Source organism: Oratosquilla oratoria, chromosome 5 (assembly GCF_046742065.1).
Source record: "Oratosquilla oratoria isolate Oo_2021 chromosome 5, ASM4674206v1, whole genome shotgun sequence".
NCBI classification, from domain to species: domain Eukaryota; kingdom Metazoa; phylum Arthropoda; class Malacostraca; order Stomatopoda; family Squillidae; genus Oratosquilla; species Oratosquilla oratoria.
Window position 1 is genome coordinate 77,869,057 of NC_134781.1, and position 142,500 is coordinate 78,011,556.

At 40.8% G+C, this 142,500-nt stretch overlaps 7 protein-coding genes across 18 annotated transcripts in view; 4 read left to right on the forward strand and 3 right to left on the reverse strand.

Annotated features, from left to right (window-relative positions):
* LOC143025582 (alanine aminotransferase 1) overlaps positions 1-14,946 on the reverse strand; it is an 89,034-nt gene extending 74,088 nt beyond the window's left edge. The window contains exon 1 of one of the 2 annotated variants that reach the window (XM_076185475.1): positions 14,519-14,946. In XM_076185475.1, coding sequence (XP_076041590.1) covers positions 14,519-14,752 — 234 coding nt within the window. In that variant the 5' untranslated portion in view covers positions 14,753-14,946. The remainder of the gene's footprint in view (positions 1-14,518) is intronic. The other variant, XM_076185476.1, reaches the window with a different exon arrangement.
* A 145-nt stretch (positions 14,947-15,091) lies between these two features.
* LOC143025584 (putative RNA/DNA demethylase ALKBH6) lies at positions 15,092-27,805 on the forward strand. The gene is made up of 5 exons (XM_076185478.1): positions 15,092-15,389; positions 19,820-19,996; positions 22,007-22,111; positions 24,574-24,696; positions 26,177-27,805. The coding sequence occupies exons 1-5, from the start codon at positions 15,360-15,362 to the stop codon at positions 26,369-26,371; spliced, it is 630 nt and encodes a 209-aa protein (XP_076041593.1). The 5' UTR covers positions 15,092-15,359; the 3' UTR covers positions 26,372-27,805.
* A 1,010-nt stretch (positions 27,806-28,815) lies between these two features.
* LOC143025583 (beta-1,3-galactosyltransferase 5-like) lies at positions 28,816-36,312 on the reverse strand. Its single transcript, XM_076185477.1, has one exon. The coding sequence runs from the start codon at positions 35,892-35,894 to the stop codon at positions 34,695-34,697; it is 1,200 nt and encodes a 399-aa protein (XP_076041592.1). The 5' UTR covers positions 35,895-36,312; the 3' UTR covers positions 28,816-34,694.
* A 16,904-nt stretch (positions 36,313-53,216) lies between these two features.
* Positions 53,217-62,207, forward strand: ppk7 (pickpocket 7). Its single transcript, XM_076185859.1, has 8 exons — positions 53,217-53,332; positions 54,267-54,469; positions 54,983-55,041; positions 57,059-57,251; positions 57,653-57,775; positions 58,767-58,872; positions 61,377-61,465; positions 62,045-62,207. The coding sequence occupies exons 1-8, from the start codon at positions 53,217-53,219 to the stop codon at positions 62,155-62,157; spliced, it is 1,002 nt and encodes a 333-aa protein (XP_076041974.1). The 3' UTR covers positions 62,158-62,207.
* An 11,695-nt stretch (positions 62,208-73,902) lies between these two features.
* On the forward strand, positions 73,903-101,585 carry LOC143025587 (uncharacterized). Of its 5 annotated transcripts, none has more exons than XM_076185479.1 (8): positions 73,903-74,205; positions 78,522-78,704; positions 80,226-80,351; positions 82,195-82,389; positions 83,310-83,589; positions 89,937-90,035; positions 94,872-95,006; positions 97,683-101,585. In XM_076185479.1, exons 1-8 carry the CDS (start codon positions 74,149-74,151, stop codon positions 98,231-98,233), a joined length of 1,626 nt encoding a protein of 541 aa, XP_076041594.1. In that variant the 5' UTR covers positions 73,903-74,148; the 3' UTR covers positions 98,234-101,585. The 5 variants fall into 5 exon arrangements, with proteins under 5 accessions (XP_076041594.1, XP_076041595.1, XP_076041599.1 ...); XM_076185480.1 differs by having other exon boundaries at positions 74,130-74,239; XM_076185484.1 differs by lacking the exon at positions 73,903-74,205 and adding an exon at positions 74,305-74,769.
* Positions 101,586-105,348: 3,763 nt separating this feature from the next.
* Positions 105,349-121,170, reverse strand: LOC143025588 (putative methyltransferase DDB_G0268948). 7 transcript variants are annotated; one of them, XM_076185486.1, is made up of 8 exons: positions 121,085-121,170; positions 118,253-118,364; positions 117,937-118,097; positions 116,748-116,872; positions 116,322-116,407; positions 112,226-112,338; positions 107,171-107,311; positions 105,349-105,677 (listed from the first exon to the last, which is right to left on the reverse strand). In XM_076185486.1, exons 1-8 carry the CDS (start codon positions 121,153-121,155, stop codon positions 105,578-105,580), a joined length of 909 nt encoding a protein of 302 aa, XP_076041601.1. In that variant the 5' UTR covers positions 121,156-121,170; the 3' UTR covers positions 105,349-105,577. The 7 variants fall into 7 exon arrangements, with proteins under 7 accessions (XP_076041601.1, XP_076041600.1, XP_076041602.1 ...); XM_076185485.1 differs by lacking the exon at positions 112,226-112,338 and adding an exon at positions 114,970-115,082; XM_076185487.1 differs by lacking the exons at positions 112,226-112,338; positions 121,085-121,170 and adding exons at positions 114,970-115,082; positions 120,893-121,032.
* A 1,762-nt stretch (positions 121,171-122,932) lies between these two features.
* LOC143025847 (uncharacterized) lies at positions 122,933-125,422 on the forward strand. The gene has a single exon (XM_076185860.1). It carries the CDS (start codon positions 122,933-122,935, stop codon positions 125,420-125,422), a length of 2,490 nt encoding a protein of 829 aa, XP_076041975.1.
* The last annotated feature ends 17,078 nt before the right edge of the window (positions 125,423-142,500 follow it).

Genomic DNA, 142,500 nt, shown 5'->3' on the forward strand with positions numbered 1-142,500 from the left:
GATTTTCTTTTTTCTGTCCCAACGTAACATCCTAACTCTAAGTGTTCCCAGCAACCTCTAAATCTATACAATTTCACCCTCTTTTCAGAAACTTCTCATTTTCTGGATAATCCATAACTTCAATTCCCAATACCTTCGTTCCCGTAAATCAAAAATTCATTCATTCATTTATATTTCAAATTTGACTCAGCAGTTCCAGACCCATCCGCTCTTCCTTTGTAACTGCGTGTAGCAGGGACTGCCATGCACGACACAAACAAATGTACGCACGCAAAGCCTTGTGCGCGCGCATGTTAGCTTGTGACGTCGAGGAAAGTTTAGACCCTTTCAAATTGGACCATATGGCTCCTGACCAGATCCTACCGGCCACCGTCCTATTTGACAGTCTTATTGCAACAAAGCAGCTCCTTCAGTTGCTTGTCCCAACAAAAACGCCCCAAGACAGCGATGTGGAAGAGTGTGGACTTAACTAAATCGACTTACCCGTTTTCCCGCCAAGACGTTGACCAGCGCGCGTCGCGTCGACTGGCCACGCAATTTTACCTGCAGAGCTTTCTACCTGCTTCCCTTCCGGAACAGACCTAAGCATACAATGACCAAACACCAAGCCTATTACACTCATACATGTGCAAACATCCTTATTTCCCCTCGTGTGCAAACATACCAGAGGTTGCATGACCTTCCCCACTGGATCCGAGCTCACCTCCCTTATCCGTGATGAATTCATCGATCCTGCTACACTTCCCTACTCGCTACTTCGCAATAGCCTCCCACTCCCTCAATGCAAACATTTTCCCACGTGTTTTCACGCTTATTGTATCCAAAGGGATTCCCTCTTCAGCTGAATAAAATCGACAGGTGATATTTGGAGATAAAATAGAGGAGAGTTCCGAGTCTACGAAAAAGATACAAACAAAGCCTTTGCTGCAGGTCCCCTCTGTATGATCAAATTGCCTGGTCATAGAAAAAACGGGGGTGTCATATGTATCTAGACGAGTGTTTCGACATTTCAATATTCTATTTACTTCACAACAGTGGTCTGTGGCAACAAAGAAAACGGTCAATATTTGTACTGAACGAAAGACCACGACTTGATAAAGATCCTCTATTATATAATAATTTAAAATACATATCAAAATCTATATATAAACAGCGCCCAGGGATCAGTTATTCCCCTACTGTACCTACATAAGATGTTTGGAAAGACGAAGGGAGATAGGATAAAGAATGAAGATAAGAAATAAAAAGGTGCTCCATGCTATGCAAATTAGATGCCGCCCTGCTAAGATGGCTGGAACGTTTAAAAAGAAAAAAAGAAAAAAAAATTGCAAGGGGATGCTGGGAGAGGATACCGGGCGGGAAAAGACCACGAGGAAGACCGAGAATGAGATGGGGAAAAAACCGTTGAAGAAGCCTTCAGTAGACTTACCAAACATCGAAACTCAGAGAGAGGAAGGTGTCTTCTTCCAAGTTAGAACCAGATGGAGAAAAATATTGGTACCGCTGACAGGCGTAATGCCTACTACTGAGAGCTGAAGTATGTTGTTTTGTCTGTTCCATAAATTATGGAGAAGGGGGGGGGCATGACGTGGTGGAGGTAAACCAGCTCTAGCTGTCGGATCCTCCTATGGAGGCGCTGTGTCTCGCTGCACAGCCTTCGACCCGAACGGTGAGGCGGGAGACAGGGATTACCCTTCACCCACGAGATTACAAAATAGACATGAAAAGAATTTTCATGTGTATGAAGTGGAAGTCTGCTCAGGCTTAGCTATTGGTCTGTATGCGCATATTGTGTATACATTTAAAAAATGTATACGTTACTATGTATGTACAATAACGAGTAAAAAATTTGACCCACCCAGAGTTTATGATACAAAATTCAAAATCTGTCCGACAATTTTTTTTTATTTATTTAAGAAAATTAACCAACTGTAAACGAACTACTACATAGGAAAACAATCATGTACTTCACAAAAAATATAACATTAACGTCGTGAGAAACGTACCGTCTGCTCATGACTGCACATATACTGTATAGCTTGGCAACTGGCTCGCTGGTCTGCACAAAGGCACAGTAACGTCTCCGGAACCCACTTCGACTCTACTCTTACCAACTCTTCCTCAGACATCCAAAACAACTGTATATTATAACCACACAACCCACCATTAATCAATATACCCACGCGCAGTCATACAGGTAAATTTCGGCAAAAGAAAAAAAATATATACATCTAAATTAAAATCTGTGAAAAAAGAATAATACTATTTTTGGTCGACACCCGAGTATTATACTGGACGCAAAGCACACAAACACGCAACCACCTTACCCCAAAACATGCACAAGAAGATGTAGCGACAGTCAAACAAATTATCGAAAAAAAATATATATATACATATATATATATATATATATATATATATATATATATATATATATATATATACAGATAATGAAATGTCCACAGTCAGCGGGGGTCACGTACAGAAAACCTGATATCTCAGAATCTCACTGTTCTCCGACCGGGGGGGGGGGGGGGGTTGAATAATACAAATGGATACCTTTGCCTTCTCAAACCCTTCCGTGCAATCTCTTATCATTCATTAAATTATGACTGACGCCATAGTGTACTGGTCTCGCATTCTCTTAGTTGTGGGTTAGAATCCTGCACTCCTCTCAGACTCCTACCAGTGACTGTCACCTCCCCCACTCCCGGCAGTCAAAGAGCATTGGGCAAAAGTGACGGCTCCGGCCGCAGCTACTCAGCGCCTCCCGGCGTGAACATGTTATCTTGTTCATTCTCGTGGCACCACGGTAGGTGATGAGCCTACGCCAGGAGGCGCTGAGTACCTGCGGCCGAAGTAGTTGCCTTTGTTCTATTACGCGCTTTGATGACTTGGGTCAGGTAGTAATAGTCGCTGCTGGGAATAGGAGTGCGGGATTCGAACCCAAAACTAAGCTCCTGATGACGTCACCAGTGCATAAAGGTAGTGACGGGGGTTATCTTTCCATTCGATCTCGAGATCGTTGAAAAAAAAATCAAGATCGGTTTCCAACAAACACGCACCTTATATACATAAAACATCAACACACAAAACGTACAAATATCTGATTAATCTCGCTCGTCTAATCTGGCTTTTCCCGAATTTTAAACAAACCACTCCAAATACCCCTTTCCCTGCCTCTAATTGGAATCAATATATTTATCAATACAGAACATCAGCCACTTTTTATATCCCCCCCAAAGTTATCTATCAAAGCAGAATATGCATCACTTTTATATTCCCTCAATATACTTACGCGCGGGCTTGTGTATGTGTTACATAAACAAACAGCAAGAGACCAATTGGTCCTTACACGGCTTGTTTCGGTACCTACTGTATCATTAACACTATTATATTGCTATTATTTTTCTTTACTTTAATCTATTTTGAAGTAACTAACTCTAGTCAGGGATTCGTAGGTTAGTGTGTGTGTGTGTGTGTGTGTGTGTGTGTGTGTGTGTGTGTGTGTGTGTGTGTGTGCGCGTGTCGGCCGATCTTCTTCTTTAGACTTCAAGAGCCTGTAGGTTGACAAATGTCTGAAGGAAGAACTAATTGCCTGCCACTATTAACGTCTTCATTGTTCAAATCGACCTCAAATTATATGTCGAATGAGCGTGACCTCGGATAGTAGGTTATCAAAAAGGGTCACAATACGAATACCAGTAACATTGATAACTATTTAACTATCTTACCCTTTAAGGGATAAAGTTCGATGGGCAAGCTAAAACCGAATCAGACCCAACTCGACCCAACTCTTAATAGGAATTTGTTATCAAAGAAAATTCTAACGCGTTTCTCAATACCACCTTTTATTTCTCTATTTTTCTTTAAATTTCCCAAATTTACTTCACCAATTCACTCCCACCCCATCCGCTTCTGATCCTTAATCTCGTCCTAGCCTTCACTCCTTTCCTTTCTCCTCCTCCACGTCCTCGCCTTTCCCTCCTACTCCTCCTCGTCTTCGGCCTCCAGGGCTCGGCTCCCCTTACACCTTCCCAAAGGACCTTTTCAAAAGCGCATCGATGAGACGTAAAATGGCGAGGAAGGTTATCACGAAGGAGAAGGCGAAGAAGAAAATATGAGAAAAAAAGAGAAAGAAGGGAGACAAGGAGAGCAATAGACAAGAAAGCAAATGCAAAAAAAGAGGGACTGCAACTGGCTGCAGCTCGTTGAAACGAATCTTACCAAGAAAGTTGATAACTTGGAGAGAAAGAGAGAGAGGGGAGGGAATGAGAGAAAGGAGAGAGGAGAGAAAGGAAAGGAAAGAAGAGAGAAAGGAAAGGAAAGAGGAGAGAAAGGGGGAGAGGAGATAGAGAAGAGGAGAGGGGAGAGAGAAGAGGAGAGGAGAGAGGAAAGGAGAGAGATAAGAGGAGAAAGAGGAGAGAAAGGAGGAGAGGAGCGGAGAGGAGAGAGGAGAGAAAGGAGAGGAGATAGAGGAGAGAGAGAAGAGGAGAGGGGAGAGAGAAGAGGAGAGGAGAGAGAGGAGAGAGGAAAGGAGAGAGATAAAAGAGGAGAAAGAGGAGAAAGAGGAGAGAGAGAGAGAGAGAGAGAGAGAGAGAGAGAGAGAGAGAGAGAGAGAGAGAGAGAGAGAGAGAGGAGACAGAAGAGGAGACAGAAGAGGAGAGGAGAGAGATGAGAGAGAGAGGGGGGGGTTATTGCCCATTTCTGTTTCCGATTACAAGAAAATAGGCCAACAAATCAAACTCGGTGGTGCACGCACACACACGCACACACACACACACAACACACACACACACACACACACACGTTCGCTTGTGCAGTGGTTAGCGTCGAGGCATGTCACGCCGCAGACACGTGATCGCATTCTACTTAGGGTGCCAAGGCTACATAATACAGTAAACCAAGTCTCTTTTAAGCATGGGGATGGAGTATAGTTGTCGATCACAAGCCCAGTACGTGATCCAAGACAATAGCGTCGAGTCACACACACACACAAACTTGTAGAGTTTTTCTTCTAGTGGTCGATGTGTTACAAGAACGAGATGGACTTGTGGACTGAATTACACATGGAGAACGCTTAAGAGACAACGTTTCACAAAAGATTATAATTGAAATCTTAATATCTGAGGAGGACTTCGACAGTGTCTAATGGAATCGAGGGTGGACTTCCTAGAGAGAGCCATGGGGAAGATGGTGAAGGATACGTTACACTGGTGGGTTCCCGCAAGGGTCGTTGATGATGGATGTATACTGCGTTTGGAGGGCTTAATGTCGTCGTTACAGACTGGCACCTCTTTCTTTATTCTGGCTGTTGCTAGACGATTTCTTTCAATTCTGTGGCACCCTCTCAGGGGCGGAAGGGTAACAGGTCACATCCTTTAATCCCCTCATTACCGGTGCGAGATAGAAAATGGACCCCGCTGTCCAATTTTCAGCAACAGAAAATGGACTTCTGTGTCCTTTTTCTGCAACGGAAAACTGAGCCCACACACTCAAAATAATATAAAAATGTATTAATTTCTATTTACAAGCAGATAAGAAACGTTTATCAAGAAGTATTGCTTATTAAAATACCCAACCTAATGACAATAAGTTGCTTATTTTAGTGGGGGGGTTGGGAGGATGTTTTCCGCTATAGAAAATGGACCCCGGGTCCAATATCAAGGGGGTCCATATCCCACCTTACACCGGGTGGCAACTGGCCTTTCATCACGGATTGTCTCCAAGCAACCAGTTCAGCCCCTCGACAACCACGTCCATGGTGATGGGGTAGGATTAAACCGGTTTAAAGAAACTGCTCCTCACAATGGCCGCCTCCACACCCACGCCGAAGTCTCTTGCTTAATGAGATTAATTCCTAGACCACAGCCAAGGCTGCCCATTCCTGTGACGTCACAAGGGCAGTGAAAATGACATTGGGTCTTCAAGAAAGTGGTAACTCGCATGTATGGCAACAATTCCAGCTGACAGGATATTGCCATATAATCGAGTTCGGTTTTTTTTTTCTTGGACTTGCTGGAACAAGAGTAAAGGTGGAGGCACACTAGGCAGTTCTCGCTAGCATGCTATTTGCTTTTTGCTACTTCGTTTGGGTAGAAACGACTTCGGTTACGATCTTTGATGTTTCAAATTTCCAAACGTCACTCTTGCGTCATCTAGTGAGAAGCTGACTGACGAACAAAGTTAAACCTAGAATACCAATGTTAGACACATTGCTGAGAAGTTCTTACTGAAGTCTAGAACATTGCAACCAAAGTCGTTTCTACTCATTCTAAATAGCAAAAGCAAGTAGCATGTTAGCCTAGCATGGCGCCACATTGTCGTACCGGGTGGGTGGCCCCAAATATTTTACTCACAACTGACGCCAGTCTACTCTATTCCATCCTGTGACACTCCACCAGTACTGGAGTCAACTCCCACGATAGAGAGGATGAGGGAGGGAGAGAAAAAGAGTAGAAAGAGCATGGACTCAGAGGGAGAGGAAGAGAGACGGAGGTAATAGAATAGAGGAAAGGCGTAGGACGGAGGGAGGATGAGGGAGGGAGGGAGGAAGAGTTTTGTTTGTTGACGTTTGTCGGGTGCCATGTTATCCATGGTTATATCACTCCCAGGTCCTTTATTATTTTGTAAAAGTTTCGCTTCCCATTGTGCCGGTGTGTTTGTGTAAGCGTGCTGGGAGCGTGGGTTTGTGTGCATGTTGAAAGCGTGTATTTTACCTAGTTGTATTATACGGGAACGGGAGCTATGCTCGTGGGAATCCGTTTTTGTATCCCGCAAGATCAAGTTTGTTCTTAAATTCTTGCATGGTGTGTTTGTGTGTGTGCGTGCTGGGAGCGTGTGTGAGTGTGTGTGTGTGTGTGTGTGTGTGTGTGTGTGTGTGTGTGTGTGTGTGTGTGTGTGTGTGTGTGATTCACCATGGTCTATGACTATGTGCTGGACTCGTGATCGCTAGCTAACACCCTTCCAGATCATTCAAGAACTTTGATACAGTCCGATGTACGGGTTATGTTGCGACCTTCAAAACAAAACACGCACACACACACAACTTGCATACCAAATCTGGGGAGCCAGACTGAAGTATTATATGATGTCTTTCTCAGCCCTGGGTTGGGGCAGAATTCTAATCACTGCATTAGTTGTCGAGCGCGGTACCACTACACCAGCAATCTGGTGCGTGGTTCATCAATATGGGATGACACGTTGGACTTGTGATCGACAGCTAATGCAATCCCGGATACGAGTTCAGTGTGTGTGTGTGTGTGTGTGTGTGTGTGTGTGTGTGTGTGTGTGCATACATGGACCCATGCCCAATACTGAAAATAAAACTCGAGCATCCTAATGCATACGTGACAGTGCGGCTGCCTTCTATGACACTGGGCATGCGCTGTTGCTGACATCACCCCCTTGGCACCCGGAGTGGCGGGCCGGGCCGGGCCGGGCCTCGGGCAACGCGGCACTCCGGCCCTCCTCCCCCTCCCCACTTTTTTCTTCTAGTCGCCACGGCGCACGTCCGCGGAAGGCGTTGGGGAGAGGAGAGGGAGAGGGAGAGGAGGGGGGAGAGGAGGGGGGGAGAGGAGGGAGAGGGGGAGGGGGAGAGGAGGGAGAGGGGGAGGGGGGAGGGGGAGAGGAGGGAGAGGGGGGGAGGAGGGAGAAGAGGGATGGAGGGAGAGAAAAACGGAGGAAGCAAAGAGAGAGTCCACAAAAAAAAGAAACGAAGAGAGAGGCGGGGGAAATGGGAGGAAAAGAGAGGAAAGAGAAATGAAAGAAGAGGAGAGGGAAAGAGAAATAGGGAGGACGCAAAGCGAGAGGCTACACAGAACAAATAAAAGAGAAAAACGAAGAGAAAGACAGGGCAAAGAGTGGAGAGGAAAAGAAAGGAAAGAAATGGAAGAGGAAAGAAATGAAAAGAAAGAAGAGAGTGGAAAGATAGTGGGGGAAAGTGTGAAGGGGAGAGGGGTTGAGAGGGGAAGAAAAAGGGGAAAGTGGGAGAGACCGAAGAGGGGCGTTGAGAGGGGGAAAGTGATGAGAACAGAGGCAAGAGAAGAGAGATAAGGGAAAGGGATGAAGGGGAAGAGAAGGATGCGAGGTAAGACGTTAAAGGTAGATGAGACAACGGAGAGATGAGGTGGAAGAGGTGAAATAGACAAATACAGAGAGAGAGAGAGAGAGAGAGAGAGAGAGAGAGAGAGAGAGAGAGAGAGAGAGAGAGAGAGAGAGAGAGAGAGAGAGAGAGAGAGAGAGAGAGAGAGAGAGAGAGAGAGAGAGAGAGAGAGAGAGAGAGTGAGAATAATAGAGAGAACTTTTGTTTGTTCTTGTGGTTATCTACTTTCCCATGCGCGTGCGTGTTATAAGTGCGCGTGCGTGTTATAAGTGCGCGTACATGTATGTGCGCGCGAGTATGTATTTACCCAATTGCAATATACAAGAATGGAGTAATACTAGCGAGGTCCCGTCACTTTCTTCAACTACCTTACCCAGCACTGAATTCGTTAATGAATTTAGACTGGATTCTATTAGCTTCATCCAATGGGTAATGCATCCCCAGATGAATTTCTTGGCACCATTTTGATCAATATATATTTTCTAACTTGTTCCTATGACCTTGTGAGACTCTCTCATCCAAGAACATGTCACTTTTGTTTATTCCCTTTAGTGTCTCCAAAATTACTATCAGGCCAAGCACGGACAGACAGTCTAGGGAACGACAACAACAACAACAACAACAACTATCAGGCCACCTACTCTCTTCCACGGATGTTAGGTTCAACACTTTTAACCTCCATCCGCACTTTTCACCAGCAAGACTAGGAACTTGTACAGTTGTTCAATGTATTTTCACAATTATTTTCCTTTGTGGACACCGTCAACCACTGCATGTTACTGCAATCAAGGGAATGTGCACCAGAGGTGGGGTCTCCACATATTGTGGAGGGCGTTACAATTAAATACTTCGCCTTATGCATTGACACACCGCCGCTGCATATTCACTACAAAGGAATATGCAGTGCTGGTGGTTCTGTGTGTTAGTCCTCATAATAGTGCTTACCAATAAGATATTTATCACCATTTACAAATTATTTTTTTTTGTGATCACACACAGTCACTTTTATCTATAGATGTATGTATTCAAACTACTCGCATATCTCACTACTGCTCGAGACACTATCATGTATTCATGACACTATATCATCTAAATCCTAGGCTATTCAAGGTTTTCATACATCTGTAAAGAAAACAGTTTGATATTATTCTAATGCACGGTCTTTTACAATTTGTTCTCATGACATTGAGACATCCTGCTGTCCAAAACAAGAAGGTCCTCCGTCAGATTCCTTCTCTCCCTTCAATGGCCTCAACACTGCAATTATGTCACTCTTCTATTCTTTATATTCTTTTGAGTGGATACTACACCATTACCACACTTTCCAATCTATGGTGGAATGTGCTATGATTACGATTTTTCCTCCCATAATATTTAACCATGTTCCCCAAATATCTGCACATCTCAACCACAATCTTGTTTTACAGTTGACAAGTTACCCATGACAAACATTTCCAAATCCATGTTTGTACCTTTTGTTATTTCCTTTCAAAGTGAATACTTACTAATGGTCTTTCAAATTTTGGCCCATTCCCAATCCTCAATATTTTTGGCATTGAGACTAACTTCCCACATTTGGTTCAACACTTGTCAAGACCTTTTCATAACAACCTGCATTCTTGTTCATCTTTTATTTTGATCACAACCTTTGCATTGTTTCCGAATAAGTTCTAATGTGTGTGTGTACATGTGTTGAGTGTATGCACATCCACACACTCAACTGTAAAGTACATAAGAACTACCCTAGTAGGATCTCATCTGTCTCCATCTGTCAAGTTTGGCTTTAAATAAATCTACTGCATGATATTATTTTACTATTCTTAGTGCACGTATGCACACATGTATAAGATTCCATATGCATATATTTTCACTTCTTATCTGTGTGTGTTCATGATTGTGTACCCTAAACTTGTACTGTTTTTTTTTCCAGCTGTTAAGAGCTGTCAGAAATCACACTTATGTGGGATGGAAGTTGTATATTGAAATGGCTGCACTGAAGCAGTTGATGCTTGAACCATGTTCCACATTCTGGGATTATTTTATCCATATGCATGAAAAGATTATAATTAATAAAAAGTAAAATATGTACAAATACACTGTGTTTATCCTATGTAAAATATTAAAAGTACATATACACACATACATGTACCAAGGGCTTTCCCACCATACAAAGAAGGTAGCCAAAGTCAAATGCATAAATCCACTCCAATCTATTTCATCCCCACATACTCCACTTCCATTCACCACCCCTCCCTCCCTCTTTTCTTAGCTCCTCCTAGACAAGAGAACATCCCTGCATCTTCCCCACTGAAAGCAATGCAGCAAGACAACACATCCACAGCAAGAACACTTCATTTAATCAGCGACCCCCATCTCCGTCTCCTCATGCAGAAAAAGAGAAAACAGAGAAAGCCCTTCAGGCTGCATTAAAATATACACTTGCCAAAATCAAGGTTACAATCTGTAAAATTGGCTTTCATATGATCTGTCAGGTACTACCATTTTCTTTTTTATATTTCTATAAATTTTCAATACACATTTCTTTTCATGATGCAACACATCTGTTTGTAACTTTATAAAATACCAGATTGCTTGAATACAGCTTTACAGTGTGAAACAACCATGAGAAAAAATATCATTATTAAGAATAAAATGTGGATGAAAAGATTGTTATAAAAAGTAAGATATAAAATAACATGTAGAAATATACAATGCTTATGACAAGATGCACATAAAATACTTAAGTTGAAAAGCAAATAATTTCAATAAATTAACTAAACAAGAAACATGAAACAAAAAGGATTTTAATTTCTTTTTATAAATCTAAAGATAATGTAAATTTAAAAACACTTATATTGCTATAAAAGTGTTATGGCACAAAACATTTCAATGAAAGTCATTTTTAGAATGAATACCAAGTATTTGGATGGAGATCGCAACATTACTGATGGAAAATAGTCACACACCTCTGGGAGTTCTTTCAGACACATATAGACATGGGAAAATATGGTATTACTGTCCCTGTCATTGGTAAGATCCAACTGTATTTTTCCTTGAATTGGTTTATGGTTTAAGCCAATACTGTTTTACTTGGCTGAATGATGAAGCAAAACTGAGAGAATACAATGGAGCAGTAACCAATCTGGTTCCTGGTGTGGCAAATAAACCATTTGAGGAGATTTAAAGCACTGGATCTCCCAACACTGACAGATGGAAGAGAGGCAATATGATTACAGGATTCAGGTCGCTAAAGGGGACAGACTACACTGATAGAAGAGAGGACATTCAGAGGTCATGAAAACAAATTGAGAAACACAATGTATAAAAGATGTAAAGAGATCCAGTTTTCCATACAGATTCATAAATACCTGGAACAGCTTAGGTTATATATCCCAAGCTGGAATAATACATGTGTTCAAATCTATGACAACTGTAAAATAATGATACATCCCAAGTTGGAACCATTCACAAATTTGAAGCTATGATGATTTGCTGAGTGAGACAGAACCCAACGAGTGTTGTTCCTTTCCTACAAAGGATTACAAAGGCGGAGCATGCCGACAGGAGACCTTTTGGTCCATATCTAGGTCGGATGCGAAAAAAAGTATAATAATAAATGAATAAATAAAAACTATAATCATGTAAATAACAAATAAAATAAATAAATGCATAGGTATAGTTAAATAATAAAACAGGTAAATAGTAAATAATAATAAATTGATATATAACTAATAATAAATGAGAATCACACAAATGATAACAAAAACATAAATATAAAATAAATGATAATCATTACAGCATCTTGCTTAGGTGTTTATCTAAATGATTCTTAAAGCTTCGAACTGAACTACATTGCACTGCCTCTGCAGGAAGTTTATTCCATTCATTAACTACACGGTTGGCAAAGTTGTTTCTACCCACATTTACACATGGTAGATGAACATAGAAGATAAGAGAAAGTTCCAGTATAAGATAATGGTCAGCTGTTCAGGTCTGTGATTTCATGGTAATTTTATCCTTACTAACAATATCATGGCAATATCATATATTTCATAGTATTGGTCTAGTTAGTGCAGAGTATTTATGATTCAATTTGAGGCCTCCCACCCTTTCTTTTCCTTGGTGCTGGAACTTTTGTTACATAATGGGATGGATGTGTGGAATGAAAAGCTCCTGCATTCAATTAAGTGTCTATTATTTTCATGCTCTTCTTTCAGAGAAGATTTTGGTTTCAAAATGCAGATGTCCTAATGGGGTGGTTTTTGTGCATCTTATTATTCTTAATGATTTTTTCTTAGCAGTTTATTGGGTGTCATGTTTTCCTGATTGTTGGGAACCTGGCCATGGCAGCACAGTCATATGTGATTCTTTTCTCCTGTTTTTATGTTGTAATTAAGCTTCCTTCTACTGACCACACCCACATTTGTTACTAATCTGTGTACGTTTATTTCCTTTGTTATTTTCTCACTTAGGTCCTTCATGAGTGGGCTCAGGGCCATTAAGTATCAAAAGTGAGGCCCAAGATGCATCCTTGCCCAAAGGAAGACTTGGCCATTCAGTTTTGCCATTGGACGTTTCTTTGATTCTAAGTTGTATAGCATGAGTGATGTCAATGATGATTTCCGGGGATGCTTCCATTCTATTTTGTCTAACTCACAGTTCTAGTTTATATGTTTGGATGTTATTAGCAGCTGCTCTAGAGCCATTGTACTGGGGTATTGTCATTAGGCCATCAGTATATGAGCACTTTGGTGTCCTGCTCCAGGTTTTGGTATGAGATCACTTGCAGAAGTTAAACAATGCAGGTGAGACTGTTGTTCCTTGGGGAACTCCACTGTGAAGTCTTTTGGTCCTAGATAGTTGTTTCAGGATAAGTTGAAGTTAAAATCAGATGCCATAAATCTGGAAGGGTCCCAAGAAAAATCTTTAGCTGCAAATCAAGTGGAATTCAACACTTGGGCTACAAAGGAAATTAATCTATTTTCTACACACAAGATAAAATTATATTCTTTTTGGGTAGGCCCATAGCTTTTCCCGCAGGGGATCAATAATGAATACCTCCAAGTAGTAGTCATGAAAGACATGATGATTCCTTGCATTTCCCATGTCAATTCCCAAAAACCATTATCATCCTTGCCTCCATCTGGAGATGACATTGTCTCTGGATTGAACCCAAGACCTCCAACTTTTTATATGGTGGGCTAACAACTGGCAACTGCTTTCCTATTGCTACTACTACAAGCCAATGACAAAATGTCCCACACTAACACAACATAGTCAAGAGTCCGTTTTCCTCCAAACATGTGCAAGAGGGTATATAGTTGTGATAATATTTTTTTTCATGTATCCTCTTGGAATACCTCTCTTGTTGACCTTTTATATGGCCAGTGTTCTCTTCCACTGCTCTGTCAATAGAAAATAGGCTCTTGCAAACGTCTCCAGGTTCGTTTCTATTTCTTCTGTGTATCTTTGCCATTATGATTTCCTGTAGTCTATAAATTTTTCTTGTATGTAGTTATGAGACAAGACCAAAACCCTGCAATCCACACATTTCATATATTCTGGGATATCAAACTATGAAAATTTTTCAGCCAAACGTCAATATGTGATGTTAATCATATCTATTCATATCAATTCACGTAACATCAAAAGGTCACTATCCTGCACTGAAACTGAACCTACCCAGGATTGGCTTGGCAAAAAACTCTAGCTGCACTGAGTGCAGCTACTACACGTAAAGTACAAAGCATGACCAATCTTACACTCACCACTTCCAAACGGCAACACGATAAAAGACTGACTGGTTAAAAAACCTTATCAAACACATTATCAAAATACTTTGACCTCTTATACCCACTGGTTTTCTCCAAATTATACCACCTATACCATCCACTCAACGTACCCACTGCCTACTTGAAATCATGTAATGTCCAAGTACATGCATCATTCACCTATGTCAATTTCTAATATACATGTCAACGCTGGGCAGCAACCTCTGCAATATATTTCAAGACCCCAATACACATCCAATAATCCTGCCACTTGGTGATAGCCCAGTAATAATTTACAGCTGTCATCTACCACACCTGTTACAATAACTGCCTACAGGGAAAGAATGGAATTTCAATGGGACATTCAAAGCTTAATGTTCAGTAAATATTTAAAAAGACACAAACAGGTCATTGCACCCAATTTTCCATCTGTCACAACATAATTTTATCAATCTTCAAAAGCAGTGACCTATCCTTATCCTATGCTTACAGTACTTAATATACACTAGCGTACATTTTTTTCAAAGTTATTTAATGAAATAATGGGTGCCATTCCATGATTTATTCAGTTACATTATGAAAGACAACTTATTTTTTTCTTAGATTAAGTCTATGCTATGACAACTAAATAAGGCTAACTTACGGCAAGAAGCTCCTTCTCCAGCTTGGTGGCATGTATAACCAGTGGACCACGAACTGCATATTCCATTTTCTTGACATGAGGATTCATGTTTTCTAAAGTAATAACACGATCCATGGCTACAGCTGTGGACATTCTTCCTGCTCTAATGCACGTGTCTGCTCGGGAGAGTCCAGCACTCAACTGAACTAACTGCCGACGGGTTCCCAAGATACGATGGCTCAGAGCAGCTGACATATTGCGTCAATTTTATTTCACAGATTCTACAACCTGTTTGCGTAGATGATGAAGTGTTTCGGAAGACGTAGATGATAGGGGGTGTGTTTAACCACTAAAAGCGTAATTTTGAACTTCTAAAAGCAAATAAATTGAAGAAAACAAGGGGTGATTTTAGCAATCTTGCTCTACTGATCTGCAGTGCTACACGAATAAAAGAGGAAGGGCACACAAGTGTAACATAAATAATATATTACATAATACATAAATGACAGCAAATTAATAAAATACTATTTATGAATAAACTACTTACATGACTATGTATCGAGTTGTGCTTGCAACCTAATAGATATATTCTTTATCCCTTCTCATTGTTGTAAACAATCATTCTTGGCAACAATCCTGACTAATTGTCATCGCATACAAATGTTTCGGATGTAGGGCTACCATTGTCATAAGAATTGCACGAAACTGTGCTAGTATATTGTTCGTGTTTAACGATCATATAGATAGAAATGTTGCTTGAATTCATTAAAACTTGAATATAAATTCTGGAATAAGAAAGTTTGCCTTCGCGCATAATCATATCAAGAAAACGCAAGGGATTCAAAATTGGAGGAAAATCAAAATGGAAATAGAACGCTACAGAGTTACAAACGTAAGTAAGGATGGCAAGGCTACCATAGGCAAATGATATTTGTTTATTTTTCATCTGTCAAACATATGGTTGATTGAGAGTAAGTGGTGAGGTGAGAGCACAATAACAGACCAACTGGCCCTTGCGAGGAGGGACAGCAGGTCTGGCAGCAGCGGTAGATCACTATGGCTGTTTACTTACTTGGTTTGCTTGGTGAAGTTCCGAGGTCAGTCCTCACAGCCATAGTGATCTACCATTGCTGTCAGACCTGTCCCTCTTCGAAAGGGCCAGTTGATCTCTTATTTAGTTATTGTGTTTGGTGAGAATCTACTGATGGCGGTGTAGCCTGGCACTGGGGGCTTGTCTGGCACCTTCAGTAGAAAGCTGTCCACCGAGCATTTGGTTCTCTCTCTCACTTCTTTTGGGAGGGTGTTGAAAATTTTTGGACCCTCATGAACTAGGCTGGATGCCAGTGTAAGGTCTTAAGCCTCTCTGGGACTCTTGGTGGGAGAGTTTGTCTCTCACACTTTCGCCCGTGCCTTACACTGTGATACGGCTTGATTGTTGAGGGCGTGGGGTCAGGGACAAGGCCCTCAAGCATTTTCCATGTATAGATGGCCCTATACCTCTCTCTCCTCCTTTGTTGGGAGTAGAGACCCAGTGCTTCCAGGTGATCCCAATAGTTGAGATCCTTCATCCCTCTGATGTGCCTGGTGTAGTTCCTTTGGACAGCTTCAAGCTTCTGGATGTCTCCTCATTTATGTGGTGACCAGAGTTGGCTACAGTAGTCCAGGATTGGTTGAATAACCACCTTCCAAAGGGTAAGCATTACTTGAGGAGAAAGTCCTTAGTACCCAGCTGGCCATCCCCCTTGCTCTTTTCACAGTCTACATGATGTGGTGCTGGAAATTGGCATTGTCACCTAGATGAATGACCAGACATTTTACATGGGCTTTGAGTGTGATTTTCATTCCCCTTTCCTTGTGCAGTTTGGTGTTGTCTTTAATGCCTTGGTTTGTGCTGTATCTCAAGACCTCGAACTTCTCTTCATTGAACTGCATATTGCAGTCATTAGCCCAAGCATAAACTGTGTCAAGGTCTTTTGTAGATGGTGTACATCTTCACTTTCCAGCACAGTACAGCTGATGTGGGTATCGTCAGCAAAGGACAGGAGGGTTAAGTCCACTTTCCTATTTATGTCGTTCATATGAATTAGGAATAGGAGGGGGCCGAGGACAGAGCCTTGTGATACTCCTCTTAATACCTTGGTTTCACTGGACTTCACGCCGTCAACTGCGACTGTTTGGGTACGGTCTGTCAGGAAGTTGTGAAGCCATACTCCTAGTTTCCCTGAGATTCCTAGGTCCCTTGCCTTGTGGAAGAGGACACCATGGTCTACCTTGTTGAAGGCTTTTGTAAAGTCTAGAAATACTACATCTACATTCTTCCCTTCTGACAGGTTCCGTAGTAGCCAGTCGTAGTGTGCCAGTAGGTTTGAGAGGCAGGACTGACCTTCTCTGAAGCCATGCTGGTTCTCTTTTATGAGGTTGTTCTCTTCGAAGTGTGTGAACAGTTTGTCCCTTACGCATTTCTCGATTACCTTGACGATGTGGGATGCGAGGGCAACAGGTCGATAGTTCATTGGCAAGGTCTTGTCTCCTCCTTTATATATTGGGCTTATTATGGCATGTAGTAACTGACCTTGGAACTTCACCAAGTAAACCAAGTAAGTAAGCAAGTAAATAGTTTTTCTGTAGGCTCCTGTCTCCACTGTTGTAGATGGGGAACACTGTTGGCATTGCTTTCTAAGTTCCTCCGGAATCATCCCTGCATCAGCCTCTCAACCATAGGTTAAAGTTCAGTATAGTTAGATCCCACCCCCTCACAGAGACACACCAGGTGGTTATTTAATGGGTTTATGTAGGCGTTTGTACTTCTTCCCACTTTATGTTCTCGCTATAAAAATTGCAGGCTGTGAAGACTTTTCTTCTCTCTTTGTTTTGCCCTTCTTCCTATAGGTTGTGTTGATGGTGATATGGTTGTTGTCAGAGAATATGGTTTCTTCTGTTCAGTGGGCACTAAATGCCTCTAGGTTGTTAGTAAAGAGGTCAAGGATATTGTTGTGCCTAGTAGGTTGCGTTAGGAATATTCTGTCTCCTAATTCTAGTAGTGCCCTGGCCTGGACCTTTTCCTCAATTGCACCACCATGGATTGTGCTCTCTGGCCACATAATGTGTGGGAAGTTGGAGTCTCCACACATGACTGTTTGGCATGGGCCTCAGTAGGTCCTCTATAAGCTCTTTTACCCTGTTCATAGCACCTATGAAGTTCTGTTTACCACACTGGGGTGGCAATAACAGTTAACTACTATCATAACTATGGATGAGTTTTGAATCATTATGAATTTCACTTGTCCATTTGAGAGGGAGATAGTTTGCCTGGTATCTATCATGAGGTAATTTCTATCATATGTAATGATACCTCCATGACTTCTTGTTTCTCATTCCACTCTGAATGGTATGTAGTTATTTAGCTTTATTTCTGCTTCTTTTACCTCTCTTCTCAGGTGTGTCTCTGTGAGGGAAATGAATATAGGGGTCCTCTTCCTCTGCTAGTTCTTTCAGGAAAGGAATCTTATTTTGGTTTGTATTCAGATAGAGGCCCTGAATGTTACCCATCATGATCATTTCTAGTGTTGGGTAACATGCCAAGCCAAGGGATGGTCTGACTTGGGGTAGCCACTGGACTTTATTGGGTTGATAGAGCTCCCTTGAACTTGAAACATCAAGATTATTTTCTACCCTCACATAAGGTTCGAAGTATACTTCTTTGGCAGGCCTTGTCATAAACTAAGAATATTGTATCTTAAGACAGTAATACAATATAAAACATCACTTAAAAGGATGATAAGGAATCAATCAGTCCATTGCCCTTGACCTTTCTTGCTGAAGACCCACAGCCTTCAGGTAACTGGCAATAGCCTCCAGGCAGGTCCACAAGTCACTCAGAGATGATATGTGTAAGGGTTGTTAGTGTAGGGCATTGTACTATGAGGTGTTCTGTGTCCTCTGTGGTAGTTGCATCTGGGACTGTTTGAATCTATGGCCAGGCCTATTTTATGTTGGTACTGTTTGAATGCTTGATGGTATCTTGAGTGTGGGAATTTATTTTCAGTAAATGTCAGGGGGCTGTTGGTGGAGTATTGAGTTTAGTGGTCTATCTTGAAGGGCTTGTTTATTGATCTGAATGTATCTGTGTTTTTGTGTGGTAAGGCTGGCAAGAACCATATTGGCTTACCTTCACCTTGGACACCATCCTGCATTAAGAGAGTATAAACACAGAATAAGCCTGGCCACAGACTCAAACCGCCCCAGATACAATCAGCACACAGAAGACACAGAACACCTCATACTACAGTGCCCAGACAACGACACCATATCTCATTCCTAAGTGACTTATGGTCCCTAATTGCAGTGTACAAATAAGGAGCAATACTCATTGAGTCCCATCTTCTGTTCTCCAATTTTTTATCATATCTATCTTCAGATTCATGTACAGTTCCAACTTAATCTATATCCTTCATTCCCAATTATCATATTTAGATTTGAACTCATGTATTGTGATTTAGGTTGGATGTGGTAGTGATAACTACCCTGGTAACTCCTTTGGGACTCCTTTGTACAATCTTTTGATTTCCAATAGATGGTTGTTCAGTGACACTGCACTGTGCTGGCCAGGTGAACCATATCTTGTCATTAACCCATTAAACTCCGATGACAAGATTCTTGCAAATAAAACAAAAAATCATAAAACACCAAAATGTTTGATCAAACATTTTGGTGTTTTATGATTTTTTGTTATATTTGACTAAATGACAAGAATCTTCTCATCGGAGTTTAATGGGTTAAAGTAGATTGTAAGATAGAATATTTAGGAACATTCTAAACAACACTAGATACCCTTTTAAGACATAACAATATCTGATAAAAAGGCATCAAGATTGATTAACATTGCATACTTAGTTATAGCAAGGAGGTGCAGCCTCATCTATTTTTTTACCCTACAAGCATTAGTGATTCAATTTGGTGAATCACAGCTACTGAGATCTGTTAGTATGCCAATCTTTACAGTTAGGAAGAGTTTCATTAACAAAATGGTAAAGAAGTGAGGTATATGCCATTGTTAAATGAAATGCATATATAGTAACATCGAGAATGAACATAGACTTGGAGTAAGATGCATTAACCCTTTTGCTATGTTTATTCCCCACAGTAGAATAGAATATATTCTTAGACAGAATAATATTCATACAGTGTCTTCACTATGACAGCCTTAGTTATCTATAGCTGACAGTTAAAAGAGGTGCCTTTAATTTTTATTTTTAGTATTGTACACAGTGAAATATTTCTTCATATTTACCTTGACTATTAATTTGTCTTTTTTTACTTTAGGCTCCTCCAACTGTATACTATATACCAGACTTCATAACCAAGGAAGAAGAGTTGTGTCTTCACAGCCACATATACAATGCCCCCAAACCTAAATGGACATGTTTGTCAAATCGAAGGTTGCAGAACTGGGGTGGTTTGCCACATCCCAAAGGAATGGTAGCTGAGCCAATTCCTCAGGTTTGATGCTTTTTTTTTTCTGTATACTGCTGAATGTACCTCATCATTTGATTAATCACTTGAAGATTATGGTATTCTGTAACAATTTTATAGTAGCCAAAGCCAGATAGGTTTATGTAGGTGAGGAATGAAGAGGTTAATATTTGCAATAAGGTTATGCCCTTAACAAACCTAATGAAATAGAATAGAGTTCTACTCAATACTAGAATTTTATGTTAATGAGTAAAAAGATCAATATTCTCTTAACCCAAGCACTACAAAGCACAGCTGTAGCTAGAACTCATCATAAGACATAAGAATGAAGGAAATTGCAAGGAACCATAAAGCCTACTGTAGGTAGTTTCATGTCCATTACCACTTATCATCCCCATCCATAGTAATGTTGTGAGCAATAGCTCAGGCTGTACTTAAAATATATATATATATATATATATATATATATATATATATATATATATATATATATATATATATATATATATATATATATATATATATATATATATATACACATACACAAAAATTCCACAGTAATCACTCCCCTATCATAACCATCATTATCTGAATCTTCTCATGTAATTATTCATTATTACATGAGTTTTGTGTATTGTGGAACATAAGAGAAGAAGAGAGAAGGAGTTTGAATGTGTTTGAGGTGTTTGAGGTGAGGTGTCTGAGAAGTATGATGGGGGTTACTAGGCTAGATAGAGTGAGAAATGAGGAGGTGAGGAGGAGAACAGGGGTGGAAAAGGAGCTGGGAGATAGGGTTGATGAAAGAGTATTAGGATGGTTTGGACACATGGAAAGAATGAGTGAAGAAAGACTAGTAAAAGAGGTATGGAAGGCAGATGTGGAGGGAGTGAACATGAGGGGACGTCCTAGGATGAGGTGGATGGATGGGGTGAAGGGGGCTTTGGGGAAGAGGGGAATGTCTGTTGAGGAAGGACGGGAGAGGACAGAAGACAGGGGTGAATGGAGAATGGTTGTATATGGATGATGTTGTGATTGCATGAGGTGGAAGGGGCGGGGGGTGAGGTAGTATGTGTGAGCAAAATTTGACGCAGCCCAAAGGGATTTCTCCCCGTCCTCTCCTTTTATGCAATGGGGGGACGGAGAGGGGGGGGTCGCCGATTTAATGAAGCGGCCTTGCTGTGGATGTGCTGTGTCTTGCGACACTGCTTCTGACCCAGGGCAGTGGACAGGGTGCAGGGATGACCCGTCATCCAAGAGGTGCTCAGAGAAGAGGGAGGGTGGAGGGGTGTGGAGTGTATTCAGGGATGGAATGGGTGGAAATGATTTTATGCCTTTCCCTTTTTGGCTACCTCCCTTGTAAGGGGGAAAAAGCCTTGGTATATGTATGTATGTATGTTGTGTATTATATACTTTTATTCCTTCATAATTAAATTTTTAACACTGGAATGGCAGAGTGGAGACTAAGGGTAGGGTGGGAGGGGGTAATTTTACTTCACACATCCAGATACTCCCAAAGTCCAAACACCCTGTGACCCAATTAGTTCAGATATGGGAGGGATTACTGTTCTTTTGTGTAACTGTAAACATAATGCTACACAAAGAAAGGGATACATTTTTTTTTTTTTTTTTTTTTTTTTTTTTTTTTTTTTTTTTCTTTCGTGAGATGGTGCCCTGAATGTTTATAAAAGAAAAGTAATTTTTTGTCACTTTTTGCACACCCTGGGGTGGGATAAAAAAAAAAGTAATTGATCAATCTATGAGTTAATAAACTATTTGTGACAATATATTTTTTTTCTTTGTATTGGTTAAGACTGTCATTCTCTTGAGGGGATAATAGCAAAGCATGAATTGAGATTTCCAGTTGGAGATCCCACAAGTGAATAAAATAAATTTATACAAATCAGGAAGTATTTGTACCTCATTGATGGAAGGCTCAATGATAGAAACACTATTGGATAAGTCTTTCATGAAAGCCATTATTTTACCTGACAAAAGTGAAACCAAACACGAGTTCATGTTTTCTTATTCTATTTCCAGTGGCTTCAGAAGCACATGGATCAAATAACCCAGCTGGGTGTCTTTGGAGAGAAGAAACCAAACCACGTCTTAGTCAATGAATATGAACCTGGTCAGGGAATCATGGTAGGTACTTAGATACTGTTATTATGGATTGCATTGATAATGATTGATGATTCAGTTTAACATCACAAACCCCCTATCAGGAGGCTAGGATGGTGCCCTATACAGAAGATCTTTTAGTGTGGAATGTAAACATTGCTATTGGTACAACTTGCTTCTGGTAGGGTTCAAACCACGGTCACCTCAACCTACATCACAAGTAGCAATGCTCTACCCCACTTAGCCAGCAAGCATCCACATTGATAATAATTATGCATTTACAGAAAAGAAAAGGGTTCCAAGATGCACAATAATCACATTTGCTTCCCTTCAATCAGGTCACAACCCAGTATTAAAATTATGTCAACACAGAATTGACCTGAAATCAAACACCATATGTCCCAGATGCAGAGGCATCACGTAGAAGACACTACCTTACATTCAAACAACTCAGAACAAAGTTTCATCTCTGTAGCCAAATACCTCAGGGCTCTTAAGTCTCCTTCAAAAAAAAGCTGAGGCTACAGATGAAGCAGATGATACATACAACTCAACTTTTAGCTGTTTCAGTTTGTTGATGGAGCAGTGAGTGATATGGTTATGGATATGTTTCCAGAGGGAGGCTTGTGTCTGGTGGTTGTGGAGAAAGAGAAGAGAGCATTTGTGTGTGACATAGGTATTTGGGTGTTGTTTTGAAGTTTCTTGGTGTGTGTGAGTGTTCTGCTATGTGGATGTGCTGTGTTTGCGTGCCATTCGTGTCAAGGTGATCCTTAATTTTGAGGATTTTGTTTCGTAGTGTAAATGGTCTGTAGGTGTTCGTATTTGTGCAGCCTGTAATTGTCTTTAGGGCTTTGTTTTGTATGGTCTGAAGGGTGTTCAGGTGTGTCACAGTGAGATAAGGGGCCCATGTGGGGCTCACATAATTCATCACTGATCGTATACATTGCTTGTATATTGTAAAGTTAGTTTCTTTGTTTTGTCCAAATGTTGTACCTATAATTTATTTCATAGCATTAAGTCTAGGTGTGCATTTAGTCTTTATGTTTATGATGTGTTGTTTGAATGACATGGATGTATTGTATGTTATGCTAAGAATTTTGTGTCTGTTTGTGGTATGAGAGTTTTGTTGATATAGACATGGTATGTATTTGTGTTCTGTTGTCCAGTTGGTGAGAAGTGTGGCTGTAGATTTGGTTGGGGCTATTTTGAGTCTATTTGTAGTGAACCAGGTGTTGAGTGTGTTTAGGTATGGTTGTAGTATTTCTGCAGCTTTGTCTGCATTACGGTGTGTGCATGTAATTGTTATGATATCTGCATAGGAAGAGATTTGTATTTATGAGGAGTTGGGTGTGGGTATATTGTGCATGTATGGATTAAAGAGTGTGGGGATAGAACTGAGCCCTGTGGTACTCTGTTCTTAACGTTTCTGGTGTGTGCTGATTGGTCATTATATGACACATAGGCATTTCTACCTGCCAGATAATTGGTCAGTCATCTTTTGGTATTAGTGTGCATGTTTGTGTTATATATTTTGTTTGTAAAGTTATGAAAGGAGATAGCATCAGAAGCTTTATTAATGTTTAGTGTTATGAGAAGTGTTCTGTGAAGGGGTCTTTCTGAATTGATACCACCTAAAATTATGTCTGAGATTTATCAGAAGAGTGTTTGTAAAATGTAGTTGTCAGTCGCTGTTCTATCAACAAACTGAAAAACAACACATTGCTGCATGCCAGACCCCTTGATATCCATCCCTCTGAATCCTCTTTCCCTTGTAACGACAGAGTCCACTTGGCATTCTCTAGGGAAGTGTGACTGCTCGGCCAGACAGTCTAGGGAACAACAACAACAACAACACCAACTTTAAGCTCTTCATCCATCATAGGGGGTCAGTGCACAAATGTTAAATTTCTTCCTTAAAATTAGATGAAGGAATGCACCATGGCTGAGTTGGTTAGAGCATTGCTGCTTAAGGTGGAGGTCAGAATGAAAGTGAATTGAGCCTGCCCGGCAGCAAGTAAATTCATAGTAAGGGCTTCCAAGGTTCAAAATGTCCTCTGTAAGGAGGGATTATCCTAGCCCTCTCTGAGAAAGGGAGTTAATGATGTTAAACTGAACCAGAGTCATATGTAATGAAACTAATTAAATTAATTACCAACAGAAAGTATTACACATGTGTGAGATAGTGGAGGATGGTTTGTTGTATTTACTTAGTTGTAATATTCAGAAAAGGAGCTATGCTCGTGGGGTTCCATCTTTTTCTCCATTTATCATTGCCAGTTTTGAATTTGTGTATGGTTTTAGATTTGGCTGTCTTCCTTTACTTCTTTTATGCCGGTAAGTCTGACTTAGAGAGTTTGCTGTATTTAAATATAATGACATCAGTGTAACTTATTCAATATTGAAGAGTGATAAAACATGAAAATTATAGGCATTCAATATTTTTTGTTTCATTGAGGTTTCTTCACATAATCTTTCATTTATTTCAGCCTCACGAGGATGGCCCGCTGTTTTATCCGACCATCACTACCATAAATGTGGGAAGTCACACCATATTGAATTTTTATAGTATGATCAAAGACAAAGAAAATGATGCATCAGTTCATTCCAAGGTAAAGTTTTTTTAAGTGGTTTAGAAAAAATATTTACATGAATATATGTATTCTCTTAGTTTATCTATACAGAACATTTATTCATTTTGAGAAACAAGGAGGTGAGAAAAAAGCTGAGGTGGAAAAGGAGATAATAGATAGAGCCAATGGAAAAGTATTGGGATGGTTTGGACAAGTGAAAAGCATGGTGTGAAGAAAAATTAGTAAAAGATATGTGGAAGGCTGAGGTGAAGGGAGTGAATTTGAAGGGAAGACTGAGGATGAGATGAATGGATGGGGTGAAAGGGACATTGAGCAAGAGGGGGATATCTTAAACAAAGAAGGGAGAAGGCAGGAGATAGTGGTGTGTGGAGAATGGCTGTGTATGGATGATACTGTGATGCAAAGAAAGGAGTGGGGTAGGAAGCGATTATGCGTAAATATTTTGACACAGCCCAAAGAGATTTCTCCTTGTCCTCCCATTTTCTGCATAAGGGGAGCAAGAGGTGGGGTCCCGAATTAAGTGAAATGGCCTTGCTGTGGATGTGCTGCGTCTTTCTGCATTGCTTCTGACCCTGGGCAGTGGGTAGGATACTGGGATGACCTGTCATCCATGAGGAGCTAAGATGAGAGGGAGGAAAGGGTGGTGGATGGGAGTGGAATGGGTGGGAGTGTGTGCCTTTTGACTTGTCTACCTCCCTTGTAAGGGAGAAAAAGCCTTTGGTATATAGATAGATTAAATGCACAGTAGCATGCAGCCAATGATTTAGGGACTGTTTTGGGGTGCCCCTATGGACTAGAGTCACACATCATTTTGTCTGTGTTAGAATAGAATCTCTACTTCTAGAGGAATGATGCTACTTTTGTACTATAACTTTCCCTCAGTTGTGCTGTTCCCCAGAAACTGTCCTATACCACTTCTTTGAGTATACATTTTCTTTTTTTCCTGTGTCCCCTGTGGTAGGGAGAGGACTGAATTTGAGGGGAGGACCAAGAATGAGGTTGTTGTTCCCTATACTGTCTGATGGATAGATAGATGAGGTGTTGTGGGCACTGGATGCAAGAGGAATGTCTGTTGAGTATGGAAGAGAGTGGAAAAGATAGAAGTGAATGGAGAGTGGTTTTAGATGGATGAAGAAATAACAGACTGAAGGGTTGTTTTTATGCAGTCAGTACTTTGGGGACTTCTGTGATAACTCAACAGAATAGTCATGTAACATAATTATATAATTATAGACCAATCTCTATTTGGAGTGGAATGTTGATCACCCAGAGCTTCATTTAATCATTCAATGTTTTAAGTGTTACATACATACATACATATACCAAGGCTTTTTCCCCCTTACAAGGGAGGTAGCCAAAAAGAAAAAGGCATAAAATCATTCCCACCCATTCCATCCCTAAATACACTCCACTCCCCTCCACCCTCCATCTAATATCATGTGTGTTTTCCATTGATATTCAATATCATTACATTTTGATTGTTTTCTTTGCTTTCTAGGGTTTAGACTTTGCATCTCGCCACTTGGGTTCTCTACTTTTAGAGCCACGGAGTCTTCTGGTAGTTCAAGAGGACATGTACACATCTGTTTTACATGGCATTGAAGAAGTTGAGGTTGATGAAGTGAATGATAAAATCTTTAATTTAGATAGGTGCCACAGAGATATAGGAGAAAAGCTACAAAGGGAAACATGAATTTCTCTAACTATCAGACATGCCCCAAATGTTTTTAAGGCAAAGATATTGTTTGGTAAGCGAAGAAAATACTGTTAACTAGTCTGTCAGTTCTTTTTCTACCAATCTGCCCATCATTTCCTTAATTCTTCTATTTGTACCCTGTGTAAAATCAAACATAGCTTTTTGCATATAATGTGAAGGATTATCCTGAATATATACAGTACATTGGTACTACTTTGCATGGTTGTTATACTTCACAATGTTATTTTGGCTAACACCTCACAGTTTTATTTATCTGAGTTGTGGTCATTTGAATGAAGAGGGTTTTAAATGACACTTTCACTGCTTTCGGCATCTTCAGTCTATCCCCTCTGCCGCCAAGTAATTATACTTGGGTTTAGGAACCTCCAAGAGTTGAAAGAAATAACTCTAGTCCATTTCTGTAAACCCTTTCAGGTTGTCTTATGACTATACTCATTTTAGTTTCTGCCAAGCACTTTTATCCAGCTATGGGAAACTCTTTCTATGGCAAAAGGGTAAAAATCCTATTGGTAGTCCACCGATTCCTTAATTACATCTGGTGCTACCATAACTAAAATCATGTATGGTAAACTACCAGTGGCAGATCCAGGATAAAAATTTAGGGGGACTAACCTGAGTTTTGTAAATATAGATGACAATTTGGAGGGGGCAAACCTGAATTTTGTAAATATATATGACACTTTTAAACAAATGTACTCTGTAGCACAAATATGATTTTGAATATAAATTGAAGTATATGTTCTCACTTGATTTAGTTTCTTTCGAAATATTTGGCAAAAGTAATACTTAATCTTACATTTTTAAAGATTTACCCTCAATAATAAGTTGAATATCCCTCCAGTTATTCTCACTGAACCATTTTATTCAATGCTGTGAAAAAAATCTGCCATTGTATTATTGCTTTCTGCCATGTACCGGTGTACACGAGGCAGATTTCTCGACCTCTCCAATAAGATAATGAAAAAACAAATGGGGTGGAGGTGTATCAGCCCCCTCCCACCCCAGATCCACCACTGTAAGCTACCACTGTGTTGAGGGCACATGTTCTTGAACAATCTTGAGATTGCAGTGTATAGGTAAATTGTTCCACTTGGCAGACTTAAAAACCTATTCATAATGAGTCTTTTTACAATATGAAGAAATTATTTTATTTTACTTTTTTCTTGAATAATACTGAACATGTGTTGAAGGCACATGTTCTTGAACAGTCTTGAGATTGCAGTGTACAGGTAAATTGTTCCACTTGGCAGGCTTTTAAAAACCTATTCATAATGAAAGTCTTTTTACAGTATGAAGAAATTATTTCATTTTACTTTTTTCTTGAATAATACTGAACCTATTGCCATATGAAAGTCCCTCTAAGGCGAATGAAATAATTTGAAATTATCCAGAATAAAGTTCTTAAATTATCTAATTTGGTATAGTATACCACAGAGTTAACACCTATTATGATCTACCTATGGGTGTTGGTCATTTAAGATTTACCATGGTCTTGAATCATGTGATGGACTCATGATCAATAGCTACTATTGTCTGTTGAGCAGGAAAGAGAGAAGGTAGGATATAGGTATGAGTGGAGACTGGTTGTGTATGGATAATAATTTGATGCAGCCCAAAGGGACTTCCCCTTGTCTTATTTCTTGCATGATGGAACGAGGAGGGAGGGTTGCTGTGTATATGAAGTGTCTGGCCTTGTTGTGGATGTGTTGTGTCTTGCTGGATTACTTCTGACTTGGGCAGTGGACAGGAGACGGATGACCTGTCATCCACAAAGAGCTAAGAGGAGAGGGAACAAATGGGTGATGGATAGGAGTGGAATGAGTGCATGCCCTTGGTGTATAGACAAAAGGGAACTATACATGACAGAGTGAGGGAACCAGAGATCCTCTGTTCAGTATTTTTCTTCCAAAGTAAGGACAATGCTTTGACCACATCACCTCCTTACAAGTGAGGAAGTGGGGAAAAGACAACTGGTATACATAATTTATGGATAAAAGAATGAATTTGTTTGTGGACAGGAAAAGTTGTGTAATGTGTGGTTAGTACCATTTGCTGTACTCTGTACAGGCTGAAACTATAATAAAACTGACCCAAGTTGTTTTACTAATTACATTTCAATTTTCTTTTTTCTGTGTTCAATAGAAAAGTTAATACTTGTATTTCGTCATGTAACCCTATCAGCTCCAGCCCAGTACTGTAACACATAATTCCCAAAACAAATGAGATCAGACTAGTAATCTTACAATCAAGAGTCCTCTCTCACTCTACAATTCTTAAGTTTCCCTTAGTTACATGTGGTTTTTGGTGCCTGACACTATAATTCATTATCTTCATTTCTTAGTCAAGATCCTGGTCTGGTGTAGGGACACCGCCAGCTCACTGGGGAAAAAAAGGACAGACTTGTCATAAAGAAGTGTGTGCAGACAGCAGTGGTACTGTGTGCAGGCATCTAATTACCACTAGAGTACTTTCAAAACCCAACCCACAAAGTATTTGTATTTCATAGGTGATAACCAGCACTTCTATACTTAATGAAAAATTTTGCCAAAGAAATGTAATAATAGAGGTTATAAAGTAGAGATTTAAAGAAGGTAGAAGTTAAGTGACAAGCATCCTTTTTTTTTCTATGCAAAATAGACATCAATCATAAATGAGGTGGCCTGATATGGAAGACAGTCTCGCTATCTTCACTTCCATTACACTCATTTGCAGTTAAACCAATGTAAAGACTGCACTCGTGATAATAAGTGTTGCCTTGACTGGAAACATACAGTCACACAGCAGCTGGAAATGGTCCTCAGGCCCTCCTGTAGATCTTTCTGGAAAGAAATACTTCAATTGCTGTTTGTGTTGTATTAGGGTTGGTCTGCTTTTGTCACTAATGGGAAAATGGGAAAGCAGTTGGTAATCATCAAGTCTCATGTGAAAAATAGTGTGCATTATCAGAAAAACTCTGGACCCAGTTACGAGATCATGTGCCAGCACCTCCAGATGACAAATTGATGTTCCTCTCCCAATACCTAGTGTACAAGACCACCATTTGCAGATACCTATCACTGGCTCCACTGAAAGCACTATGAAAAATATTGAAGAATTTGTTTTCATATAAACTTTGAAATAGTCCCTTGGAGTTTTCCCATTCATTACATTTGGGTTGCATCTCAGTAGTTCAGGGACAGTTACACTGCTAAATGGTACTGTAGAAGACAGCTTATATTTTCAAGTGTTGTCAGACATCACTACAGTGGAATTAAATGTCATGTATCACCAACAGTTGTACACTAAAATTCTAATATTTTAAAAGGCTTTCTCTATTCAAAAATATTACAAGCCTCCTATTAGGCTGAGTACACCCTTAGCCAAATGAAATTGAGACAGTAGTTATGATACCAACCACTTAGTAGTTTAACTGACTGGAAACCCACAGAACCACAGTGACTGGCAACTTTCTTTGGACCATAGATCTCTGGGAAGAAACATTGGACTGTTGTCTGTACCAGCTTAATTGAATTATTTGGTGCTGTACACAGACATGCCATTGAAGCACCAGGATAGCAACAACACGCTAAGATGAAGTGGAAGTGTATACAATTTTAATTTTCAGATTTTTCGTACTGGTGACCAGCTTGTTGATGGCATTTGTGAAGTGATTTACAGTGTGGCTGAAGGCCATAACTGTAGTGTACTGTATAAAGAACAATAATACCATAAAAGTAGTTCTTTATGGCAATAAAAAAGAAGGATAATAATATGCAAGTATATTTGTATTTATGTATTTTACTTAAAAATGTGATTTTCATTATAAAATATCCAACAAAATTATATGATTTCTTCTTCACCTTCAAATGTATTTTGTCTTAACTAATCAAGACCCATAAAGTATACAACTTGTAATATTTAAGATGAAGGCTACAAAACTGCACACACTTAAAAAAAATTGGCACCGAATTCTGCCTCTCATCATGACACACCAATAATCATAAGTTCTAAGACAATATAATTACACAAAAAATAGTGATAACATTGAGCAAAATATAATATGCTGAGATGTAGACAATTTATAGTGAATGAATTACAACTGTAACTGGAAATAAACCTTTAAATGAGATTGTCAAAATGCTTGTAGAAAATTTAAAAAATAGACATGCTAAAATGTATATTATAAAAATATATATAAATTCAACTATACTAGTTTAACCTTCGGGCTATGGCATATCTAAAAAGCACTTGAGTGTATACATTTTAACTATCAAGGAATGTTTTATGATTATAAGATATGGCCAAACTGAAAGCTGCACATTTACAGATGTCATGCTCTGATAGGAGCTCTTGGATCAGTGTCTCCAGCTTAATAAATAACCCTTTTGCTATAATGACATATTTCTCAGATTTTTGTCTTGGCTCAAACCTAAGAAAAGCACAAGTGCAGACTTGGGATAAACCAGGGTCTCATTCAGTCAAGTCCTTGTTTTGGGTTTGTCTGCACTTGAATAAATATATGAGTACAAGACTTGATAGGGTGCCAGATATCTTGGTAAAATACAGAAGTTACATCAGACTACAAAGGTTTTTTTTTTTACAAATCATAGTAATCTACAGTGAATGACTGTATAAATGTGTAAATCTTTTCTATATGATTCTGTGAAAAATTAAATGCCTTCTCACGTTTAGATGGGCCCCTTTATAAAAAAAAAAAAAAAATTCCTTCACTATATAAACTCATAAAATGAAAGTATCATTAAACACATACTATAATAAACCCTCAATATATCAAACTAATTGGGGGAAGGCTTCACTGTTACAGCCAAAAGTACATACTGTACTTACACATTAAAATTTTCCATGTATCCGCCATCTATACTGAACCTTGCACTGTATATACAGACCTTGTTCATTATATTACACAGTCAGTAGGTCTCACTATGGTCAACACAGCCGAAATTCAGTGCAACGAGGTTTGGTATAGTGAGGGTTTACTGTATGTATACCAAAAGGCCCTTTCCCCCTTAAAAGAGGGTGGCCGAGTCAGAGCACACACCCATCCAAAAACCCATTGTCTTTTCCCTTGTGGAGGAAAGGTCATTCCTGTCTCTCACCACACAACTCAGGTTAGAGGCAATGCAGCACGGGAACACCTCTACAATAGAGCTCAACCAAAGGTGGTTTATATCCCATTGCTTCATTACCTGATAACTCCCCACTACCTCATCTACCTGTGAAATATTTGGAGTGGACAAAAAAAAATCCCTCTGGGCCCCATCATTTTCTCATCCATTTCAAACCACTCTCCATTCACACATATCTTTTGCCTTCCTTCTTCCTACCTTGTATATATCTATATGACAAGGGCTTTTTCCCCCTTTATAAGGAAGATAGCCAAGTCAAAAAGAAAGTATCCACTCCCACCAACCACCCTTTCCTCCCTCTCATCTTAGCTCCTCATGGATGATGGATCATCCCTGTATCCCACCCACTGCCCTGGGTCAGAAGCAATGCAGCAAGACATAGTACATCCACAGCAAGGCCACTTCACTTAATCAGTGCCCCCCACCCCCTCTCTGTCCCACATAAAAAGGGAGGATGGGGAGAAATCCCTTTGGGCTGCGTCAAACTATCACTCATACATGACCACTCCCTACCACCCCATCTCCTCCCTTCTTTATGTCACAGTATCATCTATACACAGCCATTCTCCACTCACCCCTATCTCTTGTCTTCACCCTTGCTTGCTCAACACCCCTTTCACCTCATCCATCCATCTCATCCTCAGTCATCCCCTCAAGTTCACTTCCTCCACCTCTGCCTTCCACACCTTTTACTAAGCTTTCTTCATTCATTCTTTCCATGTGTCCAAACCATCCAAATGCTCTTTCATCAGCCCTATCTGCCATCTCCTTTTCCACTCCAGCTCTCCTCACCTCATTTCTCATCCTATCCAACCTTGTAACACCTACCATAATTCTCAGACATTTCATCCCAAACACATTTAAACTTTTCCTGCCTCTCTTAAATTCAATGTTTCTGCCCCATACAATACAGTTTACACAATTACCCCTTCATATAGTCTCCCCTTTGCATCCATTCCCAAATACCTATTTCTCATGACACTTTTTAATCCCCCGCAACATTTACTTCCTTCTTTCAGTCTACAATTTACTTAAACTGCTGTTCCTCCCTTTCCTGCCACTGCTACCCCAAATACCTAAAGCTATCCACTTCCTCCAGCCTCTCTCCTTTAAGACTTGCTTCCAACTTGCTGCCATCCTCTCCCCTTGTATCTCTCATCATCTTACTTTTATCCACATTAACTTCAACTTTCTCCTTTCGCCTGTCTAAATATCAACTTTAAAAATTTAATTAATCTAGAACAATAATATATTTTTCAGATCAAAATTTCATAGTATACTGGTTGCTGTTGTTCATATTCTTCTTGGTATCTGATACCTTCAAAAAATTTAGCCTGTTCTACATAAAAAGTAGCTGCCTTGCACAATTTTGGATATCTGTCGATCCATATATAAAAATTTAGCCTGTTCTACATAAAAAGTAGCTGCCTTGCACAATTTTGGATATCTGTTGATCCATATATATATATATATATATATATATATTATATATATATATATATATATATATATATATATATATATATATAATAACAACAGAAATTGTCCCGACATTGACAGCTCCATTCAATACAATATGCTCTCTATGTCTAATCCAATTTATACATCTAACCACATTTATAATTTACCTTCTAATAATCTTGACCTTTTCTCTAATAATCTTATGCAAGTTATCATATCAAGAGCTTTTCATAAATCATAATTTAATCTATTCCTCTATACTCTTCAAATCTTACCCTAATCAGAAAAAACTACACATATATAAACATACATCAGATGATACAGTACAAACATTTTCTCAGTCATAACTCCCTTAGTCTTACACATGATGGATTTGATGAAATACATAATACACTACTATATGAGAATTTTATGGGAAGAATGCTCTATTCGCCACTGACCAAGAAAAGCGAAGCACCCCTGGAGTTAATAATTGTAATTACTCGTATGTTGGACAGAATGGGTTACTTGAAGCACAAGACTAACAGTATTGCACAACTAGCATTTAGCTATTTTCTAATCTTACACATAATTTGGTTTTCATGTTTCAGGTACTGGCCACTGTCAAAAAGACTGTTGGCGTTTAGCCCTTTGCAGTTGGTAGCACAATTTACAAATCTTATTCTAATGAATGCAAGACAATTCTATTAAACTATGAGGACTACTCCAGCATAATACAAGGAATGCTCTCCTCAAGAACTAGGAACTCTCTCCAGTATGGTCCATCCCAACTGAGAATCAAATGCCTGACAATTAACCCCTTCCATAAGATGACACCTACATAGGCATTATGGGGCATGAGTGGGTAAACGAAGATGCTGGTGTTGGAGTCTTGATTATATTTATTTTGTAATTGTAGCTGAATGACCCCCCATATTCTGTGAACTGGCTAGATCACATTTCCTGTGGCTATTAATACTTGGTGAAAACATGAGTAATACAGCTGTAACTTTATGTTTTATAACACAAGTATTGTGATGCATCATCAAATCACTGTACATCAGGCAGCTGATGCTACCTGAAAGAATTTTACTCATATTGAAGAGGATAAGATACCATCAATAGCTAATGAATTATGGAAGCTTGGCTATTCAAGATGACATGTCATCTACAGTGCTCTTGATAGGGCACTTTTGCTATTGTAATTTGTGACTTCATGTGTGCTATGGTATCTCTATTTCATGACATCAAATGTCTGCCACTGAAGGTGGACCTTGTTGACCTAAGATCAGTTACAACAATGACAACCCATTTTGACAATTTTGGTCCACACTTGATTTGGGTCAATTAGTATATTAACAATCAAACTTTTAATGAGTATTTTTGTTTTTGTTTTTTCATTATATGTACAATCTAATCTCTGAAGTAATAACAGTATTATATTTACCTAGTTGTATTATACAGGGAGCTATGCTCGTGGTGACCCGTCTTTGTATCTTTCAAAGACATCCTTTTGCACCCCTACCAAATCCTCTTCACAAAAAAAGATCTAGCATTACCTTAAATAAAATCTACAAAGATGTTACCATTGAAAGGGCTCACCTAAATGCTAATCAGTGTCATTTACATAACAGTTAATAATATGGAACATAATTCATAAAGGCCATAGTTGCAATGATAAGGCATCAGTGTGACCTACATCAAATACACCTTCCACCAGTTTGTACTAATAATTAGTGTATTACAACTACTTCAGGTTTGCCTACGCCTGCTGGAACTAGGGGTCGAGCTTGAGTTCTAACACATTTCTTAGCTATAGAATATTCAGGGGATCGGCGCTCACATGAGTGCATGTAACAGTAACGTGCATGGCTAAGTAGCTTCGCCATCACTTCTGGTTTATGCTCTGATGGCCCCACAAAGAAATCACAATAGTAATCATTATGATTTGGTAGCTCAACACAGCACAACAGGTGATCTACGTGAAGAGTGTAGAAGCGATTGGCCCCTTCTCGTTTAACACCAACACGTTCTGCTAATATTCCCGTAATAAAAACATCATCAATCCAAAAATATGGAACTTTGAATGACTCGGCTACAATCTTTTTAGCTGCATCTAATGTCATAGCATAAACCCAACCAGATGCAAATATTGGATAAAACATGGCAGGATATTCTTCATCTGTAACATACCATTTACTCTCTTTATTACGAACTGGTTTAGCCTGATACTGTACCAAACCAAGGATCAAATTATCCCTTTCCTTGTAGCGTGACATCAACATGTGTCTAAACTGAAACAGATCAACTACTATATCATCATCCATCTTGATAATAAATTTTGCCTGAGGACAGTACTTGGTAACCCATTGTAGGCCCATGGTGTGTTTATACGTCAGATTGTGGTAATGTTCTTTAAAATTTCCTTGCACAATATCATGATTTTGGAGATCTTCATCCTCAAGGTTCACTTGTGGAGTTTTCTTATATGAAGTTTGGTCGTCCCATTCAGCGCGAGCAAGTAGAAACACACGCCGCAGTCCCATGTCATGTAAATCAGTCGCAGAAATGTGCTTTCGCATGACATCCCTCATTTCTCGGTTTGCTGGATGGCTGTGCACTATAATAACACCAAATACTCTTTCCTTATCACACATATTATTGTTAAGTATGTATTTGAAATCAGGCAAATTGTACAATGGCACATTGGAAGGATAAAGGTGGCTATGAGAAAGTGGATTAGGTGTTGCCAGGCGCCTTGGAGAGAGCCAATCTTCCCACACACCAATGGAGATGAATACAAGAGTTGACAGACACAATAGCATCCCCACAGGTTGAAAGATTCCTCGAAAACACGGGGGCACCATTCTTATCTTGGAAAGGCCTGTGATACAACTTTCTAAAAGGGCAACTTTCAAAGATATTCGAGTCATGGTGAAATATTTGAGATTCAGTTTATATCAAACAACTACACTTCTCAATTCCACACACCATCAGCATTCCTACATTAACACTTTGAATGATGTGGAATCTGAGTGCAATCCATAGTATTATTTTTTTCGAGATTTCTTGTGAAAGCACGAGTGACGTAATTATGCTTCCATGATTGTATGCTTTCTAGGCCGCCCGTCCTTGAAAATATTTCCATGTACAAGTTACACCTGACGAAGCTCTGCGCTCCAGCCAATTCATCACTGCGTCAAGTAATGTCTCACACACTTGCCAGACCGTTCTGTCGTGCCCCGAGTAACCATTCTTAAAACTGGCAAGAGGTTGGCCTTAACATTTCACTTCTGTTCACGATGTTGACCAACTAACCTAATCCCACCTGTGGCTTGAGCTAGCAAATCGTTACCTAGGTAACATAAACATATTTTCTGTGGGAGGTATTTCTCTAATACATTTAATTGATTAATTTTAAAAGAAAACACAATTAATTTATTTCAATACATTATATCATAATCAAAGTTTAATATTTTTTTCATACACAAATTATGTTATTTTTTGTGATACCCTCATTGAAGAAAACGAAGCAAACATTAAAGAAAACACAGTAAAGTTAAGGTAGAATTTAAGCTTTCTAAACCTGCACAAACAGTTTTGTAATATAACTCATTCTTTTATACATTACATTACTTTCTACAATTGTTTGACATTATCGCTTTCCATTTTTTATCTTAGTAAATGTAGCATAGCTATACACGAGTCAATGTATTAATGAATATATGACTCACCAGTGATGATTCACTAGCACTCAGTGCCCTTAATCAGTAGGCCTATACAATGACTCACTGATTAGTGTCCTGACGCCGGCTCAAAGTACCCGAAACTCGGGCAGTCGCCCGAGGAACCATGTAATTCACCACTGTCTTGGATCACGTGTTGGACTCGTGATCGACAGCTATTACCCTCCTAAATGAGAGTTCCTAGATCTTATGCGGACCGATCTATGGGTAATGTTTTGACCTTTGTAACTCAATAATTATTACATCATTATTCTGTATGCATTTTTCTCATTTATGTTTTTATTATGTATGTTTATAAGTGCAAGCTGCACCAGTGTATTATAGGCTAATGTAAAATACTTTATTTGTATAACACGCAAATTGTATGTACGCACTTAAACTGCGTAATAATTATGACCAATATACGGGCCGATTAAAGGTATTGTTACCATCCGAATATGTCAAACAACGAGGTCGGGAGACATATAGCCACCTCCTGTCTCTCGGTGAACTCGCCTCAAACAAGACTGTTCAAGCGCTCAAACTAAGCAAATTTCCGGCACCTGTCTCGAAGTGCGTAGCTCGAAAGAGGTAGTTTCATCTTCCTCTTTCTTCCATCGCGCAGATTCTGACGTATGTCAGATTCTGGTCAGCGACTATAAATAGTCCGCACTTATAATTTTTGTTCGCATTTTCCCTATTCCGTCTCTCATAGAGCCTTAATCTCACGAGAAGACTCTTTGGATTTATAACCCGAAGGGGATTTTTTCCCCCCCGCCTTCTCCTTTTCTGCATGAGGGGACAGAGAGGGGGGGTCGCCGATTTAATGAAGCGGCCTTGCTGTGGATGTGCTGTGTCTTGAGTCACTGCCTCTGACCCACGGCAGTGGGCAAGATGCAGGGATGACCCGTCATCCAGGAGGTGCCAAGATAAGAGGGAGGGTAGAGGGTGGAGGGGAGTGGAGTGTATTAGGGATGGAATGGGTTTTTATGCCTTTGCTTTTTGGCTACCTCCCTTGTAAGGTGGGGAAAGCCTTTGGTATATGTATATGTATGTATTTACATCTTGGTCTAATTGACCCAGATTCCCATTCTCTATGTGTTATTGTATTATACCTGTATTGTTTTGTTCTCTTAATATACTTGTTAGTTACTTCAAGTTTAATATTCCTTTCTGGAATCTTCTGTCTTTGTTACCTTTTTACTTCTAGTCATGCATTTTTATCTGGATACAGACCGGATAACTAAAATTGACAAACAACCAAAGAATCCGGTGTTGTCAAGCAGTATTGAACCATCCTCACCAGACCACGACCTTTGTTTCAAACCCTTTGTATCTTTAGGAACTATATCCCACAGCAGCAGTGCACGACAATATCCAGTGAACATATTCCAAGACACAGGAGCAAAACAGAGTCTAATGTCGAATTCTGCATTACAGAATCTTGAAAAATCATATTCAGGTTGTGACTTTTTGATAGGAGATGGAGGAGTTGTAAAATGTCCATTACATAATATATTCTTACACTCTGATCTAGCAACCGGGACGGTTAAACTAGTTATAATAAAACCTCTCGCCATAGTAGGAATATCCTTTTTATTAGCAAATGACATTGCCGGAAGCAAAGTAACTTCCCCTGTAATAACACATAACCCCAAGACTTCAATAGAAGAACCTTCAGATAACTTGATTTATTTCCAGCCTTTGCTGTAACCAGAGCACAATACAAGAAATCTGAAGAGGAGACTTATAATCTAGAATCTTTGTTCTCCCAAACTAACCCTTTCTACTCTTCCCCTGTTTCTCTTTCTAGAGCAGATTTAATCAGAGAACAGAATCAGACTTTTCCCTTAAGAATTCATACAAGTTTGCTTTTCCTGCGACGACGAGAGATTTTATTTGAATGGCTCAACTTACCGGGACTTCAATCGCCGTGACGCCTTTTGGGAAGACAACTACCCACACTCCTCACCGGAGCTGGATGCTCAACTAGGCCTGCCCGACCTGGTTCTACCCAGACCGGAACCACTTCAACATATGCGGCACGGTGGTAATCCCCTTAACATCAGTTAGGTATCTTGGTGTTATCTTTCAAAGTGACGGCTGCTGGACAGTGCAGATACAACAGGCCATTAACAATGCCAGACGCTCCCTCAAACTCATTCGAGTCGTTCGACACGAATCCTGGGACCAGCAAAGAGAGACGCTCAACCTGACACAGTCTCCTCCGCACCCGGCTTCTTCTCGGAGCGCAAGCTCTCCACGACCTATCATGGTCAGCTGTCCTCAGTCGAATGCCAGGCTCTGAGGCTGGGAATCCTGGGATTAGGTTTACCGCAGTCCGTCCTGCAAGAGCAAGTATACAACGAAGCGGGAGTCCTCCCCTTATGGCATTGTCTGAAGAGGGATACGCGCATGTATTCATTTAGCTCTGCAAGAGTTCCCAACTCAACGGACAGAGAACTGGAAGATGGATGGATCTCAGCCCCTTCCATGGCCTGCCCAGCTTCATGAGGTACCTCTACCTCAGAGCTGGATTTCAGCCCGGTGACTGGCGACTGATCGAGCTAAATACCAAATAGACCCCCCCCCCCCCACACACACACACTTTCCGGGCTCTTAATCCACCCGAAGTTGAACTTGACATCCCCAGGTAGGCGACAGGACAACCCCCACTTCGTTGCTACGTGTGCCCGAGAGTTGCTTACTCTGAACGAGATGAGACGGAAAGAGCTGCAAAACCCTGAAATGGGGTTCATAAAGCATAGGAAAATTACATTCCATCTTTGTCACACCACAAAGGACGTCTGATGAGTTGGGGGAGGTCAGTAACAAGATGTAGAGGTAACATTGTGGTTGATGATATATATATATATCAACGAATGAAATAAACTTCACATAGGGGCGATGGAATGTAAGGAAGTTCAGAGTATTGAGATGTATTTGGATAATCGCTTAGCACTATGCTGTATGTCTGTCTGCTTATTTTATTTACCTGTTAGGTGTTCTTCTTCTTCTTTTTTTCTGCATCCGACCATATTATGGGCCGAGAGGGTCCCTGTCGACATTTTTTTGCCCATACCAACCTCACCTCATTAACTATTCCTTTCATCGTCGCCTAACTGATGATGAATGTGACGCTCCTTTGTAGTTCCTTTTCCTTAACTAAACTGCATCTAAGTCTTATCAAGATTGGTTGTTTGTTCTAGATTGGTTGTTTGTTCTAAACCCCTTCAGCACGAGGTCCTGCTTTAATCTGAATAGAATCGTCTGACGTCAGCTAGAGGAGGAGGGTCAGCAAGGAGAGTCTACTTCAAGGGGATGGCTAAGGCAATTAATGTAGTTTGACTCCCCTTGTTTGTTCTTACGGCGCACAGCAATTTTTCTTCCAGAAATTGCCTTCTTTCGCAGAAAGTGTTTGAGGGTCTGCAGGTTCTTCAACATAAAGCTCTTGTTTGATAAGCTCATTCTTTCGCATATTATCCCCACATATGGTGTGTGTGTGTGTGTGTGTGTGTGTGTGTGTGTGTGTGTGTGTGTGTGTGTGTGTGTGTGTGTGTGTGTGTGTGTGTGTGTGTGTGTGTGTGTGTGTGTGTGTGTGTGTGTGTGTGTGTGTGTGTGTGTGTGTGTGTGTGTGTGTGTGTGTGTGTGTGTGTGTGTGTGTGTGTGTGTGTGTGTGTGTGTTAGTGTGTGTGTGTGTAGGTGTCTCGCTGTGTGTGCGTGTGCCTCTGTGTGTGCGTTTGTCTGTGTATGTGTGTCTCTATGTGTGTGTGTGTGTCTATATATGTGTGTATCTATGTGTGTGTACGTGTTTGTGTGTCTGTCTGTGTCTTTCGTACAGACTCTGACATAAACCTGCAGAAACTCCCATTCCTCTTATGGCGCCAGAGGAATGTCGTTCACGGAAAGTGGTCTTGGTACGAAAGCGACACACTTGAAATTGTCCCAACGGACCCTTAGGTCTGCAAGAGTCCTGCATGTTACAACTTGTATTCACCAATAATGAGAGTAGAGGCACTCCTTTTTTAGAAAACAAATATTGCGGTGGAATTAGTCTGCTCTCAGAATATGAATTTACTTGATCAAGAATGTGACCAAAGTGTGACACATGATACTGCGACGGTCAACTTTCTCGTGCAAAGTATGGCTAGACAGATGTATTCACACACAACAATGGGTATATACGAGTGTATGTTTGAATTCATACCACGAACGCAAACTGTGAATGCCATACTCGGAGAAAAGAAATACTGTTGAAAGTAATTCGTACTGTATATTACGACCACTATCTGTTGCCCTCTTTTTCTTTTCTCCAAATGTGAAACTCACAGTTTCTTTTACGAATGAATTAACACATCTAATTCCCCTGGGATATACCAAAAATCATACAGTATGTTTACCCAAACCTGATAAAGATAGAAATATTACCCACAATTCCAATATAGTCTGTTGCTGTGTCACACATTTCCATTATGTATCACTCATACAACAAATATAGCAGTAGTTGAAATTCACAAGCTTGCACCAGAATATTTTCTTAACCTTGGAGAGTTTGTAGATTTGTATCACATGTCTAAACATGTTTCTGATAAAATCTCCTTTCGTATTTTCAGTATGGAGGGAGGAAAGTGTTCTTTCAACTAAAATAAATATTCTGATAAGAGAGCACACAGAATTAAGACGGTGTGTAGAAATACTACTATACAACACTTAACTCTTTTGTGCTTTCCTTTGGTCATGCATCCTGCATCTTTGCTTACAATCTGGGTCCTCACCCTGAGTTCTGGAGTCCTTGAGGAGTCCATACCATCTCCCAATAGGATACAGAGACTGAATCAGTAACAGATAACAGTCCCTGAGGGGTCCATACCAACTCCCAATAGGATACACAGACTAAGAACCAGTAGCAGATAGCAGTCCCTGAAGGGTCCATACCAGTTCCCAATAGAATCCACAGACTAAGAATCAGAAGCAGATAGTAGTCCCTGAGGGGTCCATACCAACTCCCAATAGGATACACAGACTAAGAATCAGAAGCAGATAGTAGTCCCTGAGGGGACCATACCAGTTCCCAATAGGCTTCACAGACAGAACCAATAGCAGATAGCAGTCCTTGAGGGCTCCATACCAACTCCCAATAGGATCCAGACTGAGAACCAGTTTCAGGTAATGGATACCAGTCGACTTTATTCAGGAAGAAGGTTAGGAGGTTAAGAAACAGCACTGCATAAGTGTGGAATCTACGTGCAATCAGGTTGGTAATCGCTCGTGTATGATAGCAAAGCTCATCTTCGGCCGTTCCACAAAACTGATTAGACCATTATAGTTCTGAGGGATGTTTTCGTTACCTTCTTATGAACATCTAACCCAATCGGAAATGGAATAGTCTTATATAGATATGTTATGATGATAAGACAGATGAGTGGAAAAGGTGGTAGAGAAACGCGGGTTAGAGCGAGAACACTATATTCCTGACCTTTCGACTACAAGTCTTCTTCAGAGTGGAACACTATATTCCTGACGTTTCGACTACAAGTCTTCTTCAGATTGAGAACACTATATTCCTGACGTTTCGACTACAAGTCTTCTTCAGAAGAAGACTTGTAGTCGAAACGTCAGAAATATAGTGTTCTCGCTCTAACCCGCGTTTCTCTACCACCTTTTCTACTCAGATATATATATATATATATATATATATATATATATATATATATATATATATATATATATATATATATATATATATATATATATGTCTCTTTTGGTCACTGCCTGTTTTTTTCGCCTACGGAAAACCTCCATGGCAAAATTGCTTTATTCAGCTGAAGAAAACCCGTCACTATTCAGTTATCACTCAACTGTTGACATTTTCCGTTTTATGATATCTACATAATCACTGCAGTCGTACTTGTCATCTTGCACACCGACCCAACCAGTTCCATGATATCGATCGCAGCCAATTTAAAAGTGCTGTAATTCTAAGCAACACAGTAAGTTTGTTTTGTATGACCTTCATGAGAAGTTACAAGGGGATGGTGTGTGATGTGGATCTTCAGATGGAGACGGTGTGATCACTGAAATGACTGAATATAGGGAAGGTACAATCGGTGTGCGAGCTGCCTTTTGAATTTATATACAATGTTTACTCCCTGGAACGACTTTTTCGTCGTTTATTCAGTCCACAAATTAATAATTCATTTATCACCACGAGCAAGTCTACCATCATCGTTCTTTTCATCCTTTTCATTTTGTACTCTGTATTTTTTTCGTCGTTGTCGACGTTTTGCCAACGCCATTTGTCGTCGATGTTGTCTCCGTCGTTCTCGTCGACTCAGACAGCTGTGTGAAACCGATTGTACGCATTTTATTTTGTCTTATGATTATGATTTTTCATTTATTCATTTGTCTCTTTATTTATTTATTCATTTATTTATCTATCTATTTATTTATCTATCTATTTATTTATTTATTTATTCATTTATTTATCTATCTATTTATTTATCTATCTATTTATTTTGGCCCTTCTAGTATATGGGTCCTCGTGTCACATGCGGCGCGATTTTGTCTTCAAGGATAATAGCAATGGAACTGGTTTCGGCGTCGTAACCAACTGATTTTATGCAACTGGTTGTGTCGATGTACGATCTTCCTTAGCCATTGTCACGAAGTCTCATGAGGTCATACTTTAGTATGAAACATTCTATGACCTTCATTATCGTCACCATTTTTGTCGTCACCACTATCACTATCCCCAGTCATGACAACAACAGTACTCATGAAAATATGTTCTCCACCAGAACTCACCTCGTCTCACCATCCCCCTTCCACGCAGTGGGAAGTGAGAAACCCCTGGTAGGGCAAACTCCTGTCAGTTAGGGGATATAAATATATATATATATATATATATATATATATATATAAATATATAAATATATATATATATATGTATATATATATATATATATATTTATATATATATATATATATATATAAATATATATATATATATATATATTTTTTTTTTTACCGGTATTGGGTCGCCTCCCCGCCTGGCTAGGGTTGTCGGGAACCAAGGCGACATAACTGGCAGCGGGTCCCAAGAATCGAACTTACGACCTCTCCATCAGATCCTTTGCTAAAAATTATCGTATATGTCACTAATGTGATTAACTTCGAGTAATATGTATCTTCACTATTATCAATGAATATTATCACGATATTATCATTAATATTCCTTCATTCTGGCATCTGCCAGGCCATTTAATTCAACCACGCGTGACCCCTACCTGAAGCAAAAGGGTTGAAAATCTTTTACGTATCGTGTAGTACTGTTCCCTACATTCTGTCCGTCGTCAAGCTATTTTAGTCGCGTGCATCCTCTTCGGTAGTGAACAATTTAAGTGCCCGTGTCATAATATTTATCTGTAGTGTTATCTGCGCAGCTTAATTACTTCTACAAACTTTTCCATAAACACGAAACACCTGTTGATAAAATGTTATCTAGCAAGTGAAGGTTTTCCGAAAAAGACTTGGCAGTAGTGGCAGCAGCAGCAGCAGCAGCAGCAGCGTAATTTGCCATATTATAAAGACGTTATCAACTGTGGATCGCAGTCAAGAAAGGGTTAGCTTTATTGTCGCTTGTCTGAGGAGGGGAAGTTGCTCTTGTAAACGAAGCTCTTACACAGAGTTGCCACGTACTCTTTTATAACATCTTTTATCATTGCTATTGGTTATCCCAATGCTTGGTTTTACTAAGTTGTACTTATCTTGTTCCCGAAGTACTAACGTTCTTGATTTGCGGAGTTTCTTTCCTCCTCATTCTCTCCTCTTTCTCTTCCTCATCATCATCCTTTTCCTCCTCTTCCTCCTATCCCTTCTCTTCCTCATCCTCATCCTTTTTCTCCTCTTCCTCCTCATCCTCCTCTTTCTTTTCTTCCACCTGTTCCTCCTCATTCTCTTCTCCCTTCTCTTCCTCATCATCCTCCTTCTCCTCCTCTTCCTCATTTCCCCTCTCTTCCTCCTCTTTTTTCTCCCCTTCCTCCTCATCCTCCTCTTTCTTTTCTTCCACCTGTTCCTCCTCATTCTCTTCTCCCTTCTCTTCCTCATCATCCTCCTTCTCCTCCTCTTCCTCCTCATCCTCATTTCCCTTCTCTTCCTCCTCCTCCTCCTTTTCCTCCCCTTCCTCCTCATCCTCCTCTTTCTTTTCTTCCACCTGTTCCTCCTCATTCTCTTCTCCCTTCTCTTCCTCATCTTCCTTCTTTTCCTCCTCATCCTCATCCTTTTCCTCCTCTTCCTCCTCATCCTCCTTTCCTTTCTCTTCCTCACCATCCTCCTTTTCCTCCTCTTCCTTTTTTCACCTGTTCCTCTTCATTCTCTTCCTCCTCATCCTCCTTTTCCTTTTCTTCCACCTGTTCCTCCTCATTCTCTTCTCCCTTTTCTTCCTCATCCTCATCCTTTTCCTCCTCTTCCTTTTTCTTCCACCTGTTCCTCCTCATTCTCTTCTCCCTTTTCTTCCTCATCCTCATCCTTTTCCTCCTCTTCCTCCTCTTCCTTTTTATTCCACCTGTTCCTCCTCATTCTCTTCTCCCTTTTCTTCCTCATCCTCATCCTTTTCCTCCTCTTCCTCCTCATCCTCCATTCCCTTCTCTTCCTCATCATCATCCTTTTCCTCCCCTTCCTCCTCATCCTCCTCTTCCTTTTCTTCCCCATTTTCCTCCTGCTTCTCTCCTCCCTTCTCTTCTTCATCCTCCTCCTTCTCCTCCTCTTCCTCCTCATCCTCCTTTCCCTTCTCTTCATCACCCTCCTCCTTTTCCTCCCCTTCCTCCTCATCCTCCTCTTCCTTTTCTTCCACCTTTTTCCTCCTGCTTCTGTTTTAAGCCTGTAACATGAAGATTCGACATAGACTTCTCCCGGGAGGACGACATAAAATAAAAGGGACAACAAATGTGTTTTGAATGAGTGTCTTGGCCACCACATAAGGGGGAAAGGGCCTTCTGGTATATGTATGCATGTAACATGGAAGACTCACACTCATACAACAAGACAACAGTTCAACGTTTCTTCTCAGTGAGATCGGGAGGGATCGATATCGACTATTGTCCACTGAGAAGCTGCGATTTCCGTGACAACGAAACTCGGTCGGCGCAACTGTTATTTCGAATTACATCTGTCTGCGCCTTTCGCAAAACCTCTGCTCGATGCCGCGATTTATTTGTTGATGAAAGTAGATCCAAGACCAATATGCATTACCTGTACACCAACTATTTGTATCTGCATATCACATGGGATAGAGACATCTGAGAGTTCACAATAACTTTTCCTATTCTTTATTTGGTGATATTTTTTGTCTGTTTTGCATTTATGATGGACCTTTTCCTTGTCCTTTTCCCTTTTCTATTATTTTCAAGAGTTGTCTTGAAGTTGCATATTCTTTTTTCGAGGGTTTTTACACCCCACAACGTTCGTTCACACAATTCGTTTTTAGCAAGTGTCGTGCATTGTTCCACATTCGCCTTCCTTCCCTGGAGCATTTTTCGTTGTTTTCAGTCCTAACAGTCCTCCACGTCTCTCCCTTAACTTTGTTTGCTAGTCTTGCTTATCTTTGTCTAGTACCCCTCCCCCTCTTCTTCCTGCTCCTCCCCTCTCCTCACCCTCTCGCCAACTCGCCCTCCTCCCTCTCCCATGACACTACAACTTCCAGGCGTGTCTGTTAGCCCACTCCTCCAATGGCACTGGTTGAAGCGAGTCTCTCGTGACTTGTGACCCTCCGCATCTAAAGTTTTTCTTCGAGTGCTGACCGTGTCACGAGGTTAGTGTACCAAGTGCTAATATGAGCACGGGGTCGATGCTGGTTACGTTAATTTCTAGTGGTAATAAGTCTTATCTGTTGCCAAGTTAGTGAATATCAAAGTGTTTCTCTCAGTGACTGATTATTCGACTTTTTTTTTTACCAGACCGATGGTAGAAACTCCGACATTAGTGTGGATTGTGACGAGTCTGTCACTAAAGCACTAGATAGTGTCTTTTCCGACACAACAGCAAAACTGGTAATGCTGAGTTATTGTGTGCAAGGTGAAGACCTAATGTCCGTTCCGTTGCTGGCAGTGCTGATTCCATGACAAGGTCCAGGAGAAGTCTGGATCTTTACAACCGTTAGTGAAGGTCGCGCCATTTTCGTGACAACCCAGGTACTGGAGAAAGAACTCCGTTTTCAGCCCCAAGGTACACCTTCAATAATTAGGGCTAAAAATATCGTAACAGTCACCAACCTTTTATATATATGTTGGCAATGACACTTACATTTTCCCAACGCTTCTGAAGGAAAACGGTGTTACATAAGACATGCTCAAAAACGCTTGGAGAGTAGTGTACCTTTTAAAAGTTTTTGATGGGGTCCATTTCCCTCCTCCTAGATTCCAAATCACGCTGAAGTTTTGTAATAGCCTTATCAACTCGTAGGTGACACCGCAACAGCTGTCCGCTAATTTCTTTTAGTATTATATTGAAGTATTCTAAAAATTAAACTAGATTCTGGGGGGGGGGGGGGAGGAAGCATTCTAGCAGAAAGGAACTTCTTAAGATTTTTAGTGAATACTACGAGTACTCGTAGAATCAGTTTGCATCTACGACAAATATCACAAACAAAAAATCAGTGTTGCGAACTAGCGTTATGATAAATTACTGGGTGTGGAATACCAAGAACGAAAGTCATTACAGCATATTAGATACGGATACTAATCCTTGTCAAACAAGTGAGGATCTTTAAGGAAGAGGTGAGGGAGATGTATAATTCCTGAGGACGTGCCTCATGAAGTCTCTCGCGTTCCTTGAAAGAAATATCCGTCCCTCGGTTGCAGAGTTGTACTTTCAATGCTGTCCTTTACGTCGACATTCCACTTTAGTTCTTAACGCGATACCTTATCAACAAAAAATTCTTGTCTTTTTCTTAGTTTTAGCACCTCAGTCATAGCCACTAAGTCAAATTGCAATGCATTGCTTTTCTATTTTCGGTCCAAGTTAAGGCCAGAGTTAAAAGCCATCTTTATTAACCTTTTCGCTATCTAAGGCGACTTTTGAATTTTATTGAGGTTGTGACCAAGTGAAGAAAGCTTCCAGCAAACAAAGGACCGAAGTAATATTTATGCCTTGCGATATAAAAACTGCCTGAAACTATCAATGGTGGTTTTCTGAAAATTAAATCATAACTAATCCAAAATTATATCTCACGATATCATTGGTGCTTATATACATATATTATTTAATATAATTGTGTAAATACTGGCCACTGGTAATTATCAATCAATTTTTGAAACATGTATTATTACTAAAAAAACATGAAAGCAATGTGATCATTTTGCAATCTCACAATATGTAAAACGTGGAAAGTGAAACATATGTGAACGTTCTACAGGATTTCTACACCACCCATAGACAAAATGGCTTCCAGTCTCTGCGGCAGTCCACTCAATCGGAGAGAAAGTAATAATACTATGAGAAATGACGATGGTGCGAGATCGTGTAGTCTGGTTGTTCCGGAAGACCCATCTCTCTTCCGAAGGCAAAGCCGAAAAAGAAGTACTTTCCAGATGAGTAAGGTAAGGTGGAGGGAACATTTTATGCACTCAAGAAGACTTGTAAAACGAGCCGCTTCTCGCAAACTATTGTGAATTTGACCAGTTAGAAGAAAACTTTGGTTACAGTATTCTAAACTTCCATAAGAACATTTCAACTCTCTTAGTTTACCATACAATTCCCCAGTTTATGACGCAAAGTTAATTTTACATTTTGGATATTCGACAAGCAGAAGAGTATAACCGAAGTCGATTCTACCCTAACGAACTCACAACGGTTGTCGAGCGGTTAACTGTGAACCTGTTTTAAACATTTGGTTACACCAAAGAAAACGGCAAAGACTATCGACATTTGTGCAACGCTGATCCACAATGATACATAATTTTCCAGCAATGTTTCTCTAAGTGAGGTATTAATCTGACATTTTACATTCCTCTTGTCTATCAGAATTCACACATTTATGGGATTTGTTATCAACATTCAGGTGTACATGAATGGGCACATTTTTATCGATACATAATTTTTTTAATTACTTCATAAGAATGTACTATAAGACAAATGGTTGCTGATCAGAGAGCCGTTATCTGATTGCTTACAGGAAATCTATAGCCCCATCTTAAGCCCCACTCTCTCAGAGAAGAAATTATGTATTTTTGTATGTTATGCGTATTTGGTGAGATGCGCTCAGTCTAGCTTTTACATTAGCACTTAGCACTTAATTATCTAAAACTTTATCAGTTCTGATATTCAACTTGTTTATGGGATAATAGTGGACAATACGAACCGTTTCTCCAATATTATATTAATGCTGAGTGGTGACCTGAACATGGGGTAGCAAGTGCTTGATTATGTGTCCTCCAAATTTGTGTTCAGTGTAGAAAGTACAGTAATGAACTGCGTGGTCTTCTTTGTAGTGTTTGTTTTATGATCTTTGTGTGATTTTTTTGAGATATATTCTCAGGATAAGGTCCAAGAATACTTATGAATTTGATGCGGGAGACTTTTTCTCAAACATATTTGATTAAAAGCTATAGCATTCTTTTCTCTCTCTCTCTCTCTCTCTCTGGGGGCGTTTTTTAATTAAAAAAGAAGCAGGTTTAGAATATCTCCGTAACCTATTGCGTCGAAGATACTTTGGCGCTGTGCACAAAGTAACATTTTAGCCAGAACGCAATTTCGCACGTTTTGTATACTCCATCATTTGGGAATAGGAATTGCTTTGGAGGTTTCTGATTGGCTGGCATGTTCCTTGACTATGCTGGCTGTCCCGTGACATCATCAGTTTCTCTAATCCGCCGAATGGCGAGGACCTAGGGAGAGCTTTTAGATCATCTGCCTATATATTTAGCTTAGGGAATAGTTCCTTTATAAAGAGGGCTTCTAGAATAGGTAGTCTTCTTTGGCTTCTTTGGGTTCCCTGGTGGGAAGTTTTGTTGTGATCTTTATGGGCTCCTGTGGACTGACGGTAGGACAATCAACGTAAAAACTTCACTGTGATCATGCCAATATAAGCTGAAGGTTGAGTTGCACATTAAACCTATGTATGACGCGAGTCTTATGTCACTGTCAGTTTGCTTGGTCTTGTTTTTAGGTAGGAGATGAGGCGTCTTCTTATCCCAGTAGTAAATGACAAGATATATTCACGCGGCCCTGACGCTTCTATCTATGATCTGCTGATTGATCCTTTCATTTTCTTCTCCACAGCCTACAAATGATAGGATCTATATCTAAGAAGATTTCTAATTGTGTCACTAAATAATCGAATTCAACTTGTGAGCTGTGCAACAGTCTTTTATCTCCTTCATTTAGATACATTCCCTCTTGATTACGTACACGAATTCAACATTTTCTCCTCTTTTTAGGACTTCATAAAATATCATACCTGCAGCGACCTGGCGGCGTTGTTCTGCAAAGAGGGGTCCATGCACGGTTTTGGACACTTCTGGAACAACCGTGGCAAACCCCTCGGCTACTTTTGGATGGTTGTCATCGTTATATTTGCTCTTCTCCTGCTTTGTATGGCCTACCTCATGATCTCCCAATTCTGCTCCAGGGAACTAAAGTCAGAGGTATTTAATATCACATTTAATGCTCATGATCATGACTACAGGTAAGGAAACATTGACAATCTACAAGAGGCTTTCGACCCTAACTATTAAAGAAACGCTTTATCATTGCAACTTTAACGCGAAGCTACTTGATTCATCTGAGGAGATGGTTTTTGTCCAGTAAAGAATCAGGCTTATCTTAATCTAATTTTATATTTAGCTATAATCAAGGGATTTCATTGTATTATAGGGGCAACCTCTACCCAATACAAGATAATGTGCTTTTGAGTAGAAAGTTTCATCCAAGAAGTAGACTTCTCAAAAATACTTATTGTATCTCGTCCATGCATCGACAGACAAAGGTTATTGTCAACGCCAGCGGAATTCAGCTTCCCTCCATCGCGATTTGCAACAGAGATTTCTTCAGTCGAAGGAAAATGGAGAGTAAGTAAATTGTTCATTCTTTTAGGCGATTTACTCTAATAAGATATTGTCAGATTGGGAAGAGGGATGATGTTTTGTTCAGATGTGCACATGTATAGTATTTGGCAAGTCAAATTCTTCCCTCTTGTAGCTACTGTCTTGTTTCCACATTATATTATACATTCGTACGCCAAAGGTCATTTCCCTTTTTATAAGGAAAGTGGCCAAATCAGAGTACACATCCACATCACACACAAACGAAACCTACTCAGTCATTCCTCCCGACCCAGAACCTGAGAGATGAAGAGTCCCCCGTTTCCCGCCACCCTGCTAAGACCAAAGACAATGCAACCAAACCGAGCTCTACCCAAGAGGGGTCAGGCAGCACGAGATAATTTTCCACAACACAACAATGTCATAACAGAAGGCCCACGCAACAATTTACGATTTTTTTTTACAACCCACACCAAGATTTTTTGTTGTTCCCACTATCAACTGCTGGTCTTTTAGGTATTATAACCCTTTTAGTGTAAAAGGGTGTAGAAAAACACGGGCTGGATCAGGAACACTGTATTACTGACGATTCAACTACAAGTCTTCTTCGGAATGACAAACAAACGTTAATCAACAGTATCTATACCATTACAACGGATTATCCTCTCGGATGTCTCTAAACAGAGCACGCCGATTGGTCCACTCTTTCTCTCATGACAAAACCATCTCTATGATTGGTTATCTCCCGTAGTGTGATATGCGCCGCCTCTATTAGTCTTCTTATTATGCATCTTCCCATTTGGACAGATGCCCGTGCGTCTCTGTGTGTACCACTAAAGTTATAAGTCCTGTGGTGTACAAAAGCGGTACCGGCATATTAGTTTCTTTAATTCATTTATTTTCTATTCTTCTTCTTCTTCTTTTTTCTTTGCAGAGTACGGCATTGACAACGAAATGGCAAGTTATCTTGTTCTGATGCTTGGAGACGCCCAGAAGATCCAGCCTTCCCTAATGACACCCGAAGGGGCGAAACGACTGCACAGAATCCATAAGAAAATAACGGATTACATGGAAAAGGAAAACATAGATTTAGAGGAATTGATGAAACGCATTTCTTTGGGGTAAGAAAGCAGTGTATGAAATTGGCAGGTGCCGACAAGTCGATCGAAAGAAACACCAAATGTGAGGACGGAATCGTACGACGTTTCGCTTCTTCGTGTACATCAGTGGTTCTTAACCTGTGGGGAATTCTCCACTGGTGGGGAATGGCGGAGTTGCCAAGTGGGGAACGACCGGTTGGATAGAAGAACCACTGTCTTTTTTCTTATCGATGTGTTTTTGTTTCTTTTTGTTTGTTTCTGGTGTCTTCTTGTTGTCACATTTCGTGAATTTGTTTCCACACACAAATAATCGATAGAGCTTCAAAATTATATCCAAATGTTGACTTACTTTACAAATCACAACCATTTACAGACTGTTTTAATAACAAAAACAACCAATATATGAAGTATTGTAAGTCGTGTTTGGGTAAAAGTGGCACACTGTATATTTACGTACTAAACACTGCATGGGTTAAAATCGAATTTGTCAAAGACCGATGCTGTGGTGGGTTATGGAGAGTTGGCTCACTAAAAGTGGGGAATTGGAGAAAAAAAGGTTAAGAACCCCTGGTGTACATAGTCGGGGTTTACATTACTGAGAAGTGGGAGGATCCGGGGGAACGGGTTCTAATGACCTCCCCCCTCCCACACATGTTCCTCTCACCAACAGCGAAGCAGGCCTCGAGTTTCAAGACCCATGTCTTTTAGCCAAGACACATATAAAAGTTCTAATAAATGTCCCTTACGGCAGTCAATACCCCCCTTTTATATACACAACTCTTTCAATTTTCCTGCAGACTTCTCTTCCTCTCTCACAAACACCAATCCCGCAAATGTAGGTTGTCTTTTCTAGGTAGCCCCGACTCTATGCATATGATAAAGCTGTAACCTTTATCAAGGCTCCGTCCTTATATGGTGTTTATCAAGAAACTAGTAGCACGTATCATAATCTGAGACTTAGACGAAGACATCTTCTTCCTCGAAGTCTCTTCTTTCACCATGAGTATCATTTCCAGATTCATCACCTCAGCTTTTCCTTCGCTAACTTCCACTTTATCCACAAGGTTAAAGTGGATAAAGTGGGAAATAAACAAGAACTGGTTTAACAATAGAGTGGTTAATGAATGGAACAAACTTAGTAAGAATGTAGTAAGCGCTGAAACAATTGGTTGTTTGAAGAGAAGATAACTTCATGAATGGAGATGAAAGGTGGCAAGAGACATGGAACTGCCTAGTGTAGGCCTTATGGTCCCTTGCAGCCTCCTTCATTCACGTTCTTATGTGTATACTATTCTTCGGGACAAACGATGGGTATCTGCAAGATGGATGTCGGAGAGGTTCATCTCCCTCATCCACATGGAGGTCGAGGTCCAATATTTCTTTGTCAAGAAGACATGACAACCAACTCCTCCAATTCCTGCAACTTCGACTATAAGCAGGTGACACAGAATGAGTCCTACACTAATACAACGCAGAGATTTTTCCCAAGATTCTTCGCAAGAGATCCGTGGTAGAGCCAAGGAATGTTGCCAGCCACTGTGGGGATGCGGGTTTGAGGATAATTGTTGATCTAATCTCATGGAATTAACATTTCCTCTTTCTCTTTTTACATGCCGTGGATATCATGACACCTTGAATTTATGACACATTTCTTTAGCCACTGTGTTCATAACGAGCTCTTCTATATCTTGAGTATCTAACATATCTCTATTCGGGTTTTATTATTATTATTATTATTATTATTATTATTATTATTATTATTATTATTATTATTATTATTATTATTATTATTATTATTATTATTATTACTATTATTATTACTATTATTATTATTATTATTATTGTTATTATTATTACTATTATTATTATTATTATTATTATTATTATTATTATTATCATTATTATTATTATTATTATTATTATTATTATTATTATTATTATTATTATTATTATTATTATTATTATTATTATTATTATTATTATTATTATTATTATTCCTTTCCTTTCGGTTTTTCTTTTTTCCACCTACTGAGTTTTTTTTTCAATCGCTTTTGTTTCTCCTTCATCGCCTCGATATTTTCTTACAATAGTTTTAGTATCATAATCTTGTGCGTGTGTACGTGCGTGCGTGTGTGTGTGTGTGTGTGTGTGTGTGTGTGTATGTCTGTATCTGTGTATGTGTGTGTGCGCGCATGCGTGTGTGTGTGTGTGTGTGTGTGTGTGTGTGTATATGTGTGTGTGTGACCACGTATGTGCGTGCAGGGCATTACAATTTTAGACTGATAATTTTACCCAATATATCAAATCTGCATCTTTGAAGAATAATTATACAATTACGACTGAAGACTACTCTAAAAAAAAGATATTCACTGTTGTTCCCAAGAGTACCCGCCCTGTTTATTTCAGATAAAATACAAAAATATATTCCATGTTTACGCTTACAGCTGTGAGGATGTATTGGTAAAGTGCAAGATGGGCGTCAATCCCTTTAAGAATCAGGAAGACTGTTGTGAGCTATTGACTTCAATACCCACACTTATGGGATCCTGTCTCTACGGCGCTGCGAATGAATACATCAGACAATTTGTAGTCGGCGAACACATGGGCTCTACCATGATCCTCAAGAAAGCTTTCAACGACAGCCCTGGTAATCTAACCTGTAATTCGCCCAATCTCAGTGATTGTTAGTGTGTACTCATATGTAGCGTTTTCACTAACAGATAGGTTATTTTAAAGTTTCATAGTCATTCTATTCACTTATAGTTTGGATGATTTTACGTCATCATTTGATACATTTGGTAACTCCCCGTGACCCGACTCCGATGGTCTTCCAACTTTCTACTGCACCGTTTGGGGATTTTGTTTATTTATATTTTCAGCGAAATGATAACCTTGAGTAACCACAATTCAAATAATTATATACAAAAAAAGAACTCAAGAACCCGTCCTTGAATCAAGAATGTTTATTATCCGATCTATGAATAGAACAAGAATTCATTGTACTTACATTTCGCCCATTTTCTTTGATTGTTTTGGTTTGCGCGTCGGCGGCTGGGAGAAGAATGGGACCGCACCATTTTGAATCCGCTGATGATGAGTCGAACAGGGCTACACCTGACTCTGCTGAATAACTCGACCCACCCAGCACCATTCGTTCCAGGAGACAGCACGTACCTTGAAACTGGCAACGTCATCTCCATTCAACTGCAGCTCACGCTAGTAAGTCAATCAATCCTCAGTTTGATGCGTGAGGATAACAGATCAATAGAAATAAGATTGAATGTTCGTTAGCACTTGTGGAGAGCTTATTTTATGGAGTGCACCTAGAGATATAATATATTTGTGTTACCAGAAGGCATTAGCTTCTGACCCTCTGCAGCATAGAGTCAAAAGCAATTACCAGTGTTTTTATCCTTAGACATTATTGCACCGAAGAGGCGAAATCGAGAGTTGGTTCGTTGGTTCTGGAGATATATAAAGAGTGTAACAGAAAAAAAAAAACATAACAGAAGTTAGAAGTTAATACGAAGGATTAAAAGGAGGAGCATGCCGACAGGAGACCTTTTGGTCCATAACTAGGTCGGATGCGAAAAAACATGATAATGATAAATAATTGAATAAAATATAATATTAATAACAATTAAATGAATAAATAAATGCATAAATATAGCTAAGTAATAAACAAACAGGTACATAATAAATTATAATAATTTGACAGATAAATGATAATAAATGAAAATCAAGCAAATAATAATAAACAGACAAATAATAAACAAATAAATAATATAAAATAAATGGCAGGCATTGAAGCATCTTGCTTAGGTTTTTATCCAAATGAATCTTAAAGCTTCGAACTGAACTACATTGCACTGCCTCTGCAGGAAGTTTATTCCATTCATTAACTACACGGTTGGCGAAGTTGTTACTACCCACTTCAAAATCAAATATATTTCCTGACAGCTTGAGACCATTATTTCTTGTCGGATTCTCATTGAGTGAGGAGACTCGTCCACAGTCATAAAAGAATGCTGGGTGTCTCGGGTCCGTAGAGGTGTCACCGAAGTCACGCCGAAAACATCGTTTGTGTCGAACTTAGGTCGTCAGTATCCTTTCGAGAGGGTGTGGAGTACATGGTCTCCTGTCTTCTAAGCGTTAACCCATTCAACTCCGATGACAAGATGTCTTGTCATTTGGTCAAATAAAACAAAAAATCATAATAAAACAACAAAATGTTTGATGATCAAACAGCACCAGAAAAATATGACGTCATCAGTCCTCCTCCTCGAGGAGGACTGATGACGTCATATTTTTCTGGTGCTGTTTGATCATCAAACATTTTGTTGTTTTATTATGATTTTTTGTTTTATTTGACCAAATGACAAGACATCTTGTCATCGGAGTTGAATGGGTTAATTACATTACAATCTCTCTCACTTTTTTTTTTAAATCACTTCCATTAAAAAACCTTCTCTGCTTGCATTTATTTCCTTTAGGTTGACAAATTCTTTTGTCTGTCCTTCCCAGAGCGGATTTTTGAGGCCCGTTCGTTGTTCTTCAATATACTAGGAAGAAATTAAATTATTCATATGGTTCATTTATGGAGAATGGTTGTGTATGGATGAAGTTGGGACGTATGGGAGGGAGTGGGTGGGGGATGGGGTGGTTAAAGAGTATGTGTAAATCATATTTTCTTCGTCTTCTCTTTTTCTGCATGAGGGAACGGAGTTTGGGAGTCGCCAATTAAATGAAGTGGCCTTGCTGTGGACGTGCTGTGTCTTGCTGTATTGCTTCTGACCCAGGGCAGTGGACGAGATGTAGTGATGACCCGTCATCCAGGAGGAGCTAAGAAAAGATGAAGGAAGGGGTGGTCATTGGGAGTGGAGTATGTGGGGATGAAATGGGTGGGAGTGGATTTATGCCTTTTGACTTTGGCTACCTCCCTTGTAACGGGGGGAAAAACAGTTGGTATATGTATTATTATTATTATCATTATTATTATTATTATCATTATCATCTTTCGTCTACCTCCCTTGCAAGAGGGAAAAGCCTTTGGTATATGTATTATTATTATTATCGTTATTATTATTATTATCATCATCATCATCATCTTTCGGCTACCTCCCTTGTAAGAGGGAAAAGCCTTTGGTATATTATGTATGTATATATCATTATCATTGGCAGTAGTAGTATTAGTTGTAGTAGTAGTACTATTATCATTATTATTTCAATCCTTCAGCTTGATCAAAACTTACGAAGGACTCTGATAGACTGGTGGGAGCCTAAGTGCGTTCCCCCCTCCGCCTTGGACATAAGTGGCAGGACCAACGAGTCCTACTACCAGACCTCGACCAACTGCCTTTTGGCCAACCTAAGAAGATGTGTCAGAGCACTGAGCAATTGCTCCGTCTACGGACTCGACATGGTGCATGGTGAGTACGTGGTAATTCATTGCAGTACTGAGCACTAACATGTTCACGTACACACATGCACGCTCACGCATGTGTGTTTTTATGCATAGGTGGATACATGTGCACATACATACATGCGCGCACACACACACACACACACGATAGCTGGAGACTTTGAGACCGTACCTCACGAAAATTACTCTTTTGTGCTATCCCACAATTGATAAATGCACGTGTGCATGTAAAGAAGTGAGATTGGAGAGTGTTTTGTTATCGAGTACTGTACTAATATAGATGTTGCTTTTTTTCTAATGTTTATTTTTTATTTCTGAGGATAAATGATCGCCTTCTTCGTTCATTGATTTTCCCATTAAAGCTAATCCTTTTGGCAACTTCTCACGCATTATTTTTCATGTTTCCAGAGGACCTAGAGCCATGTACCGTCATTCAGCTTATCACCACACAGCACTTTATATTCAGAGGTCGAGGACTTTCCTCGGGGTCAAACAGCCCGAGGAAAACAAATCTGTCCTGTTGGAACAATGGTATGTTGGTGTATATTTACCTAGTTGTATTTTACGGCAAGAGATCTATGCTCGTAGTAACCCGCTTTCGTATCTTTCAGCATCCAGTTTGATCTTAGATTCTTGTATAGTTTTTGCACTCACTGTTTCCTCATTCAGTTTGTTCCAGATGTGTGTGCGCGTGTGTGTGTGTGCACGTGTGCGTGTGTGTGTGTGTGATTCACCAGCGTATTGGATCACGTGCTGGACTCGTGATCGATAGTTGTTGCCCTACCGGATGATATATGACCCGATCTATGGGTAATCCTGTGATCTTACACACACGTGCACACACACACACACACACACACACACACACACACACACACACAACTTGCCCACCAGAACTGGAAAGAGTGCGTCTGTGTGTATATATTATCTGATTGTATTGACGTAACTGCAGTATAAACGAAAGAAGCAACGCTAGTTTCTATTTCCTACTTTCCAAATGATCAAATCTAGCTTCAAATCCAACTTAGGCTATATCATTATTTTCAAATTATATCATTTGAATTCATGCACTGTTCCAGTTTGGGCTCTATTTCCGAAGCTATTCTACGTATCTATGTACCATGTCTTCTTAAAGACACCTCAGACATAATCAAGAGATCTAGTTTGTCAATGCAAAGACAATGTGGTAGTTCCACTAGTTTAAAATGGTGTAATGTTTTTTATTAATTTATCTATTTACTTGCTTATTTATCTGTGTATCTATTTATTTCTTTACCTTGCCTATTTACTTATTAGTGTGTTTTCTGCATTCAATTTGTGTTCTCGGCAGTTGTAATTGATATTTGGAACTATGTGTTCTTTTCATTATCTGCACTTCATGTGTATTGATTCAATGCCAAATAAATTTATTGTTATTATTATCATTACTATTACTATTATTATTATTATTAATGATGATAATTTCGTTGTGAATCGAAGGCATGCTTAATCATTACAACTCATTACTCCCACCTTTATGCAGACATCACGAACTGTCGTCCCGTATGCACCGAAATGACCTTCAACCATGTGGTCGAAGTGCAGACGATGAACAGAATGGGCGCCGAAGAACTGATGACGATGACTAAGTAAGTTCGTCGAGGAACAGGGAGTGGGAGTACAGATAAGAAATGGGAAGTGGGAGAACGGAGAGGAAACAGGGAGTGGGAGAGCAAAGAGGAAAAACAAAGATGGAGTACAGAAAGGAAACAGGGAGTGGGAGAACAGAGAGGAAACAGGGGGTTGGAGAATAGAGGAAACAGGAAGTGGAAGAACAGAGAAAACAGGGGGTTGGAGTACAGAGAGGAAACAGGGAGTGGGAGAACAGGGAGGAAAACAAAGCTGGAGAACAGAAACAGGGAGTGGGAGAAGAGTGAAAACAGGGGGTTGGAGAATAGAGAGGAAACAGGGAGTGGGAGAACAAAGGATTTTTTTTTTTTTTTTTCTATCTATTACGCTCAAGGAGCGTCAAACCTAGTACAAAAGTGTAGCTATGTACAGAGTACTAGTGACACGCCGCTCTAGCAGCCGCAGCTTCTCTTTTCTAGTGCCCCCTATTACCCTCTGACTTTATAGCTATACTATTCCACCTCCTCTCCACAAGGTGTGCCTTACATAAACACCACCGCACGGGCTCAAACAAAGCCCGTGGGAGTGATTCTTCACTCCCGAATTTCGAAAAAAAAAAAAAAAATCGCTGCGTCTGTATGCATGTGGAAGTAGAAGGACGTTCTTGTGGTGTTGGGCGGTTACACTTGAAGTCCTCTCAGCATTACCACGGTGACGTGTAGGGAAGTAGGTGGCTTATCGTACCATCCATTTGTAATAGGACAATAGTAGTAGCAGCTGGCAGATCCATACTACAGACATTCCTTGTTATTATGTCCAGGGAACAACAAACCTAGTGCAAAAGATAACTATATACAGATTATTAGTGATACTTAAAACATTTCCGAATCATAACTGACTGATTTATTTATGTGCAGTTTAACACCCACCAAAGTGAGGGTGTTGCAATAGGATTAATTCTAATTTATCACCTTCAAGCAAATATTTACAGACATCAAGAACTGATTGTCGATGAGGTATTAAAGGGGCTATCGTGGGGCAATCAATGCAGTAGTGCTCTAGACTGTTGGCATTAGGGGTGTCGCACAGCCTGCGCGAAGAGTACCTCGGTACACCTTCGGTCTCACCCACTTGCCACACTGGTCTGTAGCCGAGCCTGAGTCGGGTACTCACAACATTGTGTCTTCTCACAATAAGTCCATTACGTCTATACTTATAGGGAAGAGGAAGAAAATTCTCGTAGTGTTGGATGGATACACTTGTAGCCCTTTCAGCATTGCTACGGTGGCGAGTAGGGGAGCAGGCAGCTTATCTTACCATTCGCTTGTAAGAAGGTAGGAAGGCAGTAGTAGAAGTGGCAGCTGGTGGATCCATACTACAAGCTATCCTTGCTAGCCGATCAGCGGTGTCATTGCCTAGGAATTCAATATGGGATGGAATACACAGGAAGTGTACCCTCTGTGAGTTTTCGTGAGTTGTGGCCAGTTGTCGCATTATTTGTGTTACCACTTGTTGGTGTTCAGGCTTGGAAGATGAGAGCGCGCGGAGGGCTGACTGAGAGTCGCAGATGATCAAGCCGTTTTCTCCAGTCCGTGTCAGCAAAGTAACAGCGTCCAAGAGCCCATGCAACTCACAATACGTGGAGCTTGACGAATTAGGGAGTCGACGGCCTGCCCAACCCCTAGTGGTGGGCTGGTGGCTCTATGCTGGGGGAATACACAGCACATCCAGCACTACCGTCCTCCTGCAAAGAACCGTCAGTGAAGAGATGATGATGGGCCCCATTTAGAGAAGATGACAGACCGGCGATAGTTTCTAAGGCTAGTTGTTTCTGGAGCTGTGGGAGGAAATGGGAGAACGGAGAGGAACAGGGAGTGGGAGAACAGAGGAAAAACAAAGCAGAAGAACATAAAGGAAACAGGAAATGGGAGAACAGAGCGGAAACAGGGGGTTGGAGAATAGAGAAGAAACGGGGAGTGGAAGAACAGAGAGGAGAAAATAAAACGGAAACTGGGAAGATATTGTAATGAAGAGGCAAATAGGTTATGAAGTAAAGAAAAACAGGACTGGTGGAAAGCGACAGAGAAAAACAGAAACGGGTAACTGAGTGGAAAAAAAAGTGGAGAGAGAATAGTATGAAGAGCAAAGGACGGAGAAGGAAGAACGAGAAAGAATAATAATTGAAGGAGAAATGGAAGGGGAGGAAAGACGAAGAAGGGTTTCTAAAGTAGATGGGTGGAGAAGGGGAGGGAAAACTCAAAGGCAACAAAAGTGAGCTGAGACCAAAGTCGACACCTCAGACTTTAATTTATCTGGGATTTAGTGTCCAAGAGGCTCGCCGTCTCAAAGAATTCAGTCAACTATTTACACAGAAGAAGAAAAAACAATTATGTAGAAATCGAAAATAAAATTAACCAAGTCTTAATGACTTTTTGTTGATTATTTTTATGGATGATTTAATACATGAATGAGAAATCATAATGACGCCCGAATTGATGTTTTACCTTTTTCTTTGGTTGGTCAGCGAGAGTGTGGTGCAAGTGTCTGTCTTCTACCCTCAAATGCGATACACCAAAGTGAACGTCTACAGGGACAGCCTCCTGGATCTTGTCGGTATGTCTATAATGCTGATCAAACCTCGCTCCCCTCTCGAAAAAGTCGTCAAATGTTAGGAACAGAGTGCTCTGAAAAGGAGAGGAGAATTTAAAGGTTTCACTGAGAGGGAGACTGATTTGTGTATACGATAAATGTAATACTTTTATCTTTTTTCTTGTCTTCTTAATGTTTCACTGCTGTACATTTGACTAAGTAGTGTTCACATCATTTTATGAGCGCCTCGCAGTACAATTAGTTTATCAAATTGTCCATTAGTGTCCAGAGAAATTAATATTTCACAGTAAAGCCCATGCATCACTAGAAAGTATTAAAAACATAAGGAGCAGAAATCCCGACTCCATTGAGACAGCAAAGGTGTATATCAGATTAAGTTATCTGGCGCAAATATCCATTTCAGTCGTAGTTACAACCGTTTTCTATGATACATCCCATACTCAGATCTTATTACAATTGCAACAGTCAGCCCTAAACATCCAATATATATACGTTACTCCATCTTGCTTTCTTCCCTTTTTTATATAATTAGATTTATAATTTTTCGACAATCTAATGCCTCGCTGACTTCTCTCTGTTCAGGAAACCTCGGCGGCCAGATGGGACTCATGTTAGGCTGCAGCATCGTTACAGTTATGGAAAGCGCCACGTTTCTCCTGCTTTGCATCCTGGCCCTCTTCCAGAGGAAATTGTAAACAACTCGATGGCATCACTAAACGTCATGATGAAGAATACCACATCACTTCTGCTGTACATCCTGACCCGATCCCCCCACCCCTGCCCACTTCGGGAAAAAATGTAAACAACTTTATGATATTGCTAAGGAGTGTCGTGCAAGTCTTTGTCACAAAGGATCATGAACTCATCTACGTCACTTTCCTGTCTGGACAGAAAACAAATGAATGTGTTGTTTAATCATTTAATCAAATGAAGAGATCAATCAAGAAGTAAATAAGAAGCAAGTTCAAGATCACAAAATATAAGTTAGACTGATGAAATTCCACCTCTCATATTTCATTTTATAACAAATCCAGAATCAATATCCTCACAGCTTATTTCGCACGCATATGTTACACACAGACTTGACAATAGGGGACGAGATCCTACAATTGTTGTTCCTTTCCCGTAGACTAGAATTTGGTATATAAAATTAAATACACACACAAATATGGATATATATATATATATATATACCGACATTTTCGTCTAACCCTGGATTACTAGACGTGTGCCACTTGGAATCACGTAATGCGTAGTTATATTTTCGCGGGCTGTGGTGTCCACATAAATTGACATTTGGCAACTTTTAGTGTTTTTCTTAGGATTTAATTAATTTTGTGTCAGAAGGACTCTATGAAACATATTTTTGTACCACAGCACCTATATGTACAAGTAAAACAAGTTTATATATTTTATTTTGTCCTATTGTGATTCCATTTGGATACAGGTCGACCTAATTGTCATAAAATCTTATGTCTAGTAATCCAGGGTGGGAGGTAACAAAAAGCAATGACATAAAATCCACTCCCATCCATTCCATCCCCACATACTCTACTCCCATTCACCCCCTCTCCCTCCCTTATATCTTGGTTCCTCTTGGATGACGGGTTATCCCTGCACCTCGAAAGCTTTAATTCTTTGTATTTGAATGAGTGTTTTGCGTCAAGCTGCAAAGTACGAGGCTGATAATTTTAAGTGAACCTGACAATGCGTTTACCCAAAAATGATGACAGGTAGTAGAATGCGCGTTAACCGTCATTGATTGTTGTGGGGCTAAAAATTATTATTATATAATTGCAACGGGCAAAACGTATCTATGGTCATTAATAATAATGAAAAAAAAAGCACTTCAACGCGCTGAAGACGTTAAAGTCAGATTTTTTTTCTCATAGAAAATAATGTTCCCCTTCACTACATTTCATTTCGTTCGACACATGACAAACAGTACAAACATTCATTACCCATGAAATCCATCCATGTTCTTTAAAATTTTGATGTAAAGTTTCATCAGTTTTCGTTTAGTGCATTTCACAACCATATTGATCCGATTTTTATATGATATTAGCATGAATTAAAATGTACTGTTATACAATAAAATTTATCACCTTTATTCTTACTTTATATTTTTATATTAGGAGTTATTTTGACCAGAAATTGTATGAATGTACTTGCTCTGCTATACCGACAATTATTGTGTTTGATATTTGAGATCTAGAAAAATAAATATATGAATGAATAGATAAATATATAAACAAATAAATTAATAAATGAATTAGTACATAAGTAATAGGCAAATTAATCAATAGATAAACAAATTAATAAATAGGTAAATAAAAGCGAATATGTAAATAAGAAAATAGATAAATACATAACGAATGATTAAATAAGTAAACAGATAAATAAATAATAAATAAAAGAACAACTAAATAAATAAACAAGTGAATGAATAATAAATAAATATATATATATTAACTGATAAGTGAATATTTAAATTAAAATAGATAAATTAAGTAAATAAATAAATTCACACACACACACACATAAATATATATATACACGTGGAGTTAAAAACGACATGTGCATTACTGAGAACCTACTCCCCTCCTTTACTGATATATATATATATATATATATATATATATATATATATATGTATATATATATATATATATATATATATATATATATATATATATATTGAACGAAGCTTTGTGATCAAGACCCTAAGGATCTAAACGTCAAACTTGAAAATTCCCCTATTATTTCCTCGTATACGTCCTTCACCTTCATTCTCATTTATATATATATATATTATATATATATATATATATACATATATATATATGTGTGTATATATGTATATGAATATATTATATATATATATATGTATATATATACATATATAATATATATATATGTGTGTGTGTGTGTGTATGTATGTGTGTGCGTAAATAAATGCATAAACAAAATATATACATAAGGACATAAGAAAATAAACAAATAAATATATTTACAAATTAATAGATAATTTAATTAATAAGAAAACAGATAAACACCTAATAAATAGATAGATAAATATATAGAAAATAAAAAATAAATGAAAAATTAACATATAAAATATAGATAAATAAACCAATAAACAAATAGATTGATGATAGATAAATAAGTAAATAAATAACTAAGGAAACACATAATGGATATTATCAAATAAATTGATTAATTAATAAAAGAATAAGTGAATAAATAAATGAATAGTAGATGAGTACATATATATATGTGTATATATATATATATATATATATATATATATGTATATATATATGTATATATATATATATATATATGTCTAAATAAAAATATTCTAAAAAAAATCTGTGGAAGTCGGGGACAGGTGGTATTACAGTGACACTTTGTCATATAAATATTCCTGAAAAAGCGCTTGGGTCAGTCGGGGTCAGGTGCTATTCTTCTTCTTCTTCTTCCTGTTCTTCTTCGCGGTCCTCTTCTTCGTCGCGTTCCTCTTCTACTTCTTCTTCTTCTTCGCGGTCCTCTACTGCTTTTTCTTCGCGTTCTTCTTCGCGTTCTTCTTCGCATTTTTCTTCGCGTTCCTCTTCGCGTTCTTCTTCGCGTTCTTCTTCGCGTTCTTTTTCGCGTTCTTCTTCGCGTTCTTCTTCCTCGCGTTATTCTTCGCGTTCTTCTTCGCATTCTACTTCGTGTTCTTCTTCGCGTTCTTCCCTGGAATCGGACTCAAGCCCGTCTGTTTTGGCAGTATGCTTGCACCCATGCCAGAAGATTGCCTGTGATTCCCTTCTCGACGAGAGAGGTTAGCATCGCTGAGGAATTGATCAAGTCAAAGGTTTTCTCTAAGTCCAGGAAGACGACGATTGTTTTTTTTTTCCCCGTTGATGAAACTAAGGAAACCCATTATACACTCCGTGGTTCCAACCCTACCTCGATAGGCATACAACTGTGGATGGAGTGGCCCTATCTTCCATTTCAGTCTGTTGAGCACCATTTTTTCCACTGTCTTCTCTATACAGCTGAGCAGGGAGATGGGTCTGTAACTGTTGTCCTCCTTCGGCTTTGGGATTGGAACTACGTCTTGGGAGCTCCAGTTCCTGGGTCTTGAGTGTTCCGCTAGGGTGCGGTTTGCCAAGAGTAGAATGGCCCTCCATCCGGCGTCGCCAGCATTCATGATCATTGAGTAGCTTATCTCGTCTACCCCGGGTGAAGTGTCTTTTCCCCCGTGTCTTGCCGCTCGGGGCTCTTGTGAGGTGAAGGGGGCGTCCGTGTCCGCAGGTGTGATTATTGCTGTGGATATTTGTTCTTGTCTCTGTTGTTCTAGTCCTTCTTGCTTTATCCTGGTTGCGCACGGAAGCTGCGTTGAAGATGTCCTCTGGGCAAAACCTGTAGCCAGGCGGTCCGTTTCTTTTTCCGGATCCGGTTGGGTGATTTTGCTGGTCCTCTTGTTTCCTGAGACTGTGTAACCATCTCCATAGATCCCTGGTGGTTGAGTGACTGTTGAGTTGGGAGCACAGTTCTAGCCATTTTCTCTGTCTTACTCCTTTGCTGCTGCCGGTCTGGCACAAGGCTGGTCTCTCCGTTGACGTCGGCAAGCGGGTTTACACCAAAGACAAATACACACATTTCCCAAGTCACGTAATTCTCTGCTTTCAGAGTTGTCCTTGGAAGGAAAGAGAGATACACGCACACTTTCTCGCTGGCTAAGCGGAGGTCGCCCTTAATCCAACTCTGATACAGAGCCCTTAACTCTTCGCCGGCCGATCGGGGGGGAGGATATGTGGGACCTCTCCTGTCGACCGGCCCGCACCCACGCCTGACCTCTTAGCTGACGCTGGCGAGCGGGTTTACACTTCTGACATTTACACATAATTCCCAAGTCACGTAATTCTCTGCTTTCAGAGTTGTGCTTGGAAGGAGAAAGATAAAACAACACTCGCCCGCCTGCCCCCCTCGCACTGCCATCGGATCCACTCTCCTGACTACGCTTTGGATATCGGCCGCTCAACGATCAAGCCTAACCTGGGGCTAATCAGGACCGCGCTACCTAGCTGGGGTTAATCAGCAACGCCACACGCGGGAAGTGAACTCTACTCACTTCCTGTAAGATTATACACACCCCTCATAAACAATGCCACGCCCCACGCACAAACATCTACACGTACTTTTTCTTCGACTAAAATTAGCTTCCTTTCTAACTTTCTCTTATACTACATCTTCTCATTTCAGTTTACCTCACGCTAAAGATTTTTCCATCTTTCAACCTTTCTCTTCTACTACGCCTTCTACCATTTTCTCAACTTTTGGTGATTTTAATCTCAGGCGTCGGCGCCGCCGTCCAAGTTCCCTGCCCGTTTCTGCCCCTAATCGCTCACGAAAAAAACGCATTTTATCAATAGCCCTCTTTTCTACACTATTTTTTTTTTTTTCCTTACAGACATCCTTCCCCTCCCACAAAAACCGATCCCGCGCGAGCGGGTGGTCTTCCCTAGCAAGTAGACAAGTCGAATTCTCTCCCGACTTCTCTCTCGGGTTCAACTCCAAGCAGCCGTTCTCTCCAGCAAGACGCCCCGGGACCAGTTCTCCCCAGCAAGACGCCTCGAGACCAGTTCTTTCCAGCAAGTCGCCTCGTTCCCTCCTGTGGCTCTTCGCACTCAGCCACGACGCTTGATGAGGCTCTCATTCTGGACCTTTCCTTTTCGAGCCCTCGCCCGTGACCTCCGAGCATAGTAACCATTAAATCTTAGTGTTATTGTTATTGTGAGTCTCATTTCCCTGGCTTGCCCATACCTAACCAAACCACGACAAATGTACTGCTCACTACTGAAGAGGATTGAAGTAAGCAATCGAAATACATAGTTTTCACTTACTCAACTCTTTCTTTCGTACGACTGTGGTGTCAGTTGTGATTTACAAATGTGTTACTACATTCCCCACCAGTGAAATGAATGTATATGTAGAAAAAAAATAATGTATAATAGATAAATGAATATATGAATACATAGATATATAAATATTTGAATAGATAAATATATATATATATATATATATATATATATATATATATATATGTATATATATATATATATATATATATGTATATACATATATAATATATAGATAAAATTAGAAAAATATATATATAAATAAATTAATGAATATACAAATAGATAAATAAACAAATAGATAAATAAATAAAAGCATACATAAATAGTATCTGAAAGGAGGGACTGTAGTGACGCAGCCACAGGCGGTCACACACTTCCCATAGTTGGCAAGAGGTGAATATGAGCTAGCCAATCAGGAGCCAGCAAATGGTTCTCGAGCGGATAGCGACCTCTCTTGCCAACTACGCTGAGCCGCGAGCGACCCTTAAATAGGGCAGCGGCGGCTAGTCAGGCCAGAATGGTAATAGCCACGGCAGCAGCAACAACATCTCGTCCAGTCTTGTAGCAGTTCCATCGAGCCTCGCCGTCATCAGCCGCCACCGCCTCTGACGTTAGGCTCACCGTCCAGCTACGACTGATCAGATCCACTAACCAGTGGCTATTACTTGTGGTTTTACCAAAGAGATTAGAATAAGAGACCAAAGTGAATTTCATTTTCCCTGGCTTGTTCGAACCAAACCACTACAAATTGGTGACCCCGGTGAAAGACAACCAGGATTATGGAAAATTCACAAGTGAAACTTCCCAGTTTCTCCCGTGACTTGGAGAGCTGGCTACTTCACACAGAAGCCTATTTAGCCACTCAAGGTGACGTTCCAGACCACCAAGCCTTCGGCGCGTACATCGCCGCTCTACCAACGGACGTCATCGCCCTTGTCCGTAACGCCGTCTCTTCTCCTCCGGAAGAAGGCAAGTGTGCCGCCCTCAAGACTGCCTTACGGAAGCTATGCGCCAGGCCTGACGACCAGCTCTACCGAGATATCCAGCAGAGCGAACTCGGCGACACCACCCCCTCACAGCTATACACCCGTATGGCCAACCTCAACACCCGTGCAAAGGTGGCATTGCCCAAGGAACTCCTCCGCTCCATTCACCTCTCCAAGATGCCGGACGCCCTCCACTTACACCTGGAAGCTTTAGCCGGCGATAAGGACGACGAACAATACTGCGAAATAGCAGATAGGTTGTTCCAGCGACATACCTCGTTACACAAACCAGTGCATAGTGTTCGCGCAAAGTGTAGTGACAACCCAGGTGTTACCGACCATAGTGCTGTGAGTGAAAACATTCCCATGTCATATAGTGCCAGTGACCAAAGTATGCAGCAACTACGGCAGGAAGTCGCCGACATGAAGACCTTGCTCAACCAGTTGCTTGCCGAGAAGGGAACCCCCCCTCAACCACCACCTAGCCCCGCTCCACGACAGGATACTGCCTCCTGTTGGTACCATACCCGCTTCGGAGCCAAGGCGCTCAGATGCACACAACCATGCAGCTGGTCGCAGGGAAACGCCAAATGCGGGGGTCGGTAAGCACTCCTACCCCCGCTAACCATACTCACACCCTCCTCTCTGTGCGTGATCGCCACTCTGGCCTCTCTTTCCTGGTAGACACGGGCTCAGCCGTCAGCATCATACCCCCGACGGAAGAACCCAACCACGGTACACGGTGGCCATCCTACGACCTGCTTGCAGCCAACGGTACGCCCATTGCAACGTACGGCAGCCACCACAGCGTCCTGGACCTCCACGATGTCAAGTTCCCTTGGACATTCGTCATAGCAGCGGTCCAGCACCCCATTCTTGGCTACGACTTCCTCCAGCATTACAATATGGTAGTAAACGCCAAGGATAACTGCTTGTACCACGGCACGACAAGCATACCGGGAACCACCACTAACGCCAAATCCCACCAGATATCGTCCCTCCAGTCCGCATCCTGCAGGAGTTTCCCCAGCTAACATCGCCAGACAAGACCAACACCACCACCACCCCTCACAACATCATGCACCACATCCAGACATCTGGACCGCCAGTACACAGCAAGCCTCGACGACTTTCCCCAGAGAAGTTGGCCGCTGCCAAACAGGAGTTCCAAGAACTCCTAGACCAGGACATCATCCAACCATCGGAGAGTGCTTGGGCATCACCACTCCACATGGTTCCCAAGCCACCCCCACCGCCCAACCAATGGCGGGCTTGCGGTGACTACCGTCAACTTAACCGCATCACGAAGCCCGACCGCTACCCCATCCCTCACGCTCAAGACTTCCACTTCAAGCTTCACGGGAAGCAGGTCTTCTCCAAAATTGACCTGGTCAGGGCGTTTCATCAAATCCCTGTAGCGCCGGAAGACGTCCAGAAGACAGCCATAGCCACTCCGTTCGGCCTCTTCGAGTGGAAGATGATGGCCTTTGGCCTCCGGAATGCCGCCCAGACGTTCCAGAGGTTCATAGACCATGCCCTCAGAGACTTCGACTTCATTACCGTTTACATCGACGACATCCTCGTAGCCTCCGATACCCACGACCAACACCGCCAACACCTCCGCCTCCTCTTCCGCCGCCTCCAAGATTATGGCCTCCGGGTACATCCTTCCAAGTGTCTCCTCGGAGTTTCATCTCTCGACTTCCTCGGACACCGCATCTCAACAGCAGGTCTGTATCCTCTCCCTCAGAAAGTAGACACAATCCAAGATTTCCCACAGCCAACAACCATCAAGATGCTCCGACGATACCTAGGAATCGTCAATTATTACCACAGATTCATCCCCAACGCAGCTGCAAAACTCGCTCCCTTGAACGACCTCACCAAGAACCATTCCAAGCGGTCGGTCAAACCTGTGAGATGGTCTTCCGAAGCGACCCAGGCATTCGAACAAGCCAAGGCGGCAATCGCTGAAGCCGCCCGCTTGTCCTACCCAGTAGCTCACGCACCCACATTCCTTACCACTGATGCCTCCTCCACAGCAATTGGCGCCGTCCTCCAACAGAAGATCAACGGCCAGCTCCAGCCTATCGCCTTTTTCTCCAAACGTCTGGACCCTCCTCAAATTCGCTACAGCGCCTTTGACAGGGAACTGCTAGCCATAGTCTCGGCTGTCAAGCACTTCCTTTACTTCCTGGAAGGCCGGCCTTTCGTTATCCTTACAGACCACAAGCCACTCGCCCATGCCCTAGACAGAGTCTCCGACCATCACTCCCCAAGAGTCTCCCGGCAGCTGTCCTTCCTCTCCCAATTTGATACTCGCATTGAATACATCAAGGGAGAGGATAACCAGGTAGCCGATGCCTTGTCTAGAATCACCTCCAGCATCCTCCCTAACCACAACATAGACTACGCACGCATCGCCGCATCTCAGAACAACGACGGTGAACTCCGCCTCCTACGTATGCACGACACCTCGTCCCTACAGCTAAGACAGCTTCCCAACAACCCCGTACCATTGTGGTGTGACATCTCCACAGGCAAACCCCGTCCGTACATCCCCGCCTGTCACCGTAAGGACGTCTTCTCCTCCTTCCATGACCACAGTCATCCGGGCATCCGCGCGACACAACGCCTCATCACGGATCGAGTCGTCTGGCCAGGCATCAACAAGGATGTCAGACAATGGACCCGGACCTGCCTCCCCTGCCAGACGGCCAAGGTTACGCGCCACGTCCACGCACCACTCCAGCGTTTTCCTGCACCAACGGCACGTTTCCAGTCAGTTCATGTGGACATTGTGGGCCCCCTTCCGCCTTCTCGCGGCATGCGTTACCTCCTTACGTATATCGACAGGTACACCAGGTGGCCAGAAGCGATCCCCCTTCCGGATATATCCGCCGAGACGACCGCCCGTGCTTTCCTCTCTGGATGGGTATCCAGATTCGGCGCACCTCACATCATTGTCACCGATAGGGGCTCCCAGTTCGAATCTGACCTATGGTCCAGCCTCCTCAAGTTCCTTGGCACCAAACGTAACCGGACCACCGCTTACCACCCCCAAGCCAATGGACTCGTGGAACGGTTCCACCGCCAACTGAAGGAGTCGCTGAAGGCACAACCCTCATGCGACTGGGTCGACGCCCTTCCCCTGGTGCTTCTCACGATCCGCGTCACACCTAAGGTCGACAATGACATTTCCCCATCGCAGCTACTTTACGCTGAGAACCTTCGCCTCCCTGGGGAAATTGCCACGCCGGCCGTCGGCGATCCGGATCGTCACGCCCTCCTCCAACTCATCAAGGACACATTCGCCAACACCCGTCCAACACCCCCTCGTCCACCACAACCACAGCCGGAGCACCTTCCCCCGGCCCTGTCTACAAGTGACTACGTCTTCGTCAGGAAAGACTCCACACGAGCTCCTCTTCAGCGCCCATACGACGGCCCCTTCCGAGTCCTCAGCAGATCACCAAAGTACTTCGTGATCAACCGAGGTGCCAAACCGGATAGCGTCTCCATCGACAGGCTCAAGCCGGCCCATCTCCCCATCAATCCCCCTACCAAACCTCCAGGGCCACTACAATACCTCTTACAGCATGGTCCTAACCCCATCCTCACCACCGAACCAAGTCATTCCTCACCCCCCGAAACACTCTCCCTTCCAAACCAACACTCCCCTCCAGGGCCACTACAATACATCTTACAACATGGTCCTAACCCCATCCTCACCACCGAACCAAGTCATTCCTCACCCCCCGAAACACTCTCCCTTCCAAACCAACACTCCCCTCCTGCCCCTGACTCTTCACCATACACAGATCACACGCACACGACAGCGAACCCTTCTCCTTCTCCCACCCCGCAACCACATCCTTCTACAACTGTTCCCGGCACCCCGCAAGATCCTCCCCACCCTACGCCCCCACTCTACCATGCAATGCAACAATTCTCACCCAACCTTATGTCTCCACAGCTCCATACTCAACCGACCCCACCTCGCCAGGCATCTGACTTCGACCACACCACCCTGCATTCGAGCCCCCCTCCATCAAGGCCCTCCTCGCCAGACATGCCCCCTGATGGAATGACCACACGTTTTGGGCGAGTGATACGAAGGCCACACCGATTCAACCACGTCGCGCGCGTCGCTCCCTATCTCCCTCGACGCCCGCTCTCGAAGAGAGGGGGAGTGGTGTAGTGACGCAGCCACAGGCGGTCACACACTTCCCATAGTTGGCAAGAGGTGAATATGAGCTAGCCAATCAGGAGCCAGCAAATGGTTCTCGAGCGGATAGCGACCTCTCTTGCCAACTACGCTGAGCCGCGAGCGACCCTTAAATAGGGCAGCGGCGGCTAGTCAGGCCAGAATGGTAATAGCCACGGCAGCAGCAACAACATCTCGTCCAGTCTTGTAGCAGTTCCATCGAGCCTCGCCGTCATCAGCCGCCACCGCCTCTGACGTTAGGCTCACCGTCCAGCTACGACTGATCAGATCCACTAACCAGTGGCTATTACTTGTGGTTTTACCAAAGAGATTAGAATAAGAGACCAAAGTGAATTTCATTTTCCCTGGCTTGTTCGAACCAAACCACTACAGGACTAGCAAACCTGCCAGACCCTGCAAAATTCCTCTGCTGCCATACCGCCCACCACTTCTATCAACCTCTACGATGACCGGACCTAGACCTCACAACGTCCCATTTCTTCACCCCGCACAAGCTTCTCTCCACGCCCCCAAGACCGATGGAAAATCTTCTAACCAACATCATACTTTTCCTAGGCATCTTACTCGAATGCCTGAACTAGTTAACGCCCTGGAAAATCCACACAACGACCTAGCTAGTCTTAATTTTAGGATAATTAATACCAATGCTTGTATTTTCTTTCCATATTTTTTCTGCAAGAAATGAGACTCATTTCCAATTTGTGATTGTCATATAACATCCAACGTGACACCTCACCCACCAATATACACCCACTCACATCTGAACATCACGAACCTAAAATATATACCTACACGTTGCGGTGTTATTTCACAAACAAAAGCGCAGATGATCTGATGTCGACAAATTAAATGCAATCCAGCATATAATACAACATGTATTATCTACATCCTACCAACTGTACTGTTAAATATCTCGCATTGGTCTTTCGAAACTGACATATGTGGAGAGCAGCCAGAAATATAATTCGGGGGAGAAGCACGACCCTCCGTGCGTAAATTCGAAAAATCTGTCTCACATTTTGTAGCCTACCTAAAATGTTTTCTGCTCAGAACTGCATTTTATTTCAGATTGCGAACTGTGAGATATAAATAGTGTTGAATTATATATTCTATAAGTATTCAACATCTCATATTCCCAACCTATTCTCGAACACACGAAGATTTTTTTTTTTTTTTTTTTTTTTGGGGGGGGGGCGAGATCCCCGTGGCCCACCCCCCTACACACACCTGGCTGTGCCACTGACGTGCACACTATCTTTTAATATACATGACAATGTTATTACATAGGCCACTTTTTCAGTGGCTTATTGCCTCTCTTATTAACAAATTTGTCGTGTGATATTCATAGGACTAGATTGTAATTCGTTAGATTCAGTAAATTGACATTCCATTACACGTCGTGCTTTACCAGACGTAAGAAGTTGAAGAGTACTCTTGAGGAAAATTATCATTGACAACATCTCGGCATAAGAACATAATAAGATATTATAGTTCTCTCGTGCTGTGCCATGATAATGTGAAAGTAATATTCGTTTACCTTCATTTCTCCTTTGCGTAAATAAGATGGATTTGTTCCGGTACGACAAAAGTTATGAATCGAATTTCGCCGCGTATACAAAAGTGAATAATCCTAGATTTTGTTTAAGTTACATGGGTAGGTTAAATTAGCACATGATCATTACTCTCCTGAATGTTGATTGCATTAGTAATGTGCCTTAGAATGAATGAGGAAGTATATACACCACAAACAAGATGTGAACAGGCTTACATTTTGTAACCCTAACACTGGACTCAATACGCTTGATTTTAATATTTTAAGTGCATCACACGATTTATTTATTGAAAAAAATTCTATATTTTATTAACTGTGATGTACAAATATGAAGCCCATGGCTGTACATCCACCGGTCGATATATTGAAATAAGCTGTTGTTAGATGTGAAGCACTGAAGTTCAAAGTGAACTGTGATGATATCTATTGGAAAGATTTGGAGACATCAAACTATACATCATAAGAATATATATTTACAAATAAGCACATAGTACAGTGAAAGTAAAATCAGTTCTGTAAGTTGCCATTAAAATTAAGACTACACTGTCACTAATCGTCCATTTATCTTGGGTAAGAATCTCGGCAATATAAACTCAGCTTGTATAGGATAAAATTAGGCAAGGTTACAAAAGGTAAGGCTATTTTAGTATTTAGATTAGGATAGGTATTGGCACATATTGGCTGGGATTTATAGAATACCACCATATCAATGGTGATATTGATCAGCTGTATTACATCTCCATTTGACCATTGTGATACTGATACTGTTGTATTAATTTACAGTTTACCACCATTATTTGATTATGAGCCAGTGGCATTTGATTATTATTAGTTTAAACCCATTTGTAACTACTAATGATAATACCCACCATGCAAAGGATATTTAGTAATACAGGCTTGGGTATTTGTAGAAGCCACTAAGTATAATAAGCTATACATCCATTTTCTAGGTAATTTTTGTTGATGATTTGCAAAAGAAATATTGTTGTAAATGGCAATTTTATATTGAAAGGTAAGTGTTGAGGAGGGAGTGTTTCTTCTCACAGGGAGTTAGGTTAGTCAGGTCACAGGTGAGTAAATAATTCCACCTGATCAAGGTAATTGACCGATGGACACAGGCGTTGGATGAAGGGAATGCTGTTGATATAATCTATCGTGATTTTATGAAAGCATTCAGCAAAGTGGCACATAGATAGTTGTTAGTGAAGATCAGTGGCTATAAGAGTGGTGAGACCTGTTTGAAATGGATAGAGGCTTTTCTGAGTAATAGGCAATGTGTTATTGTGAATGGCCAATAGTCAGGTTGGAAAGAAATGAGAAGTGGAGTTCTGCAGGGGTTAGTATTGGGACCACTACTGTTTGTCCTGTATGTAAATGATTTGCCAGAGGAATTAAATAGTGGGAGTGTATCTGGAGATGACACCAAGGTGTATAGGCACATTAGAGGCAAAGGGACATGATGCAACTTCAGAAGGACATCAGCTGTATGAGGAAATGGTCCAAGAAATGGATATTATTGTTCCATCCTAAGAAATGCAAATTAATGAGAAATGGGAATTATGAGAGCAGACATGATGGTTATATGGGCAAGCCACTGGAAGAAGTAATGTCTGAAAGGGACATTGGGGTCATTAATAATAAGTTAAGCTTCTGAGACCACTTGATTGAAAAAATAAACAAGGGAAATAGGATAGTGGGCTCATATGACAAACATTTATAGCAATGAATGAGATATCTTTGGGTGGCACTGGTCAGACCACATTTAGAATACACAAATTGGGTGTGGGTGTTGTGGCTGGTCAGGTTAAGCTTCTGAGACCACTTGGTTGAAAAATAAACAAGGGAAATAGGATAGTGGGCTCATATGACAAACATTTATAGCAATGAATGAGATGTCTTTGGGTGGCACTGGTCAGACCACATTTAGAATACACAAATTGGGTGTGGGTGTTGTGGCTGGTCAAGTTAAGCTTCTGAGACCACTTGGTTGAAAAAATAAACAAGGGAAATAGGATAGTGGGCTCATATGACAAACATTTATAGCAATGAATGAGATGTCTTTGGGTGGCACTGGTCAGACCACATTTAGAATACACAAATTGGGTGCGGGTGTTGTCGCTGGTCAAGGATGTGGAAGCCATTGAAAACATGCAAAGGAGAGCAAGTAAACTGGTTCCTACATTTGAGGGCTTAAACTATGAAGAAAGGGTAAGGAAACTGGGACTACCAACACTTGCAAATAGAAGAGCAAGTGGTGGGGGGGCATGATAGAAATGTACAAGATCCAGAGTGACATATATGATGAAAATATTTGTTGGGACATTTTTGTGCTCCAAGAAGACCAGCGAACACAGGGGCACAGCAAGAAAATTTTTAAGCAAAGGTCGAGGCTGAACAAGAGTAAGAACTGTAACAGGGTGGACAGTAATTGGAATCTAGTGCAATAGCACCTGAAACAAGAATTTGAACATGATTTTGACAAAGCACGGAAGGGTCAGGAGCTATATTTCAATTATGAGGCAAAGATACAGTATCAACAAATCTCTACACATGCCGATGCCACTGCTGCCACGATAGTATCAGCTCTGAGCTGGATGTACAGACCTGATAAAGGCTTTTTGTGGGACGTCTACTGTGATTAACTAATGAAGGTTAAGGTGGTTAAGCACACTCCTGGTAACTAGATAGGTTGCTATAGCAGAAGGGTATTTGGTTAAGGATAAAGGCATCTGTAATTTTATCTTTTTTAGTTGGTTGTGGTAGAAAAGTTATCAATCAACCAAACTGTTGCCCAAATTCTCATTCGCAATAGACTTGCAGCCCCATCATCATTGGTTCAACCCATAAGAGACTCAGTGAAAAGGTCTAGTATTTCTGAATGTAAGGAGTGAGCAAGGGACAGTTGAGTCTTAGGTGTTCTGTGTCTATTCGATGGTTGCAGCTTGAGCATCTGTTGTCTGTTGCCTGACCTATTCTGTGTTGATACTATTTCATTGCAGGGTTATGACATTAACATACCGGTAGGTGTGCCATTGCAACTCTTGTCTGTCTTAGGAATTATTGATCTACTGAATTGATTTCTGAGTAGGTTTGGTGAAATATTGAATTTATTGGTTCATTTGCACTTATCTCTGATTCTTAGCAGTGACTTGTACCTATCTGAGCTCATAGGGCAAAATTGACAGCTCTGGCTATGACAACAGACCTACACACACACTTCAATTTCTTCTTACGGTGTGTTTTTTTGTGATCTGTACCTACCTAGTTGTAGAAAAGAGAAAAGGAGTTCATGCATCTATACTGGACACAATTTCTTCATCTCCTTCAAATGTGTCTTTTTCACTTTGTTCCTGTGATCTCAAGATCCCCTCCCACTATAAACCAGAAGATCTGCATAAATTTTCTCCACCCACTTCAATCATCTGAACACTGCAATCAAGTCATCTCTTCCTCTTCATTCATTTTGTATAGTTAATCTGCAATAGTTGGAACCATCTTGGTTGTTGCTGTCTATTCTTTCAATATTTATATCTTTCACTTCATGTGGAGACCATGCCCATATTGCTGCTGCATGTTCCATTCTTGAGTTGGAATATTTTCATCCTTGTAGTGAAAAGCCACTTTTATGTTCTTTAACATTAATAACAGGATCCACCAAAACTACCCCAGTAGAACTTCTATACAGAAATCAAAAGCCTCCCCACAGAACACTTTCAATCCTACCCATCCATTTCATTACAGAACTCAAGCATAGCCAACTTGATGTAACAAAGAAGAAATAATAAAGATAAATAGATAAATGAATATATAGATAAAAGAACACTCCAGTATACTATTGAAACATTATACACAGAGTGGTGGATGTCAGGAACAAATTGGAGGAAACAGTAGTGTGTACAAACACCATACAAGAATTTAAGAACAAAATAAATGTTGCAATATACAAAGATGGGTCACTGCGAGCATAGCTCCCCTTCCTGTATAATACAACTAGGGAAATACCACCTGCACCACACAACACATACATACAAAAACACATACAGACTCAGACAAGAACTTCAAGACCTCAAGACCAGCCACCAAACTCTACTCTCACAAAAAAAAAACAATAACCACTCTAGCAAGACTGCATTAAGGTCATTGTCCATGATCAAAACATTACCAATACAGAATAGGCCTGGCACAGAAATACACTGCTCCAACCTTTGGTATATAAGGTAATTAGAATAATGTGATCATGAAGAAGCAGTAGAAAAAAATCATGTTTTGATAGATAATTACATTTACTCTCTTGTTTTGCCTCTGCAGAAAGAATTTTTTAGATTATATTAGATATTTCATAGAAGTATTATGAGTCAATAAATTTATTTTCTCTAAATTCCAGAATCATGGTAACCAGAGGAAGGTGACAACCAAAGTTAAGATTACAAACTTCAGTATGGATAATCATGGAGAAGCTTCAGCAGGGCCAAGCGGAGATGCAGAGTTGTTAGAAGGGGAAAATAAAAAGATGACCAATGGTACAGAAGAAGGAAGCCCTCCACCTTCTCCAGCAGATTCTGATGAGGTTAAGTGTTATGGATATAGAAAACTATTGATATTTTGAAGGGGAACAGGTGATAGGTTGTTATATATGTTAGAGTAGTATACTTTTTTTTTTAAGTTCTGTTGGTGGTGTTTGAGAGATGTCGTGTGATGGGTATGTAATAGGGTTCTGGCATAGAGAACTGTGTTCCTGTCATTTTCATGTGGATCTCTGTAGAGAGGATTTTGGTTTCTGTATGCAGGTGTCTGACTGGAATGGTTGTAGTTCATCCTGTTACTACACTCAGTGAATTTGTAGAGTTTCGAAGTTGTTTGTGTTCACCTTGAAGATAGTTGGGAACCATTCTCAGGAGGCATAACAGGGTGTGGATATTGCTTGAAAATGGTTTTTACAGTTTCTGTTTTCCAAAGTCAATTCCTAGGAGAGGAGGAGTTTGAATGTGTTTGAGATGAGGTGTCTGAGAAGTATGATATAGGGGTTACTAGGCTGGATAGAGTGAGAAATGAGGTGAGGAGGAGAACAGGGGTGGAAATGGAGTTAGGAGATAGAGTTGAGATAGTTTGGACACATGGAAAGAATGAGTGAAAAAAGACTAATAAAAGAGGTGTGGAAGGAGTGAACATGAGGGGACGACCTAGGATGAGATGGGTGGATGGGGTAAAAGGGACATTGGGAAAGAGTGGAATGTCTGTTGAGGAAGGATAGAAGAGGACAGAAAATAGGGGTGAATGGAGAATGGCTATGTATGGATGATGCTGTGATGCATGAGGGGGAGTGGGTGAGGGAGTATGTGTGAGAAATAAATTGACACAGCCCAAAGGGATTTCTCCCCATCTTCTCCTTTTCTGCATGAGGGGACAGATTTAATGAAGCGGCCTTGCTGTGGAAGTACTGTGTCTTGCGACACTGCTTCTGACCTAAGGCAGTGGGCAAGATGCAGGGATGACCCATTATCCAGGAGGTGCTAAGATGAGAGGGAGGAAAGAGGGTTGATGGGAGTGAAGTATGTTGGGGATGGAATGGGTGGGAGAGGTTTTTATGACTTTGTTTTTTGGCTACCTCCCTTGTAAGGGGGAAGGGGGTCTTTGGTATATATGTGTATGTAATTCTTATGATAGATTTAATTGGGTTTGTTTTCTTGTTGATTTTAGCTATCAGGTTCTTGGTATATGGGCTGAAAGTTGTATGAGTATCAAGTGTGAAGCCTAGAATTTTAAGGTTCTTTTCCAATGGAAGGTTTTTGCCATATAGTTTTTTTTTTCCATAGATGTATGGTACTTTTGAGCCATTATTATTATTATTATTATTATTATTATTATTATTATTATTATTTTTTTTTTTTTTTTTTTTTTTTTTTTTTTTAAATCTATTTTATCTATTATAATCAGATCATCAGCATACAAAAGAACATTAGTACATATTTAGTTCTGGTTCTGGATTACTCTCCACTGTCTCCTGCCATGAAGGTGCTGTTGAAAAAAGTAGATGATAATTTCATGAACTTTTCTTAAAATGTCTTTGAACTAAATTTCTGGCACACAGGTGGACTGGAATCCATCCCCACCATCAGTCTGTGAGGAAGAAAATGCGACCTTAAAGGTGGATGCCATTGGAGACACTGTCTATAGTGAACGCTGGGTCCTTAAGATTCTTATGAAACTTATCGAGGTATGTCATTTATCTTTTTAATACTAACTTGGATTTAGGAATTCATTGATATTAAACAATGTTGATGAAATGGAAGATTCATAAGTAATAGTACTGTTCTTTTTCTTGAATATGTCATGAATAATTGTAATGGAAGTGGGAATGTACTTACAGTAAGCTTTTGCTTTTAATATGTATGTGTATATATATATGTGTGTGTGTAACTGAAGGCGGAGGAAGTATACGAGGAATAATGGAAGAATTCTTCCATTATTCATTGTATACTTCCTCCACCTTCAGTTACATTTGTCATAGTTTAAATCAATATATATATATATATATATATATATATATATATATATATATGCAAAGTAGACCACTTGGAAAAAGAAACTAACGAAGCAGAGCACTTTCGTATATTACATCTTCAGTGCAACAAGTACATAGTGATAGGAATACATAGACATTATATACATGATACAAAGGGGACTAGGACAGTTTTTGAATAAGCATACCGACCAATTACCCCCTAGAGAGCGGAAGGTCATTGTCAATTATCTTACGATGGTCGGGCGACATTAGGTCACAGTCGCCAAGGGGAGCTGAAGGTCATTGTCAATTATCTTACGATGGTCGGGCGACATCAGGTCACAGTCGCCAAAGAGAGCGAAAGGTCATTGTCAATTATCTTACGATGGTCACAGTCGCCAAGGGTCACTGTTTCTACTACTTATATAGGGCGACATTAAGTCAATTTGTTGGATTACATTTTACATGATATTATCTTACTAATTTCTTGACAAATTGACTTAATGTCGCCCTATATAAGTAGTAGAAACAGTGACCCTTGGCGACTGTGACCATCGTAAGATAATTGACAATGACCTTTCGCTCTCTTTGGCGACTGTGACCTGATGTCGCCCGACCATCGTAAGATAATTGACAATGACCTTCAGCTCCCCTTGGCGACTGTGACCTAATGTCGCCCGACCATCGTAAGATAATTGACAATGACCTTCCGCTCTCTAGGGGGTAATTGGTCGGTATGCTTATTCAAAAACTGTCCTAGTCCCCTTTGTATCATGTATATAATGTCTATGTATTCCTATCACTATGTACTTGTTGCACTGAAGATGTAATATACGAAAGCGCTCTGCTTCGTTAGTTTCTTTTTCCAAGTGGTCTACTTTGCATAAGTGAACACACGTACCCGTGTTCTTATTAGCATATATATATATATATATATATATATATATGTATGTATATATATATATATTTATATATATATTTATATATATACATACATATATGTATATACATATATATATATACATACAAACAAAAGAGAGGAATGTTTGTTGAGGAAAGACAGGAGAGGACATGATAAGGGTGAATGGAGAAGGGTTTGTATGGATGATACTGTGATGCATGAGGGAGATTTGGTGGGGGATGGGGGGGTGAGGAAGTATGTATGAGAAAAAATTTGATGCAGCCTGAAGGAATTTCTCCCTGTCATCTCCTTTTCTGCATGAGGGGACGAAGAGGGGGGTCGCCGAATTTATGTAGTGGCCTTGCTGTGGATGTGCTGTGTCTTGCAACACTGCTTCTGACCCAGAGCAGTGGATAGGATATAGGGATGACCAGGAGGTGCAAAGATAAGAGGGAGGGTGGAGGGGAGTGGAATATATAGGAAATGTAGTGGATGGGAGTGGTTTCTATGCCTTTTTCTTTTTGGCTACCCCCCATGTATGGGGGGAAAAGCCTTTGGTATATGTATGTATGTATCATTTGCAAAAGTTCAAATTAACAAATATCTGTGTACAGTTTATTCTTTCTTTATGGTATGATGACTTGTCTTCTGTAGGCATTACCCCAATACTTGAGCACAGACAATACCGGAATTATGGAGCTGGATGAAGACGTGGAGGCAGCAGCATGTCAGTTATGGGATATGACGGTGGAACGTGATGTAGTGCTGCACCTGCTTCATCTTCCTGCCACAGATATCCTCCACCTCCTCATGGAAATCATGCAACATTCACATGCACCAAGACTCACGGTAGGTGTACATTATGCAAATGATGTTCATTGATCTATCTATTTATCTGTATACCAAAGACTTTTCGTACCTTAAAAGGGAGGTACCCTAAGTCAGAAGGTATGCATCCTCCTCCACCCACTCCACTCCTGCCCACCACCTTTCCTGCCCACTGCCATGTGTCAGAAACAATGCAGCAAGATGCAGTACATCCACAGTAGGGCTGTTTCAATTAATTGATGAACCCCTTCTCTCCATCCCCTCATGCAGAAAATAGATGAGGAGAAATCCCATCAGGCTGTATCAAAATATTCACACCCAACCACTCCATACTCCCCCTCCCATCCCCTGCCCCCTCCTTGATATTTTACCAATTCCATTGTTCTTTGCTATATTGAAACAGGATGAGAAGCAGGGTGAGCCCTCACTTTTGTTAGTGTGCAATGAAATGGATGATAACACAGTCTGAAGGGATTTCCCTTTATTTTCTCTGTATTACTTGGGAGTGGACAAGGGAGGATGATTGCCCTGTAATGAAGCGGTGAGGATAAACTTGCTTTGTTTCTCAGGCTCTCCTGTGTAGGTGCTGTGCCTTGCTGCATTGTTTCTGGCCTGAGCAGTGGGTGGGGGATTAAGGGATGGCCCTTCCACCACAAGGAGGAGGAGGAGGAGGAAAAAAAATAAAATTAAGTGTTGGATGGGTGAAGTGTGGGTACATGTCTTACTGCTTTCCTTATAAGGAGGGAAGAGGCATTTGGTTATATGTGTGTATTTTTCGTCTGTGGGTAGTGAAGATGACTTCGCCATCCCACTCATAAGGGCAAAAACATCATTGTTGCATACATACATTATTTATTGTGCAGTGTAATGTAAGATTATTGAATTTGCTTAACAAGCTCACAACTGAACTTTTCCCTCTCTCTCTCTCTTTCTCTCTTCAGGAAATTGCTGTTGGAATAATTGCTAACATGTGTAGCCAGAAGGAGGCATGTTGTAAAATCGCTTCCGACAACAACCTTGTCGTGGCAATATTTGGAGTTTTGGAGACGGAAGACGTACCAACACTTATTGAAACATTTCGACTCCTCAAACTTCTCTTGTGGCATCTAACACACAATGTGGAGGAAAAGGACATCAAGGATTCGCTTATCATACAGATGTTTAAAGGAGATGAAAATATAAAAACTATTTTCATTTTTCTGCTCAAAAATAGTTTAAATGGTATGTATAGCACAAATTTCTGTTTTACTAGAAAACTTTGTTTTCTTTGTTTTCACTTTATTTTCCTGTTAATAGGTTTGGGTATAGGAATGTGCTTTTGAAAATTGTGTTAACCAAATTGTAATACTTAAGAATAGAGCTATGGGTTATATACATACATACATATACCAAAGGCTTTTTCCCCCTTACAAGGGAGGTAGCCAAAAAGAAAAAGGCATAAAAACCATTCCCACCTAATCTATCCCTAAATATATTCCACTCCCCTCCATCCTCTACCTTCCCTCTTATCTTGGCACCTCCTATAGAGGGGTCATCCCTGCATTTTGTCCTCTGCCCTGGGTCAGAGGCAGTGTCGCAAGACACAGCACATCCACAGCAAGGCCGCTTCATTAAATCAACGACCCCCCTCTCCGTCCCCTCATGCAGAAAAGAAGATGGGGAGAAATCCCTTCGGGCCAGATCAAATTTTGCTCACACATACTACCTCACCCCCCATCCCCCCCACCCATTCCACCTCATGCATCACAGCAGCATCCATATACAAAGGATTACAAAGGCGGAGCATGCTGACAGGAGACCTTTTGGTCCATAACTAGGTCAGATGCAAAAAAACAAAACAAAAAACATAAATAATAAAAAATTTATAAAATAAAATAAAAATTATAATATTAATAATAATAAATAAAATAAACAATATTTCTCCATTCACCCCTGTCTTCTGTCCTCTCCCTTCCTTCCTTCCTTCCTCAACAGACATTCCCCTCTTCCTCAGAGCCCCCTTCACCCCATCCATCCATCTCATCCTAGGTTGCCCCCTCATGTTCACTCTCTCCGCATCTGCCCTCCATACCACTTTTACTAGTCTTTCTTCACGCATTCTTTCCATGTGTCCAAATCATCCCAATACTTTTATCCACCCTACCTCCCAACTCCCTTACCACCCCTGTTCTCCTCCTCATCTCCTCATTTCTCACTATCCAGCCTAGTAACCCCCATCATACTTCTCAGACACCTCATCTCAAATACATTCAAACTCCTTCTCTTTTCCTCTCTTATGTTCCATGTTTCTGCCCCATATATATATATATATATATATATATATATATATATATATATATATATATATATATATATATATATATATATATATATATATATATATATATATATATATATATATATATATATATATATACACACACATACGAGGGGTGATCAAAAAGTAATGACAGTGATACCATATATTTTCACGGTACAGAGGTAAATCCAAATAGTGGCCTACATTCCTTCCAAGTACAGGTAGTCCTCACTTTACGCGCTAGATGCGTTCCAAAAGGCAGCGCGTAATGTGAATTTCGCGTAATGTGAGGAATTAAACTCACTACTTTGCTGTTACAAGTGTTTCCAATACCATAATCCTTCCTGCAGCTGAGCCACGAGCTAAGCATATAACCTCTGACCTGCCTTGTTGTTGTTGATTTACCACCACATATGGGATCACGGGTTAATTGGCCTTTACGCCTTGATAAGTAGCGTCCCTCTGCTGATCTGCACGCTGTTGTTGTTGTTGTAGCGGCAGCTTATTGCGATTCAAGGATGAATAAATTTCTTTCAAGTTTTTTTCTACATTCATTTTTATTTTACTTTTATGAAAATAAAATTACCCTTGGACAATGAAAAAAATCATGGGTCAGGAAACCATCCCGCAAGCTGAGATGTTGCTCTCACACGTTTCCATACTGACAACAACACAACACTCACCGCTCGCTGTGTACTATTGTAGATTCCTAACTAGGCTTCACCCCCTGACGTGTCACTGCGCGCTATATCGGACTCGGTGTGTGTGTGTGATGTTTGTGGTGAGGCAGGGGCGGCAGGGTCATCGGGAGCGTCCATCTCCGATTCGGTGCCTGTCTCCGATTCGCTGGTTAGCTGACTTGGTGTGCGTTGTCGGAAGAAGTTTGTGATCGGCTGTTGTTTTGTCTTTTGTTGTTTTTCTTTTAACATAGCATTATAGCAAGCCATGTTCTCCATCACACGTCGTATGATGGTGCTGCTCCTCTCGACATTAGGATCATTCTCCTCTATGACCCTCATTGCATGCATCAACGAGTCCATACACTCAGACAAGTTGGCAGCTGTGAGGGCTCGCTGTGGTCCTGGTGATGCTGCTGCTGCTGCTGCTTCCTCTTTCTCCTCCATCATTTTCACTCTCTCTTTCTCGATGTCAAACAAATCTTCATTGGAGAGCTCTTGTGTGTGAGACTGAAGCAAGTTGTCGATGTCCTCCTCTTCCAAATCCTCGAAGCCAACTTGCTGTGCTAGACGCAGACTTTTAACGTTGGCCTTGGCTACATTGTCGTCTATGCTGTATCCTTTGAAGTCGTGGACGAATTGAGGACACAATTTTTTCCAGACTCCATTGCAGCATGATGTTGGCACTTCACTCCACGAATCCTTGATGAAGGTTAGAGCATCTTTTACCGTGAACTGCCGCCAATAATCACGGACTGAGATGTTTTGTTGCTCCGTCACTTTCACAAGGTTCGCCAATGTTGAACGTAGATAATACGCCTTGAATGTCGAGATTATCCCTTGGTCACAAGGCTGGATGAGCGAGGTCGTGTTTGGCGGTAAAAACACGATCTTGATGTTGTTGCTGATATCGGCCAGGTATGCTGGGTGACTTGGCGCGTTGTCCACAATCAACAAGATCTTGAAGGGGATGTTTTCTTTGTTGCAGTACACCTCCAGCTCCCTGTGCAGTTTATTCTTGAAATAATCGCCAAACACTGTCCCAGTCATCCAGCCCTTCGAGTTGGCGTACCAGTACACTGGCAGAAAGGCCTTGTCGTAACCCTGGCCAAAAAAAAAGAAACGTAAGATTTTATACGGTCTAAAAAATTCATTCGCACAATCTTTTGCATAGAAAATGGTAACATGGAATAAGGTTAGTTTTACAACTCTTACCTTGAGGGCTCGAGGATTCTCTGAGTGATACACAAGTGCTGGCTTGAGTTTGTAGTCGCCCTCTGCATTGGCCCCCAACAGCAGCGTTAAGCGGTCCTTAGATGCCTTGAATCCGGGGGCAGAAGCTTCCTCTTTGGAGATGTAGGTGCGGTTGGGTAGTTTCTTCCAATAGAGGCCGGTTTCGTCGATGTTGAACACTTGCTTTGATGAATAATTCCCGTCTTCTATAATTTTCTTGAGCTCTTCTGGGAATTCGGCTGCAGCTCGAGCATCAGCTGAAGAAGCTTCCCCAACCAACTTCAAATTATGAAAACTGTGCCTTTTTTGAAATTTATTAAACCACCTGTTGCTGGCAGAAAAAGGCTTCTTGTCCCCTTCAATGCTGTCATAAATAGACAGCGCCTTCACCTTAATCAGCGCCAAGCTAACCGGCACACGAGTCTTATTTTGATGCTCAATCCAAGTTGCAAGCATCTTCTCCATCCTTTCCATCTCCATAGGGCGAGAATATGATGACTTGTTAGCTTGTAGAGGCGTTCCTGATTTGGCAGCTTCACGAATCTTGGTGGAGTTTTGTTTTATGGTCCTCACCGTAGACTCGCTGAGGCCCATTGCCGCCACAATCACATTGTTTCTCTGCCCTTTATCTAACCTGTCCAGAACTTCCAGCTTTTGCTCCAATGTCAATGTCTTCCTTGCTTTCTTCTGCCTACCATCACAGGCTGGAAATGTCGCTGGGCGCTTGGGAGCCATGGTAAACAAGAACACTGATGATTTGATGAACACAGAGATGCTGACACAACGAAGCGTTGGTAAACAATGAGCTTGGTGGCGAGAGGGATGCGGAGGCTGGAATCAGCTAGCGTCACCTAGCGGCTGCCTTACGGAACTAAATCGCAACCCGCGTATTTTAACTTTCCGGATTTCGCGTTACTCTGAGGAATTTGTGTAATGTGAGGAATACCCCCTAGTTTTGGACACCGCTTTAATGTGAAATCGCGTAATGTGAACCCGCGTAAAACGAGGATTACCTGTACTCGCCTCCTGCCTCTATGCAACGTTCCATCCTCTTTCGCCACTTCATGAAGCTTTCACGGTACTCAGAAGCCGATATAGCTCGTAGCTCTGAATTGACTGCTCGCGCCAGATCTTGGATACGATGAAACAGCTTCCCTGCGATCACACCCTTGATCTTTGGAAACAACCAAAAATCACAGGGAGCAAGGTCAGGCGAGTAGGGTGGGTGGGGGAGAAGTGTGATCCCCTGCTGCTCCAGGAACTGCACAGTGAGGCGAGCTTTGTGGGGGGCAGCATTGTCATGGTGCAGCAAAAGGCGCGATCGGCGACGGGTTGGTGCAGTCTTGGCCTGATATTCCAGTAATCGAGGAAGGAAGTGATGTGTGTATTACTTGGCTTTGATAGTACTATGTTGAGGCATTACATTCACACACATTGGTCCTTGTGAATTGAAGACGATGGGGAAAAGGCGCTTCCTTCTGCGAAATTCTTCCGTCAGAATCTGAGGTCGAGGTTCTTCATCACTCAACCACACCATGTTAGACTGCTTGTCTCTGGTGGTGAAGAAAGAAATCCAACACTCATCTCCGGTAGCTACATCTGAGAACCGTTTCGGACCATTTGGCTCGAATTCAGCCAGCCATAGACGACAATCCGCACCCATTCGCTCTTCTGCTCTTCCGTAAGCAAATGAGGTATCCATCGAGAACACTTCTTCCTCAGTCCTAAGTGTTCATGCACGATGTCATGTGCGCTCCCATAACTGACACCGAGCTCCAAGAAAAAGAATCGAAGAGTAACAGTTGGATCTTCGTCAATGATGGCCCGTGCACGGACCGTCGTTGCTTCGGTCACGGATGTCCGAGGGCGGCCAGGACGATGATCATCTTCTAGCTGCAATTTTCCGGCTGCGAAAGCTCGAATCCAGCGGGAAACAGTTTCCAGTGATGGAGTAGACTCGGGAAAAACTTGCAACAATTCTTCTCTGATCTCCGTTGCTTTTTTCCCGAGTTTCCACCTTGTGAAGGTGTAGAATCTGCACCCTCCTTTCGAAAAATCCATGTTTCCGGTTAGAGAGGCAAACCAACAATGACGCAATCGCACAGCGCAACGATAAAATGTAAGCTAGACAAACAGCGACAAGCTCAAACATGTAACAACAGGCAACACTTGCTGCCCCTTGCTCCCCGCCCCCCCAACACTTATAGTCTCTCAGCTACGAGTCCGACTGTCATTACTTTCTGATCACCCCTAGTAGTATATACCAAGGCTTTTTCCCCCTTACAAGGGAGGTAGCCAAAAAGGAAATGGCATAAAATCATTCCCACCCATTCCATCCCTGAATACACTCCACACCCCTCCACCCTCCCTCTTATCTTAGCACCTCCTGGATGATGGGTCATCCCTGCTGAGCAGGTTAGGATGTTGTTATTTGCAGCAAAGATCAAGGGAATGGTGGTTCAAACCCTGCCACCTGTGAAGTTGAACTGGGCATGGGTTATTAAATTCCACGCTACAAAGTCCTCTGTAAGGGACACCATCCTAGCCTACCAGAAGAGGCTGGATGACCGCGTTGTGAACAGCTGCCCAGGATGTAACACTTCACCCCATACCATACAACACATAATGGAAGACTGCATTATACACAATCATGCACACAAACAACACAACATACGCTCTATAAAGGATTTGTGGGAAAACCCAGTTTCGGCTATGGCATTCCTTGGGGAGACGGGACTGCTCGGACAGACAGTCTAGGGAACGACAACAACAACAACAAAGTGATAGGGGGTAGCTTATGATGTTAAACTATATCATCATGTGTATATATATATATATATTGCAGAAACCACAGGGAAATTAAAGTCAGAATACTGAACATTTTCGTCTATTACGACGTTTTTGTCTATTACGACGTTCAGTATTCCGACTAATTTCCCTGTGGTTTCTGCAATATCTTTTCGTCATGCGTTATTGTGATTATTTTTGCTATATATATATATATATATACATGTATATGATGATGGCTAGTACACTGGTAGTGCTCTGGCCTCATAATCACAGGGTTGGAAGATCAAGCCTCACCCAGGCCCATGAGCTCAAACTGTATACTGGGGAGGTTACTGTTGTGGCTGAGGACCATGGGAGCTTGAGGCTTGCCCTGGCTGATGTTCTGATGAGAGTCTTTGAGATTGATATTAGAACTGAAACCCTGCAATTTTATATATGTGTATGTGTGTGTATGTATATATACATTATATGTTTAAGTGGAATTTAATGTAGAGATTTAATTAGTGAGAAATCAGGTTAAAGAAAGGCACTGTTATTATGGTCAAATATTCTTTTGATTTACTTTTCAGAGAGCTTGTTGACCTCCATGTGCAACTTCATTGAATCTCTACTCTATTTCTGGCTTCCTGATGAGCAAAGGTATCTCAGTTATTACTTTGCTTATTCAGGTAAGAAAATGTGTTGTTCATAACTTAGATTAGCAACTATTTTTACCAGTATAAAAGTAATATCTAAAATGTAATTCCATCATTACCAGCAACTATTTCTACCAGTATAAAAGTACATATATACATATACCAAGGCTTTTTCCCCCTTCCAAGGGAGGTAGCCAAAAAGGGAAAGGCATAAAAACACTCCCACCCATTTCATCCCTAAATACACTCCACACCCCTCCCACCCTCCCTCTCATCTGAGCACCTGGATGACGGGTCATCCCTGCACCCTGCCCACCGCCCTGGGTCAGAAGCAGTGTCGCAAGACACAGCACATCCACAGCAAGGCCGCTTCATTTAATCGGTGACCCCCCCTCTCCGTCCCCCCTTGCATATAAGGAGAGGACGGGGAGAAATCCCTTCGGGCTGCGTCAAAATTTACTCACACATACTACCCCACCCCCCACCCCTCCGCCCATTCCTCCTCATGCAATCACAACATCATCCATATACAACCATTCTCCACTCACCTCTGTCTTCCGTCCTCTCCCTTCCTTCCTCAACAGACATTCCCCTCTTCCCCAAAGCCCCCTTCACCCCATCCATCCACCTCATCCTAGGACGTCCCCTCATGTTCACTCCCTCCACATCTGCCTTCCATACCTCTTTTACTAGTCTTTCTTCACTCATTCTTTCCATGTGTCCAAACCATCCTAATATTCTTTCATCAACCCTATCTCCCAGCTCCTTTTTCACCCCTGTTGTTGTTGTTGTTGTTGTCGTTCCCTAGACTGTCTGTCCGAGCAGTCCCGTCTCCCCAAGGAAGGCCACAGCCGAAACTGGGTTTTCCCACAAATCCTTTATAGAGTGTATGTTGTGTTGTTTGCGTGCATGATTGTGTATAATGCAGTCTTCCATTATGTGTTGTATGGTATGGGGTGAAGTGTTACATCCTGGGCAGCTGTTCACAACACGGTCGTCCAGCCTCTTCTGGTAGCTTAGAAGTGCTGGGTGGTGACCGCATCGCAGTCTGGCCAAGTGGACTCTGTCCTTACGTGGGAGAGAGGATTCAGAAGGGTGGATATCAGGGGGTCTGGCATGCAGCAGTGTGTTGTCTTTCAGTGTGTTAATGGAGCGGTGAGTGATATGATTATGAATATGTTTCCGGAGGCTGGTATTTGGTGGTTGTGGAGGAAGAGAAGAGAGTATCTGTGTGTAGTAAAGGTCTTTGGGTGTAGTTTTAATGTTTCTTGGTGTGTGTGGGTGTTCTGCTATGTAGTGTAGCGGGTGTGATGTGTTTGTGGTGGCTGCAGCAAGTGTTTGTGTGCCTCTCATGTCGAGGTGGTCCTTGACTTTGAGGACTTTTGTTTCATGGTGTAAATGGTCTGTAGGTGATGTATTTGTGCAGCCTGTAATTGTTTTTAGGGCTTTGTTTTGTATGATTTGAAGGGTGTTGTGGTGTGTCTCACTGAGATTAGGAGCCCATGCAGGACTCGCATAATTCATCACTGAGCGTATGCATTGTTTGTATATTGTTATATTAGTTTCTTTGTTTTGTCCAAATGTTGTTCCAGTGATTGACTTAAGTGCGTTAAGTCTAGGTGTGCATTTGTTTTTTATGTTTGTGAGGTGTTGTTTGAAAGACATTGATGTATCGTATGTTACACCAAGAATTTTCGGTGTGTTTGTGTGTGTGTGGTATTAGAGTGTTGTTGATGTAGAGATGAGGTATGTATTTGTGTTCTTTTGTCCAGTTGGTGAGAAGCGTTGCTGTAGATTTGGTTGGAGCTATTTTGAGTCTGTTTGTGATGAACCATGTGTTGAGTGTGTCAAGGTAAGGCTGGATTATTTCTGCAGCTTTGTCTGTGTTACGATGTGTGCATGTGATTGTTATGTCGTCTGCGTAGGAAGAGATTTGTATTTCTGAGGTGTCTGGCGTGGGTAAGTCATGCATGTATAGATTAAATAATGTGGGGGATAGAACCGAGCCCTGTGGTACTCCGTTCTTAATGTTTCTGATGTGCGATGATTGGCCATTATATGACACATGAGCATTCCTGCCTGCCAGATAATTGGCCAGCCATCTTTTGGTGTTATTGTGCATGTCTGTGTTATATATTTTATTTGTTAGGTTGTGGCGGGGGATAGCATCAAAAGCTTTACTAATGTCCAATGTTATAAGAAGTGTTCTGTGGTGGGGCCTATCTGAATTGATGCCATCTAAAATTCTTTGTGTGAGGTTTGTCAGAAGAGTGTTTGTGGAGTGTAGTGGCCTAAAACCGTGTTGTGAGTCAGCAAGGGGAATATATGGTGTGACAAGTTTAAGTATTAGGCGTTCAATGACTTTAGAGGGGGTGCAGAGAAGTGTGATTGGGCGGTGCGATGTTGGGATTGTTGGGTCTTTGTTCGGTTTCGGAATGGTGATTATTTTACCATGCTTCCAGATGTCGGGTATTGTGTTGTGTGAATAGCTGTAGTTTGCAATGTTTGTGAGTGCGTGTATACCTTGTGGTCCAATGTGTTTTAGGTGTATGTTGCTTATGTTATCAGGGCCACAGGCAGATGAGTGCTTGAGACTATGCAATATGAGTTTTGTCTGACTGTCTATGAAGGGTGTATAGTCTGAGTCTGTGGGAAAGTCTTTCTTACGTCGAATGGTGCGTCGGTCGTCAGGGTGAGATGTAAGATGGCTCGTCTGTGCAAAATAACTTATGAGTGCGTTTGCTTGTTGTCTGTTTGAGGGTAGATTATCTGTTGTTGTGATTATTGCTGCGTGAGAGCGTGTAGTGTTAGTGTTGGATAGTGTGATGCTGTTGAGTGTTTTGTACAATTTGCTGGTGTTTGTTTTGTGATCAAGTGTATTGATAAAGTTTTGCCAATTTTGTGTTTTTTGTTCATGTATTTTATTGGCAATCACAGTGTTTAGTGTTTGTATTTGGTCTGCTATGTTTTGAGGGATAGGTGTGGGGGTATCGTGTTTAAGTGTGTCACGTTGTCTGATGAGGCCTTGGATTTCTGGTGTGAAGTTGGGGTTGTGTGATTTTCTGTTGCCTCTAGGGATGTGTCTCTTGTCTGCATTTTGTATGATTGTATTAAAAGCGTGCACAGCATTGTTTATGTTTGTGATTGGTGTACTGTTAAGTGTTTCAAAATGTTGTTCTGTCTCTTCATTAAAGGCTTCCCAGTTAGCTCTCTTGTAATTGGTGTAAGTGTGTCTGTGGCCAGCTGGGGTGCATCTTGTTTTGGTGGTGATGATGATTGGAAGGTGGTCAGAACCAAGGGCTCCGACCACTCTCCATGATGTTGTTGGGGTTAGGCAGGGGGAGCAAAAGGTGATATCAGGAGAGGAGGGAGTGTAGAGGGCTTGGTATGGGATATGTGTATGATTATGCGTGTTGTTCATGATAGTCAATGAGTCGAATTGAGTCTGTTCTCCTCCTCACCTCCTCATTTCTCACTCTATCCAGCCTAGTAACCCCCACCATACTTCTCAGACACCTCATCTCAAACACATTCAAACTCCTTCTCTCTTCTTCTCTTATGTTCCACGTTTCTGCCCCATACAGTGCTGTTGGCACAATCACTCCTTCATACAGTCTCCTCTTTGCATCCATTCCCAAATGTCTATGGAGTATAAAAGTAATATCTATAATGTAATTCCATCACTACCAGAGGTGTCAATCCATTGTGCTGGTCTTTTTCAATATAGATGAATATAATAGTCTTTAAGGAGCCAGAATAAAAAGATAAGAACTTCCTGGTACAGAAAGTGTCACATACTAGACAGACATCTTGGGATCAGAAATATGTTGTGTGTGTCTCAAATCTGTTTAGGCTCTACACAAGGGTGATTGATGTACTATGTGAGAGAGATGGCTGGGTGGAGTATGTGTATCTAGATTTAAATCAGTCAACAGCCACAAAACTGGCCCCCAAGTCACCCAAGTGAAGAATACTGTGTTATCTAAGTGTGGCTAGGGTGTGACAGTGTTAGATGAGGTGCTCAGTGTTCATCATGTAATGGCTTTTCACTGCATAGATGAAAAGATGATGAAAAAATTCATAGAGACCCTAATCTGTCCAAGACTGTAATACACATACATCTCCACACAAAATGAAAGATATAAGCAAGATTGGGAGGATACAAAGAAGAGGCAACTAGTTCCCAGGCAGGCAGGTAATCCTTATAGGGGAGACTAAATGTATTGAATTTGATGATGCTGAAGGATGAAAAAGGTGACTTGATTATAGTGTTAGGTTATGAAAAGGGATGGACTTCATTGACAGGGATCTTTGGATTGAGAATATGAGGGCATGGAAATAAACTGAAAGAAAATTAAAATTAAAATAAAATAGATAAATAAATCTCTACCATGACTACTACAGGAGGATCAGAGAAGAAAGAGTAATATTAGAAAAGTCATGGAAGACATAAAAAATAGGTTCAAGGAGACAACATAAAGGAGGGACAGCAGTAGTACAAAAGCATCTTATCATTTCTTTATGAGTAGAGATTTTTCTCTAACAAAGACAAATAATGTTTGGCTCAGGTCTTTAGGGGCACCTTAAAAGGGTCCCAAAAGAACTGACTGCATATCAACATACAGTCTGTACCTTAGTAACCTTAGTACAGGATATTTATATACATATTTTACATGTTCTCACTAAATCAATTGCCTCATCTTTTTGGCCATAGCTACTTGGAATAAGTATCCCTATTATCCGGTATTGCAGTCATCAAATACTTTTTTTTTTATCTCTCTCTCTTTCTCTCTCATGTTGTTTTCTTTCTTTTCTTCTTTTCTTTTGTTTTCTTTGAAATTAAAATCCTTGATTATTTTTGTATTTCAGGGTTTGTGGAAGCCATGGTTGTTGTAATGAGGTGTTTTACTAAAGCCATAGAAAAATACGAATGTGAAGATGTTGTACATAAGTGTGTCCTCATCCTGTACAGCTTTATCTCAGGAGCTGGGACCAATATAATAGGTGAGTTTAATTGAAACATAAGCTTCAGTCATATAGATAACATTCTTTATTATTTGATATTATATGCATTTACCATTTTTTAGAAGAAACTATTTGGCTTTCTGACTTTGGCTACCTCCCTTGTAAGGGGAAAAGAGCCTTTGGTATATGTATTTACCTAGTTGTATTTTATGGGAAGGGGAGCTATGCTCATGGTGACCCGTTTTTGTATCTTGCAAGATCAAGTTTGTTCTTAAATTCTTGTATGGTATTTGCACACACTATTTTTTCATCCAGTGTATTCCAGATATCTATCACTGTGTGGGAAGATATTCTTTTTCAGGTCTCTTCTGTAGCTGCCCTTTTTGAGTTTCATTGCATGTCCTCTTGTTTTTCCTCTGTCCCACTTTAACCCCTTCCATACGGTGCCGCACACGTAGGCGTCATGGGGAGCGAGTGTATTCGCGAGGCTGCCATATCGGCGTCTTGATTATATTTATTGTAGTCGCCCCTCCATAATGACATTCTTTCTAATTCTTTTGTAATCGCATTTTCTATGGTTATCAAAATTCACGGGTGAAGAGAGAACGATCGATATAAGCGGTGACTATATTTTATGATGCGAGTACTATTACGACACGTCGTACGGCTGGCATTGGTTGCTGCCACCGAGATCTAAGTCCATGACGCCTACGTGTGCGGCACCGTATGGAAGGGGTTAATAAGTCCTCTCTATCAAGGAGTTCCTTGCCTTTCACCACTACCCTCAGGTAGTGATGTATGTATAGAAGAAACTGATACATACATATACTTGGATTTTGGGATTTGAATTTTTTTAGCATTCTTCAACAGTATTTTTTGATAAAAAAAAAACTGTCTATGTAATCACTCAAGCAATCTGTTGCCCCTGATCTCTCTTGCAGAACACCTGCAACCTTCAGGTGACTGGCAGTGTCCTATGGGTGGTTCCATAAGTCACCCGGGGAAGATATATTGTGTTTTTGTCAAGGGATTGTTAGTGTTGGGCATTGTACAAGTAGTATGAGGTGTTCTCGATCTTTTGTATAGTGGTTTCATGTGGGGCAGTTTGAATCTGTGGCTGGGCCTATTCTGCATCAGTACTGTTTCAATGCTGGATGATGTCCTAAATCTGCCAGTGTGATTTTCTTCGTTTGAGGAGCTTATGTCTCGGGGAATTGGTGGCATACTGGTGTTGGTGGCCTATTTAGGGATCCGAGTGTGCATCTGTTTACATTGTAGTGTACAGGAAAGGAGTGATTTTTTTTTTCTTTTCTTTTCTTTTCTTTTCTTTTTGTCTTACTTAGCCTCAAATTCACTCAGTTCCAATTTGGTTTGTATCCTTAATTTCTAATCATATAGGAGACTGGAGGAAGTGGATAGTTTTAGATACTTGAGTGTGAATGTGGCAGGAAAGTGAGGAGTGGAGGTGGAGGTAGAGTGTAGATTGAGAGAAGCTAGTAAATGCCTTGGTGGATTAAAAAGTGTAATGAGAAATAGACATTAGGGAATGGATGCTAGGAGGAGATTGTATGAAGGAGTGATTGTGCCAACAGCACTTTATGGGGGCAGAAACATGGAATATAAGAGAGGAAGAGAGGAGTTTGAATGTGTTTGAGATGAGGTGTCTGAGAAGTATGATAGGGGTTACCAGGGTGGATAGAGTGAGAAATTAGGAAGTGAGGAGGAGAACGGGGGTGGAAAGGGAGTTGGGAGATAGGGTGGATGAAAGAGTATTGGGATGGTTTGGACACATGGAAAGAATGAGTGAAGAAAGACTAGTAAAAGAGGTGTGGAAGGAGTGAACATGAGAGGGCAACCTAGGATGAGATGGATGGATGGGGTAAAAGGGGCTTTGGGGAAGAGGGGAATGTCTGTTGAGGAAGGATGGGAGAGGACAGAAGACAGGGGTGAATGGAGAGTGGTTGTATACGGATGATGCTGTGATGCATGAGGTGGAATGGGTGGGGGATGGGGGGTGAGGGAGTATGTGTGAGAAAAATTTGATGCAGCCCAAAGGGATTTCTTCCCGTCTTCTCCTTTTCTGCATGAGGGGACGGAGAGGGGGATGGGTCGCCAATTTAATGAAGCGGCCTTGCTATGGATGTGCTGTGCCTTGCGACACTGCCTCTGACCCAGGGCAGTGGACAAGATGAAGGGATGACCTGTCATCCAGGAGGTGCCAAGATAAGGAGGAGGGAAGAGGGTGGAGGGGAGTGGAGTGTATCAAGGATGGAATGGGTGGGAAATAGATGTCAATCACAAGTCCAACACATGATCCAAGATCATGGTGAATCACTGCTTCTGGCCCAGGGCAGTGGGTGAGATGCAGGGATGACCCATCATCCAGGAGGAGCCAAGAAAAGAGGGAGGGAGGGAGGGGGTGTTTAATGGGAGTGGAGTATGTGGAGATAAAATGGGTAGGAGTGGATTTATCCCTTTGACTTTGGCTACCTCCCTTGTGAAAAGCCTATCATATATGTATGTATGTATTCTGACATATTGAATGAAGTATGTATGTATTCTGACATATTGAATGAAGTATGTATGTATTCTGACATATTGAATTAAGTCTTGTGTAGATTTATCCCTGAGTATTTGACTCAAAAATAATTATATGATTGGGTAAATCCATTAAGTGCACACACTAATTCTCCTATCCTTTTTTTCTTCTTTCAGTTGAGTTTGACGAGAAAGAACCTCTACTTGAACCACTAATGGTGAAGTATGTAGAACAAATTGCCAAAGTGGAAACATTACAAGATATGACTCCTGATGATTTGGACCATTTAACATATGCACTCGGGCTTTGTGAGCTCTTGGTTCTTCACATGCGTGACTTTTCGTTGATACTCAGCGTTGTCAAAATGTTAGATCTGATGTATGGGAAACTAGAAGAATATATGGTTATTAGTAAATCAAGGTTAATTCAAGATGAGGAGATGTGTGATAAAGAAAATAGTAGTGCAGAAGACTTAGAAAGGATTGAAAATAGTTACAAGAATGCTGAGGGAGGTCTAGTGGACTATTGTCTACGTCTAGTTCGTTTTTCTCCTAAAATTGACAATGTTCTTGGTACACTGGACCAATGTCATGTACATGAAGTCCAGCAGTTCTTTACAGCAATTAAGGAAAGGGACACGACATTAGTCGGCGAACTTCAGGAAAAAGTTTTAGATACTAAGAAACATGTTCGTCTTGTTACTATTCTTTCCGAGATGTATGCGTAACTGAGTGGTAGAATGTGAGAAATTTTTTATCCAGTAGAGACAATAAAATATATATTCTGAACTGCTCTCAATGAGCAGGTGAGAAATTAGCGTTGAAATATCAGATTTTCTTGCAAAAACAGAGCAAGTTCCCATGAAAAAATCAAGCAGAAAATCAAATGGATTTTTATCGAAGTAATTTTTAGTCTTTGTACTGCAATATTGAATATATATTTATACATATTTAATGATGTAGGGACTTAATTGACATCCCTATGGACCAGTCATAAAGCCTTCTCTTATGTTTGGAAACAATCTCTGCCCATAGAGGAATGCTCAGCCACTTTTTAACTTTTAAAATTCCTTGTTTCAGCTGTCTATTTTAAATTTCCTTCACTCCTATGACTCCACAACTTATATTCTTGTGACAGGGGGATAAGAATGCCACTCCCATGTTCCTGTGTGTGTTATAAAAGGTAATTGAATAGAGTCGAACAAGATGGGATAACCCTTCCTGCAGTTTACCCCCCACAGAGAATTAAAGCACTTTCACTTGCCCAATCCTTTTACAAAAGAGTAAAGGCCATTGGTACATACATATTTTTAGTAACTGAATAGGGTCAGGGAAGTATGCCACATGCTGGAGTTATGTTGTGAATTATGCTGGTAACATGCTTTAACTGAGACTCACAAAGTAATTGCTGGTTTGATACAAAGTCATATCAGCCTCATAATTCTTTAAAGGCTCTTGGTACTAAAGACATCAAGACACCTCCTCAAGTCAGTACTTGTCCTTGTCTCACAGCCACACAGGAAACACAAGTGACTCAAAGATTCACAGAACCCCATAATTTTCTGAAGGCACTTGGTATTAGACATTGAGATGCCTCTTCAAATTAGCATTCACTGCCCAGTCTCACAGCCATATAAGAAGACAGGTAGCACAAGTGACGAAGATTCAAATCTTAGCCCTGCATAGGTATCAACAAAGCAATATGCTCTGGCTGAGTAAGTTTGTATCACTATAAAGGGCCTTCGAAGAGTTCATTACATGACCCATCACTGTTATGCATTACATTTCCAAGGTGTGTAAAACTTTCCAGGACCTCAGTGTTTTTGTCACATGCATAGATAGACTGATCTGTCATATAGTAGACCCCCAGATACATCAACCATAGTCTTACTTCAGGAGGCCTGGAGTCCCCACATTATTGCTTCTCAGTGCAGTGACTCAAAGGCTGCATCCAAGACCTCTAGGAACTCTGTAAAAGGTACAGCATCACCAGCAAATACAAGGTCATTGACCTTTGTGTTGCCAGTGGATGCTCCTCAGTGACAAATTGAAACATGTCTGACACCTATTCCATACAGGTATCGAAAAGTGTTGGGGCAAGGATGCACCCCTGCCTCACTCCTGAATTAGCAGGAAAGAAGCTGGACACACCACACTTCACAGCACTTTCTCTCCCAGAATATAGACCAGATATTAGGTCAGATATCCTCACAGGAGTCCAAAGGATCCACAGAAAATCCTAAAATGTCCCACAATGCATTGAGTCAAATGCACTCTTGAGATTGACATAGGTTGCATTCAAGGACTGATGAAACTCATGTCAGCACTCCACAAAAACACAAAGCATTCAGATTTGATCAGTTGTTGAATTACCAGGTATGAACCCAAACTATTCACACTTCTGGGACTTAAGCAGATGAGAGTAAACCATTGCCAGCAACAGCTTGGTGGTCACTTTACCCGGCTTAATGAATGCAGTCCTCCTAGTTTCCTTTCCCCTTCCAGACAGGAACAACTAGTCCTTTTTTCCAGTCAGGGAATGATATCAGACTGCCTAATGGCAGAGAACACCACATGGAAGTTACAGGACATTTCTTCACTTCCAGCTTTCAGCAACTTCGTGATGACAATGCAGATGCCAGTAATGCCACCCTTCATGTTACAGCCTCTCAAACCTCACTGAGAGAGGGCATAGTTTTGTCTATAGGTGGCTCTGCAGACATTATCCAAACACCAGCCAGGGTAAGCTGGCCACTTGGAAGGTCAACTATATATAACTGTTAAAAGCATTGGCCCAGAGAGCACTAAACCCATCCATGTCTGACACTGATTGCCAATCAGCTGCTTGGACAGCACACACCAGGGTCACAGATTTGGAGTGGAGTTCCTCCATAGGTTAAGTAGGTCTTGAGTCATTTTTATTGATATAGCTTTTGAAATCCTAAGTTCCCCTCACATGTTTCTCTTTATCCATCCTCAGGAGACCTTTAGTCCCCTGTTTCAGAGTCCTGTATTTGTCCAAGTCCTCAGCTGATCTGGCAGCTCAACTTGTTTTGCTATTTCCTATAGTGTTTCTTGTGATACCACACCACTCCTCAACTTTGGACACTTAAGCACTCCTCAGCAATTTTGTATTTCATGTTTGAAGATACCACATAGTTCCTTGAGGGTCAACAAGGAAGCAAAGTACTGTGAATTGATAGAAGACAGCTACTGTACCCGTCTAAATACATGCATCATCCATGAGCTTCTCCAGACATCCTGGTGAATTATATTTTGAGACCAGGTACCAGCCCATCAAGGCTTCATAGGGAAGTGGGGATGAAATGTGTTTATTTGTTAGATCCTTGGATAGCTCCTGCATGTTTTGTGTCAGGCACAGGTTTACTATAAAATCATATTTGGCATGAATATCTCTTCAAGTTCACATCCCTTGGTAGTAGCATATACTGTTATAAGAGAGATGAAGCCTAATGTGTACTTCAACATCAACAGCATCATAATCTCATCAACTAGGGTAACCCATATAATGGTGGGCAGGGCCGGTGCTAGGAATTGCAGGGCCCAATTAGATTGGTAGCGAGGACCTGAACTCTACAAAAGTTCGATTTTTTTTTTTTTTCATGTAATGTGATAGTCTTGATTGATAAATCCCTCAGATTATGAGGCCTACAGTATTATAATTTTCATAACAGTTTAAACGAAGTCTATCACAGTGTTCTCTGCTCAAAGCCTGAGTTCCAGCACTTCCACTCGGGCTCCCTTGAAGCACGGGGCCCAACTTGATCAAATCAGTCAAATAGGCTTAAAACCGGCCCTGATGGTGGCATTAGTCAAATAGCTACAACCTCCATCTAAAAATAAAGACGAAAGTGGGTCATACCAGTCAAAATGAAAAAATCCTAGTTTTAGTGTTTTACCAATATTAGGAAGAAATCGTAATAAACTCTTAGGTCCATTGGTTACTATATTATGAAGTTGTTAGAGAAGGAACTAAACTGTTTTTCTTTTTATTATGAATATAAACAAAAAATGTACAGTAGAATGAATGAGAAAAATAAGAGAATTTTTCAATCTATATTTTATTGTGTATTATGAAGACCTTATAAAAGTAAAACATCCCACAAGGATTGTAAACCTCCAGAAACAACATTTCTCTAGTTTCTCGTTGAATGATGCTGAAACTCAATCTGGGGACAGATCTTCCAGAAGTCATATGTAGTCATCACATACCATATGTAATCCTGCCTACATAAGAAATAAAGAGAAAGAAGAAGATTGCAATGTTCATAGTGTTGAAGGGGATGGACATAGGTGACAGATCTATTGACTTAGGATAAAAGTAATAAATGTCGATCTAAGTTTCACTAAGTGGAAAAAACCTGTAGCCCTAGTTTCTAGGAATGGTCCTTGGCCCTCTGTGGAAAGAAACATTGGGCTGTTGTCTGTTTTGTGGGACTGTTTCTATTTTGATATGGTTTAACATCACAAACTCCTCCCTATCGGAAGGCTAGGATGGTGCCCCTCACAGAAGACTTTGTAGCATGGAATTTAACGAACCATGCACTTGGTTCAACTTTGGCGGTGGCAGGATTCAAACCATCATCCCCTCGACCTTTGCCACAAGTAATGATGTCCTAACCCACTCAGTTGGCTGAAAATAGCAGGAGGGGAGCAGTCACTGGTAATCAGCTCTTTATGCATGAAAAGGTGAAAAAATAGAATTGAAATTTATATAGATTGGCCCAGTCCAGAGACAAAGCATCTACACCTCCTGATAGAAGTGGAGTGGTAGATGGGTTTTGAATAGGTAGCTGTGCTGTCCATCTTGCAGGACCACCACAATCAGGTACCTGTCATTGGTCCCTGACGTGGGATAGGAAAGTATCAAGAGGTCATCATCAAAAATCAGAAAAAGACCACTTAACCTGTAAGATATGAAAAATTATGATGATATGGTTTAATCCTATCAGGAGGCTAGGATGGTGCCCCTTACAGAGGACTCTGTAGAATGGGATTTAAGGAACCATCCCTTGGTTCAACTTCACCAATGGCAGGGTTCGACCTGCCATCCCCTCGACCTTTGCTGCAAGTAATGACGCCCTAACCTGCTAGGCCGGTGGTTCCCATAAATATGCACAAACTCCTGGAATATCCTTGGGCAATCTTTGTAACTGTGGATGCCAAAATCTTTGTACAAATTTTCTCGTATGATTATAGGCCTGCATACAAGTACAAGAAGAAGCTGAGGAAGTGAAAGACAGAGTAGAGATAGGAGTGGAGGAGGAATGGGGATGTTTCAAGGAGGGAATCACAAGGTGTGCAAAGATAGTGTGTGGAGAAAGAGGATGGGAGGAAATAGAAGGAAGGGTAGTGAGTAGCGGGATGATGAAGCAAAGAAGGTTGTAGAAGAGAAGAAACAAGCATTCATGGACTGGTTGGAAAGTAGGACAAGAGAAACCCATGCCCCAAGGCAGTGGTTCCCAAACTGGGGATAAATTACCCCCATGGGGGGAGGTAACGAATTTTCAAGGGTAATGGAGGGGTGACAAAAAAAAAATCAAGAAAACATTGTGGTACCCAGCATTAGGATTAATGTTAACTTAGTATGTATAGTTATAAAGTTGAAAAAAAAAGTTTGGGAACCACTGGCCTAGAGGAAGATGTAACACAGGCTGGAATCATACATGCATTTAAACAAGGTGTAATAACAGGAAGAGATTGGACCCATTGAGCATAGTTCCTTTCCTGAATGCTACAACTAAGTACACCTAAATTGCTACATACTGCCATAATGCAGTTGACATTATTCATTCTTGATTTTGTTTCCCTTTTGGAGAGGTAATTCAAATAATGCTTCTGGTACTAATTTGTAAAGGAAGAAACAAGGAGCCACTGAACTATTGACAGGAGTCCTTGACCAGCATGATAACATTTTGTGAGAGAATCATGAAAGGTAAGAGGGTTTAATGTATGTATAAAAGGATTAACATTTTGGTAGCTAATCTAGTCTGAGAATCTTGTAAGTTTTTACTTCAGGAAAGTTAGTGTTTCAGGAGAGATAGGGTTGGGGGAATTGTGTAAATATCTACAGAAAGCCTCTGGTAAGGTAGAATCAACTAGTATGAAAAATTGAACATGTAGAAAGAAAGAGGGAACATGTTAATGATATTTAAATTGGAAGCTGGTTTGGAAAAAAAGGACAAAAGAATTACTGGTATGAGAAGAAATTCTGACTAAAGGTCATAATATAAAACTAAAAAACAAACCTGTTTAAAAGATTTCAAGAAGTGTAGACTTGTGGAATAATAAGACAAGTCATCATTACAAAAGAATTCAAGACAAGGTTTGACAAATGGAAGAAAAGCAATAGGACCCAATAAGCATTGATAAAAATCTGTACTCTACAACTAGGTAAATGAATACACACATAAAAGCACATGGACCAGATAAAATTTCAAATTTGATACTAAAAGAATACAGAGACCAATTTACAGATAAATTGCACAATCTAATTACATGCTCACCAAAACAGCAAATATAGTCCAAATTCATATGGGAGGAAACAATGAGGACTCCGTAGCCACTAGAGTACAACTCAACTTCCCACACGCAGCATTAGCTGCCATATGTAATTTGCATCCCACTACTTGCATTATAAAATATAAAGTTACTGCTGTATTACTCATTTTCTTTTACTCTTGAGTAATAATAAGCACAGAAAACGTAATCAAACCAGTTCACAGAATCCAGGGGTAACTTGTGTACAACTACAAAAATATATATATCAAGATGCCAATGTTGGCATCCTTGTGTACCCACTTGTGCTTCATGATTCCTACATCGATGTCATCGTATTGAAGTGGTTAAACTATCAATCAGCATGAAATTCAAACTTTGTGAAAAAGTGGTGAGACATGTACCAAATATTTAGAAAAGAGGAACATGCAAACTAACAACCAATACAGCTTTAGGATTGCTTAGTGGTCAAGTACAGTACCACCACCAAGATGCTGACTGGAAGAGTGTGGGACCTGCCAAGTGTGCATGGTTTGTCACACCTACTACCTATCAGGCCTACAAACAAAGAATAATTGTATTGTAGTTTACTTTTTTTTCCACACACCATAATGAAAATTCTGTATACAAGAAACAACTCATACCAGCCCCGGCCAAAATTCTTTTGGATATACTCTTGAAAAAATGGGCCTGTTGTATCAGCAACACAAATTTGGCACAGCAGTAAACCTTGTTCATTAATCAAATCCAAAAATATCTGGCAGCATCTTTCAGCAGTAATAACATTGACAGTTTCACTACTTGCATCCAACTGCTGCATGATGTCATACCTTTGTGTAAAGTTCCTTTGCCAACCATCTAAAAAGGCATATGGTTTTGCTATTTTCATGTTTTCATGTAACATCGGCTTTCTATATCAGTGGGCCTGTTATGGGTTTTCCTTCCAAACCCTGCACCACAAACCACTTATATAGTACTTCATCAAGTTAGGTCAGCTGAGGTTTTTTCATTAACTTTCGGCCAATTAAGGAGTTACTCGGTACAGTTCACTTTTTCTTTTCCTCCAACCCTCCATAAATTACAAAAGAATTCACACTGAACTATTCCATTGATTTCTTTCTTGAACCACCTGCTTCCACTTTTTCCCTTTGATGGATTTTTATTAAAATAGGATATACAGTACACAAAAGTATAAACACTCGGGCTAATTGCTTTATATTTTTTGTACCTTTATTACCCCTTTAACCTACTCTCTTTACTTGGACCTATGTAGAACCATTGTTCAACATTTCTATGCATTACTAATGAGTAATAAAACAACCCATAATATATAATTTCTTTATTTACCATTTATGTGAATACATTTTCCATTTCCAGGGGTCCTGCCCAAGAAGCTGTAAAAAATCTAATAATTCAAATGACTTTTGGTCCACTGTAATTTGAATTTATGGGCTTTTACTATACTTACATAAATATATACTAATCTTTCATATATTTAACAAATTTTCAAATAACATTCTGTCAATGGAACACCCTAGAACCTAGATTGCTAGTCAAGCAAGAGGCTTCCTCCCCATGAGAAGGTAGTAAGTGATCCGAAGTGTCAATTCTGTTTCACTGCTTGGTGTATCTACGCCAAGCTCATCCATGAACCTGTTGAGGGAAAGGAAAAAAGAGAGAAGGAGGGGGAGAGAGCGATAAAGGGTAGGTTGGATGGAGAGATTGAGGAGGTAATAGAGGGAGAAAAATAAAAGTTAATAAGCTTGGTTTGGTACAATGTAAAGCTAATTAAAATTATTTTACATTAGCCAAAACTAAACTTATTAATTAAGCCATGAATTGCCTACTTTTGCAACTTAAGGATGCCTCCACTAATCATAATAGCTTATTAGAAAAGATAACTGCAATATCTATTTGGTACTGTTTATGGGAAATAAGGCGAAGTTATTCCAATTCAACAAAGATCAATGTTTACTTTCTTGTACAGTCTTAACCAAGATAACAAAGGAAATAGAATTCCTAATTTCACTAAACAGTTTCAATCATCATTAGGTTAAACTACACTACCTTAAAAAAAGAAGAGAGGGGTTATATGTTTGTAAGAACAGTGTTGAATGTGTTAGCATTGAATGAAATGAAACTGAAAGGGATAAGCAAGTTGGAGTTTGGGCATGGTGAGAAAGAAAAAGGAGAAAGGAATGATACTGCTGGTAAGTGACAAGATTTGGAAGTGTGTGCTGGAGTGGAAGGAAGAGTTATCAAGGATGGTGTGAATGAAAATGAGATTGGGATGAGAGTCATGGGCTTTTGTGAGTGTATGACCCTGGTTTGAGGAAAGTGAGCAGGAGAGAGAAGTGTTTTGGGGTGACTTTAACCCCTTGAGTACCGGATGTGTGTTTTGTGACACCTGCGTGTCATGGCTGAGTGCACCCGCCAGGAACCGAGCGTGCTCCCCGTAACACGCACGTGTCGCAGTTATAAGCTGTGTGTATTGAGGGCTCTCAAGGCCTCGGTTTCTGGGTTATTTCTACCCACGTGGTGGCAAGTGTCTGTGTTTACAAACATAAAGCTCCAGCCATTCGTGGGACGGTTTGAAACATTTGTTTACGTAAGGTTGACAGGTCAGTAACGAAGGGGTTAACAAGTGTAAAGTTTTGGGAGGAATATGAATGTAGTGGTGTTGGGGAGGAAGAGTATGAGATAAGCAGATGGATGGACTAGTAAGGATGTATGGTGGAGTAGGAATGAGAGCAGGAAGATGCTAGAGATAAATATTATAAGGGAAATGATGAAAACATAGTATCTTAGAAAAAACACCAACATAAGTAAACATGAGCTAAGTTTGTTGGTGGGAGGGCAGTCCAGAACACAGTCAATCAATCTGTCGCCCCAGAACTCTTTTCCAGGAGACCCACAGCTCCTAGGTAACCAACAATGGGTACAAATAACCTAAGGAAGAGGTGTTGTTGTTCGACTAAGACTTGAGTGGGGTGTTCTGTGTCTTCTGTTTGGTGATTACACCTGGAGCAATTTAATTCTGTGGCCAGACTTATTCTGTATGTTAAATTACTGGGTGGTAGCCTAAATGGTGGGGAAAAAAATCATATCTTAAATTAATGGAAGTTAAAATGGTTTTTAATCCTTACTTGGACTCAAAGGTGTTAAGAACATTGAGAGCTGCTTCATCTCCCTTATCTGCACGATAATTCTGGAAACCTGACCAGGAACTAATGTAGCCCTTTAGGTCAGCCACAGTGGCTTTGCGATCCAAATATAGACTATCATCTCTGTGAACAAGCAAGAAAGACCAATTGAATAATTATCTAAATATGCAATTTATTTTCTTTATCATTTTCTTAATTTATCCATAATATGTCACTACTTCCACATAGTTACAAGCTGTGGCTTTAATAAAAAATAACAAGCATAGGAAAGAAATTACTAAAGGGTAAGGAAAGCAGAGTGAGAAAGATATATTAACCCCTTCAATACTGTGATGCAAAGTATTTCTAATTACGAAAAAAAAAAAATCCAATAGTGAAGAGGCCTCAACCTGAACAAGGTCTCAATCAATCAAATCTATTCAGTTTAGGATTTGTCCCTCAACAAAATAAGATTGGTTGACATTTGCCACGTAAAAATTTGTACAATGACCATGGTAATGAAGTGGTTAAAGATAAAATGGGTAAAACAGCAGCCCTTACATGACAGGTTCAATCCCAATTTATTTAAAATACAGTACTACATGAACATATCAACTTGGTGCTTTTACATTTGAACATACTGATCAATTATATTAGCCATACAAATGATAAATTGCTGTCAAGAGTTTCAGTGACAGGAAATATGAACCCAATAATAAAGCTCAGATTCTTTTATAGATCTCTTTGGGAAGATATGTTGGACTATTGTCCGCACTGTAATACAATAGGTCTAATATGTTGAGGAACTTTGTTGAAAGCCTTTTTTATGTCCATTGCTACCATGGTTCAACCCCACTGGACCAACAATGAACACTTGCGTGCAAGAGTCATGTAGGAGAGATAGTGAAGAAGTTTGTTGTTGTTGTTGTCGTTCCCTAGACTGTCTGTCCGAGCAGTCCCGTCTCCCCAAGGAAGGCCACAGCCGAAACTGGGTTTTCCCACAAATCCTTTATAGAGTGTATGTTGTGTTGTTTGCGTGTATGATTGTGTATAATGCAGTCTTCCATTATGTGTTGTATGGTATGGGGTGAAGTGTTACATCCTGGGCAGCTGTTCACAACACGGTCGTCCAGCCTCTTCTGGTAGCTTAGAAGTGCTGGGTGGTGACCGCATCGCAGTCTGGCCAAGTGGACTCTGTCCTTACGTGGGAGAGAGGATTCAGAAGGGTGGATATCAGGGGGTCTGGCATGCAGCAGTGTGTTGTCTTTCAGTGTGTTAATGGAGCGGTGAGTGATATGATTATGAATATGTTTCCGGAGGCTGGTATTTGGTGGTTGTGGAGGAAGAGAAGAGAGTATCTGTGTGTAGTAAAGGTCTTTGGGTGTAGTTTTAATGTTTCTTGGTGTGTGTGGGTGTTCTGCTATGTAGTGTAGCGGGTGTGATGTGTTTGTGGTGGCTGCAGCAAGTGTTTGTGTGCCTCTCATGTCGAGGTGGTCCTTGACTTTGAGGACTTTTGTTTCATGGTGTAAATGGTCTGTAGGTGATGTATTTGTGCAGCCTGTAATTGTTTTTAGGGCTTTGTTTTGTATGATTTGAAGGGTGTTGTGGTGTGTCTCACTGAGATTAGGAGCCCATGCAGGACTCGCATAATTCATCACTGAGCGTATGCATTGTTTGTATATTGTTATATTAGTTTCTTTGTTTTGTCCAAATGTTGTTCCAGTGATTGACTTAAGTGCGTTAAGTCTAGGTGTGCATTTGTTTTTTATGTTTGTGAGGTGTTGTTTGAAAGACATGGATGTATCGTATGTTACACCAAGAATTTTCTGTGTGTTTGTGTGTGGTATTAGAGTGTTGTTGATGTAGAGATGAGGTATGTATTTGTGTTCTTTTGTCCAGTTGGTGAGAAGTGTTGCTGTAGATTTGGTTGGAGCTATTTTGAGTCTGTTTGTGATGAACCATGTGTTGAGTGTGTCAAGGTAAGGCTGGATTATTTCTGCAGTTTTGTCTGTGTTACGATGTGTGCATGTGATTGTTATGTCGTCTGCGTAGGAAGAGATTTGTATTTCTGAGGTGTCTGGCGTGGGTAAGTCATGCATGTATAGATTAAATAATGTGGGGGATAGAACCGAGCCCTGTGGTACTCCGTTCTTAATGTTTCTGATGTGCGATGATTGGCCATTATATGACACATGAGCATTCCTGCCTGCCAGATAATTGGCCAGCCATCTTTTGGTGTTATTGTGCATGTCTGTGTTATAAATTTTATTTGTTAGGTTGTGGCGGGGGATAGCATCAAAAGCTTTACTAATGTCCAATGTTATAAGAAGTGTTCTGTGGTGGGGCCTATCTGAATTGATGCCATCTAAAATTCTTTGTGTGAGTTTTGTCAGAAGAGTGTTTGTGGAGTGTAGTGGCCTAAAACCGTGTTGTGAGTCAGCAAGGGGAATATATGGTGTGACAAGTTTAAGTATTAGGCGTTCAATGACTTTAGTGAAGAAGTTTATCCTCCTGCCACCCATCTCTTAACTCACAGTAATACCTTCACTTCCATTTGAAAGTGTGGCCTCATGAAACTACCACTTAGTCATCATATATGGTCATTGAATTCCTGAAATTCATCACTCAGACAAAGCTGAGGTTAATGGACAGATGGTTGGACATTGCCTGTATCATAATACAAGGTGGCCGCAGAAAGACTGAATAATATAATACAAAAATAACTTTAACACACACACAGGGATTGAGGAAGCTGGTGGCAGAGTTTGGGAGAGTATGTGATAGAAGAAAGCTAAAGATAAATGTGGGTAAAAGTAAGGTGATGAGATGTACAAGGGGTGAAAGTGGCAGTAGACTGGAAGTGAACATTAAGGGAGAGCGACTGGAGGAAGTGGATAGTTTTAGATACTTGGGTGCAAGTGTAGCAGGAAAAGGTGGAGTGAAGGTGGAGGTAGAATGTAGATTGAGAGAAGCGAGTAAATGCCTTGGTGGTTTAAAGAGTGTAATGAGGAATAGACATTTGGGAATGGATGCGAAGAGGAGACTGTATGAAGGAGTGATTGTGCCAACAGCACTGTATGGGGCAGAAACGTGGAACATAAGAGAAGAAGAGAGAAGGAGTTTGAATGTGTTTGAGATGAGGTGTCTGAGAAGTATGGTGGGGGTTACTAGGCTGGATAGAGTGAGAAATGAGGAGGTGAGGAGGAGAACAGGGGTGAAAAAGGATTTGGGAGATAGGGTTGATGAAAGAATATTAGGATGGTTTGGACACATGGAAAGAATGAGTGAAGAAAGACTAGTAAAAGAGGTATGGAAGGCAGATGTGGAGGGAGTGAACATGAGGGGACGTCCTAGGATGAGGTGGATGGATGGGGTGAAGGGGGCTTTGGGGAAGAGGGGAATGTCTGTTGAGGAAGGAAGGGAGAGGACGGAAGACAGAGGTGAGTGGAGAATGGTTGTATATGGATGATGATGTGACTGCATGAGGAGAAATGGGCGGGGGGGGTGGGGGGGGGGTAGTATGTGTGAGTAAATTTTGACGCAGCCCAAAGGGATTTCTCCCCGTCCTCGCCTTATATGCAAAGGGGGACGGAGAGGGGGGGTCGCCGATTAAATGAAGCGGCCTTGCTGTGGATGTACTGTGTCTTGCGACACTGCTTCTGACCCAGGGCGGTGGGCAGGGTGCAGGGATGACCCGTCATCCAGGAGGTGCTCAGATGAGAGGAAGGGTGGGAGGGGTGTGGAGTGTATTTGGGGATGTAATGGGTGGGAGTGTTTTTGTGCCTTTCCCTTTTTGGCTACCTCCCTTGGAAGGGGGGAAAAGCCTTGGTATATGTATGTATGTATTTATATATATATATATATATATATATATATATATATATATATATATATATATATATATATATATATATATACTTATAATTAATGGAGTTTATTCAGTATTATGTGTTTTTTCTTTTTCTGCATGAGAGGACGAAGAGGGGGGTCGCTGATTAAATGAACCAGCCTTGCTGTGGATGTGTTGTGTCTTGCTGCCTTGCTTCTGACCCAGGGCAGTGAGCAACATGCAAGGATGACCCATCATCCAGGAGGAGCCAAGAACAGAGGGAGAGAGGAGTGGTGAATGGGAGTAGAGTATGTGGGGATGAAATTGGTGGGAGTGGATTTGTGCCTTTGACTTTGGCTACCTCCCTTGTAAGGTGTAAAAAGCCCTTGGTAAATGTATGTATGTATATATGTGTGAAAAACGACATCACTCAAATGACGCCCATTTTCCTGCTCACAAATACAGGCTCTTTCCATAGTGTTTTCCATGACTGTATGCATGGTTTCAGGTCCTAAATGTCAAATTTGGCTTTAATATTTGAGGTTTATTTATGTAAACCTGCTTTTTCAAGCATCCCCACAAAAAGGAGTCTGGTACCGTCAAGTTGGTGAAAGAATAATTAAAAAAGAAAAAAAAAATGCTGATTTCTTTTTTGCCTCTGTGTTCACCTAAGAACATTAAAACTGAAAAAATGTAAATAAACCTTGAACAATTCAAGAACTTAAGGAGAACATTAAAGCCAAAGTTTGACATTTAGGAACTGAAGTCTTGCATACAGTCATGGAAAATGCTGTGTAAAGAGCCTGTATTTGTAAGGAAAATGGTAGTAATTTGAGTGATATTGTTTTTCACATATAATACTGAAAAAAAATCCATTAATTATATTTTAAAATAAAACAATAATAAAAAAAAATGTTTGTAAAAGTAATTTTTGTTTTACATCATTCTGTCTTTCACTGGCCACCCTATATATCACGTCTACAGAGGTAAACAAAAACCTCTTCATCATGACAGTTGCCCATCCTTTGACTAAAATACCTTGGTGCTGGCCAAAGCAATATCCATATCATACTTCATCATCTTCACAGGGTTAGATTTCTATCTAAATCTACCAATTAGACCAAAAGATTAATGAAAAAACTGCAGCAACAATTTCTATTCAAAGAAGAAGACAAAGCACAAGAGTGACTTGGTTCTCAAATTATTATACAAAGGGGAATGGTTCAAACCTCTCGAAATCTAAATATGGAATGTGGAACTTTTTATCTGTATAAGCAGCATCCACATCAGCTCTTCCAGAACCCCAGTAGCCACCAGGCCCACCAGTCTCCTTACTATACACCTATAAACACATATCAATTATTAAGAAAAATATATAACACATCCTTCAATAGTAACAGCATCATCTATCTACATCTATATACTAATAGGCTTCTTTTCCCTTATAAGGGAAGCCAACCAAGGCATGCACCCACTCACCTCACCCCATTCCCATCCGTCACCCATTTGTTTCTCTTCTATATTGGCTTCTTGTGGATGTTTGGGTCACATGCAATATAAGACACTGTACATCCACAGCAGCGCCCCATGGCTTGATTTACATGGCAACCTCCCTCATCTTCTCATGTGAAAATAGAGCAGACAAGGAGAAATCCATTTGTGACATCTATGCATTGTCCATTCACAACCATTTTCCACTCCCCTGTTCAATAGGTATTCCCCTTTTACTCACAGGCCCCTTCAGCATCAATCTCATGCTCAGTTGTCCCCTCAAGTTCACTTCATTTACCTCTGCTTTCCACACCATTTGCTAATCTTTCTTCACTCATTCTTTCCATGTGTCCAAACCATCTGAATAATCTTTTATTAGCCGTATCTGTCAGCTCCCTTTCTACCCCTACTCTCTGCCTTACCTCCTTATTTCTCACTCTACCTATCCTCATGTTCTTCCCTTGAGAGGGAGGGAGGGGTGGTGGATGCAAGTGGAAAAACAGGTGTGGATGAAATGGATGGGAGTGGAATGATGCCTTTTGACTTTGGCTACCTCCCCAGTCAGGGGGAAAGAGCCCTTGGTAGGGTATTGAGTCTGACAGTCTGTCTTGAAGAGCTTCTTCAGTGATCTATCCTTGTAGCCCCCACAATACTTCTCAAACACTTCATCTCAATTACATTCAAATTTCTCCTTTCTGACCCATACAGTGTCATATGCACAATCATCCCTTCATATAATCTTCTCTTTGCACCTAACCCCAGATATTTATATCTCATGACACTTTTCTTCCCCCCTGGAAGACCTACAGCTCGCAGGTAGCTGGCAACAGCCACAGGACTGGCCCACCAGTTATTCAAGAAAAAAATGGTATTGCTGTCTGGGTAAGGTTAGGGTGGGGCAGTGTATGATGTGGTGTTCAGTGTCCTATGTGTAATGGCTGCATCTTGGGCAGTTTGACTCTGTAGCCATGTCTTTTCTATGATGGAACTGTCTTAGTGACAGTTGAATGTTGACCTGAATGCAAGTGCACTGATGTGGTTTTTGCTTCTCTTAGGTTAAGTTTTACTGTGAGGCTAATGTCTTGAGGGAGGATGATGGTAGAGTATTGAGACTGGCAGTCTGTCTTGAAGAACTTCTTTGGTGATCTGTGTGTGAATTTATTTTTGTGTGCTTGTACTGTGTGGCACAGGTGGTAGAATTCTATAGATGTTTAACTCCTTCAATACGGGCCAAAATCTCGCGGGCAGCATTAGCTGCCAGACATGCGATGTTGTGTCATAATATATACATACATATACCAAGGCTTTTTTCCCCTTACAAGGGGGGTAGCCAAAAAGGAAAAGGCATCAAATCATTCCCACCCATTCCATCCCTGAATACACTCCACACCCCTCCACACTCCCTCTTATCTTAGCACCTCCTGAATGATGGGTCATACCTGCACCTTGTCCACTGCCCTGGGTCAGAAGCAGTGTCGCAAGACACAGCACATCCACAGCAAGGCCGCTTCATTAAATCGGCAACCCCTCCCTCTCCATCCCCCCATTGCGTCATAATACTCGCATTATAAAAAATAAAGTTACTGCTGTATTGCTCATTCTCTTTCACCCGTGAATTTTGATAACCATAGAAAATATGATGAAGCCAGTTTACAGAGTATGGGTGTCACGCAGGTACAACTACAATATATATAATCAAGACGCCGACATCGGCATCCTCGCGTACCCACTTGCTCCTCATGACGCCTACATAGGCGTCATCGTATCGAAGGGGTTAAGCAATATGCTCTTTGTGTTTCCATTCCTCAAAGAGGCCAAAAACAGGCACTTACTTGTGGCAGCCCTGTGAGATGGACATTAGATGGTATCATCTCAGTGCCATTTATCTTAAAATCCCATCAAAATCTTGAACTCCATCTTGAGGTTCAACTCCCAAGGCTTGTGCTGTTTCTGGATTAGGCCAAAGATCTCTACAAATTTTAACTATTCCCCCCTCCCCAACTTTTTCACATACATACACCTAACAACTAGAAACTGTTACCTTCCTTCTCCTGCTACCAAATAATGTAGAAAAATACCAATATTATTACAGTACAGACAACAGTCCACAGTTTCTTCCCAACAGAATCAATGTGAGGTCCTTAAGATCGTTGCTGACTACTGTAAGACGGGGTCTTCAGTCAGTGAAACTGAAGGCTACAAGATTCATTATTTATCAAAAACACATTATTCAGAGCAACCATAAAGTGGAGTTATGCTATGCTTAGCATCTATCTAATATGCTGATATATTTTATATACCCATTTTAGTCCAATGAGAACTTGAAAAGAAAAGGCTCATGAGAAACATTTAAAGCCCCCGGATGGTTAGTACTGGTATAGGGTCTGTACAGCTGATGCTACATCCCTGAATAGATATATATAGGAAGAAAGCATAATAGCCACACCACATCCATGAACAGTTCAGGTAGTGGAACTCTTACCTTTCAGATTCATAATATTCAAAGGGAGGCTTATATCTAGGATCTGTATAGTTACCAAGGTAAGCCTCCATACTTTCCTGCTTAACATAGCCTTGTAGAATGCCACTGTACAACTTACAGGAGATAAAAATGTATATTAGAAAAAAATAATGGAGCTTTAACTACTACCATGTAGTAGTACTAAATTCCTTTGCTACAATGCCTTTCTCAGGTTTAATTCTGGTTAATGCCAGACAGTTTTAGTCAACCAATTCAGGAAAAACTTGAGATAAAATGGGGTGTACATTAATCAAGGACCCATTTACTTCTGCATCTACCTCCTTGAATTAATGAAATTTGTTTAACCGATACAAATTCTGTAGAGGATATCACTGGGGCAGCACTGTAACAAAGATAACAATAACACATACATACTAAAGGCCCTTTCCCTCAATGTAAATGGGAGGGGGGGGGGCAAGTCATGAGACACACCCACATAATACACAATTTAAACTTCTTTAACACCATTTCCACCTTGCACCTCATGTATGAGAAGTCAGCCCCATCCCCCCATCACAATGCTCATGTTGAAAGTATAGCACCAAGATGATAAACATTCCATGGCGGAGTCCAACAGCCAAAGCTGGTTTACCTTCACTATTTCATTATATGATGAATGACCCCCTTCTCATCTAAAAAATTATAGAGTAGATGAAGAGAATATCCATTCAGGTTTGTACAGCTTCCTCTTTTCCATTCATTAATGTGTTTTGCACTATTTCTAACCTGTTCTCTAGACATTCCTCATAAATATTTTATATCAAAGTCCCTTTTTATTCAGTACACCTCATTCTTGGTCTTCCTCTGAAGTTCCCTCCATTTTCATCCACTTTCTACACTAGTTTTGCTAGGATTCCCTTGTTCATTATGCTCAAATCATCTCAATAATAATGTATAGATACATACATACCAAAAGCTCTTCTCCCACCCCACACCCATTAATTCCTATACCTTGTAGATGATGGGTCATCTTTGTCCCCCACCACACTGCTCAGGCAATGAAGTAACAATTGTTGCTTTGTGTTTCATGGACTGAAAACCTGCATTCCCACACCAGTTGGCAATGGTCCCCAGACCCTTTCACAGATCTCTCTGAGAACTTTAGACTATTGTCTGTGTTGTAGTAGTGTGAGACTGTTTTTATGTCACTTATAGTAGTAGCAGGGGAGCAATCACCATTTGTAAGCTCTCCTTGTGTAAAAAGATAGGAGTAAACATAGCAATTTTTTTTCTACTTTTTTATGAGAAAAAATAATCTTCAATCATAAAAGGATGCTGCATGACTGATAAATAATATGGATCACACTACTTACATCCAAAATTAGTTGGTTGAGTTTTTCTGACTTTCCTTCCCAAATTGGTTTAGGAAGATGGTATCCATACAAAGCTATAACACCCCCTGTAATTTGGAAGGAGTTGTCATATACAACTATGATAGAAAATAAAAGCTAAATACTGGTACAAAGATAAAATTCTATAATTGATTGCATAAATGTATTGACTTAAAAACTCCAAGTATCATCACTTTGTTATGGAGAGACTGAATAACACTAACAATACTCAACAATAAGTAAGACTTTGCACTGTGGCAACAATTTATTTTTAATTAATTAAAATAAGATATGAAAGAAGTATCAATATAACTCTCATGATCAAACAAAAAAAAAGGAATATATACTATTAGATAATCAGACATTGTGAAAGAATAATGATTACTAGGAGAAAATTAAAAACCTGACCTGGCACAAGCACTCTATCCGCCTCTGCGAAGAACTTTGGTATATCAAACCAGTGACAGGCTTGACCTGCACTCACCAACTGCAAGCTCTCCTTTTCACATAACAAGGATTCAGCTCCACTCACTCTATAATAATGAAGTAAGAAAAAAAGGAAGAAGAAAAATAGTTACTAAAGATATAAAAAGAAAAATTTACATTACTACCAAATACTTTTGTCTCATACAAATCTATGAATGAAAATTACTCTGTATGTATATACTGTATGTATGTTTATACTGTATGTACATACCGATTAAATTAAGTGGCCTTGCTGTGGATGTGTTGTGTCTTGCTGCACTGCTTCTGACCCAGGGTAATGGGTGATATCCATGGCTGACCCATCATCCAGGAAGAGCCAAGAGGGAGGGAAGGTGGTGAATGGGAGTGGCATAGGTGGGGATGAAATGGGTGGGAGTGGAATTATACCATTTGACTTTGGCCTCCTCCATTGTAAGAGGGAAGAAGCCCTTGGTATATGTATGTATAGTATATATATACTTTCTACTCTCATACCTATTTGGTACCAACCCGGTCCCTGTACTAGGATAATTGCTGAAGGTTAATACTTTAAGGACTTTAGTAAAATCCCTATGGACCAGTCACACTATCTATATATCGTCCATATTCCTCCTCCACTCCTAGTTCTACTCTATCCTTCACTCCCTCCCACTCTTCTCTCGCTGATTAAATGAAGCAACCTTGCTACCTTGCTATGGATGTGCTGTGTCTTGATACACTGCATCTGACCCAGGGCAGTGGGCAAGGTGCAGAGATGAGCCATCCTCCAAGAGGTGCCAAGAAAACAGGGAAGGAGGGGTGGTGAATGGGGCTGGAGTATGTGCGGATGAAATGGGTGGGAGTTGATTTATGCCTCTGACTTCAGCTACCTCCCTTGTAACAGGAAAAAAGCCATTGGTATATGTATGTATGTATAAGTATTATATAGATGTGAGTGTATATGTATATGTATATGTGTGTGTATATGTGTATATATATATATATATATATATATATATATATATATATATATATATATATATATATATATATATATATATATATATATATATATTCAGTATATATATGTATACCAGCATGGTACCTGAACAACAAATTCTATAATTCATGACATTTCAATTAATAGACTCACTTGTAGGTAACATTAGGGGATTTCTCTTGTTTGACCGCCTCTGCAACTTGCGCTTCAGAAATGTCAAAGCCAACTACATTTTTGAAGTGATTACTTAAAATTCCAGTACTCTGTCCAGAACCACAGCCAACATCAACAGCATTCTCTAGAGGTCCTTTGTACTACAAGGAAATGACAATATTAACACTAAATCATTATGCAGAAATGAAACCTTTACTAATATTTGTTTAATAAAAATCAAGAAGTTATAAAATCACCTCTTATCACAATATCACAGTTGAGAGTCATCATAAGAAAATGGAATATGAAATCATACCTTTTCTTTCAGATATGAGGTGATACGGTTGACCAGAGAAGGTGGAGGTATTGGGCGGAACTTGGCATATAAGGCAGCATGGGCCACCCCCTCAAAGTAACGACCTGCCATTCTGTCAAATCACAGTGATGAGAAAGTAGGATACTTACTTTTTTGGTAAGCAACACACTCAGTTCTTACAATGCCTCTTTAATATATAGTCTGATATGATAATTTCAAACTAAGTTATATAACTCTACAATAATGGGAAAGCTGCATATATGATACTTAAAATAAGTGCTTTGAGAGTGGTATGGAGAAATAAAAGGATGGCACCGGAAATAATGAATGGAATGTATGAAGAAATAGTTGTCTTATGTATAGGTGTTGAATAGGGAGTGTTACTGAAAAGCTGGCACAGACCAGGAATCAAGCCCAGGAGTTCCCACTTGCCAGGTAGGCATGCTTGCCGATTACACCACAGTCGCCTCCCCTTCAGCCCCACCTACTGAGAGCCAGTCCAGGAGTGTGCACCTCTACAGTCTCCTACTCACTGCACAAAGTTGGATAGGGAGCATCAGTGAAAATTTGGCAATGCCCTGGAATCAAACCCGGGACTTTCCACTTGCTTAATAGTATGCTTACCAATTACGCAACAGTTGTTTCTAGTGGCCACTCACACAATAGGAATAAAGTGTAGGAGCTGAATGGAAAAGAGAAAAGTTGTGTGGAGGGAGTGAATACAACTGACAGAGAAGATCTTTTGGTTTAGGGCAGGTAGACGTCATGAGATCATGGGAAAAGGACTTGAAGGATACTCAGAAACATAATTCTACATAAAGATGTATAAAATCATGGAATGGCCAACAAAAAGACATAATCCAAATTCATAGCTATTTTTGACTGACAGAGAAAAAAAATGGGACCCTATATGCATAGCTCCTTTAATGTATTAGGAAAATACATCCAGACTAAGTTAGGAATTTGAATAATTGTGAGTTTCACTTGGTGGATGAACCAACAGTGGCTGGCAATGATCCTCAGGCCCTCTCACACATTTTTCTTGGAAGAATATTTGGACATCATGATGTCTGTATTATATTAGTGTGGGACTGTTTCTATATTACTGGCTGAAAGTGGTAGGGCAGGGAGAGCAGTCACTAGTTATCAGCTCTCCGCATGTGAAAAAATGTAAAAAACATGGATTAAATTGATAGACAAAAATCTTGGGCCCAGTTCTGAGACAAAGAGTCAACCTTGCAGGGCTCCACCTCCTGACTGAAGAGAGGGGGATGATAGGTTTTGGAAATGGGCAGTTTTAATGTCCATCTTGCAGGACCACCATGTGCAAGCACATGCTATTGGTCCCTTCAGTTTGGTAAATACAATTAGACAAAGACAGACAAGACCATAACATAACCAGGGTGGAGGACCTATGGCTGCAGCCTGGAGGTTAACTGGTTCTTCTGTAACTCTGTCATAGTCTCTTGATAATGCAAGCTATATATCATTAATAAAATAACAAACAATAAAATTCAAGAATGGGCTCAGGAAAATGGTATAACTGGCCAACCTGAGATGAATGATCATCTTATGAGAATGGATGAGATTTGATATCCCCAGAGGGTGCATGAATTAGTAGTAATGGGAGTGAGGGCAGAAGACTGACCAAAGAAAAGGTGGGTGAATGCAATAATGAACCTATATGAGCTCATGGTTAGGATATTGTATATGTAAAAATCTGGGTGGGTTACAGAGGAATGTATAGACCGGTGGAGACCCATTCCATGACACTGGCTGGCAATATTGCTGGAGAATATAAGTTGTAATTTTCATGTGTTTGAGTAAGAAGTGAAAGGGATGAGGATTCTCCTCTCTTATGTCTAGTCACCTCACTTTGAGGGTATGAAGTATGGGTTGGAAAAAACATACATCAGAAACTTCTCTCTTTTTCATGAATTATGTAAACCTTTTATGTCAACATGATAGAATATAGAAGAACATGAAATCATCCTATTCTGTTGTCACTATGGCACCAATTTTGTGTTCTGTAAGTTTACTTCACAGATTGATATTTGATTAGTTTCAGAAATGAGTAACCAGCACATTATTTGGCAAACAAATTATTTTTATCAGGATTTACATTTTCCTATTTTTCTTCTTCTTAATAAATTTATTGCTTCAAATGATACTATGCAATATCAAATGACATACAACATATTCATACCTACACTCAACTGGATATAGGTTAGGTTAAACAGCAAACCCATCACAGGTAAAAGGACCCTTCAAAGAAAGGTTAGGTCAGTCACTTCTAATCAAATAGTAATAAAATGGTGACCTGGGAAAGGGGACTACTTGACAATTAGAATGACAGTAAACTTTTACCAACTTTTTATGTTACTACGCCACTGCTCGAGTGAAACCACTGAAACTACTACAGCTGGCAAGGTTGTTAAAGCATTACGTTACCATCGTATAATCATACATTAAACAATATAAACAAGGTTGTACCATTTATTACCTAGTCCTGTTAAATACCTTGTATTATTATCTTTAGTAACTATGGTAACAGTTTAACTTGTTCCCCACAAATATGCAATGCAACTCTTCCGTTACAAAGAACTTACTGAACTATGAAATAATTCTAATACTGAGCACCTTATCATTGCACAGTGGCCCTGTATCCAATCAGCTTTTATCTCGAAGAAAAATACGGCCCAAGGTCGAATCAAAGTCTTTGGTCGAATGCGTTATAACTGTTGTACATGCTATTGTTAACTGCAACTGCTGAAGTGAAATGTGTAAAATGTTGTACTGACTGTATTCCACTGTCACTGGAGAAATGCCTACTGATAAGAAGATGACTTGGAAACTGCATAAAGTGAAAGATCAGGTATTGGGGTAAATGCACTCATTCGCATGCCAAGCGCCTTATTATCATACGAGTTTCGTGCAGCAGTGGACAATTCCAGCCGTACGTAATCTGCTCAAGTGGTGTAAACAAATTCCAAATAATCATAGCACTGCCTTAATAATCATAGCACTATAGCACTGTGTGGTGTGAGCGTGAGTGTGTATGGCGCGGATGGGGACGGACGGTTGGCACCCCCTCCCCCTCTCTGGGAGGGGGGGAGAAGGGGTCAAAGGGCATGAGCGCTGGTACCCCCTTCCCACCCGAATGCGGGGGGGGGGGCCTCGCGTTGGCTTGGGTGGCACAGTGCCGAACAAGGACCGCGCGTGGGTGGTGGTGAATGCGAGTGTGAGTGGAGTGTACAGTACCCGGAAAGGGGGATACGATAAGCTAGCATTAATGGTTAGGAGGTAGGGAATTAGGCTAGAGAAGTGGAGAGTTAAGTGCCGCAAAGGAATGTAAGGGCCCACCCAGGAGCGACTGAAACCGAAGACGTCATCGACGCACAAGTAAGTACTTTGAATCACAAGCTATCTAGGCACCGCAAAAATGACTACGGCCGCAAGTGGAAACGGGCCGTCAATGTCCGGACCTGAGAGTGAAAAAGAACCGTTCAAGGTGAATAGTGTCACCTTAAGGCCGTTTGACGGGACAGGAGATGTCTCCGTGTGGCTAACAAAGGCAGCCTTGGTCGCGCGGCTAACGGGAGTGAGGGATGTGGCGAGTTACATCGCGCTAAATTTAGAGGGCGCGGCTTTATCCGTCTACATGGAGATGACAACCGAAGATCAAAAGGAAGTGGAAAAGGTGAAGGAGAGGTTACAGGGAGTTTTTGGCGAGAGTCCCTTCGAAGCATACTGCAAACTACGGCGAATGCGGTGGACGGGAGAACAGGTTGACGTGTTCGCAAATGACATTAGGCGATTGGCAGGCCTAATTAATCTCGAAGGCAACTCCCTGGAGATGGTAGTGAGGATGGCTTTCGTGAATGGGTTTCCGGATTACATATCGACTGGGCTGCAGGCGATGGAAAATGCAGCAAAGGCAAACATGAGCGAACTTATAGCCCGCGCCAGGCTCCTGACCAAGGCTAAGGATGAAGGGCCGATGGTGGCCGTGGCCAACGAACAGACACAAAGAGAAGGCGCGCGGGTGAGAGAGGCCACGAACCGAGAAGGGAGAACGGGTGAGCTCGGGGGTGACTACAACAGATGGCGCGGGCTGTCGAGGGTCCGTTGTTACGAGTGCCGGAGACTGGGTCACCTGGCAAGGGACTGTAAGGAGGTAGAGCTTATCTGTTACTCGTGCAATCAGCCAGGGCACATGGCCCGAAATTGCAGTCAGGGAAACGGGACATCGGCGGCCACTATGCGAGGGGCCGCCGAGGAAGTGTAAGGACACCGTTCAGTCGTATGCCGATCGTGGATATTTGGGTGCGAGGGAGACGCGCGAGGGCACTGATAGACTCCGGCTGTTCAACCACGATTGTGAGGACCGATATAGTTCAAGAGTTCAGACGGGGAGATGTGGCCCTGACAACAGTCGACGGGAGAGAGACGATATGCGATGGCGACCAGGAAATTGAAATGATGGTGGAGGGTATCCCGATACGACTAAGAGTGCTCGTCATTAGAACGATTCTGGAGGGAATTGATGTGGTGCTGGGAATGGACGGAATTACCCAGCTTGGAGAAGTCACGTTCATCGGTGGGCTCGTACGGATTGGAATGAGGCAGGACTCGGAAGAGAGGAAGAAGAACCGACCGAGGCCGGGTGAGGACGTAGGAATGGCAATGGGAGCCGCGGAGGGCGGTGCTGGCCCGAAGCTCGACCCTGAGGAGAGGGCGACGCCGTGCACGATTGAGGACGAGGACTTCCGGGCGGAATTTGACGGCCGGAAGTGGGAAGTAGAGTGGTATCCGAAGGAAAGCTCGCCCGTCTTGAAGAATAAAGTCGACTGCTACACACGGACCCTCAGAGAGGGGGTGAGGGAGGACTTTGACCTCGAAGTGGAGCGATGGATCGAGGAAGGAATCTTGAGTCCCTGGGAGGAACCGGTGGAAGGCGGAATCCTGCCCTTGATGGCGGTAGTGCAGCCAACCAAGAGAAAGGTACGACCGGTGCTGGACTTCCGAGAGCTGAACCAGTTCGTGAAGTGTCATACTGGCGACGATTTTGTAGATGTATGTAGTGAGACCCTACGCAGGTGGCGCCGAAGGAGGGGGGCGTCCGCCGTTGTAGACTTGCGGGCGGCTTACTTGCAAATTCACGTGACTAAGAAGTTATGGAAGTACCAGCTAGTAAAATACAAAGGGAGAATTTACTGCTTGACCAGACTTGGTTTTGGGCTCAGCTCGGCCCCGAGGATCATGACGAGAATCCTGAAGACGGTACTGGGGAAGACTGAAGCGATGAAGAAGGGCACTGACTCGTACCTAGACGACATACTCGTGGACGATGGCATAGTATCGACGTCGAACGTGGTGGAACATCTGGCTCGATACGGATTGACAGCTAAGGAACCGGAGCCGTTGGAGGGAGGAGCGGTGTTGGGACTGCGACTGGAAAGGAACGCGGCAGGAACGCTGATGTTCAAGCGAGGGAACGAGATCCCAAAGGTGACGGACGAAATGTGTAAACGAGAACTTTTCTCCCTGTGTGGCAAATTAGTGGGCCACTACCCGATCGCCGGATGGCTTCGTACGGCATGTAGCTACATTAAGAGGAGGGCGGGATCGAAAGATTGGGGAGAGAAGGTTGATGAGGACACGCTAACCATGATGCACGACGTTGTCCAGAGGACGATGCACGATGATCCTGTGAGAGGACAATGGAACGCGCCCCAGCAGAACCATGGCGTAGTATGGTGCGACGCGAGTAGTATCGCAACCGGCGCCGTCTTGGAGATAGGGAACGTAATAGTCGAAGATGGAGCGTGGCAGCGGAAGAAGGACGACTACCACCATATTAACGTGTCAGAGTTGGACGCGGTCATAAAAGGAACAAATTTGGCGCTGAAATGGGGGCTGCGTGAGATCGAGATCAGGACGGACTCAGCCACGGTAGCGGGGTGGATGAACTCGGTGCTGACGGCTGAAAAGAGAGTACGCACGAAAGGAGCTGCAGAGATCCTGGTGAAGCGCCGCCTCGGGATCCTGAGAGAGTTAATCGACGAGTTCGGCATGAAGATAAGGGTGAGGAAGGTATCCTCGGAGGCGAACAAAGCGGACGCGCTTACCAGAGTAAAGAGGAGCTGGCTGAAAGCGAAGGAAGAACAGGAAGAGGAGCTCGAGATGTGCGCCGCTGGGTCCTTTCGTGCGAAAGAGTTGCACGAAACGCATCATCTAGGGGTCGATAGGTCATTGTTCCTGGCAAGGAAGGTTAACCCGAACATATCAAGGGAAGAGGTGCGGCATGCGGTGAGGGCGTGTGCCCGCTGTCAGTCCATAAACCCAGCCCCCAGACCGCATTCAGCGGGGCAGCTCTGCGTGGAAGAGAATTGGGGGCGGCTGGCAATTGACGTAACCCACTATCAAGGCACCAGATACTTATCGATGGTCGACTGCGGCCCAGGGCGGTTCGGCATTTGGCGAGAACTGAAGGCGGAGACTGGAGAAGAGATTGCGCGGGTGATGGACGAGGTATTTTTGGAGCGGGGCCCAGTGGATGAAGTCCTGATGGACAACGGCACGGCGTTTCGGTCGGAGGCACTGAAAGGTACATTGGACAAGTGGAACACAAGACGCTTCTTCCGGGCAGCGTACCGGCCGAGCGGAAATGGGATAGTAGAACGACACCATCGTACAATTAAGGCCATAGCTGAGAGGGCGCGAATACCGCCGACGGAGGCAGTTTTCTGGTATAATATCTCCCCCAGGTCAGGCCAAGACGACCGCTCGGTTCCGCAAAAGGCTGTGTTCAAATATGATTGGCGCCATCCGCTGCAGGGACCGAAACTGCCGGCCAACGCTGAAGAAGGCCCCGCCTCAGTGCAGGTGGGGGACGAGGTATGGGTGAGACCAAAGGACAGGAAGTGCACGTCACAGTGGACGAGAGGGACAGTGACGGAGGTGAACTCCCGGAACAATGTTTCTGTTGAGGGAGTGCCGCGACATATCTTGGATATACGGCGGGTAGTGAGTGAAGGAGAAGATGAGGAGGAAGGCCACGGGGCGACAACAGAAGAGGATGGGGTGTCTCAGAGACCCCAGCGCGAAAGACGCCCGCCAAGGTGGCTACAGGACTACGATGTAGAGGAAGGAGAAGACGAGGAGTAGGGTGATCTCTAGATCAAGGGGGGGTGTGGTGTGAGCGTGAGTGTGTATGGCGCGGATGGGGACGGACGGTTGGCACCCCCTCCCCCTCTCTGGGAGGGGGGGAGAAGGGGTCAAAGGGCATGAGCGCTGGTATCCCCTTCCCACCCGAATGCGGGGGGGGGGGGGTGGCCTCGCGTTGGCTTGGGTGGCACAGTGCCGAACAAGGACCGCGCGTGGGTGGTGGTGAATGCGAGTGTGAGTGGAGTGTACAGTACCCGGAAAGGGGGATACGATAAGCTAGCATTAATGGTTAGGAGGTAGGGAATTAGGCTAGAGAAGTGGAGAGTTAAGTGCCGCAAAGGAATGTAAGGGCCCACCCAGGAGCGACTGAAACCGAAGACGTCATCGACGCACAAGTAAGTACTTTGAATCACACACTGCCATAGCAATATATTTTTATTCAAGGTTAATTAATGATGATCTGTGCAATGCTTCGTGCCACATTGTATGTTAGTATAACTCGTGTGCCTCCGTTCAGCGCGCCTTCTAATCATCTAATGCGAGCAACCAAATTCATCCCTTGAGCTTAAGAAATACCCAGAAAGTGAGTATATACACGCACATGCAGAAGACCACACGAAAATGAGAATGCACACATACATGCTAAAGACCACAACCCGGAGAATTTGATGGATGAGATGGGGAACATCAAGTAAGACATTGAAGGTCTTGATCGATTGATGGTATTATTTTAGTTGTGTACACCTACGCGATATAGCATTAGAGACTTAAATGTTAATTTTATAATTTATAATTCATGAACGTAATATGTGATTTTCCTGGCAGAAATAAAAAACAAAAACCTTTGTTACAAGCAAATTTACTAACGAACGAAGCCGTTAGGATACGGTACGGGTGCCATGCCAGTCCAGTCCCTATGAGACGACGGCTTTCACGCTGTGGACTGGGTGTTCTCCAACACTAGGTGACGTTAATAAGCGCTGTTATAAAGACAATAGGTCTTCCTTGGACTTTATGAGAGAACACGGTGTTCTGCCGTCGTCTGTTAATTGCCCGAGGTACAATAATAAACAGGCCGTCAGCATCTGTGACGACGACGACCCGGATAATCTTTAGAATTTGAGTCACCGAATTACTAAACATTTGTTACATTGGTTAGGTTACGTAGGTTAGTTAGGTTAGGTTAGGTTAGAAAAAACTAATATATCATCCTTTTATTACTTCGACCTCGGCACCTATCAAAACAAACATGGCGTATCATTCAACCGCCGCGACTTCGTTCGTTAGAAAATAGGTTTTAGCAACTTTTTTGTTATTGATTTCCGCCAAGAAAATCTTATATTACGTTGATATATTATAACCTATAAAATTGATAATTGATTTTCTATTGCTATTTCGCGTAGGTGTGCACAACTAAAAATTTACCATTTATTTAGTACGTACACTACATCTGCAACAAATGCTATTTGTCCAATGAAAATATATATGCTATATTCCAATTTTATATATAAAAAAAGAATATTTGTATCATATCCTTTGCTTTACGATTTCACAAGAAAAATGCAATGCACTGTTATTCAACGTATGACATGCAATTTAAAGACAGTTCAAGTTTCTCAAAATATTTAATAATGATCAATTATATATTTGTTTATAGAAAAATAATTTTGCCAAAGAATATCACTGAATTTGGGCGTGATATGATGGAGGCGAGGGAGGTTGACGTGGCTTGCATTGGATCATTGCACTTTTGGATCTTTGGATCGCCCCATTGGCCACGATCTGCCCACCGATGCCGACGACACCTCTTTCAGGCGATGACCCAACATTGAAAGAGTGCCAATACAGAATAGACTTGACCACAAACTCAGTGACCATGATGGAATCACTACACAGAAGACAATGAGCACCTCGACGTACATCGCCCTACTCTTGCATCACACCGACAACGCAATACAGGGATCCTCGAGTTACAATATCGTCGCTAAACGATTTTCGACGTAATTCGGAACAAGCCGAAGCACCTTCCATGGTAATTGATTTCCCTTTCTTCGGTGCACTGCCATCAGAAGATTTTGTTTTACGTTTAGAAGCCATATTGAAGGTTAAAAAAAAAAAAAACTCCCCCTATAAAAAAAAAAGAGAGAGCGAATTATTGTTAATCCAAAATGGCGCCCCTTTCCTCGGTCTACCGTCGTATGGCGACGTATTCCTGTACAGCGCTCACCAACTTATTCTTTATATCATAGAAAAAAAAATCAGCAAATTGAAATGTATAGGGACAAGCGTAGTAACCACGAAACAGCGGAAGTCGAGGCTATCGTAATCCGAGGACTCTTTGTACTGAGTCTCTTCCTTGGGTGGCTTGTGGTGCAGTCTGGTGGCTACTGTCGTATTGTTTGGAACCGTGGGTTTTCTCTAAGGGAGACCTGGAGCAACAGATTAATTAATTGATTACCCAGTTATAGTGAGGGGTTTAGAAGATACCTACTTGTGACCTTCCTTTTGACTGATTGCCGACCCTACACAAGTTAAAGACCATATGTGGCCGGAACCTTTATTTGTACGACATTTCGCTTATTACAGCATTTTCAAATAACGTCAGTCTTGTCGGCAACTGCTACTTTCATGAAAACAACCCTACACAGCCTTAAATTTGTTGTACCGTTTTTTAAAGGCTGTATCCATTAAAACTGGATTTAAGGTTTTAATAAGGGTGACGCAAACAAGGTCATCATATTGAGACAACAGAACAGGACTCGCAGTAATGGGTTTAAATTGGACAAATTTAGTTTTCAGAAGGAAATAGGCAAGAACTGGTTTATGGATAGTGTGGTCAACGAATGGAATAGACTTAGTAACCCTGTAATGAGCGCTGAAACTATCGGTTGTTTTAAGAAACGGTTAGACAACTTTATGGGTGGGGATGGCAGGTGGCAATGGCCATGGAACTGCCTACTGTAGGCCTTATGGTCTCTTGCAGTCTCCTTCATTCTTTTGTTCTTGTGTAAACTGCTACTAAATGTTCCGGGAGAGTATTCTACGGATCATTTATTTGTGTAGCTGACCGCTTCCAATATGCACTAGTGCGTCAGGGGTCGGCCTTAGGTAACTTAAAAATGTGGTCTCTGAAACTGTTCTTGCCAAGATGGAAGAATAGGGTGTAGTCGACATCCTCGAAACCATGGGACAACGTTGATACGACCCCAGGCCCCATTTGACAGGTTTGGGCCCTGAAGTCATCTCTCTCTGGCGCGCGCGCGCGCGCACACACACACACACACGACAGTCGAAGTGACAGCGAAGATTGGACTCCAGAAAATAACTACAATTTTCGTGGATCTCAACGGCGAGGGAGCACCTGTGTTGTATTAGTAGGGAAGGGGAAAGCTCGTGGTATAGTGGAAAGGTGAAGAAAAAGGAGAAGGGGAGGGATTACTGAGGAAAATGGAAGGAAATGAGGAAGGGGACGAACGGGCCCCGGAAGTCTGAAGGAATGTCAACAAGAGATGCGCAGACGACAGAGGTGAAGTCGAGGAGATTAGTAAAAATGTGAAAAATAGAAATATAGATAAGAGCAGCGCAATGGAAGGTGAATTTAATAATTTCCATGGATTTAATGAGGGAGGAGATGACAACCTCCCAGATTAGCAAGTCTAGAGGAAAAACTAGCAAAAAATTAACGAACAGTGGGAGGTTAGGTTCAGTCAACTTACATGGATTACACAAGGAGTTGATAAATTGGAAGAACTAAAGAAGAACCATAACTTAAATAAAGAAATAGAAGAATTAAAAAGACAGCTAAAAGAAGTAAAGTATGAGAATGAGAAATTAAAGAATAATAGTAAAAAGAATAGAGAGTCCATAGCAAAAGAAGTACAGGGTTGGAGAAAAGTCCAAGAGAACAACAAAACTGAATTTAGAGATATAGTAAAACGACAGATGAAAGAGCAAACTAAGGACACAGTTATTAAAGTGATGAGAGAGAAGGAGAATATAGTAAGAGACTTAGCGGATAAAAAGAAATGTATGATTATATTAGGGATGTAAGATAAGCCTAATCCAAATAGGAGTAAAAGAGAAGGAAAAAATAAACAAGATATTAGAAGTAGTTCAAGAAGATGAACAAGAAACAGGGAAAGAAACTGAAGATATATATAGACTAGGGAAATATAATATAGATAAGACCAGACCAATTAAGGTCAAATTCAGGTCACAAACGACAGCAGATAATATCTTGGCAAAAACAGGGGAACTAGCTGACAGTAATTAATATAAACAGGTATGCATAAAAAGAGAGATGAATAAAGAGGAAAGAGAGGAAGAGAAAACAAAAAGAATAGAAGCTAAGGAAAAAAAACGAGAACAGAACAGTCAGAGGAAGAGAAATTCTATTGGAGAGTAGTGAATATGAAAGTGAGGCAATGGTTCATAGCAGAGAAAAACGGAAAAGAAACAGAAAACACGATGGAGGTAGCAGAAAATTAAAAGTGTCTTACACAAATATAGATGGCTTAATAACAGGCTTGAATGAACTGAATGATTATCTGAAGGAAAAAGAATCGGACATAATGGGAATTGTAGAGACAAAATTGAAAGGTCCACTACCACCCAACAGTGTAGGACATGGTGCATATAATTATTGGATTAGAAACAAAGAGGTAAAACAAGGGGGTGGAGTTATGTTCCTGACTAAGAAGGATATAAATGTGAGGAAAGTTACATATGGAAATAATGGAGTAGAGATGATTATGATGGAAGTAGAGGACAGGGATGGGAAGAGCAGGAAGTCTGTGGTAAATTATGTGCCTCCTAAAACGGCTTCGTAGGAAGAGAGAGAACACAAAAATATGTTAGAAGACACCAGAATATCACTAAGCAAGATAATGGAAGATGGAGGACGAATAATTATAATGGGTGACTTTAATTGTAAAGAAATCTGCTGGGAAGAGATGACAGTGAAGGGTGGAGACGACCTATGGGGAAATGTACTACTTGATATGCTTATAGAACATACAATGACACAATGGATACAAGAGAATGCTAGTTATAGAAATGAGGAAGAACCATCGAGGCTGGACCTAATAATCACATCAGGACCTGAAATAGTGGACAAGATTGAATATAAGACACCAATAAGTAAAAGGGACCACATATTGGTTGAACTGGAACTAAATGAGGAAAAATACGTGGAAAAAACAAACAATATAGATAGGGGAGATTGATGTTTGGGAAAACAAATTTGGATAAAGTAAGAGAATTATTTAAAAAAGCAGACTGGGAATGGATACACAGGGAGGAAACAACAGTAGAAGAGAAATGGAATATTTTGAAGAAATTTTTTTATAAAGGAGTGGAAAAGTATGTTCCAAGACAAAAACAAGAAAAAGGATATGTAAAGTGTTGGTACAACAAAAGATGTAGGGAGTTAAAAGACAAAAGGGATAAAGCTTGGATAAAATGGAAGAAAGACAAAAGACCTGAAAATGGAAAATATATACTTGTTATAGAAATCAATATGTACAAGTGCACAGAAAAGAAAAGAGAAAATACGAAAAAGATGTCATAGAAAAATATGAAGATCAACCAAATCTAGTTTATAGATTTGTAAACAAACTGAAAAGCGAACAAGAATTAGTGAAACTACGAAAAGGAGGAGTTGAATACACAGAGGAAACAGAAATGGCAGAAATTATGAACAAGCATTTTAAATCAGAGTTTACGAGGGAGAACATACAACTTAGAGATAAGTGAGAGAAGAAAGTCCCCCTACGAAAGAGATAGAAGTAACAAGGAAAGAGATAATGAATCACTTGAGTAATCTCGATGTCAGAAAATCGCATGGACCAGATGAAATGGCAAACTGGATTTTGAGAGAATGCAGGAACTAACTAACAGACAAAAGACATAGTCTAATAAGCAGTTCATTGAAAGAAGGAAAAGTTCCAGAACATTGGAAAAGAGCAAATATAGTACCAATATATAAAGGGGGAAACAAGGGAGACCCTACTAACTATAGACCGGTCCCTCTTACAAGTGCGATAGCTAAAATTTGTGAAGGACTTATCAAAATTAGATGGGTAAAGCGTTTGGAAAAAAAAAACAATGTACTAAATCCAGGGCAGTTTGGATTTAGACAAAGACGATCATGCGTCACAAACTTAATGTAGACTTGTAGATGTAATACAAGAAAGAGACGGATGGGCTGATTGTGCATTTCTAGACCTGAAAAAAACTTTTGATAAGTTGCCAGATAAGAAATTGCTTAAGAAATTAGAAACTGCAGGAGGAATACAGGACAAACTGCTGAAGTGGATGGAAGACTTCTTGCATGAAAGAAAAATGAGAGTGGTGATAAGAGACAAACATTCTGATTGGGATGAAGTGATTAGTGGAGTTCCACAAGGAACAGTTCAGGGCCAAATGATGTTTGCTATATGTATTAATGATATGGATAAAGGAATTGCAAGTTATATGAGTTTCTTTGCGGACGATGCAAAAATTTTGAAAAAAAAAGTGAACACTGTAGAAAATTGTGTGTCGCTGCCGAGTGATCTCAATAAAGTATGGGAATGGAGTAGGAAGTGGGAGATGGAATTCAATATTAAGAAGTGTAGTATAATGGAATTTGGAAAAAGAAAAAAAAAATAGTGGAATCATATAAATTGGGAGAGGAAGAAATTAAAAAAGTAGAAAATGAGAAGGACCCAGGAGTCATTATTGTGAATAATATGTCATCTGAGAAACATATAAACAAAATTTTTGGATAAATTTATAATTTGATAAGAACAATCAAGGTGGCATTTACATACCTGGACGAAGAAATGGTGAAGAAAATACTAGTCACTTTGATAAGACCAAGATTGGAATATGCAGCGACGACGTGGTCACCAAGTACAAAAAAGAATGTATAAAAAAAACTTGAATGGTTACAAAGAGCAATTACGAAATTGGCACCAACACTCTCAGAACTATCATATGAGGAGAGACTAGCATAACTTGAGCTACAGACATTAGAGCAAAGAAGAGAGAGAGGAGACTTGATAACTATTTATAGAATCATGAAAGGCATAAAAACTATTGATAGAGAGGATCTAATGAAATGGGATAGTAGAGATACAAGAGGACACGGAAATAAAATCAAGAAAAACAGTTATAGAAGAGACCTGAAAAAGAACAGCTTTCCCCACAGGGTAATAGACGTTTGGAACAAGTCAGATGAAAATGTGGTGTGTGCAAAAACGATACACAAATTTAAAAACAGTCTAGATAAAACGAGATATGAAGACGGGACACCATGAGCATAGCTCCCCTTCCCGTAAAATACAACTAGGTAAATACAACTAAGTAAATACACACAAACACACACACACACAAAATACACACAGAACACACACACACACACACACACACACACACACACACACACACACACACACACACACACACACACACACACAGAATACACACAGAACACACACACACACACACACACAACTCGTGTCGCAGTGGTAGAGTTCCCGGTTGCCACTACGGCGGTCCTGGTTCGAATCCCGCCCAGAGCTGAAATAATTTTAGTATCGCTGCGCTATGGGTTGTTACTCCAACACTTGTGGGCGGGGAGTTTGGGGTGTGTGTGAGTGTTGGTCATACGAGCTCTAAGCTCTCATCCGGGAGGGTAATAACTGTAGATCACAATTCCAACACGTGATACAAGACCATGGTGAATCACACACACACACACACCAACAAGAACTTACGAGCATAGCTTTTGTCTTGTATATTACAATTAGTTAAATACGACTAGGTATGCACATAGGCACGTGCGCTCACACGCACGCACGCCCGCACGCAAACCATTGACTGGCCCAAGAGTTGGCTCCTCATTTGACTAAATAAGGCCCTGTTCACACTAGAGGTTTGAACCGTGCGGAAACCGCGGCGGTACTGCATAGTCAAAGAAATACTGCGCGTTTGTGTGTGAACGCCTACATTGACTTACATTGTGATTGAACCGCAGCGGTTGAAAACACTAGTGTGAACAAGGCCTAAGAGTGGTCGCCTGGTCTTCGGCAGAATAAACTATACAAAGTTGTTCATTCACCAAAACGGAGACACTCTAGCTGAAGAGAAACGCCTGTCGTTACCCAGAAGTACAAGAATTACAGTCACGAACATAAATCATGACCCATTCTACAGTTCCCACAACGTCGACCTGATTCGTTTTTGTCGAGTACGTGATGTATTTTCCTATGTAGTATCCAACTTACATTCAAGTAATTTCCTTGAATATATAAAAAAAAAATTGTCAAACAAAGAATTTGAATTTTGTAATATGGAAAACTCTGGGTGGATCAAAACTTTAGCCCGTGACTACGTCAGCATAATGGAAAGGATTGGGAATGCAATGAAAGAGGGAGGATTTTGATAACCACAATGGAAATTTGAGGACGACAGTGGAAATAAGCGTAGATGCTTTTTCGTGTTATCCTCGGCATTTGTAATTGTTATTTCGAATTATGTGTTCTTTTTTTTATCTGCATTTCATGTATATTGATTCAAAGCCAAATAAAATTACTTACTCCTCCCAGGGCTACCAACCGCAGTGGCGTCCAGAGGTCGGGTATTGCCTCCACAGAGCCAATTCCTTGATTATATGTCCCCAAAGATTCAAGCATGAGTCCTTGAACTAAGAAATATTATGAAAAAAAAAAGATATTTTGAGTACGTTAACACAGACGAAGCGTAAACACTTTATTCGATTTGAATATAAATCGACTATTCGCTAACAGACTTCCCCCCTCCCATCCTCTGCGCACCGCTGGTCAATAGGCATAGTAGGCCACCGGCCTAGACAAGGCTCATGGATAACTGGGGCCCCACTGAAACCAATTTGTCACGCAAAAATTGTTACATACATATACCAAGGCTTTTTCCCCGTTACAAGGGAGGTAGCCTAAAAGGAAAAGGTATAAAATCATTCCCACCCATTCCATCCCTGAATACACTCCACACCCCTCCACCCTCCCTCTTATCTTAGCACCTCCTGGATGACGGGTCATCCCTGCACCTTGTCCACTGCCCTGGGTCAGAAGCAGTGTCGCAAGACACAGCACATCCACAGCAAGGCCGCTTCATTAAATCGGCGACCCCCCCTCTCCGTCCCCCCATGCATAAAAGGAGAAGACGGGGAGAAATCCCTTCGGGCTGCGTCAAATTTTGCTCACACATACTACCTCACCCCCATCCCCCCACCCATTCCACCTCATGCATCACAACATCATCCATATACAACCCTTCTCCATTCACCCCTGTCTTCTGTCCTCTCCCGTCCTTCCTCAACAGACATTCCCCTCTTCCCCAAAGCCCCCTTCACCCCATCCATCCACCTCATCCTAGGACGTCCCCTCATGTTCACTCCCTCCACATCTGCCTTCCATACCTCTTTTACTAGTCTTTCTTCATTCATTCTTTCCATGTGTCCAAACCACTGATAAATAAATAAAAAATACCTCTATCTCTCTCTCTCTCTCTATATATATATATATATATATATATATGTATATATGTATATATATATAATATGTGTATGTACAGTACTTATATATATATATATATATATATATATATATATATATATATATATATATATATATATATATATATATATATTGGATACTGAAATATGCCATATCTATATAAATTTGGGGACCCACTGATGAGTTTGGGCTAGGGCCTACAATTAGCTACATCCGGCCCTGACTTTTTCCAAAGAGAGAGAGAGAGAGAGAGAGAGAGAGAGAGAGAGAGAGAGAGAGAGAGAGAGAGAGAGAGAGAGAGAGAGAGAGAGAGAGAGAGAGAGAAGGGGGAAAGTGTTGCAATCTTTTATGTGTGAAAGAGATTTTGGTCTTCATCTTGGAAAAAGGCGCCCGAGGCTGTGTCCGCCTTGATGGCTATTTCACAATCACGTAACTCCTCAATTCAATCTCGAATGACATTTTTGTCACGGATTAATGATCTATTGGAAAAGTGATCGCAATAAAAGTGATGTTTCAATAGTGACGACGACACTGAGGAAACTATTTTATTTTTTTGTCGTATTTATTTTATGTTATTTTTGTTTATCTATTTATTCATATTTTTGTTTAATTATTACTTATTGATTTGTTTTATTTATGCTATCAATTTATGTTGTTTATTTCTTCATTTTGTTGAACACACACACACACACACACACACACACACACACAGATATATATATATATATACATATATATATATATATATATATATATATATGTATATGTATATATATGTATATGTGTATATATAAGTACGACACTGAATGTGTCCCAGTGAACAGATATACATATTCATCAGCCACAATTCACTTTAATTCTAAGCCATCAACATCGAAAAACTCGAGGAGGCCAACATACAGAAATTGAAACGTGGTACAGCCAAGGAATCGAACCTGCGCTGGCACGTGACAAATGATAATGACTCAACCGATCGCGCCATCAAGAGATAAACACGCATACACACACACACACACACACACACACACATACACACACACACACACACACACACACACACACACTTTCAACGAACGGACGGCTTGAAGAACGTTCTGAAGAAAAGTGCAGATTGTGGATCCCAACGCAAAGAGAAGTGCCTTTTTGTATTTACAGGGTGGGGGGAAATTGCTCGTGGGGTAGTGGGAAAGTAAGGAAAGAGGAGAAGGGGAGGGATTGCTGGGAAAATGGAAGGTAATGAGGAAGTAGAGGACTTGGTCCAAACAGACCGCCGAAAAGTAAACAAACGACCACAAGACGAGCTGGAGGACGACGGAATGTCTAATAAGAATGTAAAGATTAGAAGTATAGATAGGAACAATACAGTAGAAAGTGATGAGAATATTTTCAAGGGATTTAAAGAGAGTGGGGGGGACACAACCCCCCCCCCCCCCCCGACTGACAAGACTAGAGAAGAAGGTTGATAAGGTGATCGAGGACTTGGAGAGTAGGTTAGGTCATATGAACACCATTTTACAAAGGGTTGAAAGATTGGAAGAATTAGAAAAGGCGAATAAAAACTTAACTGATGAAATAGAAGACCTAAAAAGACAGTTAAGAGAGGTAAAGGTGGAGAATGAGGAATTGAAGAAAAATAGTAAAGAAAACAGAGAAACGATAGCTAAAGAAAGTAAAAATTGGAAGAAAACCCAAGAAGGAAATAAGGTTTCATTCACTGACATAGTCAAACAGCAATTGAAAGAACATACTGAAGACTCAGTTATTAAAGTGATGAGACAAAAGGAGAATATAGTAAGAGATTTAGCAGACAAGAAGAAATGTATAATTATATTAGGAATGGAAGAGAAACACAACACAGATAACACAAGAATCAAAGAGGAAAATGAAAAAGTAAGCCAATTACTAGAATCAGTTCAGGAAGATGAACCAGAAATTATGAAACAAATCGAAGAGAAATTTAGACTCGGAAAGTATAGCACAGACAAGACCAGACCAATTAAGATTAAATTCAAGTCACAAACAACGGCAGAGAATATCTTATCCAAAACAGGGAAACTAGCAACAAGTGAACAATACAAAAAGATATGGATAAAAAGAGAAATGAATAAAGAGGAAAGAGAGGAAGAAAAGCAGAAAAGACTGGAAGCTAAGGCAAAAAACGAGAACAGAACGGAGTCAGAGAAAGAGAGATTCTATTGGAGAGTAGTGAACATGAAACTAAGGAAGTTCGACATACAAAAGAAAAACATAAGGGGAACAGAGAACACAATGGAAGTGGCAGAAAACTAAGAGTGTCTTACACAAATATAGATGGATTAATAACAGGATTGAATGAGCTGAATGATTATTTGAAAGAAAAAGAACCGGACATAATGGGAATTGTAGAAACAAAATTAAAAGGCCCACTACCACCCAACAGTGTAGGACATAATGCATACAATTATTGGATTAGAAACAGAGAGAAAAAGCAAGGGGGTGGAGTTATGTTCCTGACTAAGAAGGATATAAACGTGAAAGGTGTCATATATGGAAAGAATACAGTAGAGATGATCATGATAGAAGTGGAAGACAGAGATAAGAAGAGCAGAAAATTTGTGATAAATTATGTGCCTCCAAAAACAGCCTCATGGGAGGAGAGTGAACATAAAAGTATGTTAGAGGACACAAAGATAACATTAAATAAAATAATGGAAGATGGAGGAAGAATAGTTATGATGGGCGACTTTAATTGCAAAGAAATCTGCTGGGAAGAAATGACAGTAAAGGGTGGAGATGAATCATGGGGAAGCGCTCTACTTGAGATGATTATTGACCACACAATGACACAATGGATACAGGAGAACACTAGGTATAGAAATGAAGAAGAACCATCGAGACTAGACTTATTAATTACATCTGAACCTAGAATAGTGGAAATGATTGAATATAAAACACCAATAGGCAAAAGTGACCACATATTGATTGAACTGGAACTTAATGAAAAAAAATATATCAAAAGAAATGAACAATATAGAAAAGGAAGAATGATGTATGAAAAAACAAACTTTGATAAAATAAGAGAATTCTTTCAACAAGAAAACTGGGAAGAAATATACAAAGAAGAAATATCAGTGGAAAAGAAATGGAATATTTTGACAAAAATTTACAAAAAAGGAGTGGAAAAGTATGTCCCAAGACAAAAACAAGAAAAAGAATATGTAAAATGCTGGTACAACAAAAGCTGTAGGGAGTTAAAAGACAAAAGAGACAAAGCCTGGACCAGATGGAAAAAAGACAGAAAACCTGAAAAATGGAAAATATATACCAGTTATAGAAATGAATATGTACAAACGTGCAGAGAGGAAAAGAGAAAATATGAAAAAGACGTCATAGAAAAATGTAAAGATCAACCAAAACTATTCTACAGATTTGTAAACAATAAACTGAAAAACAAACAGGACTTGGAGAAATTAAGACAAGGGGGAGTTGAATACACTGAGGAAATGGAAATGGCGGAAATTATGAACAAACATTTTAAATCAGTGTTTACAAGGGAGAACATACAACCTGAAGAGATTGAATGGAAAGAGAAAGTCCCCCCTATGGAAAAAATAGAAGTATCAAAGAATGAAATATTGATACAATTGAGTAATCTTGATGTCAGAAAATCACATGGACCAGATGAAATAGCAAACTGGATTCTGAAAGAATGCAGGAATGAACTGGCAGACAAAATACATAGCATAATAAGCAGTTCCTTGAAAGAAGGAAAAGTTCCAGAAGATTGGAAAAAAGCAAATATAGTACCTATATATAAAGGAGGAAATAAAGAAGAACCTACCAACTATAGACCAGTCTCTCTAACAAGTACAATAGCAAAAATTTGTGAAAGAATTATCAAAAATAGATGGGTAAAATACTTGGAAAAAAACAACGTACTAAATCCAAGGCAATTTGGATTCAGACAAGGACGATCATGCGTCACCAATTTAATATGTTTCTATTCAAGGCTAATAGATATAATACAAGAAAGAGATGGATGGGCTGATTGTGCATTTCTAGACCTAAAAAAAGCTTTTGACAAAGTACCACATAAGAAGTTGCTTAAGAAACTAGAATCTGAAGGAGGAATACAAGGTAAATTACTAAATTGGATGGAAGACTTTTTGCAAGAAAGAAAAATGAGAGTAGTGATAAGAAACCAGCACTCAAAATGGAATGAAGTAATAAGCGGTGTCCCGCAGGGAACAGTCCTGGCCCCAATAATGTTTGCTATATATATTAATGATATGGATGAAGGAATTGAAAGCTATATGAGCTTCTTTGCAGATGATGCAAAACTACTGAAAAGAGTGAAAACTGAAGAAGATTGTGAATCACTACAGAGAGATCTAAATAAAGTACAGGAATGGAGTAAGAAGTGGGAGATGGAGTTCAATACAAAAAAGTGTAGTATAATGGAATTTGGAAAAAGCAAAAACAGAATAACAGGATCATATAATTTGGGAGAAGAGGGAATTAAAAAAGTAGAAAATGAGAAGGACCTGGGAGTCATTGTTATGAATAATATGTCACCTGAAAAACATATAAATAAGATTTTTGGAGAAACTTATAATTTAATAAGAACAATCAAAGTGGCATTTACATACCTGGATGAAGAAATGGTGAGGAAAATCCTAATCACCCTGATAAGACCAAGATTAGAATATGCAGCAACAATATGGTCACCAAGTACAAAAAAATGTATAAAAAAACTTGAAAGAATACAAAGAGCAATTACAAAACTGGCACCAACACTCTCAAAACTATCATATGAAGAGAGACTACAAAAACTTGAACTACAGACACTAGAGCAAAGAAGAGAGAGAGGAGATTTGATAGCTATTTACAGAATCATGAAAGGCATAGAAATTACTGATAGAGAGAATCTGATAAAATGGGATGACAGAAATACAAGAGGACACGGAAAGAAAATAAAAAAAGACAGCTATAGAAGAGATTTGAAAAAGAACAGCTTTCCACACAGAGTAATAGACAGTTGGAACAAGTTAGATGAGAAAGTGGTGTGTGCAAAAACAATTCATGAATTTAAAAATTGTTTAGATAAAATGAGAAATGAAGACGGGACCCTACGAGCATAGCTCCCCTTCCCGTAAAATACAACTGGGTACAACTAGGTAAATACACACACACACACACACACACACATACACATGTATATATATATATATATATATATATATATATATATATACATATATATATATATATATATATATATACATATACATATATATATTTATATATATATATATTTTTTTTTCTTTTTTCATTTCACCTGATGAATCGAATCTTTGCCACAGGATCCGATGCACATCACATAACCTCGTTACAACAGTGTTATCCTTAAATATTTGTTGTGGCGACTTCTAATTTTTTTATTCTGACGATTTAATTCAATTGAAGAGAAAAAGTCGACACTAAATGTAACTCGAGATCCTGTTTTGTCCCGAGTCTGTCCCTTCTCACTTCACCACTGCCGTTTGAGATCAGCCAGAATGAAATATGTAGAGGACGTCACAGAGGCGTCACCGTGAGAGGACATTACTGACAACGAACTGATTTAATTATTGTTAGATGCTTGAAGATTTTATTCAGATAGAATCCGTCCTAAACTGTCCATGTTACACACACACACACACACACACACACACACACACACACACACACACACACACACACACACACACACACACACACACACACACACACACACACAATCATGTACAACTCGACGGCACAGTGGTAGCTTTCGCAACCGCGAACACAGCTCCCCGAGTTCGATTCCCGCCCAGGGCTGAAATAATTTCAGCGTCGCTGTGCCGCGAGCCGGCACTCCATCTCCCGTGGGCAGGGAGTTTGTGTGTGTGTGTGTGTGTGTGTGTGTGTGTGTGTGTGTGTGTGTGTGTGTGTGTGTGTGTGTGTGTGTGTGTGTGTGTGTGTGTGTGTGTGTGTGTGTGTGTGTGTGTGTGTGTGTAAGGTCACAGTATTGTCCATAGATCGGGCATATATGAGCTTTGAACTCTCATTCTGGAGGGTAATACCTGTCGATCACGAGTCCATCACGTGATCCAAAGCCACGGTGAATCACAGACACACACACACACACACACACACACACACACCACGAGCATAGCTCCCCTTCCCGTAAAATACAACTAGGTAGATACACACACACATCCACATACACAAACTAGAAATGACTACAAGAATATGCATGGACGAGAAAATTAACTTTGAAAGGGATGCTGCACATAAATGCAGAGAAAAATCAAAATTGTTTTACGCGCTTATCAATGGTAAATTGAGACACAGGGAAGAAATCACAAAGCTAATAGTGGGTGGTAAGGTCTCTAAGAAGGCCTCAGCTCTGAGAGAAATAATAAGAACTTTCAATCTGTCTTGACAAAGGAGATAATTTTTTTTAAAGCAAAAATTGGGATTTAGAGGAAACTGCTCAATATTTTGGGATCAATAGATATGAGAAAAACTTGAGGACCTAACGGGATCTCAAACTGGATGCTTAAAGAATGTACGGAAACCTGGCGGACAAGATTGTATGTTTATTGTATGCCTCATTGTATGCTCATTGAAATAAGGAATAGTTCCGCATGATTGGAAAAGGACAAATGTAGTACCAATTCATAAAGGTGGAAAAATGCACCACAAACTACAGACCAGTATCACTGACCAACACAATAGTGAAATTATGTGAAAGTATTGCAAGAGATCGATGGCTCAAATATCTTGAAGCGATGAATATTCTGATAGACAGTTTAGCTTTAGACTTGAAAGGTTATTGGTGTCAAAAATTCTAAGATTTTCTAGAGAGTGATCGATGTGCTGAGAGGGAGGGCTGGGTGGACTGTGTGTACCTCGACCTAAGGAAGTATTTTGATACAGTACCTCACAATCGACTTATGTGGGAATTGGGGCGTTTTGGAGTACTGAGAGGCAAACTTTTCGAATGGATGGAATATTTATGAAGGGAAGGTACATGAGGACAGTAGTAAAGGATGTCAGGATGGATGGGTATATATATATATATATATATATATATATATATAATATATATATATATATATATATATATGTATATTTCGAATGAGAGAGCGGAGGTTGGAGGTCAGGGTATTGATAGAATCTCCAAGGTACATGGTGTTTACTTGGAGATTCTATCAATACCCTGACCTCCAACCTCCGCTCTCTCATTCGAAATATCGAGAGTACTTCTTACAAGTTGAACAATGCTACTACTGCTGTAGACTTCAACAAAGCCTGTATTCAAAATGGCCTCCTTCTAATATATATATATATATATATATATATATATATATATATATATATATATATATGTATGTATACACATATATGTGTGTATGTATATACATACACACACTATATACTAAGTGGTTTCCCCCTTATTAGGGAGGTAGCCAAGTCAAATACAATTACCTACTCCCACCCATTCCATTCCCCTCCACCACCCTTTCCTCCCTC

Excerpts from the sequence above, each read along its gene's own strand:
- LOC143025583 (XM_076185477.1), bottom strand. The coding sequence starts at position 35,894 with ATGACTCGAATATCTTTGAAAGTTGCCCTTTTAGAAAGTTGTATCACA.
- ppk7 (XM_076185859.1), top strand. The coding sequence starts at position 53,217 with ATGACAACCAACTCCTCCAATTCCTGCAACTTCGACTATAAGCAGGTG. Across the intron at positions 57,252-57,652 it reads CGGACTCGACATGGTGCATG|AGGACCTAGAGCCATGTACC; the intron begins GTGAGTACGTGG and ends TCATGTTTCCAG. Across the intron at positions 57,776-58,766 it reads TCTGTCCTGTTGGAACAATG|ACATCACGAACTGTCGTCCC; the intron begins GTATGTTGGTGT and ends ACCTTTATGCAG.
- LOC143025588 (XM_076185486.1), bottom strand. The coding sequence starts at position 121,155 with ATGCGAATGAGTGCATTTACCCCAATACCTGATCTTTCACTTTATGCA. Across the intron at positions 118,098-118,252 it reads CCTCATATCTGAAAGAAAAG|TACAAAGGACCTCTAGAGAA; the intron begins GTATGATTTCAT and ends ATTTCCTTGTAG. Across the intron at positions 116,873-117,936 it reads TCCCCTAATGTTACCTACAA|AGTGAGTGGAGCTGAATCCT; the intron begins GTGAGTCTATTA and ends TCATTATTATAG.
- LOC143025584 (XM_076185478.1), top strand. The coding sequence starts at position 15,360 with ATGGAAATAGAACGCTACAGAGTTACAAAC. Across the intron at positions 22,112-24,573 it reads AACCTGGTCAGGGAATCATG|CCTCACGAGGATGGCCCGCT; the intron begins GTAGGTACTTAG and ends CATTTATTTCAG. Across the intron at positions 24,697-26,176 it reads ATGCATCAGTTCATTCCAAG|GGTTTAGACTTTGCATCTCG; the intron begins GTAAAGTTTTTT and ends TTTGCTTTCTAG.
- LOC143025847 (XM_076185860.1), top strand. The coding sequence starts at position 122,933 with ATGGCAATGGGAGCCGCGGAGGGCGGTGCTGGCCCGAAGCTCGACCCT.
- LOC143025587 (XM_076185479.1), top strand. The coding sequence starts at position 74,149 with ATGGATTTGTTCCGGTACGACAAAAGTTATGAATCGAATTTCGCCGCG. Across the intron at positions 74,206-78,521 it reads ATTTCGCCGCGTATACAAAA|AATCATGGTAACCAGAGGAA; the intron begins GTGAATAATCCT and ends TCTAAATTCCAG. Across the intron at positions 90,036-94,871 it reads TTATTACTTTGCTTATTCAG|GGTTTGTGGAAGCCATGGTT; the intron begins GTAAGAAAATGT and ends TTTGTATTTCAG.